The 142,276-nt window shown below is 46.5% G+C and overlaps 5 protein-coding genes across 11 annotated transcripts; 1 reads left to right on the top strand and 4 right to left on the bottom strand.

Annotated features, from left to right (window-relative positions):
* Positions 1-55,704: 55,704 nt before the first annotated feature.
* LMNB2 (lamin B2) lies at positions 55,705-80,771 on the bottom strand. Of its 2 annotated transcripts, none has more exons than XM_060784704.2 (11): positions 79,964-80,771; positions 69,734-69,890; positions 69,526-69,651; positions 68,478-68,654; positions 68,250-68,375; positions 67,479-67,699; positions 66,074-66,296; positions 59,306-59,431; positions 57,213-57,335; positions 56,536-56,619; positions 55,705-56,078 (listed from the first exon to the last, which is right to left on the bottom strand). In XM_060784704.2, exons 1-11 carry the CDS (start codon positions 80,299-80,301, stop codon positions 56,037-56,039), a joined length of 1,743 nt encoding a protein of 580 aa, XP_060640687.2. In that variant the 5' UTR covers positions 80,302-80,771; the 3' UTR covers positions 55,705-56,036. The 2 variants fall into 2 exon arrangements, with proteins under 2 accessions (XP_060640687.2, XP_067329731.1); XM_067473630.1 differs by lacking the exon at positions 79,964-80,771 and adding an exon at positions 79,750-79,771.
* A 2,405-nt stretch (positions 80,772-83,176) lies between these two features.
* Positions 83,177-106,272, bottom strand: LINGO3 (leucine rich repeat and Ig domain containing 3). 5 transcript variants are annotated; one of them, XM_060784709.2, is made up of 2 exons: positions 106,193-106,272; positions 83,177-85,791 (listed from the first exon to the last, which is right to left on the bottom strand). In XM_060784709.2, exon 2 carries the CDS (start codon positions 85,749-85,751, stop codon positions 83,862-83,864), a length of 1,890 nt encoding a protein of 629 aa, XP_060640692.2. In that variant the 5' UTR covers positions 85,752-85,791; positions 106,193-106,272; the 3' UTR covers positions 83,177-83,861. The 5 variants fall into 5 exon arrangements, with proteins under 5 accessions (XP_060640692.2, XP_060640689.2, XP_060640691.2 ...); XM_060784706.2 differs by lacking the exon at positions 106,193-106,272 and adding an exon at positions 106,051-106,184; XM_060784708.2 differs by lacking the exon at positions 106,193-106,272 and adding an exon at positions 98,418-98,576.
* An 8,516-nt stretch (positions 106,273-114,788) lies between these two features.
* On the top strand, positions 114,789-118,461 carry TIMM13 (translocase of inner mitochondrial membrane 13). The gene is made up of 3 exons (XM_060784710.2): positions 114,789-114,928; positions 117,804-117,872; positions 118,295-118,461. The coding sequence occupies exons 1-3, from the start codon at positions 114,833-114,835 to the stop codon at positions 118,391-118,393; spliced, it is 264 nt and encodes an 87-aa protein (XP_060640693.1). The 5' UTR covers positions 114,789-114,832; the 3' UTR covers positions 118,394-118,461.
* Positions 118,462-124,253: 5,792 nt separating this feature from the next.
* LOC132780863 (transmembrane protease serine 9) lies at positions 124,254-134,823 on the bottom strand. Of its 2 annotated transcripts, XM_060784713.2 has the most exons (15): positions 134,780-134,823; positions 134,496-134,609; positions 134,202-134,376; positions 133,701-133,987; positions 132,833-132,969; positions 130,634-130,910; positions 130,380-130,554; positions 130,009-130,280; positions 129,764-129,900; positions 129,316-129,682; positions 127,853-127,969; positions 127,033-127,213; positions 126,668-126,936; positions 125,154-125,290; positions 124,254-125,038 (listed from the first exon to the last, which is right to left on the bottom strand). In XM_060784713.2, the coding sequence occupies exons 1-15, from the start codon at positions 134,793-134,795 to the stop codon at positions 124,871-124,873; spliced, it is 2,829 nt and encodes a 942-aa protein (XP_060640696.2). In that variant the 5' UTR covers positions 134,796-134,823; the 3' UTR covers positions 124,254-124,870. The 2 variants fall into 2 exon arrangements, with proteins under 2 accessions (XP_060640696.2, XP_067329728.1); XM_067473627.1 differs by having other exon boundaries at positions 124,254-125,290.
* A 110-nt stretch (positions 134,824-134,933) lies between these two features.
* LOC137094839 (transmembrane protease serine 9-like) lies at positions 134,934-140,706 on the bottom strand. The gene is made up of 5 exons (XM_067460741.1): positions 140,499-140,706; positions 136,502-136,632; positions 136,324-136,391; positions 135,904-136,076; positions 134,934-134,941 (listed from the first exon to the last, which is right to left on the bottom strand). Exons 1-5 carry the CDS (start codon positions 140,650-140,652, stop codon positions 134,934-134,936), a joined length of 534 nt encoding a protein of 177 aa, XP_067316842.1. The 5' UTR covers positions 140,653-140,706.
* Positions 140,707-142,276: the final 1,570 nt, after the last annotated feature.

Below are 142,276 nucleotides of genomic sequence, written 5' to 3'. Positions count from 1 at the left end.
CTCCAAGTGTCCTCAAGACCATTTAATGGCCACAACAGGGCCAGTGATATTCCAGGTAGTTCCTAGCTGCAGTTCTGCACTAGAAGTTGTCCTCCTAGATCACCAGTGAACACAGAGGAGATCGACAAAGACAATGTGGATCTTTCTCTTTCCTCACAGCTGAATCTGGAATTGTAACAGGATGCATCCTAGTCATTCCATTCCTTCCCTGCCCACTAAAAAACATGCAGATGCTGTGATGCTGTCTTTTTAGTGGAGGCATCACTCCAGGTGACACTAAAGGCCTCCTTTCACAATGAAATGGAATGCATGCGTGCTTCCATAACCCAGGATATGGGGCTATATACCATCAATAGGATTCTAGATGTGAAGATCAGCTGAAACTATTTTCTGCTTGAGATAAAATTTATTATTTATTTAAAACTTTTATATCCCCATCTTCTCTACCTCCATAGAGGGAATCAGACCGGCCGACAGCAAAGATTCAATGCTAATACTAAAATCTAAAACATCATACATCAACATTAAAATTAACAAATACATATAAGATAAATTACATAATAGCCGTTCACCAAGATAAAAGCATGTCCAACTCAGTCCACATATTCAGTCCATATATTGTGGTCAGTAACTTCGGTCAATTGCCGGTCTCAGATATCATCCGCAAAAGCTTCATTCCATAGCCAATTTTCACTAGCTTCCTAAAGATCAGAAGGGAGGGGGCAGATCTAATTTCATTTGGGAGGAAACACCACAGAAAAGGCCCTGTCTCTCGTTCCCACCTGATGCGCCTGAGAAAGGTGGCGGGACCAAGAGCAGGGCCTCTCCAGACGATCTTAATACTCTTAATGGTTCATAAGGGAGAATATAGGGTTTTGTAGGTTAAAACCAGCACTTTGAATTGTGCTCGGAAGCTAATTAGCAGCCAGTGGAGCTGGCGCAACAAGGGAGTTGTACGCTCCCTGTAACCTGCTCCCGTTAGTAGCCTGGCCGCCGAGCGTTGGACTAATTGCAGCTTCTGGGCAGTCTTCAAAGGCAACCCCACGTAGAGAACGTTGCAGTAGTCTATACGGGATGTAACGAGAGCATGGACCACCATGGCCAAGTCCGACTTCCCAAGGTACAGGCGCAGCTGGCGCACAAGCTTTAATTGTGCAAAAGCTCTCCCGGCCACCGCTGAGACCTGGGGTTCCAGGCTCAGTGATGAGTCCAGGATCACTCCCAAGCTGCGAACCTGCACCTTCAGGGGGAGTGTAACCTTGTCAAGCACAGGCTGTAACCCTATGCCCTGTTCAGCCTTACGACTGACCAGGGGTACCTCTGTCTTGTCTGGATTTAGTTTCAATTTGTTCGCCCTCAGCCAGTCCGTTACAGCGGCCAAGCACTGGTTCAAGACTTGAACAGCCTCCTTAGTAGCAGGTGGGAAGGAGTGACAGAGTTGGACATCATCTGCTTACAGATGACACCGTACCCCAAAACTCCGGATGATCTCCTCCAACAGCTTCATGTATATGTAGGGGGACAATACATAGGGGACAATACTGAGCCCTGCGGGACCCCACAGTACAATGGCCATGGGGCTGAGCAGGAGTCCCCTAACAACACCTTCTGGGAGCGACCCTCGGGGAAGGACTGGAGCCACTGCAGGGCAGTACCTCCAAGGCCCATTCCTGCAAAGTGTCCCATAAGAATACCGTGGTCGACGGTATCGAAGGCCAATGAACCAGCAGAACCAACAGGGACATACTCCCCCTTTCTAGCTCCCGGTGAAGATCATCAGCTAAAGCAACCAAGGCTGTCTCAGTACCATGACTGCGCCGGATCTAGATAATCAGTGTCTACCAAGAATTCCTCGAATTGCGAGGCCACCACACGTTCCAGGACTTTGCCCAAATAGGGGAGATTAGAAACTGGCCAATAGTTGATGAATTGAGTGGTGTCTAGTGAATGTTTTTTCAACAGCGGTATTATAACAGCTTGTTTTAAGCTGGCTGGAATGTTGCCTTCCTGAAAGAAAGCATTAACCACCACCTTTACCTACTCTGCCAAACACCCTTTGGCTTCCTTTACAAGCCAGGATAGGCAGGGTTCTAGGATGCATGTGATCGCTCTCGCCTCTCCAAGAAAATTGTCCACATCCTCGAGCTGCACAGATTGAAACAAATCCATCAAAACTGGACAAGTAGGTGCTCGTGTTACATCCTCAGAGACTGCCGTTAACATGGTGTCAAAGCCTGAATGGATCAAAGTGACTTTGTCCGCAAAGAACTGAGCCAGTGCTTCACAGCAGGCTGCCGAGTTGTCAGGGGACCCGTCCTGGGAGGCGGGGTTCAACAACCCTCTGACTACTCGAAACAGCTCCGCCGGACGGTTCCTTGCGAACGCAATATTGGTCAAATAGAAAGCATTTTTGCGGCTTCTATTGTCACGTCATACGCCCTTAGATAAAAGCGTAGGTGTGTTTGGTTTGACTCGCTAGGCCACACGCTCTCTATCCTCCTCTTTGTTCACTTCATCGCTGCCAACTCTTCATTGAACCAAGGGGATGGTTTAGCTCGGCTACTTAAGAGGGGGCGCTCCGGAGCAATCGTGTCTAATACCCTGGTCAACTCCTTATTCCAAAGAGTGACCAGAGCATCGACAGAATCACCTGCTGAGGAGACGGGAAATTCCTCAAGAACCGTCAGGAATCCCTCTGGATCCATAAGCCTCCTGGGGCAGAACATCCTAATGGGTCCACCGCCCCTGCGGAGGTTAGGAGGTGCAGAAAGTCTAAACCTGTTCAAGTGATGTTCCATGGCAATGGAGCGATCGAAAGCTTCTCCACACCACCACCATTCTCCCATACCTGGCAAGAAACCAAGTCCAATGTGTGTCCAGCACAGTGAGTAGGGCCAGATACTAGTAGGGACAGCCCCATAGTTGTCATGGCGGCCATGAAGTCCTGAGCCACTCCTAAAATGGTGGATTCTGCATGGACATTGAAGTCCCCCAGCAATAAAATCCACTGGGACTAAAATTCCAGGGGTGAGACCACCCCTGCTAGCTCAGGTAGGGAGACTGTAGTACAGCGGGGTGGTCAGTACACTAACAGAATACCTCGCCGTTCTAAACTCAAGCCAGATCAACTAAACCCACAAGTATTGAAGAAAGTAGCTGAAGTTATTTCAGAACCATTGGCAATCATCTTTGAGAGTTCTTGGAGAATGGGAGAAGTCCCATCAGATTGGAGGAGCACAAATGTGGTTGCTATTTATCTTCAAGAAGGGAGAAAAGAATGACCAAAATAATTACTATCTAGTCAGCCTCATATCGATACCAGGCAAGATTCTAGAAAAGATCATTAAGGAACTGGTCTGCAAATACTTAGAAACGAAGGCAGTCATTACTAATAGTCAACATGGATTGATCAAAAACAAGTCATGGCAGACTAATCTCTTTTTTTGATAGAGTTCCAAGCTGGGTAGATGCAGGGAATGCGATGGATGAAGCGTATCTGGATTTCAGGAAGGCCTTCCTTCGACAAGGTCCCCCATGACCTCCTGTCAAGGAAACTAGTCCAGTGTGGGCTAGGCAAAACTGCGGTTAGGTGGATCTGGAATTGGTTAAGCGAATGAACCCAGAGGGTGATTCTCCCCAATGCTTCCTCTTCATCCTGGAAAGAAGTGACGAGTGGAGTTCCACAAACAGGGTTCAGTCCTGGGCCCGGTTTTGCCCAGGATCTTGATTAATGATTTAGATGAAGGGTCAGAAGGCATGATCATCAAGTTTGCAAATGGTACCAAATGGAGATGGATAACCAATACCAACTCCTCTGGCCTAACACCTTCATGCACTTGTTTCAAATTCACCCAGAGCTTCGGAGCTTCAGCAACTGTGAGGCAGAAGAGTGAGGGGGAATGGGTTAAGGCTAGGGTTAGGGTTAGGGTTAGCCCAGGTTCACCCTAAGCCACCACAGAGCCTGTCTGCTTTTTATCCAAACACTGTGCTTGAAAGCCAGGCATTTCAGGAAACCTGATGACAGTGAGGCTGTCCCCAATCAGGCTTCAAAGCGCGCAGCCAGGGCCTCCAACAGGGACATGCTGTAACAGCAATGGGATGCCATCAGTTGCCACCAGTATGGGCGCTGGCATACCATTCCAATTCATATGGTAACGGAGACACTGAGTGCCAGGATGATGAGAAAGCTCAGCAGCGTGGGTGCAAAACTGGGCATTGAGCTTGATGGAAATCTGGACCCCAGTTTTTTCTTCCAAAAACAGTGGTGGATTTGTTCCAAAATGGCACTGGTTTTCCTTGAAGTTTGCATGTGTGTGTGTGTGTGCGTGCGTTTTGCAGATGAAGAAAGTTTTTCTTAAAGTAAAAAAACAAAAAATGTATTGCACGAAGTATCAAATAGAAATTATTTTGATTTTCACTTCCCACATTCCTTTCTCATCATCACTGGAACAGAGCAAGCGGAGGGGGAGAGTGATTCCTTTCCCACGTCACTGAACCCTGTCTAAAGAGTCAAATTAAAAGCTTAATTACATTGGTGGGTGCATTTCGTGTGTGTTTTGAAGTGTGTGTACAAAAGAGAGAGATCACAATGGCAGCCGTGACATAAACACAGAGGGTGAATTCTACCCCCTTCGTGATAACATTGAGAAGTTTGTTCCTTTCCCCACAGAGCAATCAGTAAGCTGCAGGCATTCCCAAACAAACATTCCCAAGAAGAGACGTCCATTCCTGAACAGATTCAATTCACCCAGGCTGATCAGTGTATCCTCTGTGCAGGAAGAAGTAGAAAACACCTCATTACAGCCAAACCTTTCCTGAGCTACTTGGATTTCCTGGATTCTGGAATGTTCCTTTGAACAAAATTCCCTCACAGAATTTGGGTCCTAAATCCGATCTTGAGCAGCCCCAAATCCTGCCTTTAAGGAAGGCATTACATCCACACAAAGGATGTCAAAATTATACTCACGTCCATCTCTTCAAGAGGGATAAACACCAATCACTACATCTCTCTTGACACACAAACATAGAGAGATATCTCAAAACACACACAGCATACTAAGATGTAAAACAGAAATCCGAAGTAAAGGTTTGCAGTAGCAAAGTATCCATTCTACACAACCAATCAGAATGAGAGTAGAAACAGAGAGGAGAGAGCAAATAAATATGTTCCAACTGTCATACAGGAGACATGCGGGAACTAATTCCCTCATCTTATTCTAAACTTACTTCTCATTGAGGACTGCAGACTTGAGCAGTGTGAGATTGAATCCCAACAAGTGTCACACTTGACTGTTCTGGGTCATGGGTTTTATAGTTGACTAGAGTAGCATATAGTAAACATGCGCGTGCACACACACAATCAAATCTCTCCCCCTTTTCCTTCTTTGCACTTCTCCCAGCATCATTGACCTTTTTTACCAATTGCTTGAGGTGGATTCAAGAACTTTGCTTTCAATAGTCATATAATTGAAGTCGATAGGAACTTTAGGAGGGTCTACCCCAGGAGGAGAGACCCTGAGACCCCACCAAAGAGGGATCTTTGCTACTTTGGCAAGCAAAGAGAAGCCTGATTTTCAGCAATTTTATTTCCCTAAAAATCCAGAAGAAATCTCACCAAAGTCGAAGAAGCGCCACCGAGGTGTTTTTATTAGCAATTCAGCTGAAAAGGATGCAATGCAGCAATCATTCGCCAAGCAGAGCATGTGGTTACAGAAATCAGAGGCATTTTTATAGGAAATACAGGCTTGGAAGTTTCAAAATTCCCACTCCCCACCCTCCTCCCGGCTCGACGGTGATTGGCTGATGTGATAACAGCTGGGAGGAGGCACGGCTGCCCTCCCCGCGCCAGAACCAATCACAGAGCTCCTCCACTGCGCTGGAGCCTATCAGGCAGCTCCTACTGCCTCGGCACTCTAGCGAATCAGGAAGAAGGGAGGTGGGACGAAAAGAAACAATGCTTTCTTGAATGGATTATAGGATTTCAATGTCCTGGGGTTTCTTGAGTCCGGGGATTGGCCTTCTAAAGAAACTAATTCTATTGTCCTTAGATGAGTCTCCGATAAGTAATGATTACTTAATCCGAGTTTTCCTGTCGCAATCAGATATGACACAATGAAAAGGCTGGGGTGGATGTCCGTTGTGGAGAGTTTTGAATGAAGAAAATGGTTTTGGGGGAAAGAGACTTTCCAAGGGTCATCTTGTCTCCATTGTTATGTGATTAAAAGGTTGCCAAGCGAAACCCCAATTTGATGGCCCGACTCCGGTGTCAAAAAGGGATTTCCTGTTCTATTTTCCATGCAATAAGTTTCAAGATAAGAGTTCTTTTGTGATGGCTGATTGCCTTTTCAAAACCAGGGCAACTTCCTTGTTGATTTCCCCCAAGGAGAGGGGAAGGGGCAAAGGGTTCAGGGCCAGGTCAGAAATATGAGGAAAATACATGGGGAAATATAGGAATCACAAGAAATTCATATCAGACACTGTCCCACCTATCCCCCCCCCCTATCCCACCCACCTGAGAAATTGATTAAAGTAATAATTTCAGAAATACGTGAGTCCATAGTTCATTCAGGGGAAATTCATAGGTGAAAGCAAATCCTTTGGAGTCCAAAATGCTTTGCAGAAAGTCCAGTAGTCACAAAAGTAGTTTGGTGATTTCCACTGAGCCAAAGAATGGAGTCTTGCAGCACTGTGATCGAAACTAGTCCTTGGTCCTTGGGAAACTATAACTCCATTAGAGTGGTGCCAGAGCTCTCCTGGTGCGTAAAAATGATGTGCCAAGAGAAAGAGGGGGGGAGAGGAAAATCACTCTTGGAAAGTTCTGGGAGAACATCTGGACACCAATGCACGAGCTTTCGGGGAGGATCAGACCCCAGGAATATTTGTGTTTTTTAAACACAAATGTTCCTGTGATAAATGCCTGTCTGGAAGCACCCTTGGTTATTTTGGGGCAGCAATTCTCTCTCAAACCCTCACAGAATAGTTGTAAGGACTGTGTATCTTCCAGCATGTCGCAGATGACAACAAGGACATGTGTGGTCAAACCACATCAGCAATTTCAGAGTGCAGTCACAATGGCAAAAGAACATACAAGCTAAAAGAGGTTGTGCACTTTCACTTGAGCCTACAGGGAGCATTTTCTGCCCTCTCCTCTTTTCTTGTTCCTGATAAGTAAAGCGAGTGCAAAACATATTTCCCAATGAATTACATCTGAAGCAATGGAAATAAGCTGAGCACAGAGGATTATGCATGACTGTCCCTCTCAACTGGAGATTTAGAGGATGTGGATTTGGTGGGAGGGGATCCTATACCAATTGTACCTCCCTGGAGGAGAGGTGCAGTGCAGTGGTGGAGAAAAAAGCTTTGCCCTCAAATAAGAAATCTGCCTTGCAGTGAAAGTTTCTCCTGTCCCAAAGTTTCTAGAATTGTAGAGAATGAAATATTAACATAGGGAACCTTTGCTACATCCACCTTCCTTTGCCTGTTCCCTTGTCTTTGGGTGCCTAAAGTATGAATTATGAGGTGAGATTGTTTCCTGATGTGGCACCGAAATTTCAGAAGAAAATATCACCAAGTACATTGGAAGACACCAGAAATTGTGTGGAGAGAGTCCTCTTTTGCATTTTCTGCCAGAACCAAGGAAAATGGTGAACTCCCTAGTATCCACAGTGGCAAGATGGTAGTGGATTTCAGTAAGGCCTTCGACAAGGTCCCCCATGACCTTCTGGCAAGGAAACTAGTCCAATGTGGGCTAGGCAAAACTACGGTGAGGTGGATCTGTAATTGGTTAAATGGACGAACCCAGAGGGTGCTCACCAATGCTGGAAAGTGACTTCATCCTGGAAAGAAGTGACGAGCGGAGTGCCGCAGGGTTCTGTCCTGGGCCCGGTCCTGTTCAACATCTTTATTAATGACTTAGATGAAGGGCTAGAAGGCATGATCATCAAGTTTGCAGACGACACCAAATTGGGAGGGATAGCCAATACTCCAGAGGACAGGAGCAGGATTCAAAACAATCTTGACAGATTAGAGAGATGGGCCAAAACTAACAAAATGAAGTTCAACAGTGACAAATGCAAGATACTCCACTTTGGCAGGAAAAACGAAATGCAAAGATACAGAATGGGGGATGCCTGGCTCGAGAGCAGTACGTGTGAAAAAGATCTTGGAGTCGTTGTGGGCAACAAGTTAAACATGAGCCAACAATGTGATGTGGCGGCAAAAAAAGCCAATGGGATTTTGGCCTGCATCAATAGGAGCATAGTGTCTAGATCTAAGGAAGTAATGCTACCCCTCTATTCTGTTTTGGTTAGACCACATCTGGAATATTGTGTCCAGTTCTGGGCACCACAATTCAAGAGAGATATTCACAAGCTGGAATGTGTCCAGAGGAGAGCGACTAAAATGATAAAAGGTCTGGAGAACAAGCCCTATGAGGAGCGGCTTAATGAGCTGGGCATGTTTAGCCTGAAGAAGAGAAGGCTGAGAGGGGATATGATAGCCATGTATAAATATGTGAGAGGAAGCCACAGGGAGGAGGGAGCAAGCTTGTTTTCTGCTTCCCTGGAGACTAGGACGCGGAACAATGGCTTCAAACTACAAGAGAGGAGATTCCATCTGAACATTAGGAAGAACTTCCTGACTGTGAGAGCCGTTCAGCAGTGGAACTCTCTGCCCCGGAGTGTGGTGGAGGCTCCTTCTTTGGAAGCTTTTAAACAGAGGCTGGATGGCCATCTGTCAGGGGTGATTTGAATGCAATATTCCTGCTTCTTGGCAGGGGGTTGGACTGGATGGCCCATGAGGTCTCTTCCAACTCTTTGATTCTATGATTCTATGATTCTAGTGGGATTTTAACATGGAGAAATCCCTTCTCACAGTATTCTCACTTAAGTGCAGATCTCTAGCCAAACAGCATCTAACAGTCTGCTGGTAAAATGTAATCACAGTAACATATGCAAGTTCTTGGTCTGTGTAATTGGAGTTGGCAGACATATGGAGACTTATTGGGCAATTACCTGCATATCTTGGGTGTGTTTCAAGGCAGGGAGGCAGAATCTTTCATCTGGCCTAGATGTGTGGCATGTTACTCAATTGCTGGAGAGCCATGAGAGGGACTGCACAAGGAAAAGTGATAAGGAATTATGAAATAGCTCAAAGGTCATTTTCCTTTCTGCTTTGGGAACTAGTCCGATGTCCATCCCAAAGAGGCTATTTGTATAATATGTCACAACTGAACACCTGGCTAATTTACTTCCTTTGGCCTGGAGACAGGACCGTATTGAGTGTGTGCATGAAGCCATGAAGCATACCACATTTCAGTATTTGCTTTTTGAAAAAAATAGTGTGACTATTACAATATGGGAAAAGTGTTCTTTTTGAATTCAAAACAGTAACTTTTAAATAAAATGAAGTCTAAAACAACTAGAGAAAATATACAAGAATGTCTAGAGAAACAAATTGACATATTTGAACATTATAATTTTCCTTGTGAGAAGACTCCGCACCACTGTCATTGCTTTCATTATCTGATGCACTGTCCTCAGTGCAACTCATGTCAGAGATTTTTCCTCCCCATCACTCTCCCTCAGTGCATCGCCTTCTATCAAGTTCACTAGAAATGCCAGCTTTTAAAAACTTTTCACAAGTTTTCATGTGCACATTTTAAAATCCTGAAACAGCTGATCTGGGCTGTAAACAAATAGAGCCACGGATACACAGGTGGCTAAATGGAAACATGAGAGGACAGCAATTCTGCAAGCATTCCGTTATTCTCAAGTTTATGAAATTAAACAGAGACTGAATTTGCACATTGGGCACCAGCATGGCAGGCAGGGGCGGCTCGTCCATTATGCAAAGTAAGCGGTCGCAGAACACTTTTTTGCCAGGGGCGCAGAGGCGCCTCTGTAAATGCCCCTCGACCGCCACATGAAATCAGCTCACAACAGCCCTAGCAGTCCGGGGGGAGCCTCGGCTTTCTTGCCTCTCTGCCGGGCGATCCTCTTCCCAAAGGGGCCGGACCCTTGAGTCTCGCCTAGCCCCTCTTGTTCCTGCTCCACCCAGCCACCAGGTGCGCGAGCAGAGCCGGCGCTCAATCGTTCTCTGCGTTCGATCCCTTCCCCATGACCGGCTCCCTTTCCCGATCCCCTGGCGCTCCACCCACCTCCTCTCCTCTCCCCAATCCGCGGGTGGGCCAAGGGGCGGAGCCACCGCGCCTGGCCCGCTTTGGGTCCAGAGGCGTGTCTGAAGACCCCAGCATGTGCACCAAAAGTCGCCTCTTCTCCTGACTTTCTCTTCAGCCATTGGGACCAAGAGAGAGAGAGAGAGAGCCCATCCAGTATTTCCCATCTCCGCTCCCTCTTTTGTTTTTGCGCCTACCTTCAGGAAAGGTGGGCATCTCCATTTCTCTCTCTCTCTCTCTTGGTCCCAATGGCTGAGGAGAAAGTCAGGAGAAGAGGTGACTTTTGGTGCACACGCCGGGGTCTTCAGGCACACCTCTGGACCCAAAGCGGGCCAGGCAAGGGAGCAAGTGCTGCAAGTGTAGTTACTGGGATGTATAGTTCACCTACAATCAAAGAGCATTCTGAACTCCACCAATGATGGAATTGAACCAAATATGGCACACAGAACTCCCACGACGAATGGAAAATATATATCAATGATTGGTTGGAAGGGGGGGGGCGCCAAAATACTGTTTGCTTACTGTTGAAAATTACCTAGGGCCGCCTCTGATGGCAGGCAATTGACCCCAAAGGGAAGCGGGTTCAAGAGGGAAAAATAAAGGTAGGTGAGGAGAGATGATGACAAGAAATCTGCTTGTGTGCACATTCAGATATTCACATATGTGCTTATGAGGTCCAGCACATCTCAGAGAGCCAATTTTAAAAAGTTTATAGTAAATTTCCAACAGATGTCCTGCATCCATTTCACAAAATCTGCTAAAACCAAGCCTTTCAGGATGTCAGGGGACCATTTACTGGGACTGAGAGCTCTTTGTTTGAACTTTCCTTAAGGTACCATGTTGCCACAGTTCTTTATCCTGGATTAGGACAGCCCTGAGCCAACTTTTTATTTACACCACCCCTGCCCCCGTTCATGGTCAGCAGTTCTGTGGAAAAAGGCAACCTCCATGATATGAATAGTCTAGCGTTCCCTGTATGTGTCATGCTGTCCTGCCCTGAAGAGCTTTACCACTTTCCAGCCCTTTTTAGCAGGGCGCTTCACTCACTCACCCATTCATCTGCTCAAAGATCCATCTGCCCACCGCTTCACTCACACACTCACTCGCTCTCCCAATCACCCAGCAACCCTTCCGTTCACCACCCCCATTCACTGCCTACTGCAATGCAACCTCAGCCCTGCCACGTGCACAATGGAGGACCTTCTTGCAGCAACACCAGAGGCACTCCAAGTGGCCAGCTACTGCTCAAAGAACATTTAATAGAATACCAAGTCTGCAAACTTTGTCTTTTTTTGTTTGTTTGTTTTTAATGAAATACAACTGTTTTGGTTCGCTCCTGACATGATAAATAAATACCACCCCCATTCACCCACCCACCCATCAATTCACCTACCCTTCTACTCACCCACCCATTCACTCACTCAAGCACACCCATCCATCAGCTTGCTCACCACTTCATGTTTCCCATGTTCTCCCTTCTTCCCCTCTGTATTCTTTCTCTCACCAGAAGGACCTTGGTAACTTCCAACCATTCATTTTTTTTGTTCCCTATACCCTGCAGCAGTCTGGTGAAGAAATGTGGCTTGTTTAACCACCCAGTATTCAAAGCACATACAGAGCATGGTTTAAAAGCATTGCAGAACCTATCATTCTGACACCCTGCTCCTTCCACAATGCATTACTCTTCATATCATGCTCAGGACAATGGGGTTAACCAGAATTGGACCTTTCAGGGTAGCATTAATGAAATTGTTTTAATAACTTGGGAGCTGACGCATTTGTAGAATCATAGAATCATTGAGTTGGAAGAGACCTCGTGGGCCATCCAGTCCAACCCCATTCTTCCAAGAAGAAGGAAAATCACATTCAAAGCACCCCTGACAGATGGCCATCCAGCCTCTGCTTAAAGGCCTCCAAATGAGGAGCCTCCAGGGCAGAGAGATAGTTCCACTGCTGCTCTCACAGTGAGGAAGTTCTTTCTAATGAAGTTTGGGTGGAATCTCCTTTCCTGTAGTTTGAAGACATGGCTCTATTGCGTTCTAGTCTCCAGGGCAGCAGAAAACAAGCCTGCTCCCTCCTCCCTATGACTTCCCCACACCTCTTGACCCATGGCTCTTATCATGCTTCCTCTCAGCCTTCTCTTCTGCTGGTTAAAAATGCCCAGCTCTTTAAGCCGCTCCTCGTAGGGCTTGTTCTCCAGACCCTTTATCCTTTGAGTCACCCTGTTCTGGACACATTCCAGCTTAGAGTCAACATCTCCCTTCAATTGCGGTGCCCAGAATTGGACACAGTGGGATTGCAGGTGAGGTGTGACCAAGGCAGAATAGAGGGGTAGCATGAGTTTCCTGGATCTAGACACTAGACTCCTATTGATGCAGGCCAAAATCCCATTCGCTTTTTTTGCCACCGCATGACATTGTTGGCTCATGTTCACCTTCCTATCCACACGACGACTCCCAAGATCTTTTCCACACGCCCTGCTCTAAAGCCACTCATTGTCCCCCATAGAGGGCTCGCTGCAATGATGAGCAAAGAGAAGCCGCAATTTAAAAGATTTTCCTAAGTTCCCAAAAGAATCTCTCCAAAGTTGAAGGAAGTGCCACCGAGTTGATTTCATTTCGATCCAGCTGGAAAGGATGTAAAGCAGCAATATTTCGCCAAGCAGAGCATACAGTGTACACAAATAAAGGCCTTTTTATACATAAAATAGAGCTGTCTGGTTTGAATTTCCCGCTATCTGCCCCTCTCCTGGCTTGATGATGATTGGCTGCTTTGCATCTGCCTCCTGAGCGCCTGGGCCAATCGCTGAGCTTCTGCTGCCTCGGCTTCCTGACCAATCAGGAGAGAGGGAGGCGGGATGAGGGGAAAACAATACATTCTTGAGTGGATTATGGAGATATGAAATGTCCAAGCAGCCAGCGAGTCCCAGGGGCCTGCAAGCCGGCCCTTCTATTGTCCTTGTTTTGTGGCAATAAACGTTGATGTCTGGCAAGCCTGCCAGATCCGGATTTTCTTGGTGCTGAGATATGGGAACAATGAGGAAATCTGGCTAAAGTTTCGGTGGAGGAAGATTTAAATGAAGCCACACTTCGGAAAGTGTGGCTTTCTGAAGGCCCCTTTTGTCCTACTGAGATATGATCATCAATGCCAAGCAACCGCTTCCACTGGGAGGGCCAACTCCGAGCCCCAGGGGTCACGATCCATTGTTATTGTCCATGTAAAAAGTGTCTTTTGATAAGGTTCTTTTCAACTGAGGATTTCCTCCTTTCCAGGGTCACAGAGGGTGGCTTCTTATATTTTTATACATTTTTTTAATAAAAGGGAATAGGGCAAAAGGGTCAGGAAAAGGTCAGATACACAGGGAGAAATATAGAAATCATGATATAGAAAACATACCCACTTATCCCTCCCACCAGAGTCTCATAGAGAAATTGATAAGAGCCTTGATCATGGCTCAATGTATGTCCATAGTTCATTATAGGAAAGTCCATAGATGAAGGTAGGTCCATAAAGGGGAGGAAAGTCCTTGATGTGGGGCAAAAAGGTTCAAAAATCATAAGGAGAGGCTTGGCGATTCCACTGAGCCAAGATATGGAGCTCTGCATCGCTGGGGCTGAAGCTTGTCCCTTGGTCCTTGAAGAACTATAATTCTGAGGGCTGAAACCAGGTGGCACATCCACTCCCCGAAGGTCTCATGGGATGACCACATCAAGTCCCCCGGGTCCTGGGGCTCCAAAAGGACGAAAAAGCGAAGGCGGAGCAGCAGCAGGAAGCTCAGTTTGACAATCAGCTGTTTCTCTTTTAAATATATTCTCAAAAATAAAAAGGTTATTCCCAGAGCGCAGGAGCCCGAAAAGCAAAAAGCAAGATGGCAGAAAGCGTTAGAATTGAGCCAGGAAAAATATGGCACCAAAATGGAGTCGTTTGGTTAAGTCCATTTATTAAATTCCACTGAGTGCTCCACTTAAAATCCGGAAAGCCATCCTTTTCATCACATTAGTTTTGCTTCAAATGTAGAATAGAGCATTCTTTGTGTATTTTAAGAGTGAGGACCAGCATTATTTTAAAACATTTTATGAGGTGGTGGGGAATCAGATTTTTTGAAATCATCTGGATGTTTGGCCATTTCTATAATGTAACTCCCATTAGTTACTCCCAAGTTTACAATGAAACATTTCCCCAAATTTGTGAGAGGGGAAATTTTGGGATAGGAGTCAAAAGTACCCTTGTTAGGGAAAGCATGACCTTTTGCTCACCAAATTTTTACTTTGACAGAACAACTTCTTTTCAAAAATTAGCCTTTCTGGGTCCTTATTGCGGTTGCTTATACCCCGCCCTTCTCACCCGGGGGGACTCAGGGCGGCTTACACAAACAAGGCACAATTCGATGCCTGTATTACAAAAACATAACATCAAAAAAACATAACATCAATAACAACAATAATTATAACACTGATAACAATTAACGTAAACAATCAATATTATCGGCAGGAATAGCCATAAACCCGTCCTTTCCTTCCCTTCCTTCCATGATATGTCTGTGCCCTGTGTTGCATGGGAAAGCCAGGAGAGAAGGATAATAATAATAATAATAATAATAATAATAATAATAATAATAATAATGCCATGTCTCCATACTATGCAGTCTTGGGAGTTATAGTTTCCCATGGTCCATACCCTTCTATTGGAGGGATAGCCAATAGTCCAGAGGACAGGAGCAGAATTCAAAACGATCTTGACAGATTAGAGAGATGATTGGCCAAAACTAACAAAATGAAGTTCAACAGTGACAAATGCAAGATACTCCACTTTGGCAGAAAAAAACAAAATGCAAAGATACAGAATGGGGGACAATGCCTGGCTCGAGAGCAGTATGTGTGAAAAAGATCTTGGAGTCCTCGTGGACAACAAGTTAAACATGAGCCAACAATGTGATGTGGCGGCAAAAAAAGCCAATGGGATTTTGGCCTGCATCAATAGGAGCATAGTGTCTAGATCTAAGGAAGTAATGCTACCCCTCTATTCTGCTTTGGTTAGACCACACCTGGAATATTGTGTCCAATTCTGGGCACCACAATTCAAGAGAGATATTGACAAGCTGGAATGTGTCCAGAGGAGGGCGACTAAAATGATCAAGGGTCTGGAGAACAAGCCCTATGAGGAGCGGCTTAGGGAACTGGGCATGTTTAGCCTGAAGAAGAGAAGGCTGAGAGGGGATATGATAGCCATGTATAAATATGTGAGAGGAAGCCACAGGGAGGAGGGAGCAAGCTTGTTTTCTGCTTCCTTGGAGACTAGGACGCGGAACAATGGCTTCAAACTACAAGAGAGGAGATTCCATCTGAACATTAGGAAGAACTTCCTGACTGTGAGAGCCGTTCAGCAGTGGAACTCTCTGCCCCGGAGTGTGGTGGAGGCTCCTTTTTTGGAAGCTTTTAATCAGAGGCTGGATGGCCATTTGTCAGGGGTGATTTGAATGCAATATTCCTGCTTCTTGGCAGGGGGTTGGACTGGATGGCCCATGAGGTCTCTTCCAACTCTTTGATTCTATGATTCTATGATTCTCTGGTTGCATCTGCAGTGGAGAATTGCTACATCGACAATTCATAGTCTTAAAAGCCCTCGATAAGCCCACTAAGTTCACATCTTCTCACAAGAGTGCTCGCTCTCTTCCCCGGCAGCCTGCTTGAGAGAAAGGAAATGCAGGAGAAAGAAGGAAAAAGTAGCAGAAGGAGAAAAGGGTCGAGAGCAAGAGAGGAGGGTCGCTCAAAGCGACTGAGGAAGGAGTGGCATAGAGAGAAAAGAAGAGGGAGGTGCTCACTTTCCCCCTTACCATGCCCACCTCTAGCTTCGCCTCCACCTCCTGCTTGCATGCAGCCCACCAACAGCTAACCACAGAGGGGTATGCAAACATGCTCTACACCAAACGGGCTTATTCGACATCAAAAACTAAGTGGTGGCATACATTAAAATAGTTTTAAAACTAATCTTTAACAGATGGAAACTTTCAAAACTTTTCCACCTTGAAGCAACAGATTATGATTATGCAGTATGTTACTGGAGAAAAGGTGTTTGAATATAAGCCCAGTTCTTGCCATATGCTTGCAAAGCCATTTCAAACTTCCAGTCATTCTCTCTTCAAAGCTTCTTTGACAGAATGCAGCCCTGTGGCTTTGTTCTATGGACTGCGTAAACATAGATATCAGGATGGCCAGAAAGCACAAAGAACATCAAGGAGTCCCCCTCTGCAAGAGGTTATATATGGAAGACATGCTGTGCATCCAAAACAAAGTGCATGGACTCACACAGTGATGCCTCCAGCTTTTAGTTAAAACTAATTTTAGCCACCGAATCCCTGCCAAATTGATTTTATGGGCTCGGCACCAGTTAATCATGTCACATTTCAAGTTTCAGCAAGATTAGCATTTTACTAAACCTGAGGTCTGGTCTAGAGTATACACGGAGCAAAATAATAAATAAATAATAAATGGACATTGAGTCGTAGACTTTGGTGGTGGTCAAGTGGACTGCCTGGACTGTCATCTTTGGAAGCTGAAAAATCCCTGCAACAAGTTAAGATCCAAACAAAGCGTATCACATTTTTTTCACTCTTCTGTGTTAAGATTGTTATTTTTTTTACCTGTAGGGTGATTTAATTATATAGGCAAACCCATTTAAAATTGAAGTTCTTATCTGTAGTATGAAATGTTATGGTCTATTTAAGATTCTACCACTGAATTGTGCCTGGGTCTCTCTCAGGAAAAAATCGAGTCAAACAGCAATTTCTCAGTACTTCTTTTCTGGAAAAGTTGTAAGTAACTTCTGAACTAATTGCACTGAAAAACTATTAATACCATCATGCTGTTTTAATTGGTGGGGAGCAGCATTTTAACTGAAATCCAGTTACTGACCAACACAGTCAGAATCTTCAGCACTGATATCAGTATGGAGTTCGGCCTAGACAAATATGCCACAGTGGGATTAAACAAAGGGAGAATTACAGTGAGGACATAAGAGATGCCAAATTGTGTTAAAAAACAAAGTATGCATCGTTGATGTCGCAATCCCAGGTGACAGCAGGATTGCAGAGAAACAACTGGAAAAGCTGACATAATATGAGGATTTAAAAATCGAACTGCAAAGACTCTGGCACAAACCAGTAAAGGTGGTCCCAGTGGTGATCGGCACACTGGCTGCAGTGCCTAAAGTAGAGGCATAATACCATTGCTCAGATTATTCACTGGAACTAGCATAATAATAATAATAATCCCCCCATTGGGTGTCGCCTTGACGTTGGCGGGGGGCTTAACTACTTCAATGATGTTGAGAGGTGTGCTGGCGGTAGTGTAAACTACCAGTAGGTCCAATGAAGCCAGAATGGTCTCAACTGAAAAGTTGAACTAAGTGCACCCAACCCATTTAAATATGGTGAAACAAACTCTAAAGAAGTCTATACTGGCTCGGTCATCGTTCAGGATAATAAGGACTGTGGCGAGTGCTTCTCCTGGGCACCCGTTGACAAGTGGGCTACAGGAACCAGGACCCATTGCTGAGCAACCAGGGCATGGGCCTGTAGGGCAACTGGAAGCAAAACAACTACAGAAGCGGCAGAAATTTTCAATGCTACAGAACCGAACTGTCATGAACTGATATTATAGATCAGAACCACAAAAACGTGGATACCAAAAACGGATGTACCAGCTATGGAAACTTGAATATCCAGATTCAACTGTAACTGAACAGAAAGTGAAAGTGGAATGAGAGAAATCACCATTACTGAGCATACAACGTAACTGGAAAACAACCTAATCCGTTCGAATAAGTTGATAAATGTCCAGATAATTACAAAAAAGACTTTAAGTAGTAACTCTAATTGAAATTGGGATGTTATAACAAATTATAACAGATTACAAAAGGCAGTAGGTCATTCGGCCCCTCTTTTGAAGAAGCAAGCGGAAAGAGCAGATAAGCAGAGTAGGAGTGAAGGCTCTGCTGCAAAACTACAAATGGGAAATTGAATGCAAGTGAATGCAAGTGGATCTCCTTGGAATCACAGGCAACATAAGCATAATTAAGACTTTCTTTTTGGGCTATGAGTGGAGTAAAACCAGTTAATTAAGGCTTTATAAACAATTGAATGGGGTGAATTAGACTAGTGTTTGAATGAGAAGAAAGAAACAAACACAAGAAAAGAAGCAGGAAAGCCCCTCAAGCAGGAATCCCCACTGGGTACAAATAAAACCTTCAGACAGAGCATTCGCAAGGTTGGAAAGGGTGACCCCAGTGAAAATTAGTAGAAGTTCTCCTTTTATCAAGGGCAAGCAGTTACAACGGACCCCCCCCCCGCTTCTTCTGCTGCACTCTCCCTCTTTCCACATCACTGCCGTCCCTAACTGCAGGAGCAAAGGAAGTAGTGAAAAGAAAGAAATGGATAATAATCAGCTGTTAAGCAAAATAACAGAACTAATTAAAGAAGAAGGGGATAAGAAAACAAGGGAGTTAAATTTGATGTTTGAAAAAAAAAGTGAGACAAGGAAACAAGAGAGAAAGAATGACATTCAGGCTATGAAACAGGAGATCCTGGCCAATGCTAAAGAAATGAAGAAGCAACTGGATGCAGAAAGGAAAAGCTCAGATGACAAATTTCAGACTATACAAAGAACTCTACAAACAATACATGGAGAGATACAAATAATAAAATCAGAAGCTGAAAAGAACAAACAAGAACAAAAAGCACTCAAACGACAAATCCAGCAAAGTGACAACAAACTTTCAGAGATGGAAAAAAATGTTTGTGTATATGCAAGATAACCAGAGAAGGAATAACGTTGTAATTAAAAATATTTCCAGAAGGGAACAGAAAAGATGATTTGAAAACTGAAATTTTGAAATGGTTGCAAAAAAACTACACCAATGTTAAACTGGACAGAAATGGATCTAGTACGAGTTCATCGTCTTCCAGCTGGAAGAAATAAAATAACACCTAGGAACATAATAATTCGAGTTCATAACTTTGCTAAAAAAGAAGATCTGATGAAAATACCAAGGAAGAATCCAGAATATTTGAAGATGGGAGAAGTAAAGCTGGAAATATTCAATGATTACTGCCCTGAAACTAAAAACTGGAGATATTCAATGAAGCCAATTACGATTCAGTTAATGAGGGCCGGAATACTGTATACCTGGGGATACCCAACCTTTCTCAAATGGAGAGGCAAGAGGTACAGAATTGATTTTTTGGAACAAGGACTTCAACTATTGAAGGAGCTCAGCATAATAAAACAAGACAGAGATGGAAAGAAGGAGGAGGAAAAAGGAGTGGAGGGAGGAAGAACACCAGAGAAGGAAGGAGAATTGGAGGGAATAATCAGCACCATCGGAGGAATTGGGCTGTAAGAAGAAATTTAGAAGCACTGCAATTAAATGATTTTGCCCTCTCCTCCCCACTTGGGAAGGCCATGGTTGGGACTAGACGTCCCGAAGAATGGAAGGGGAGGATGGGGGAATGAGGGGAGGAGGGGAAGCAGGGGGGAGGGTGGAACAAGGGGGATGGGGATTATAAGGGACAAGGGTTCACAATGGATCAAGCCACAAAAAAGTTTTTAAATGGAAATGGAAATGATGTCCAATAAATTAAGAATATCAACACTGAACACTAGGGGTTTAGGAACGCTAATTAAAAGAAGGAGGATTGAAACCTGTGATGATGTGTATTTTTTATTCCTATAGTCATGTATTGTTTAGACAATAGTTAGTAATGGTATGTAGAATTGTATTTTATTAGGGATGGTAGCTGGCTTGGCTTGCCTTGAGCTGAGTTGCCATAGCAATGGGAGCGGAGCCAACTGCCAACTGCCACTTGGCAGCGCAGCTTTTTGAAAGTTGTCAGTCTGTAGCCGGAGAGTTACAGAAGAGGACTGATTTGTGAATCAGCAGTCTGTAACCAGAGGATTACAGGAGAGGATTCTCCAGTGAGAGGATCAAGGAACTGATCTGTAGTTGTGAACTACAGAGGTAGTTGATCCTGTGTGGAAGTAGAAATCCAACAGGAATCCTGTAGTGATAGAACCACAGGGAGGACTGATTCTTTGATTAAGAATCAAGATTTGGCTTGGAGCCAATACAGTTAATAAGTCAAGTGACTTATTTGTATTACCAAAACGGTTGTTAAAGAAAGAAACATCTGCCTAAAGAAACCTTTTGAAATCTGTTTAGAGTCATTCAAGAACTTCTATAAATGTAGCCAGCTAAGTTTGTGCCTCTAGAGTGAAGTAACGTTGAATCTATTCTACTCCTGTTATATTCCAATAAACTTGTTACTGTTTTTCTTAAGCCTTGCCTCTGATACAATTTCTTCTCAGTCAAACAGCCCTGCACAAGAAAAAGGACCAAATTAGGGTTATTAAACGTAAGCTACGCCATCAAATAAGTAAACCCCCCTTAATTAGTGGTCCCTTGACATCCAGCTCCTAAGTTGATATTGATAATTACATGGCTTCCTTACAAAACCCTACTGAAGAAAGACGCAGCAGATGTTATCTTCTTAGAGGAAACACACCAGAATAAACCGGGTTCAAATGAATTAAAATCGAGTTGGATAAGGAGCTATGAAAAATCCTTTGGGTCATCAAAATCAAGAGGTGTAGCTATAATAATTGCAAAGAAATGTAACTTTGTAATAAACAAGGTATCGAAAGATGAGGAAGGTAGATATATAATAATGTATGGTGAAATAGGAGAGGATAAATATGTATTAGTAAATGTATACGCACCAAATGTAAAACAGCAAGAATTTTCTCTAGGTCAGATAGAGAACTATCACCAACAATATGTAATCTTTGGAGGGGAGTGTAATTGTTATGTGGACCAAAAAAGATAAAACTACACAATGGTCAAAAATTAGAGATAGGATGAGTGGAGATTGGTAAAGGGAGATGAAAAAATACACATACTACTCAGTTGTACATAAAGTGTATACAAGAATAGATTATATTTTTGTTTCTAAAAACATGTTAAGTAAATTGTTAAATGCTGATATTGGAATTATTAAGATTTTGGATCATGCCCTGGTGTCAGTTCAGATTGCCTTGAAATGTGATTATGATAAAATGAGGACGTGGAGATTGAACACAAAAATTTTGAATTATAGAGAGATTGCGGATAGAGTGAAATCAGAATGGCAAGAAATATGGAGATTTAATGAAAAGGATGTATCGAAAGGAGTGCTATGGGACACAATGAAAGCAGTGGTGAGAAGGTTATGTATAAAAGAGAAAATTAATCTCAAAAAAAGGCAAGAAAAGGAACCTAGAAAAAGAAATAGAGGAGCTTGAAAAAGAATATGTAATAAAGAGAGATATACAAATTTCTGTAAGGTTGAGAGCAAAAAAAGAGGAATTGGATAAAATGGAAATAGATGAAGTACAAGAAAATCTAATATATTTAAGGAGGGATTTTTTTGAGTTTAATGATAGGAATTCAAAGATGTTAGCCAAATCCACACACACAAAAAAAAGAAAATGGCAGGTATAATAAGCATGATAAAAGATAAAACAGGTAAAATATGTAGATCTATGAAAGAAAAATTGAAGGTTTTTGAAGAGTTTTACAATGAATTTACCAAACAAAAGCTAGCTCCATAGAAGCAATTAGGAAATATGTGGAGGAAAATTGGGAGAGTAAGTTGGAGGAGAAAGACAAAGAATTATTGGAACAACCTATTAAGAAGAGAGAAATAGAGGAAGTTATTGAAAATTTAAAAGCTGGGAAAGCTCCAGGTTTGGATGAACTGGGAACAGAATATTATAAACGCTTTAGAGAAGTATTGATTCCAAAATTATTAGAACTGTATAACAGAATAATGAAAGGAGATAAGATGCCAGAATCATGGAGGAAGTCATTGATAATATTAATACCAAAACCTGATAAAGATTTAACAGACCCAGGGTCATATAGGCCCATATCATTAGTTAATCAGGATGCAAAGATTTTATCTGCTATAATAGCCAATAGAATGAGTAAATGCATGTACAAGTATATTAAAAAGGATCAGTGTGGGTTTGTAAAAATATGACACATGTCAAATTTGATAGGGAGAGTATTAAGTAAAATTTGTGTGATTCAAGAGAGGAAGATAAAGGTAGGGATATTATCATTAGACATTTTTAAAGCTTTTGATTGCATGGAATGGGGGACATTAAGGGAGATTATGAATAAATTTGGAATGGGAAGTAGAATAAAAGGATTATTAGAACAATATTATTCAAGAAATTCAGCAGTAGTAACTATAAATGATGGAGTGACAAAATAAATAAAAGTGACAAGGGGAACAAGACAAGGTTGCCCTCTATCACCAATTTTGTTTGCTATGGTGATAGAATTATTTGCAAATGCCATTAGGAAAGATAAGAACTTAGAAGGGCTAGGAATAAAGGAAAAGCAGAAGGTGAGTTTATTTGCCGATGATACATTGTTATTTATTCAAAATATAATAAGTAAAATGGATAAAATTAAGTATCATTTAGAGATATTTGAGAAAACAACAGGTCTACAAGTTAACTGGAACAAGTCAGAAATGATGTTATTTAATTATACAAAGAAAGAGGAAAAAGACTTTATAGAACAGAGCAAGATGGGAATTAGAATTAAGAATAAATTAAAATACCTGGGAGTAATAATAACAAAGGATTTAAAAGAAATGGAAGAGGTAAATGTAGTAGCATTGAGAAAAGTTGTTCAAAAACATGAATAGAATATGAAAATATACATTTATCTTGGTTTGGAAAGATAGCATTAGTAAAAATGAAAATACTTCCAAAGATACATTTTATATTTAGGATGCTGCCACTTCAAATTACGGAAGAAGAGCTAAATAGATGGCAACAAATGATAAATAAATATTGTAATGGTAGTAAAAGAAATAGATTAAACAAACAGTTATGGTACAGATCGCAAAAAGAGGGAGGATTAGCACTCCCTAATATCAAAAAATATTATGAAGCAAGTAGATTAAGATTGGTTATAGAAGGAATGACAGAAAAGAGGGAGCAGATTGGCTAAGAAAGGATTCGGAAGAAGTGGAGGAAGAAATTTGGAATATATATTTTAAACAGTTTACGAGAAAAGAAATTAGGAAAATTAGAAACCCAATGTTGACCAATACATTAGAAGTATGGAACAAATATAGGAGAATGTTAATAACGGAGGGTTCACTAATAACCCCAATTGTAATGGAAAAGAAGTTTCCAATTTTTTAAAAAAGTAATGGATAAAAAGTTAAGGGGGAAAAATTAGACAAAATAGGCGATTGGACAAAGGTTGGAATGAAGAAGGAAACGATTATGAAAGAATTTAGAGAAATAAAATTGACATGGTTCCATTGTATACAATTAGAACAATGGTTTAAAAATTGGGAAAAAATAATAAAAACGGAAGTAAGCTTAACCAATCTGAACAAATAATATAAAATGGAAGGGTTGTAGAGGAGCATGAAAATTTGAAAGGAATAACTAGTAAAATATATAAGATAATAATTGAAATAAAGGAAGGATAAAAATAAATGAAACAGAGTGGCAACAATTATGGAGACAAAGACATCTAAAAAAAACTTATCAATACGGGTTAAATAAAATTATTACAAGTTAATATGGAAATGGTACCTAACACCAGTAAGAATAGCACATATAAATAAAAACTATTCAAAAAATTGTTGGAGAGGATGTCAAGAATCAGGAACATATATACATATGTGGTGGCAATGTAAATATGTAAATAATTTTTGGGGGAAAGTATTTAGAGAAATAGAAGATATAATGAATATTAAAATAGAAAGAAGTCCTAGTATAGCTTTATTATCATTATATAATAATAAACAATTGAAAAAAGACGATAAAGAAGCGATAACAAACTTATTAACAATAGCAAGACTGCTTATAGCAAGGAACTGGAAAAAAGAAATAAATATACAAATAGAGGAGTGGTACAAGGAAGTATGGAAATTGGCAATAAATGATAAGCTGACGTGTATATTAAAAGTTAAAAGAGGTATATGGAAACAAAGTGATTTTGATGATATATGGAGAAAATTTACTGGAAAAGGATTTAAAAAAACAAAGAAAGAAAGTTACCTCCGCAAGAAGAAATGAAATTTTGGACAGATGATATGTAAAACCTGTGGCTTGGGAAGGGGGTGGGGAGCATAGCGGTGAAAGATAGACAATATGTATAAGCAGAAATATAACACTAGATGCCAAAAGTATGGCAGGAATAATATGTATCTGCTGTAAAACAAACAATGTATAACAGATGTATTAAATCACGATAAAATAATAAAAATATTACAAAAAAAAATACTAGGCTGTGGAGTGCAAACTCTTGTTATTATTATTATTATTATTATTATTATTATTATTATTATTCTGACACAAAGGCACAGTATGTCACAGCAAACAAGATCTACATGCTGGATTTCGTATAAAAAAATCACAAGTCGAACACTTCCCAAGCATCCATGACTGTGTGATGTATTTTCGAATGATGCGTGCAGATCCAAGTAAAGTGACCTTTTGCAGTGGACAGATCGTGATTTTGTCAATGTTTTTTTGTTTCCAAATGTTGGCTGAGATCTTTTGGCACTGCACCCAGTGAGCCAATGACCACTGGGACAACCTGTACTGGTTTATGCCAGAGCCTTTGCCGTTCAACTTTGAGGTCTTGATAGCTGTCAAGTTTTTCCTCAATGCGGCTGTCACCTGGTATGGCGACATCAATAATCCAGACTTTTTTTATTTTCCACAATCGTGATCTCTGTATTGTGTATTGTGTTCCAAAACTTTGTCAGTCTGGATTCGAAAGTCCCACAGTATTTTTGTTCATTTTCCACGACCTTTGTGGGTTTATGATCCCACCAATTCTTTACTGCTGGCAGGTGGTACTTATGACATAAGTTCCAGTGAATTATCTGGGCCACAGAGTTGTGTCTTTGTTTGTAATCCGTCTGTGTGATTTTCTTGCAACAGCTGAGGATATGGTCCATGGTTTCATCAGCTTCCTTGCACAGTCTGCATTTTGGGTCATCCGTTGATTTTTCGATCCTGGCATTAATTGCATTTGTTCTGATGGCTTGCTCTTGGGCTGCAAGAATCAGACCTTCTGTCTCCTTCTTCAGTGTTCCATTCGTGAACCATAACCAGGTCTTCTCCCTGTCAACTTTTGCTTCAATTTTGTCAAGGAACTGCCCATGCAATGTTTTGTTGTGCCAGCTGTCAGCTCTGGTTTGTAGTGCAGTTTTCTTGCACTGGTTCTTTGTCTGCTGTGCTTTGAGAAGCTTCCGATTCTTGACTTCAATTAAAGCAGGTTCTTGGCTTTCCTTGACATATTCTGCCAGGGCGTGTTTTTCTTCTTCAACTGCTTGTCTTACTTGTAAGAGTCCTCTGCCACCAGACCTCCTAAGCAGATAGAGGATGTAGTGAATTATGAATGGTCATGAGTTTTCTTGTTTTTCAGTCCAAATTGTCCAGTTCTGCCTGCGTCCAGTTTATGATGCCAACAGTATATCTTATGACAGGTATGGCCCAAGTGTTTATGGCCTTGATGGTATTGCCTCCATTGTGCTTGCTTTTGAGAATTTTTCTGACCCTTTGAGTTCCCCTTCGGGGGGAGAAGGGCAGGCTATAAATATAGGAAATAAATAAACAAATATTCTTTGCTGATCACAGTTTTCACATGTTCGTGCTTGATGTTGTCCAGCTGTAGTATGCGCAGATATTTATGGGCCTCTGGCTGGTGACACTTTATTGCTTGGCCATTTGGCATATTTATGCCCTCACTTTCAATGATTTTTCCCTTCTTCAGTGCCACTGTCGAACATTTGTCCAAACCAAGCTCCATGTTGATATCAGAGCTAAAGATTCAGACAGTGTTAGTCAGAGACTGGATTTCAGTTTCGGTTTTCCCATACAGCTTCAGGTCATCCATGTACAGCAGATGTGAAATTTTGTGAGATCTCTGAGATGTTTGATAGCCATGGTTTGTTTTTTGTAAGATTGTTGACAGAGGGATCATGGCAATGATGAAAAGCAGTGGAGACAATGAGTCTCCCTGGAAAATTCTGATGTTGACAAGTCCATAGTTTTTATTTCCAACAAACAGTTCAATTTTCCAGTGCTTCATCATATTTTCAATAAAAGTGCCAACATTTTTACAAATCCCAATGGTATCTAGGCACTTTGATGATCCAACTGTGTGGGAGTGAGTCAAAGACTTTTTTTGTAGTCAATCCATGTAATGTAAAGATTGGTTTTTCGGCTTTTGCAGTTCTCCAAAATCATTTAATATCAATTAATAACTGGACTTTGGTGCCCCTGCTTTTCCGTTTGTTGCTTTTCTGTTCATCTGGCAAGATGTTATTTTCTTCAAGATAATCTTGAATTATTATTATTATTATTATTATTATTATTATTATTATTATTATTATTTGAAACACAACAAGATGAGTCCACAGCAGACACTCTGCTGTCTGTTGTATTGGATCACACGTCGGACACTTCCCAAGTGTCTAGGACTGTGTGATGTATTGGTGAATAATGTATGCAGATCCCGGTAAGGTGGCCTTTTGCAGCTGGCAGATAGTAATTTTGTCAGTGCAGATTGTGTTTAAGTGCAGGCCAAGGTCTTTATAGGCACTGCACCCAGTGTGCCAATCACCACTGAGACCACCTTCACTGGCTTGTGCCAGAGTCTTTGCAGTTTGATCTTTAAATCCTCATATCGTGTCAGCTTTTCCAGTTGCTTCTCAGCACTCATGCTGTCTCCTGGGATTGCAACATCGATGATCCACACTTTGTTTTTTTCCACAATTGTGAGGTCAGTAGTATTGTGCTCCAAATCTCTGTCAGTCTGAATTCAGAAGTCCCAGAGGAATTTGACATGTTTATTTTCTGTAACTTTTTCAGGCTTGTGATACCCACCCACCCACCCCCCCCCCACCCCCAAACAAAAGGGACCTATAGTTTGGAGATCTGTAGTTTGGTGAAGAGCATCAAGCTGAAATGGTATAAAAGGAATTAAGTCTTGGCCAGCTTGCAAAAGGACTAACAGCAACAAAAACTCCTCACCGTTAAGTCTGCGTACATTTTAATCAAAGTTTTATATATGTATTTATAACAAAATGTGACGGAAGTCATGGCATGGAAGACATTCCCTAAATGACCTTCAATGACTCATTAACAATGGGATTCAAAAGTCTTTGGTCTTAGCTGGAGGAAGAGACATATGCATATCTATGCCCTAGTCATAAGAGTCAGGGAAGCAACCTTATAATACTGAACGTATCCCTCAGATCTTAAAATGTATTCTTTCTATATAATCTTTGACTCCCTTGTTGTCTCCCTCTCCAAAAGGAGTCCTCATGGACTGAGCCCCTTGGGTGTCCAGGATTCCTCATGTATTTTATTCATGTACAAGCTTGGGTAGACGGCACTGCCCGGATGATTTGAGAAAGGCATTGTGTGCCAAAGTTGGTCTTTATGTTATTTATGTGGCTTGCAGCGGTCTCAGGAAGTTAGTGAAGGTACTGCGAGTCCCATCGTCCATGGTTCATCCTCCTTAAAACAGTACCAGGATGTAGAGTGGGTCATGGGGGCTCTGTGTGCCAATTTTGGTCTTGAGCAGTCATTGAATGAATTTTGCAGGAAGTGAGTGAAGGTACTTCAAGTCCCATCATCCATAGTCCATCCTTCCCCAAAACGCAGCAGAAAGTTGAGTTGGCCATGGGGACTCTCTGTGACAAGTTTGGTCTTTATTGGTAATTGGATGAGTGTCGCTGTGGTCTCAGGAAGTGAGTGAAGGTACCACAGGTCCTATCATCCATGGTCCGTCCTCTTACAAACAGCACCAGGATGTAGGGGGGCTCTGGGTGCCAAGTTTTGTCTTTGTTTGGGGCCACAGTGGTCTGTGGGAACCACAGCATATGAACGTACTGCAAATCCCATCATCCATTGTCCATCCTCCCCCAAACCACACCAGGCTATAAAGTGGGTCATGTGGGTTATGTGCACCAAGTTTGGTCCAGGTCCGTCATTTGTGCGGGTCGCAGTGGTCTGTGAAACTGAGAGCCAATCAGACAGCTGCCACATACACTTCCCTCCACCCTACGTCCCCCCTCCACAAACAAACATTATCTTTTATTATATACTAGCTTGAGGACCCAACAGTGCCCGGGTTATTTGAAAAAGACATTGTGTGCCAAGGTTGGTCTTCATCAGTTATTTAAGTGGTTCGCAATTCTCTCCAGAAGTTAGTGAAGGTCCATGGTCCATTGTCCTCCAAACTTCACCGGGATGTAGAGTAGGTCATGAGGGCTCTGTGTGGCAAGTTTGGTCTTGATCAGTCATTGGATAAGTTTCACAACAGTCTCAGAAAGTGAGTGATGGGACTGCAAGTCCCATCATCCATGGTCCATCCTCCGCCAAACTGCAGTAGGATGTAGAGTGGGTCTTGCGGGCTCTGTTTGCCAAGTTTGGTTTGTATTGGTAATTTTCTGACACAGCCTCAGGCCTTTTCCTCTCCTGTGTCACCTCAGAATCTTGGAGTTTTGAGGCTGGCCAATCAGAGACCATATGCAAATTGTACCACAGTGGCAGCCAATCAGAAAGCTGCCACAAACACCTCCACCCTACGTCCTTCCTCTGTCCTCCCTCCACATACAAACACTGACTTTTTTATATACTAGCTTGGGGTCTCGGAAAGTGAGTGAAGCTGCAGTGGTCTGTGGAATCTGAAGTGTTGGAAAGTACTACAAATCCCACTATCCATTGTCCACCCTCCCCCAAACCTCACTAGGACATAAAGGGTGTCATGGGGGTTATGTGTGCCAAGTTTGGTCTTGTTCAGTCATTGTTGAGGGTCGCAGCAATCTCGGAAAGCAAGTTGAGGTACTTCAAATCCGCTCATCCATGGTTTGCCCTCCTCCAAACCGCAGTAGGATGTAGAATGGGTAATGGGGGCTCTGTGTGCCAAGTTTGGTCTTTATCTGTCTTTGTTGGAGGCCACAGTGGTCCGTGGGAACTAAACCGTTTGACAGTACTACAAATCCCATAATCCATGGTCCACCTCCCCCAAACCGCACCAGGACGTAAAGGGGGTCATGGGAGTTATTTGTGCCAAGTTTGGTCCAGGTGTGTCGCCCGTGTTGGTCACAGTGGCCTGTGAAAGTGGCAGCCAATCAGAAATTGATCAAGAACAAAACACCTCCCTACGTCCGCCCTCCACATACAAACATTCACTTTTATTATATACTAACTTGGGGACCGGCGCTGCCCGGGTTATTTGAGAAAGGAATTGTGTATCAAGGTTGGTATTTATCAGTTATTTATATGGCTCGCAGTGGTCTCAGGAAGTTAGTAAAGGTACTGCAAGTCCCATCATCTATGGTCCATCCTCCTCCAAATTGCACCAGAATAGAGAATGGGTCGTGGGGGCTCTGTGCGCCAATTTTTGTTCTTGATCAATCATTGGATGAGGGTCAAAGTGGTCTCAGAAAGTGAATTTAGGTACTGCAAGTCCCATCCTCCATAGTCTGTTCTCCCCCAAACCTCACCAGAATGTTGAGTTGGTCAAGGGGGCTCTCTGTGCCAAGTTTGGTCTTTCTTGGTATTTGGATAAGTGTTGCTGTGGTTTCAGGAAGTGAGTGAAGGTACTGCAAGTCCCATCATCAATCATCTGTCCTCCTCCAAACAGCATCGGGATGTAGAGTGGGTCATGGGGGCTCTGTGTGCCAAGTTTGGTCTTGATCAGTCATTGGCGAGGGTCTCAGTGGTCTCAGGAAGTTAGTGAAGTGACTACAAGTCCCATCATCCATTGTCAAATTCTTCCAAACCGCACCAGGATGTAGAGTGGGTCATGCAGGCTCTCTGTGTAAATTGTGGTCCTGATCCATCATTGTTGGCAGTTGTAATGGTCTTAGGAAGGGAGTGCAGGTATTGCAAGTCCCATCGTCCATGGTGCATCCTCCTCCAAACTGCACCAGGATGAAGAGTGCATCATGGAAACTCGGTGTGCCAAGTTTGGTCTTTATCGGTAATTGGATGAGGGTTGCAGTAGTCTCAGGAATTGAGGAAAGGTACTGTAAGTCCCATTGTCCATGGTCCATCCCCAGCCATACCACACCAGGGCGTAAAGTGGGTCATGGGGGCTCTGTGTGCCAAATTTGGTCTTGATCAGTCATTGGAGGAAGGTCACAGCGGTCTCAGAATATGAGTGATGGTACTGCAAGTGCCATCATCCATGGTCCATCCTTCACCAAACTGCAGTAGGATGTAGAGTGAGTGAAGGTACTGCAAATCCCTCAGGCCCTTTCCTTTCTCTTTTCATCCACTTGAGAATGTTAGAATGTTGTTGTTTTTGTCGTGTCAGGAGCGACTTGAGAAACTGCAAGTTGTTTCTGGTGTGAGAGAATTGGCCGTCTGCAAGGACATTGCCCAGGGAACGCCAGGATGTTTTGATCTTTTACCATCCTTGTGGGAGGTTTCTCTCATGTCCCCGCATGAGGAGCAGGAGCTGACAGAGGGAGCTCTCCACGGATCCAAACCTGCGACCTGTGTGTCTTCAGTCCTGTCGGCACAGGAGTTTAACCCTCTGTGCCACCAGGGGCTCCTGTTGAGGCTGGCCAATCAGAAACCATATGCAAATTTCCTTTCCCCTCTCAGCCACTTGAGAATTTTGAAATGTTGTGGCTGGCCAATCACAGACCATATGCAAATTGTACCACAGTGGCAGCCAATCAGAACGCTGCCACATAAAGCTCCCGTCCTCCCTCCGCATACAAGCATTGACTTTTATTATATAAGATATAGATATAGATGTAGATAGATTGTGCTTTATGTTTCACAAAATTCCTTTTATTTGTTTTTTTGAAGAAAGTTCAATTTTAATGAACATCCATGCTATACAAAAAGATAATATTTTTTTATTTTCCTGTTTTAGGACATACATAATCTCTTTAAATCACCATTCCATACTATTGTTCATTGAATCTCCTGTCTCACTCTCAGTGATTGGATAGTGACTGTTGCAGTGTCAGAAGCGAGGGAAACCTCCTGATTGGCTGATGAGAGACTCAGTCCCTCCTGCAGGGGGAACTCCACCAATCAATACAAAGCCAACTCTGGCTGGACAGGCAGGTAATTTGAATGATGACTTGTATAAGAAGTCTGTTTTTTATTGTACATGGGATCTCTGCTTATGTTGGCGAATGATTGCGGGTGAGATCTTAATCAATTTATTAATAAAATACCTCAATGGCTTTCTTCTTCCAGCCTGGGTGAGCATTATTTCAAAATACCTGGCTTCCACAGACCACAGCTTGGTCTCACTGCCCATAGCTGCCCTAAATTCATCTATTGCAGCAGGCAGATGGTATTTGTTCTGCCTCTGCTTATAGTCCATTTGCGTGATCTTCTTGCACAAGCTGAGAATGTGATCATTTTGTCTGCTTCCTTGCAGAGTCTACATTTGGAATGTTGTCGACTTTTCAATTCTGGCCTTGATGGCATTGGTTCTAATTGCTTGTTCTTGGGCTGCAAGGATCAGGCCCTCCGTCTCCTTTTTCAAAGTTCCATTTGTGAGCCACATCCATGTTTTTTCTTTGTCGTCATCATCAAAATAGTTTATTGTACGGACCCAAGGCCATAACAAAAAACACCACACGCACACAATAGTATCCTCAGAGTACAGGCACCAAAGATGCTAAACAGAATCATAATTTGCTCCCACAACAAAAACAATGGAAGTTCAATGTATTAGGTTCTTGTAGGTTTTTTCGGGCTATAGGGCCATGTTTTATAGCCTGAAAAAAACCTACAAGAACCTAGTGATTCCAGCCATGAAAGCCTTCGACAATACATTCAATGCTTATAGTCAGTATTACAAACACTTATCTGTTTCCATATCTAGAACATGGCCATATAGCCCGAAAAAACCCACAAGAACTGAGTGATTCCAGCCATGAAAGCCTTCGACAATACATTCAATGTATTGTCGAAGGCTTTCATGGCTGGAATCACTCAGTTCTTGTGGGTTTTTTCGGGCTATATGGCCATGTTCTAGAGGCATTTCTCCTGACTTTTCGCCTGCATCTATGGCAAGCATCTTCAGAGGTGAGGTCTGCTGGAGCTAGGAAAAAAGGGGTTTATATATCTGTGGGATGACCAGGGTGAGACAAAGGGCTTTTGTAAGTTGGGCTAGGTGTGAATCTTTCAACTGACCACTTTGATTAGCATACAATGGGCTGACTGTGCCTGGAGGAAACTCTTCTTGAAAGGTGTATGCCAGGAACACTTTGATGCCATCCCTTGATGTATGGCAGGAACACTTTTCCTCTGGGTGGATCTTCATCTTGACTCTCGTGGCTTGTTCTTGGTCTTGCAGCTCTTCTGATGTCTGAGGTGGAGTCTCCATTGGCCTGGAGAGCCCAGTTGAGGTGGTTCAGTTCATCTTGGAGGAGATGGGCTTCACAGATTCTTTTTGCACGGTCTGCCAAGGCTTTAATGGTGCTTCTTTTTTGACTTGGGTGATGGTTGGAGTTTTTATGTAGATATCTATCTGTGTGTGTGGGTTTTCTGTAGACGGTGTGACCCAATTGTTGATCTGGTTTACGGATGACTAGGACATCTAGAAAAGGCAGTCTTCCTTCCTTTTCTTTTTCCATAGTGAACTGGATGTTTGTGTGGATGCTGCTAAGATGGTCCAGGAACCAAAAGTGTTCCTGCCATACATCAAGGGAACCACTGACCGCTTAGGGAAGCTGATGAGGAAACACAACATACAAACAATCTACAAACCCACCAAGAAAATCCAACGAATGCTACGTTCAGCAAAGGACAAGAAGGATCCTCTCACCTCTGCAGGAGTCTACCGTGTACCATGCAGCTGTGGACAAGTCTACATAGGGACCACCAAACGCAGCAGCATTGCCCAAACACGAATCCAGGAACATGAAAGGCACTGCAGACTACTTCAACCAGAGAAGTCAGCCATAGCAGAGCACCTGATGAACCAACCTGGACACAGCATATTATTTGAGAACACAAAAATGCTGGACCACTCTCACAACCACCATGTCAGACTACACAGAGAAGCCATTGAAATCCACAAGCATGTGGACAATTTCAACAGAAAGGAAGAAACCATGAAAATGAACAAAATCTGGCTACCAGTATTTAAAAATTCTAAAATTGCAACAGCAAAAACAGCAGAGAGGAAAACAGGCAGGGACATCTAATCACCTTTCAAGAAGAGTTTGCTCCAGGCACAGTCAGCCCATTGTATGCTAATCAAGGTGGTCAGTTGAAAGATTCACACCTAGCCCAACTTACAAAAGCCCTTTGTCTCACCCTGGTCATTCCACAGATATATAAACCCCTTTTTTCCCAGCTCCAGCAGACCTCACCTCTGAAGATGCTTGCCATAGATGCAGGCGAAACGTCAGGAGAAATGCCTCTAGAACATGGCCATATAGCCCGAAAAAACCCACAAGAACTGAACAATGGAAGTTAATAATAGTTAAAATACATTTTAGGAGAGGATCCAGTTAACCCTTAGAATCTCCTTGGCAGTTGATAGCAATTTTATCTAACTCTGTCTTTCTGATCTTTTTTGCAGAGCGAGCAAAAAGGGCTACTTTGTAAGTTACATAGTCATTTGTATTGCCCAGTAGAAACCGCACTGTTTCTGCAATAGAGTTCCCTTCATCTCGTGTCAACAAGGGTTTCAGGTGTCTTTCCCTTGGGTCACTATACAATGGGCAGACTAACAGATAATGCACAATGTCTTCTACCTGACATTGACTACAAATACATAGTCTGTTTTCCCAGGGAACATTTTGGTAGCGACCATCTAACACTGCGGTTGGCATCACTTGAAATTGCAGCTCGGTGAAGGCGGTTTTCAAGGAAGGAGGCTTGAGCTTAATCAGGTATCTGGCTCTGAAGTGTTCAGTTTTCAAAAAGGGAAACCATGGGGAAAACTTTGAGTTCCTGATTGATTGCAGGGTCCTTCTTGAGTCAATCCAAAATAGCCAGTCTCTTAGTTGTCTCTTAGTCATGTCCAGGGCAGAATTCAATTCAGGAAGATTGTAGTTGAGTAAGAGGTCCTCCAGGCTAGATCTCCATTGTCCATGGCCACTCATTTCCTCATAGCACAACACAGGAAACCGGTCGCCCTGAAGAGTAGCAATTTGTTTGAAGTATCTTAATTGGGCACAATCTATTCTTGATTTTACTGATAGCCATTCAGATTCGGTGCACAGAAGCGCTGCAGGGGTTCCCGCTGGAAGAGAATAAAGCTTTCGTAGGAACTTGTTCTGCAGAATTTCCAGGGTTTTGCAAAGGTTGGTATCTGAACCCCAGATTTCTGCACCATAAAGCACCTGTGCTAGTACTTGACTGCTGAAAATTTTAAGGGCAGGTTCCATCAGCTGGCCACCCTGTGTATAGAAGAATTTCATTAGGGCACCTATTGTTTTCTGAGCTTTCAGCTTCACTGCTTTGCTGTGATGTTTCCAGGAAAGAGTTTCACTGAAAACAATTCCCAAGTATTTAAATAATTGGGTTTGTTCTATGACATGTTGGTCTAACATCCATTTGTACCTGGGACAGTCAGGCCCGTAGCCAGGATTTCGTTTCGGGGGGGGCTAAAAAATTTTCAGGGGGGGTTTCGGGGGGGGCTGAGTTTCGGGGGGGGCTGAGTCTGAGTGAAAGAGGGTCTAGCCTAGCAAACCTTTTGTATCATTACCCCAATACCCCCATACATATGGGATATATTGAGAATGGTGATCAAATCATGATATTAATAAACATAACAGTTTAAATAATGCACCAGTAAGGCCTTTTCGCGAACCACCATGAAAATTTCGGGGGGGGCTGAAGCCCCCCGAGCCCCCCCCCCCCCCCCCCGGCTACATGCCTGGGGACAGTGTCTTCTTTGTCAATCTTGATCTCAAGTCGTTTCTGGTGTGAGAGAATTGGCCGTCTGCAAGGACGTTGCCCAGGGAACGCCAGGATATTATTTCAAAATACCTGGCTTCCACAGACCGCAGCTTGGTCTCACTGCCTATAGCTGCCCTAAATTCATCTATTGCAGCAGGCAGATGGTATTTGTTCTGCCTCTGCTTATAGTCCATTTGCGCGATCTTCTTGCACAAGCTGAGAATGTGATCATTTTGTCTGCTTCCTTGCAGACTCTACACTTGGAACGTTGTCGACTTTTCAATTCTGGCTTTAATGGCATTGGTTCTAATTGCTTGTTCTTGGGCTGCAAGGATCAGGCCCTCCGTCTCCTTTTTCAAAGTTCCATTTGTGAGCCACATCAATATTTTTTCTTTGTTAGTCTTGCTCTCAATTTTTCCCAGGAACTGTCCATGGAGAGCCTTCTTTTGCCAGTTTTCTCTTTGGCTCTGCACTGTATTTTTATGGCATTCATTCTTTGTCTTTTGCACATTAAGCAGTTTTGTAGTATTGACTTCAATATTCTAGAACCATCAATGTTGGTTCTAGAATGTCTTTCACGTAATATGCCAGTGCATATTTCTCTTCTTCTACCATTTGTTTCACTTGCCCTCTCTCTGACGACTAATTTTCTTGAGCAAGTCAAGTCTATCGATATCACTATGTGGGGTTTGTGTGTGTGTGTGTGTCAGGAGCGATTTGAGAAACTGCAAGTCACTTCTAGTGTGGGAGAATTGGCTGTGTGCAAGGACATTGCCCAGGGGACACCCGGATGTTTTGATGTTTTACCATTCTTGTGGGAGGTTTCTCTCATGTCCCCGCTGACAGAGGGAGCTCATCCGTGCTTTCCCCAGATTTGAACCTGTGACCTGTCGGTTCAACAGTGACAAATGCAAGATACTCCACTTTGGCAGAAAAAATGAAATGCAAAGATACAGAATGGGTGACGCCTGGCTCGAAAGCAGTACGTGTGAAAAAGATCTTGGAGTCCTCGTGGACAACAAGTTAAACATGAGCCAACAATGTGATGTGGTGGCAAAAAAAGCCAATGGGATTTTGGCCTGCATCAATAGGAGCATAGTGTCTAGATCTAGGGAAGTAATGCTACCCCTCTATTCCGCTTTGGTTAGACCACATCTGGAATATTGTGTCCAATTCTGGGCACCACAATTCAAGAGAGATATTGACAAGCTGGAATGTGTCCAGAGGAGGGCGACTAAAATGATCAAGGGTCTGGAGAACAAACCCTATGAGGAGCGGCTTAGGGAACTGGGCATGTTTAGCCTGAAGAAGAGAAGGCTGAGAGGAGATATGATAGCTATGTATAAATATGTGAGAGGAAGCCACAGGGAGGAGGGAGCAAGCTTGTTTTCTGCTTCCTTGGAGACTAGGGCACGGAACAATGGCTTCAAACTACAAGAGAGGAGATTCCATCTGAACATGAGGAAGAACTTCCTGACTGTGAGAGCCGTTCAGCAGTGGAACTCTCTGCCCCGGAGTGTGGTGGAGGCTCCTTGTCAGGTATACCGCTGGGTCTTAGAATGAAACACACACTCACAAGAGCAGGTCCTGGAATTGTGGTTTATTCAATCCATACAGTACAACAGCAAAGAGAGAACTGAGGTTTCCCGCCAGGATTCTCCCAATCCCCCCTCCTGGCCTTGCTCCCCCCCCCCCTCTCCTCCTTGGCTTATCACAGTTTAGACTAGGATTTCTTTCCCACATCTTCAAAGTGAAACTTTGCCCATATGGCCCCGACCATAAACTAATCTATCATGACTACTCCCTCTACTGTCAGGAAGAAGACTTCTCTTGGAATCTCTTGAAAACATGAAGGCACATCCTGACACTCCTTCTTTGGAAGCTTTTAAACAGAGGCTGGATGGCCATTTGTCAGGGATGATTTGAATGCAATATTCCTGCTTCTTGGCAGGGGGTTGGACTGGATGGCCCATGAGGTCTCTTCCAACTCTTTGATTCTATGATTCTATGATTCTTCAGTCCTGCTGGCACCTGGGTGTAATCAGTAGTGAATTGTCCTCAATTTTCTTGTTTTTCTGTCCAGATCATCCAGCTCTGTTTGCGTCCAGTTCACAATTCTAGTAGTGTATCTGATGACGGGTATTGCTAAGAAAAATCCTTCTGGTGCACCGTTGCTGGGTCTTCCCTGCCCTTGTCTGCCAGTTAAACACCGTCCTACAGCTTTTGGGTGACTATCATTGGGAGATTTGCTACAAAGATAGTGAGAAAGAGAAGTGACTATAATGCAGCCCATTATGTTTGCCCTGTCCTAAAAAGCAGTTGTGGAGGACACGTTTGGAGCTGTCATTGCTGCTTGCTCCCTCCCTCAGCTGTCCTGCTATACTGGAAGGAGGGAAGCACTCTCCTAAAATCAGGAGCTGGTGGGGCTGTTTATCCTGTCATAGTCTGCTTTCCATCCCAAATATAACAATCTCTTCTTCTTCCTTTTTGCAGCACCTCTTCCCTGTCAGAAACCATTAATGTTATAAAGCTGCACATTTCACCTGGCAAGGCTCCACACTCAACTATCACCTATGTGTCCTTCATCATTCAAAAGAAGCCAAGCAAGAAGGGGTGAAGAAGCTCAAGGAAAGATCGGGTTGAGCCTGGTTCTTCCTTTTGAAGCTGGCACAGCCTTGGCTGTGCCAGCTTCGGAGAGAGAGGGAGGTAGGCCTGGCAAGGCTTTCTTTGAATATTAATGAAGCATCAAAGCTTTTAGCTACATGGCAGTGTCTGCGCTAGACTGTTCTCCAGGGTTCTGCTCAGCTTGCCACAATAAAAGCCGCAGTAATTATTCCCAATAACTAATTTAGATTATTATTAGTCCCACACTGGAAAAGCACTGCCCTTTCACAACACTAGAACCACTGAGCCCCAAAGAACAAAATGCTTCTTCCTACATTGACAGATTTTTCCCCTCAATCTCTCTCTTGCTTTCTCTATCACTTCACTCATTTTTTAATGCCAAGTGGATTAGTAAAGGAGAGAAGACATTGCTGTGCACTGGGCCCATGGCAGCCCAGCAAGGGTGGAAGGCACTGGACAGTAGGCTTGGGCGGTTTCGTTCGTTAATTTCGTAATTCGTTATTAATTTGTATTTAAATTAGCTTACGATCCAATATTGAGCCATGCAGGAATAGTGTAAGGAGTAAATTAGATTTGAAACAATTTTTTCAATTTATTTCGTAATTATTTCGTAATTATTTCGTAATTATTTGCGCATGTCTGGTGCAAGTTTTATAGTTGTTGTTTGTTTTATCACACCAACAGTCAACAACAGAGGGAGAGGGAAGCTTCAGAAGTTCCCCCTGTCCCATTTGGAGGTTTTTTTAGCATATTGCGCAATCGCGTCCACCATTAACAAATCGATTCGTAATTTTACGAAATTCCGTATATTTCGAAATTTTTAAAAGGAAAATTTCAGAATTAAAAAAAACGAAATGCAAGGGCCCCCTAAAAATAAAACGAGTTTAGAACCAAATTTTTCCGTGGTTACCCAAGCCTACTGGACAGGCATTGGTAGTTGTTGGTTCAGGGAGCTGATCTGGAGTGTCATGAAAGGGCAGCAAATGGTTCACTGCAGGCATGTAGCTGGGGGCGGGGGGCTCTGGGGGCTTCAGCCCCCCCCCCCCCGAAATTCTCATGGTGGTTCGCGAAAAGGCCTTACTGGTGCATTATTTAAACTGTTATATTTATTCATATCATGATCTGATCACCATACTCAATATATCCCATATGCATGGGGGTATTGGGGTAATGATACAAAAGGTTTGCTAGGCTAGACCCTCTTTCACTCAGACTCAGCCCCCCCCCCCGAACCCCCCCCCCCGAAAAAAATTCAGCCCCCCCCCCCCAAAAAAACGAAATCCAGGCTACCGGCTCACTGTTTTCATTTTATTGACAAAACAGGCTTAAAACTAGTGGATTGAGTCATTATATGTAAGCCACTGCTGGCTTACTCCTAGGCACATTTATGCAGCATTGCATCCTACAGTGTAAGCTTACTCTGAGATAGTTCCTACAGTGTTTGCTTCCAAGTAACTGTACACAGCATTACAGCCCTAACTCCCAATGTAGTATTAATATGCAAGGTGGAGGAAAGCCACTTAGACCTTCACTATACAGTCCAGCAAATATAGAGAGCTAGTTAGAGCTCCGTGTCATGACTCTGAAGACCGTATTTCAAATTCCTACTCAGCCATGGAAACCCACTGGATGACCGAAGCAAATCACATTTTCTCAGCCTCAGAAAATGGCAAGGGCAATTCCCCATAAAACACATCCTGTGATGAAATGTGATGAAACACATTTCATCACAGTACCAGATGAGGTGATTGAGGCATCTGCTTGTCCAATTTTGTGGGATTCTTTTAGGCTTGTTCTTCCTGAAACCGTGGAAGAGGTCCTTGGAGCTGTGAGGGTGACCACTTCGACTCTAGACCCTTGCCCATCTTGGCTAATTAAATCAGCCAAGGAGGGGCTGGTTGATTGGTTTGTGTTGATCATTAATGCATCGTTGGAGCAAGGGATTTTTCCATCTAATTCAAAACAGGCTGTGGTTCGGCCACTCCTCAAAAAGGCTTCCCTTTACTCCACGGTGCTGAGCAATTACAGACCGATCTCCAACCTCCCTTTTTTGAGTAAGGTGCTGGAGCGGGTGGTCGCTTCCCAGCTCCAGGGCTTTTTGGATGACATCAACTACCTAGATCAGTCAAAGTCTGGTTTCAGGCCTGGTCACGGCACCGAGACAGCCTTGGTCGCCTTGGTGGATGACCTCCGTAGAGAGCTTGACAGGGGGAGTGTGACTCTGTTGGTTCTCTTGGACATCTCAGCGGCTTTCGATACCATCGATCATGGTATCCTTCTGGGTCAAGAAAATTCCAAGACATTTAACTCTTTGGAAAGGCATAAGTCAAAAGCAACTAGAAAACACAGAACAACTAGCAAATGTGAATTTTGTATTAAGAAGCCTGTGAAGTGATTTTTCTATGTTGCACTGATGAATACTTATAACTGGTTTGTGGGGTATTTTAAAATACAGCTTTGATTAATGTTACTGACAAATCCTGCCCTGCAGATGAGCCTAGGGAGGCAGCAGGTGTTGTGCTTTTCCCTCCCAGCGTCCACTCCTACAGAGTTCCTCTCTCTTCCTACAGTCACTCACAAGTAGGGAGATGAGGCCACCCAAGTCGGGGAGGCCTGAAGGTTCTGTTGGCGAATCCGAGCTGTTAGGCTCAAAATAACCCTCAGTTAGGATGATTCCACCATAAATATAGCAGAGTACCAGAAGTAAAGGGCCCTCGGTGGCGCAGTGGGTTAAAGCACTGAGCTGCTGAGCTTGTTGACCAAAAGGTCGCAGGTTCGATTCCAGGGAGCGGCGTGAGCTTCCACTGTCAGCCCTAGCTTCTGCCAACCTGGCAGTTCGAAAACATGCAAATGTGAGTAGATCAATAGGTACCGCTCCGGCGGGAAGGTAACAGCGCTCCATGCGGTCATGCTGGCCACATGACCTTGGAGGTGTCTACGGACAACGCTGGCTCTTCGGCTTAGAAATGGAGATGAGCACCACACCCCAGAGTCAGACATGACTGGACTTAATGTCAGGGGACAACCTTTACCTTTAACCTACCAGAAGTAAAAGGAAGAGGGGCCGACCAAGGGCAAGATGGATGGATGGCATCCTTGAAGTGACTGGACTGACCTTGAAGGAGCTGGGGGTGGTGACGGCCGACAGGGAGCTCTGGCATGGGCTGGTCCATGAGGTCACGAAGAGTCGGAGACGACTGAACGAATGAACAACACCAGAAGTAAACTTCATAACCAGAAGAAACTTACATGGAGTGAGCTGGGATAGGCTTCCATTCCTTAGGATGGATCAGGATTGCAGACTCAGAACTTTAGGTTCAAAAATATTTATTGAAGAAAAAGAACTACATTCTTGATAGAAAAGGTATTGGAGCTTTACTCAGTCTCATCTTCTAAAGGAGGTAAAGGCTAAAAAGTCAATGCAGCTACATTTTGCCTAGAGAAAGGCAAAGTGTGCCCTTACTGGAAGGAAGAAAAGGTAGAAGAGGGTGGAAAATGAAGACCACATGGTCAACCCAAGGCAGTTTAAACTTCAGAAGAAGTTCCCTCACAGAATTCCATTACTGCATCATCGAAGGAGGAGGAGACAGTGGCTAGCAGTGTAGAGGAAAGACAAAGCCCTTTTGGGAAACATGCATAGGAATGTGGGAGAAGGAATCACTCACCTTAGTCCTGCCTCTAGCCTAGCTACTCACTGAGGACTAGAAACCTGATGACACAAGAGATTTGTGCAGTTCAGGGATGAAACCCAACAGTTGCATTGCCGGAGTCTGTTTTCCTGAGCCAGTTGGACCACCAAATGACTGCCTGCAACTGAGTCAGCAAGGGAGGGCCTCGGGATTATTCACTCTGCCACTTAGTTCCTTGGGGAACCGAGTAATTCGGATAAGTTTTTGTTGGTGTTCTCTATTTCATGATAAGGAAACTTTTCTCCAACCATTAAGCAACTGCTAAATTCACAATAATTACAGTGATCAAGAAACTATGTATTGTCGAAAGCTTTCATGGCTGGAATCACTAGGTTCTTGTAGGCTTTTTCGGGCTATAGGGCCATGTTCTAGAGGCATTTCTCCTGAAGTTTCGCCTGCATCTATGGCAAGCATCCTCAGAGGTAGTAAGGTCTGTTGGAAATAGGAAAATGGGTTTATATATCTGTGGAATGGCTGGGGTGGGGCAAAGAGCTCTCTGCTGAAGCTAGGTGTGAATGTTTCAGCTGACCACCTTCATTAGCATTTGAAGGCCTGGCTGAGCCTGGGAAAATGTTCTGTTGAGAGGTGTTAAGATGTGCCTGGTTGTTTCCTCTTTGCTGTTTTGCTGTTGCAATGTTAGAGTTTTTTAATACTGGTAGCCAGATCTTGTTCATTTTCATGGTTTCCTCCTTTCTGTTGAAATTGTCCACATGCTTGTGGATTTCAATGGCTTCTCTGTGTAGTCTGACATGGTGGTTGTTGGAGTGGTCCAGCATTTCTGTGTTCTCAAATAATATGCTGTGTCCAGGCTGGTTCATCAGGTGCTCTGCTATGGTTGACTTCTCTGGTTGAAGTAGTCTGCAGTGCCTTTCATGTTCCTTGATTCGTGTTTGGGCAATGCTGCGTTTGGTGGTCCCTATGTAGACTTGTCCACAGCTGCATGGTACACGGTAGACTCCTGCAGAGGTGAGAGGATCCCTCTTGTCCTTTGCTCTTAGTTTTGGTCATATGGCAGATGGTGAATTCTGGGAGCTACAGCACAACATACAGGACAGATTCTTTCAATGCATCAAAAATAAAATGGCAGGACTCAGATATGCCCAAAACAAAGTGGTTGGAATGATGTTACGTTTTTGGTAAGGCTTGCAGTTCTATCCAGTCATTAAAATCTTTGGTAGTTCTGCTTGGATAGATCCTTCCTAGCCTCCAAGCCCAGAAAGAAATAAGTTTTGTTTTTAAAAATAAAAGTTACTATTTTAAGTAACTTACAACTAATGTGAGGCATTTGTGCCAGGAAAGTATCTTCTTTGCAAAATAATACAGATGCTCTTTTGGCCACGTTGGATGCTTCCCAAGACTCCACAGTTGCTTATTGTTCCTTATTGAAACAGGAACTGTGCAGTATAGCCTGGGAAGGCATTAGATCAGTGGTTCTCAACCTTCCTAATGCCGCGACCCTTTAATATGGTTCCTCATGTTGTGGTGACCCCCAACCATAACGTTATTTTCGTTGCTACTTCATAACTGTAATTTTGCTACTGTTATGAATTGTAATGTAGATATCTGATATGCAGGGTGTATATTCAGTCATTGGACCAAATTTGGCACAAATACCCAATACACCCAAAATTTGAATACTGGTGGGGTTGGGGGTGATTGATTTTGTCATTTGGTAACGCTGGAGTTGCTGGGATTTATAGTTCACCTTAAATCAAAGAGCCTTCTGAACTCCATCAATGATGGAATTGAATCAAGCATGGGACACAGAATTCCCATGACCGAGAGAAAATATTGGGAAGGACTGGTGGACACTGACCTTGAGTTTTTGGAGTTGTAGTTCACCTATATCCAGACTGTGGACTCAAACAATGATGGAGCTGGATCAAACTTGGCACAAATACTCAATATGCCCAAATGTGAACACTGGTAGAGTTTGGAGAAAACAGACCTTGCCAATTGGGAGTTGCAGTTGTTGGGATTTATAGTTCACTCACAATGAAATAGCATTCTGAACCCCACCAATGATAGAATTGGACCAAACTTTCCACACAGAATCCCCATGACCAACAGAAAATACTATGTTTTCTGATGGTCTTTGGCGACCCCTCTGACACCCCCTCGTGACCCCCATAGAGGTCCCGACCCCCAGGTTGAGAAACACTGCATTAGATGGATATTAAGAGGAATAAGAAAAATTGTGTCGTAGTCTAGGTTATACTCATTGTGAACACCTCTGAAGTGGAGTTTGGAAAAGTTCCTTTTTTATTACTACAGGTCCTAGTATCCCCCAGACAGCATGTCCAGTGGCACTGTAATCAAAAAACACCCTGGTTGTTTCCCCAACTGGCTCTTGGTAGAAGGTAGAAAGCAGACTCCATGGCCATGCATTTCTGGGTCATGCCTCATTTTCTATCCAAATTACAGATATCAGTCCATGCAGTGTGGAAGAGGAGGGGGAGGGGGGCGTTAAGCATTACCTGCAAAAATTACTTGCATTCCTTCCTTCCCCCAATACCTGTCAAGCCAGAATTTGGGAAGAATTTATGGGAGCAACAGCACCACCAAGTATCCGTTGTGGGAAATGCAGTGTGAGGAAAGGAAAGTGCCAAGGTCGAGCAATAAACTGCTATCTTCTCCACTTGGCACGTCGCCCATTATCCTCCAAGAAGAAATGGATTTGGGGGGGTGGGGGGGTCGGGACCAGAGCCAGACAGCCTTTCCTGACAGATCAGAATTAAGAGATTCCTGCCTTTTTCATTTCGAAACGAAGTCCCCTTCCAATTCTCTGAAAGTTAAGAGCGCAAGCCTAATTGGTATGCAGGATGTTTCCCTGCTCAAAGGTACCAGAACTAATGCTGTCCTGTTAATGAACTGAGTGAGTAATAGCCATGGGTATAGAAAGGCTTATGTCTGAAACTAATCCTAGTTAATGAATCTATTGTTACAGGTATTAAATGGTGACAGGGGGTTTTCATCCATCAAGCCTCCATTAATCACAGCACCCTCGCCTCTGCTTATTATTTAGGAGCCAGAAAAGGGATCTTAATGACATTAGTAATAGACCAGTCCTGGTGGTACGTGACCTAGAACATGCAGAGGATTTAAGACAATGAATCTCTGATAAAATGAATTGTGGCGACAGGGCTGCCACCTTCGGGGTAACTCCCTCATTTCCTCCCAGCCGCACACTGTACTGTAACCGCCAGAGGTATTGTTTAGCCGCACAGCACTGCATTGGCTGCATTGAGTCCCCTTTGGGGAGATAAATCGGAACATAAATATAACAACAACAACAATTGCATCAGGCTCCCTCTCTTCCCAATCTCTCTGTCTAACCCAGGCATAGGCTGGGGTTCTCTCTCCCCCATGGACAGCAACTCCCACAATAATCCCAAAGAGCCGGTAAGGATGGTGGGAAATGGAGTCCAAAACACCTCGGAGGGAGGTAGGGAAGCCTCTAGTAGTGGGGCTAGGCCTGATCCAGATGCTACTCAGCTCAGAACGGCATGCCCCCCATGGCAACCTGGTGCCACATCTGTTGAAAGGGAGGGAGGGGACAACCAGGCAAACAAGACCGACAGAAAGAGACTTCATCCTTGATTAAGAGATTGGCACTATTGGCACATTTATCCTGACAGCAAATCTGCATTGGACCTCCTTGGCTCTCTAGCCATCTGTAGAGTGGTCTAATTTTACCACAACAGGCAGGTAATAATCAAAGTCAGAAATAATAGCCAAGCAGTTCCCCATCACCAATGCTGAAATGTAACCGGAAATGATGCTCTTGAGCGAGCCTCACTCTTGCCAACAACACAAATTGCACATACTCAGCCTTTGGTTTTCTGAGTTCCTAATTAAGATCATAACAAATCTGTGAATAGCCAGAACTTTCCAGAATTCCCTCGCTATTTACTCATAGGCTGGCACTAAGAACTGCTGAAATGCTAGAAATGGAACATGCTTCTAGCATGGAACCTGCTCTTCCAAAGATGTGATGCAGTGACTACTTTCTGACACACTGATACTCCTCATAGGTGGGGGTTATAGCTGTTTGTGTAAGTGGGAGCCTGTCTGTGAAAGTGGGTACCCCAGCCAAATACACACAAACATCTTTTCACTTTTATTAACACTAGCTTGGGTACCTCGCAGTTTCCGTTACTTTGGCAGCCACCTCTCAACCAAAGTCAACACTAAAACTGAAATTCAACACCACCTGAGCTCTGATCAATTTGCATTGAAACACTCAAAGTATAAAAACAGTTGAACTCCTCCAAACATGACAAACTAAAGTTGAACTCCTCCAAATGTGACAACTTTCCTTAATTTGGCCGTTTCTGGTCAGCTTGCATTGAAAACTTCTCAAAGTATCAAAAACAGTTGAACTCCTCCAAACGTGACAAACTTCATGCATTTGGCCTTTTCTGATCAGCTTGCATTGAAAACATTAAAAGTATAAAAAACAGTTGAAAACCTCCAACCGTGACAAACTTTATGCCTTTGGCCATTTCTAGTCAGTTTGCATTGAAAGTACTCATAGTTGCACAGATGACAAACTTCATGCATTTGCCCTTTTCTGATCAGCTTGCATTGAAAACACGCAAAGTATCAAAAACAGTTGAGTTCCTCCAATCTTGAAATTGACAAACCATGCATTAGGCAATTTCTGATCAGCTTGTATTGAGAACATTCAAAGTATCAAAAACTGTTGAGTTCCTTCAATCTCGAAATGCTTTGTGCATTTGGCCATTTCTGATCTGTTTGCATTGAAAACTCAAAGTATCAAACACAGTTGAAAACCTCCGTGACAAAGTTTATGCCTTTGGCCATTTCTAGTCAGTTTGCATTGAAAATACTCATAGTGCCTTTGGCCATTTCTATTCAGTTTGCAAGTATCAAAAACAGTTCCTTCAATCTTGAAATACTTTATGCATTTGGCCGTTTCTCATCTGTTTGCATTGAAAACACTCAAAGTATCAAAAACAGTTGAGTTCCTCCAATCTTGAAATACTTCATGCATTTGGCCATTTGTGATCCGTTTGCATTGAAAACACTCAAAATATCAAAATCAGTTGAACTCCTCTAAACGTGACAAACTTCATGCACTTGGCCTTTTCTGATCAGCTAGCATTGAAAACACTCAAAACATCCAAAACAGTTGAAAACCTCCATGCTAGCCCACAAGGAGGTCACCTAGGGATTAGACACACAACACAACGCATTACAAAGAACTTCTTTTGGCCCGGCATATACCAACAAATCAAAGAATTTTGCCAGTCTTGTGACACCTGCCAACGAATTAGTTCCAGGTGAGACAAATGAAAGCTCCCTTAATGACTCTGATGGACTCTCAGAGGACGACTGATAATACAACATCAGATCCTATTGCTCAGCCAACCGCAGTTTGTGTACAGGACCAACATCTCCTAACAGACAATTTTGCGGTAGACATTGCTGACCTAATGATTAACAGAGGCAGATGGACCTCTAGGAGGGCGGTTCGTGACTCTTTGGCCCAAATTCTAGCAAAGAGACCAGGGGAAATAAGACTGAAAGCCATTACATGGCTGCGGAGGGACTATCAGTCACCTGACCGCTCCACTCATCTTTTAATCACACCAGAAGACAATCTATGGCTTGGCGAGCTTTTGGCAATGTGATCCTGCCTAAAGAAATCGGGCATTACCATCAGAAGGGTAGTGGTGGACCCTCATATTCACCCCCTCATTGACACAGGGGTACCTTCTGCCTTGTTCCATCAGGTTCCCATGATAAATCTACAGATAGCTCCCCGGTTAGCCCCCCCCCTTCCTGGTTTGTACCAATTTGAGACCCCATCTGCTCCAGTTGTCCCCACACAATCAGCCACACTTTCCCGCCCAAGAACACTCCCCTTGTTCAGCCCACTCAGTTCCCTCGCTGGCTCTCTGTCCACTTCAACACCGGAAGCATCCCTACCTGAAACCCAAGGGAGACTATACTCCAGCCTTATTTCTTCTGAGAGCTGACTAGCCACAGATCCCAACCATGTTGGGGGGGAGGGGGGACCGGAGGAGGGGGGCGCCATTCGCGTTGTGTGGGGGAGGAGATTTGCTGGTCACCAACGCCCCAGGGAGAAGCGCAACAGAGTTCTTGCGACCCTGGAGAAGGTAGGAAGTGGTAGGCCCCATGTCAGTCCCCTCGGTCTTAAGGTCCTGCTGATTAATGCTAGATCTGTCAATGGTAAGACCGCTGCCATTCAGGACTCGATCCTGGGATGAGAGGGCGGATCTGGCTTGCATTACTAAGACCTGGTTGGATGAGCTGGGGGAGTAAATCTCACTCAGCTGTGTCCACTGGGTTTTGGAGTGCATCAGCAGGCCAGACGGGGGGGCAGGGAGGAGGGGTCGCAGTAGTCTTTCAGCAATCCATCGCCGTGGTCAGATGTGCTGTTCCGCAAGCACCTGGGTTTGAGTGTGTCCATCTAAAGGTGGGGAACTGTGACAGTGTGGGGTTTCTGCTGGTGTACCGCCCACCCCGCGACCCAGCAGTTTCCCTGTCTGAGCTGGCGGAAGTGGTCTCCAATTCGGCCCTGGCTTCCCAGTGCCTAGTGGTGCTGGGAGACTTTAACATCCATGCCGAGACGTCCTTGTCCGGCGCAGCTCAGGACTTTATGGCCGCCATGACGACCATAGGACTGTCACAAATCATATCTGGACCCACCCATCAGGCCGGACACACACTCGACCTAGTTTTTGTGGCAGACAGTGGAATGATCAGAGTGGAAGAACAAAACATCCTTCCGGTGTCATGGTCTGATTATCATCTGATCAGTTTTAGACTTTCTGCAACCCTCAACCTTCGCAGGGGTGGAGGACAGATTAAGATGATCCGCCCCAGGAGACTGATGGATCCGGATAGATTCCTGAGGAATCTTGGGGTTCTTCCTGCCATGGAGCCTGGCGATTCTGTCGACGCCTTGGTGGATCTCTACAACAGGGAGATGTCCAGGGTGATAGATGCGATCGCTCCCGAACGCCCCATCACGTTGCGTTGTGACAGGCCGTCTCCCTGGTTTACTGGGGAGCTGGCTGTGATGAAGCACACGAGAAGGGGGCTAAAGCGCATTTGGAGGAGATCTCGGGACGTGTCTGACCAAGCACGGGCTAAAGCCTCTCTTAAGGCATATTCCATGGCTATACAGGTGGCCAGGGAATCTTTCATGACCACCCGTATAGCGTCTGCAGCAAATAGATCATCGGAGCTGTTTCGGGTTGTCGGGGAACTCCTTTACCCACCTGTGGTGGAGGAGACCTTCGACGACCCAGCAACTCGGTGTTGCGAGTTCGCACACCATTTTGCAGGCAAAGTTGCTCAGATACGCCTTGAGCTCGACTCCAATTTCATCACAGTACCAGATGAGGTGATTGAGGCATCTGCTTGTCCAATTTTGTGGGATTCTTTTAGGCTTGTTCTTCCTGAAACCATGGAAGAGGTCCTTGGAGCTGTGAGGGTGACCACTTCGACTCTAGACCCTTGCCCATCTTGGCTAATTAAATCAGCCAAGGAGGGGCTGGTTGATTGGTTTGTGTTGATCATTAATGCATCGTTGGAGCAAGGGATTTTTCCATCTAATTCGAAACAGGCTGTGGTTCGGCCACTCCTCAAAAAGGCTTCCCTTTACTCCACGGTGCTGAGCAATTACAGACCAATCTCCAACCTCCATTTTTTGAGTAAGGTGCTGGAGCGGGTGGTCGCTTCCCAGCTCCAGGGCTTTTTGGATGACATCAACTACCTAGATCAGTCACAGTCTGGTTTCAGGCCTGGTCACGGCACCGAGACAGCCTTGGTCGCCTTGGTGGATGACCTCCGTAGAGAGCTGGACAGGGGGAGTGTGACTCTGTTGGTTCTCTTGGACATCTCAGCGGCTTTCGATACCATTGATCATGGTATCCTTCTGGGTCGTCTCTCTAGGATGGGTCTCGGGGGCACGGTTTTGTCGTGGCTCCGATCCTTCCTGGAGGGTCGATCCCAGATGGTGAAGCTGGGAGACACCTGCTCGGACCCCTGGCCTTTGACCTGCGGGGTCCCGCAAGGCTCCATTCTGTCTCCCATGCTTTTTAACATCTACATGAAACCGCTGGGAGGGGTCATTCGGAGTTTTGGAGTTAGGTGCCACCTCTACGCAGATGACACACAACTCTACTACTCATTTCCACTCAATTACAAGGAGGCCTCTCGGGTGCTGGACGAGTGCCTGGCCACTGTGTCTATCTGGATGAGGAGGAACAAGCTGAAGATCAATCCCAACAAGACAGAGGTCCTCCTGGTCGATCGCAAACCTGACCGGGGTATAGGGTGGCAACCTGTGTTGGACGGGGTTACACTCCCCCTGAAACCACAGGTCCGCAGTCTGGGAGTCCTCTCGGAGTCATCGCTTACGCTTGAGGCTCAGGCATCAGCGGTGTCTGGGAGGGCTTTCGCACAATTAAGACTCGTGCGCCAACTGCGACCGTACCTCACGAAGGCTGATCTGGCCGGGGTGGTCCATGTCTTGGTCACCTCTAGGTTGGATTACTGTAATGTGTTCTACGTGGGGCTGCCCTTGAAAACGGCTCGGAAATTCCAACTTGTCCAACGAGCAGTGGCCAGGATGTTAACTGGCGCTCCCTACAGAGAGAGGTCAACCCTCCTGTTCAAGGAGCTCCACTGGCTGCCGTTTATCTTCCGAGCCCAATTTAAGGTGCAGGTGCTTACCTACAAAGCCCTGAATGGTTTGGGACCATCCTACCTGCATGACCGCATCTCCGGCTACGAACCCACGCGTACACTACGTTCATCTGGAGAGGCCCTACTCGTGATCCCGCCTGCGTTGCAAGCGCGTTTGATGGGGACACGAGACTGGGCCTTTTCCGTGGTGCCCCCCCCCCCCCCGGTCTCTGGAACACCCTCCCCAAAGATCTTAGACAGGCCCCTACATTGGCAGTCTTCAGAAAGAACTTGAAGACCTGGCTGTTCCAATGTGCCGTCCCCGATTAGGAAATCTCCAATACCAAGTCCCAAAAGCACTTTATTAAAATTAAGATTGCCGCACACTGCACATTGCACTTGCCCTATAATCCTTACATATCACCTGTCACATCAGCACTTTTTAATCCTGTACCCTTTACTCTGGCCCGGCCCAGTTTTATCGTGTTTTGATGTATTGTTTATTGCATGTTGTTTTATTGTTTTAATACTGCTTTGTTTTAATTTGCTTTAGGTGTATTGTTATGTTGTGTATTGAGGCCTTGGCCTTTGTAAGCCGCATCGAGTCCTTCGGGAGATGCTAGCGGGGTACAAATAAAGTTTAATAATAATTAATCCGATGCCAATTATTGGAGAACCATTCTTCAGAGCAGGCATCAATATAGTAGGCCCTTTATCTAAACCAAGTCGGCGAGGCTGTAAATATATCCTTACTATGATTGATTATGCCACTTGTTACCCCGAAGCTGTGGCATTGTCTAACATAGAAACAACCACAGTAGCCAATGCCTTATTGTCCATATGGGGAAGAACAGGATAGCTAAAAGAACTGATAACAGATCTAGGAACCCAGTTCATATCAAGACCGATGGAGAAACTATTAGAACTGTGTGGTATCAAACATTTCACATCTACACATCTACAGCATACCATGCACAGACCAATGGGCTTGTTGAAAAAGTTGAACTCAAAAAAGTTGAACTCTTCCAAACAAGACAAACTATATGCCTTTTGCCATTTCTGATTAATGTATTGTCGAAGGCTTTCATGGCCGGAATCCATGGGTTGTTGTGGGTTTTTCCGGGCTATATGGCCATGTTCTGGAGGCAATTTTTCTCCTGACGTTTCGCCTGCATCTATGGCAAGCATCCTCAGAGGTAATGAGGTCTGTTGGAACTAGGAAAAACTAGGTTTATATATCTGTGGAATGACCAGGGTGAGACAAAGGACTTTTGTTTGCTGGGGCTAGCTGTGGATGTTTCAGCTGATCACCTTGATTTGCATTCAATAGCTTGGTAGCGCCTGGGGGGAATCTTTTGTTGAGGGTGATTTCATGTGCCTGTTTGTTTCCCCTCTGTTGTTTATCTGCTGTAATTTTTGAGTTTTTTAATACTGGTAGCCAAATTTTATTCATTTTCATGGTTTCTTCCTTTTTGTTGAAATTGCTTGTGGATTTCAATGGCTTCTCTGTGTAGTCTAGTTTGCATTGAAATCACTCATAGTTGCACACCTGACAAACTTTATGCATTTGGCCTTTTCTGATCAGCTTGCATTGAAAACACTCTATGTGCCAAGTTTGGTCCTGATCTGTCATTGGATGAGGTTAACAGCGGTCTCAGAATGAGAGTGATGGTACTGCAAGTCCTATCATCCATGGTTCATCCTTCTCCAAACTGCAGTAGGATGTAGAGTGGGTCATGGGGGCTCTGTGTGCCAAGTTTGGTCTGTATTGGTAATTTTCTGACACAGCCCCTGGCCTTTTCCTTTCCTCTCTTTGTCATCTCGGAATCTTGGAATTGAGGCTGGCCAATCAGAATGCAAATTTCCTTCTCTCATGTCTCCGTTTCTGTCATGAACCCTTTTCTCCACCAGGGGTCCTATTGAAGCTGGCCAATCAGAGACCATATGCAAATAGCACCACAGTGGCAGCCAACTGGAATCTTGGAACTTTCAGGCAGGCCAATCAGAGACCATATGCAAATAGCACCACAGTGGCAGCCAATCAGAATACTGGCACATACTCCTCCACACCGCCACATGTCCGCCGCATACAAACTTTGATTTTTATTATATACTAGCTTGGGGACCCGGCGTTGCCCAGGTTATTAGAGAAAGTGGGTAATGGTGGTTCTGTATGCCAAGTTTGGTCTTTATTGGTCTTTGGATAACGGCTGCATTATTTTCAGGAAGTGAGTGAAGGTACTTGAAGTCCCATCATCCATGGCCCATCCTCCTACAAACAGCAGCAGGATATAGAGTGGGTCATGGGGGCTCTGTGTGCCAAGTTTGGTCTTTATCAGTCATTACATGAGGGTGGCAGTGGTGTCAGTAAGTGAGTGAAGATACTGCAAGTCCCATCATCCATGGTATGCCCTACTCCAAACCACAGATGTAGAGTGGGTCATGGGGGCTCTGTGTGCCAAGTTTGGTTTTGTTTGGACATTAGATGAGGGTTGCAGCAGTCTTGGGAAGAGAGTGGAGGTACTTGAAGTCCTATCATCCATGGTCTGTCCACCTCGAAAGTACACCAGGATGTAGAGTAGGCCATGGGGACTCTCTGTGCCAAGTTTGGTCTTGATCAGTCATTGGCAAGGGTCTCAGTGGTCTCAGGAAGTGAGTGAAGTGACTGCAAGTCCCATCATCCGTTGTCAAATTCTTCCAAACCGCACCAGGATGTAGAGTGGGTTATGCGGGCTCTCTGTGTAAATTGTGGTCCTGATCCATCATTGTTGGCAGTTATAATGGTTTTAGGAAGGGAGTGCAGGTATTGCAAGTCCCATCGTCCATGGTGCATCCTCCTCCAAGCCGCACCAGGATGTAGAGTGCGTCATGGAGACTCAGTGTGCCAAGTTTGGTCTGTATCAGTAATTGGTTGAGGGTTGCAGTGGTCTCAAGAATTGAGCAAAGGTACTGCAAGTCCCATAATCCATGGTCCATCCTTGGCCAAACCACACCAGGACGTAAAGTGGGTCATGAGAGGTCTATTTGCCAAGTTTGGTCCTGATCAGTCATTGGATGAGGTTAACAGCGGTCTCAGAATGTGAGTGATGGTACTGCAAGTCCCATCATCCATGGTTCATCCTCCTCCAAACTGCAGTAGGATGTAGAGTGGGTCATGGGGGCTTTGTGTGCCAAGTCTGGTCTGTATTGGTAATTGTCTGACTCAGCCCCCTCTGGCCTTTTCCTTTCCCCTCTTTGTCATCTCGGAATCTTGGAATTGAGGCTGGCCAATAAGAGACCATATGCAAATTTCCTTCTCATGTCCTCGTTTCTGCCATGAACTCTTTTCTCCACCAGGGGCTCATATTGAAGCTGGCCAATCAGAGACCATATGCAAATAGCACCACTGCGTCAGCCAATCAGAATGTTGGAACTTTCAGGCTGGCCAATCAAAACGCTGGCACATACTCCTCCCGTCGCACCACCACACTTTTGTCCGCCGCATACAAACTTTCACCTTTATTATATACATAGACTAGCTTGGGGACCCGGCGCTGCCTATGTTATTTGAGAAAGGAATTGTGTCTCAAGGTTGGTCTTTATCAGTTATTTATATGGCTCACAGTGGTCTCAGGAAGTTAGTGAAGGTACTGTGAATCCCATCATCTGTGGTCCATCCTCCTCCAAATTGCACCAGAATGGAGAGTGGGTCATGGGGGCTCTGTGTGCCAAGTTTTGTTCTTGATCAATCATTGGTTGAGGGTCAAAGTGGTCTCAGAAAGTGAGTTTAGGTACGGCAAGTCCCATTATCCATAGTCTGTTCTCCCCCAAACCTCACCAGAATGTTGCAGCAGTCTTGGGAAGTGAGTGGAGGTATGTGAAGTCCCATCATCCATAGTCTGTTCTCCCCCAAACCTCATCAGAATGTTGTGTTGGACATGGGGGCTCTGTGTGCCAAGTTTGGTCTTCATCAGTCATTGGATGAGGGTCTCAGTGGTTTCGCTAAGTGAGTGAAGGTACTGCAAGTCCCATCGTCCATGGTGCATCATCCTCCAAACCACACCAGGATGTAAAGTGCATCATGGAGACCTGGTGTGCCAAGTTTGGTCCTTATCGGAAATTGGATGACGGCTGCAGTGGTCTCAGGAATTGAGCAAAGGTACTGCAAGTCCCATAATCCATGCTCGATCCACAGTCAAACCCCACCAGGGTGTAAAGTGGGTCATGAGAGGTCTATGTCCCAAGTTTGGTATTGTTCAGTCATTGTTGAGGGTCGCAGCGGTCTCGGAAAGCGAGTAGAGGTACTTCAAGTCCCATCATCCATGGTATGCCCTACTCCAAACTGCAGTAGGATGTAGAGTGGGTCATGGGGGCTCTGTGTGCCAAGTTTGGTTTTGATCGGACATTAGATGAGGGTTGCAGCAGTCTTGGGAAGGGAGTGGAGGTACTTGAAGTCCTATCATCCATGGTCTGTCCTCCTCAAAAGTGCACCAGGATGTAGAGTGGGTCATGGGGACTCTGTGTGCCAAGTTTGGTCTTGATCAGTCACTGGCGAAGGTCTCAGTGGTCTCAGGAAGTGAGTGAAGTGACTGCAAGTCTCATCAACTATTGTCAAATTCTTCCAAACCGCACCAGGATATAGAGTGGGTCATGCAGGCTCTCTGTGTGAATTGTAGTCCTGATCCATCATTGTTGGCAGTTGTAATGGTCTTAGGAAGGGAGTGCAGGTATTGCAAGTCCCATCGTCCATGGTGCATCCTCCTCCAAACCACACCAGGATGTAGAGTGCGGCATGGAGACTCAGAGTGCCATGTTTGGTCATTATCGGTAATTGGATGAGGGTTGCAGTGGTCTCAAGAATTGAGCAAAGGTACTGCAAGTCCCATAATCCATGCTCCATCCCCGACCAAACCACACCAGGACGTAAAGTGGGTCATGAGAGGTCTATTTGCCAAGTTTGGTCCTGATCAGTCATTGGATGAGGTTAACAGCGGTCTCAGAATGTGAGTGATGGTACTGCAAGTCCCATCATCCATGGTTCATCCTCCTCCAAACTGCAGTAGGATGTAGAGTGGGTCATGGGGGCTCTGTGTGCCAAGTTTGGTCTGTATTGGTAATTGTCTGAACCAGCCCCTGGCCTTTCCTTTCCTCTCTTTGTCATCTTGGAATCTTGGAATTGAGGCTGGCCAATCAGAGACCATATGCAAATTTCCTTCTCATGTCCCCGTTTCTGTCATGAACCCTCTTCTCCACCAGGGGCTCCTATTGAAGCTGGCCAATCAGAGACCATATGCAAATAGCACCACAGCGGCAGCCAATCAGAACGCTGGCACATACTCCTCCCGCCACACTTTTGTCCTCCGCATATAAACTTTGACTTTTATTATATGTATAGATAGATAGATAGATAGATAGATATAGATATAGATATAGATAGATAATAATCAGATACATTTATACAGACTCAGAGCAGCTTTAATAATGTCGAAATATACCATAATAACAAGTATAATTCCAATGGGGAACGGATAGACACGTGGGAAGGAAGGAAGGCACAGGAGGCCAAGGAGAAATTCAAATCCTTTTATTTTTTCTGAGTGTTGTACAAAACAAGGTTCCAGTCAGAAACAAAACAAACCCCAAAGACACTGGGTGACCAATAGCATTATTTCCTAATTGTTTCTATCAGTAAAAAAATGGGGAAATACGACTAATCTACAAAAGGATTGCTTCTTTCTGCGGGAGGGAGGAGCATCCTCCTGCGACATGGAACAAGTTTGCTCTAGTTTTCCAAGGAATATCCCATTACTGAGTCTCAATTCATCCTAACCTAGTTTGTGGCAGCCACAAAGAACAACGGAAGGTTGGGGAGGTGCCTCCTTCCTCCTTCTTTCCTTCTCATCACATGACGGCACATCCTTTGGAGGTGGTCTGGGGGTCCCCCTGAAGGCAAAGGGTGAAAGTAAGCAGAAGTGAAAGAAAGGAAAGAAATGATTACTGGAACGATCCAACTATGATTGCGGATAATGTGGTTTTATAGTTGTAATTGCAATGTTTTATATGTTTTAATGCTCTTAATCTCATTTAATTTTTTAATTGAAATGTTTATTTAATTGTATATTGTTTTTAAGGCATTGAATTATTGCCTATGCTGTAATCCGTCTTGAGTCCCCTTCAGGGTCGAGAAAGGCAGGATATAAACAGTAAATAAATAAATGAAAGGAAAGAGGAAGGAAAGAAGGAAGGAAGGAAGGAAGGAAGGAAGGAAGGAAGGAAGGAAGGAAGGAAGGAAGGAAGGAAGGAAGGACGGAAGGAAGGAAGGGAGAGAGGGAAGGAGGGAAGGAGGGAAGGAGGGAAGGAGGGAAGGAGGGAAGGAGGGAAGGAGGGAAGGCAGGCCTACCTGTTGGTGGAAGAGGTCTTCCTCACCAAAGGTTTGAACCTCCACTTCTTCCTCTTCCGGAGACAGGCTTCTCGTGGCAACTTCCTGAGAGGAAAAAGAGCAGAGTACAGGAAGTCAAGAGGGCCCCCAAAGGCCATCCAGCCCGACCCAGGGAGGAAGGCACTACCCGATCCCTCTCGACAGGTGCCCACCTACAGGATCATAGAACCCTTGAGGGGAAAGGGAGGCTGCTATCCTCCTTTTAGGCAGCAAAGCACCATCCAAGCATCCCGCACAGATGGCCATCCAGTCATAGATAGGATATTTATAGGATTTTGATAGATGATAGAATACAGAGATAGATATAGTCAAAGGCAGTATAGATATGGTGTGTGTGTGTAATGTGTGTTTTCAAAAGGGATAGATATGGTTGATATATATATGTGTGTGTGTGTGTGTGTGTGTCTCATATCCTCCCTCCCTCCTGCCTCCCTCCCTCCATTTCTCTCTTCTTCCTCCCTCCCTCCCTCATTTCTCTCCTTCCTTCCCATCTTCTTTTCCTTCCTTCCTGCCTCCCTCCCTTGCTGGCCAAGGAAGGCTCTCAGCCTGCCATTTCCCGCTCCCCATATTCACAGCAGGGCTCAATGGGCCCCCTTTGGGATCAAAAGGAAGAACAGGGTACTGGGCCCCCTCCCTACCTCTCCCTGGGCGTCCAGCAGCACCAGCCGGGCCTTCTCCCCCGGGCCCCACGGGCAGCTGCGGCCCCTCCAGACCAGGGCTGAGGGTGGACAGTGGGTCACGCCGGCGTCACAGGACCAGACCTGGGGAATGGTAGGGGAAGAAGGTGCGCTCCATCATCATTATTATCCTGGTGTTTATGATGTTTATAATTATGATGTTTATAATGCAAGCAGGCCCTTTGTTCTTTGTCTGGCTTGGGCCGGCTTGCATTCTTTCTCAATAACAACAACAACAGTTTTATTTCTTCCCCATCTCTCCTGTTGGCTTGAGGCGGGTTACAGAATAATGAATACCACAAATGCACATATTACAATGCATTTCTATGGAATATACATCTATATATATAAAAATGAAAAGGGCGTCCAACGGGACAGCAAAACTCAAAAAAACCCCCGACAAAAATTTACCAAAATTCCCATGCACATACCTCAACTCACAAGGTATGCACAAATCGATTCAAAATATTAAACAACATTAAAACACACTCACAATTAGACAAAACAACTGAGCATGCGCAATGGCGCCCCGCCGCAAGTCCCCGGCGCGCGCACATGGCCGAACGGCCAACGCACCCTCCGCACCCTCCCTCCCCCGCCCCGCACGATCACACCACACCATGCCCCCTCCCGCCCCCGCCCCACACGATCACGCCACACCACGCCCCCTCCCTCCCTCCCCGGCCCCGCCCCACACGATCACGTTCGCCAAACTTACCTCCTCTTCCTCCTTCTTTTTCCCCCGCCCACGCCCCCTCCAAGGAAGCCACGCCCCCTCCAAACCCCGCCCCGCCCCTTCCCGCCCTGTCAAAATTCATCACTCCTCCCCCTCCTTCTTCTTCCCCGCCCACGCCCCCTCCAAGGAAAGAGGGAAAGAGAGCAAGAGAAGGAAGGGTGAAGAAAGGAGGGAGTGAGGAGAGACAGAGACAAGAGAAAGAGGGAACGCGAGAAAGAGAGAAGGAGGGAAGGAGAGAGGGAGGAGAGAAAGGGGGAACGCGAGAGAGAGAGAGAGAGAGAAAGAGGGGAAAGGAGGGTGGTGTGAGAGAAGGAAGGGAGAAGAAAGGAGGGAGTGAGGCCAGGCAGAGACGAGAGAAAGAGGGAACGCGAGAAAGAGAGAAGGAGGGAAGGAGAGAGACAAGGAGGAGAGAAAGGGGGAACGCGAGAGAGAGAGAGAAAGAGGGGAAAGGAGGGAGTGTGTGAGAGAAAGAGGGAAAGGATGAAACCAAAGAGTGAAATAAGGAATGAAAGAAAGAGGTAGAGAAGGAAGGAAGGAGAGAAAGGGGAAGGGGAAGAAAAAGAGGAGAAGGAATAGGTAGGTACCTCTCTTTTATAATAGTCCAGATATCTACCTCTACTTCAAAAATTCTTACTATAGGCCACAGCAATGCGTGGCAGGGTACAGGTAGTATTAAAATGTATTTCTATAAGGACATTTCTTCCTTCCCTCTTCCTGCTGATCTCTCGGTGTTTTCTTCAAGGCCTTATATCGTAGTAATAGTAGTAGTTTATTCAATGCTTTAAAGAATAGGTCTTTCACATATTACTATACAGTGCGGTTGAGGGGTCAAAGGCTGCAGCTTTGTAATCTGCTAAAATGTTTTTTGTCAGCGTTTATGGTGTTTGAGTGGCATATATCAGAAATGTTCCTTCCTTCCCTGCCTCTACCCTTCTATTACATAATAGGTTAATGTAATAGAAGGGTAGACATTCCTAGAAGGTCAGCAATTACCTGTACCACCTGGAAAAGAAGGCCAACGTGCACTGTTCTTTCGTCATGTGACTAGAACAGATTTGTTTACAGACTGTGCTGTAAATAAGTTCTTGTAAATAGAGTGAACCACTTTTGTTAAAAGCTGATTTATGGAGTCCATTTATCTTTGTATCTTCAAGGCAGAGTCTTGTGAAGGTCAAAGAGTTGAGATAAAGGTAGATTGATGATTGCTTTATCTCAATTACCTGACATGTTTGGCTGTGCAAATAATTATTATTACTTTTATGTATATCATATATATTTCAGAGCACTTCAGAGGAGCTTTCCTTGTAACTTAGCTCACCGTGACGCTCTGTGCTGCTCGGAGCACAAACCGGGGGCTGAACTTGTAGGTGGCAGCCTCTTCCCCTTCTCCTCCTGCCTCTCGTTTGGTCATCTTCTTCAGCCTCCAGTTCCTCAGAGACTGGTCCTGCGGGGAGGAAGCAAAGTGTTGGGGGACCCTCTCTTAGACGGAAATGCCTCCACACTGAATCTATGTGAAAATACAGTTTTGATGGATATGTGATCACTCCTGCGGAATGACTGAGAAAGCCATGACAACATGCCTAAGGTGCAGGCATAAATGGCTGAGTCATAATCATGTGAGGTATATGACAAGGGGTTGCATCAGTCGTTTGTCCCTAGCTGATGACAAGTCAGCAGGTGGTTATAAAAAGGGGGATGACATGCCCAATCTCTCTCTTCTCTTCTGTGTGAATCTCGTCATGAGTATCTCTCTCAGAGGATCATATTTATTTATTTATATCCCGCTTCTCTTCCAGATTGGGACTGAAAGTGGCGAACAACATGTAAACAAAACATTACATAGCATAAAATATAACCATTGAACTACAACATCTATATCTTCTATACACATAATAAAAGTGAAAATGTGTGTATGTGTGTATGTGGCAGAGGTGTCTAACTACACAGACAGCCTCTGGTCTCCACAAACAGCTATAACCCACAGTGCTGGAGAATCACCAAAAGGACATTTCAGGTTACAGAAGGTGCCATGAACATGTCTCCCAACCTCTGCCAATGTCCTCCCCAAACACCTCACTGCCCATCATCCAAGTGAAGGCTTTCATTTAGGGAAAATTTCATCCTAGATGTTCTGTTTCTCCTCAACTATAGACAGCCCAGGATTCCTTTCTCTCTCTCTCTATTGGTGTGCAACTTGCATGACCTCACCCACTGCTTTTCCCTTAACCCTTTCCTATGGAACACAGCAAACAGGAATTGATCAGAAACTAAACAAGAGGATTGGGGGAGGGGGGGGGAATTGACCTTGATTTATTGGAGTTGTAGTTCACCTACATCCAGAGAGCACTGTGAACCCAACCAGCGATGGATCTGGACCACACTTGCCACAGATGATGGCATTTGCAGTACCTTCAGTCACTTCCTAAGACCACTGTGACCCCCACAAATGACTGAATGGACGAAACTTGCCACACAGACTGGTGAGTTTTGGGAGGGTGGACCAGAGACAATGGGAATCTTCACTCACTTCCAGAAACCACTACGACCCAAACAAATGATGCACCTGGACCAAATTTCGCTAACAGACTCACAATGGCGCACTTTCTATCCTGGTGAGGGTTAGAGGAGTAAGGACCACAGATTATGGGATTTGCAATACCTTCACCCACTATCACAGACCACTGTGACTCAAGGGGAGATCACCACAGATGTGGACAACCCTCAAGCTTGGAGGCATGTCACCCTTAGAAAGAAACATAGGACCTGGAAGACTCCTCAGAATACCTCTGCCCAGTTGCAGTTACACAATAGATTCCAAATTCTCACACAACTATCACTTGACCAAGAAACACAACATATTGGGGAAGACCAGAATGGCTTAGATACTGAACAGTGGCTCGTCCTTGAACAGTGTGCAGGGGATAGCCCTGACTGGGACAACACTTCACAACATTCACACACAATCATGCAGGTGTACCATCCCCAGCCATAGACCAGGTGCAACAGGAACACATACAGGAGAACGATAGGCTCTTGGACGAATCTCAATGGATTGTCCTTGACGAATGCTGAGGAGAACAATACTTTACACCCACACAATTCACATCAACAGGATCACTTTTCTGGGGACCTACACACTACATTGCACAAAAGGGACCCTGTCAATCCTGAAAGTAAACAGGTCTTGGTAGTAGGCTACTCCCTCCTTAGAGGAACGGAAGCCGTCATTTCCAGACCAGATGGGATGGCTCGAGAAATATTCTGACTACTGGGGGCAAAAATACACCATATCACTCAGAGGCTCACCAGGCTCCTCAAGCCCCATCACCGTCCTCCCCTCATGTTGATTCATGTAGGAATCAATGATACTGCTAGGCATACTTTTCAAAAGATCATAAATGATTTTCGAGCTCTCGGAACAAAGCTAAAACAATGTAATGTACAGGTGGTCTTTTCATCCCTCCTCCCAGTTGTAAAAGACAGTCCTACAAGGGCCAAAAAAATAGTACAGGTCAATGACTGGCTTAGAAAATGGTGTCAGGAGGAACGCTTTGGCTTCCTTGACCATGGTCTGCTTTTCCAGGAGGATGGCCTACTGGCAAGGGATGGGGTGCATCTCAAACAAGTAGGAAAACACCTTTTTTCTCACAGACTCGCAAATCTCATTAGGCGCATTTTAAACTAGGTCCTCTGGGGGAGGGGGACAACAGCCTTGCGAACACTACTTTGCCCACAATGTCAGGGAACCGCCAGAAGGCTAAACGGAGGGCTGCACAAACACAACGAGGACCAAGTACCAAAAGCACAATAATCCCAATTAAACAGCTCAAGGGAAGATCTCAGGGGCTCACATGTCTTTACACTAATGCACAGAGCATGGGAAATAAACAAGACGAACTCCAACTTTTAGCACAACACCACGAATATGATATCATAGGCATCACTGAAACCTGGTGGGATGACTCCTATCGCTGGAATGTAGACATCGCGGGCTATAACCTCTTTCACAGAAACCGAACAAAGGGGAGAGGAGGCGGAGTAGCCTTATATGTCAAAAACTGTTATGCTGCAGAAGAGATGCAAGAGAGCAATCTGGGAAACCAGCTTGAAAGCATCTGGATAAGAATCAAGGGAACTGGGACTCCAAAAGATGTCATTGTCGGCGTCTACTACAGACCTCCAAGCCAGGAGGAAGAACTTTATGAAGTCTGCTAACAGTTGACAAAACAGGCACAGAGAAGAGATGTAGTAGTCATGGGCGATTTCAACTAAATTTGCTCGAAAACAAACTTGGCCAAGAGTACAAGCTCCAACAAATTCTTCGTTTGCCTTGCAGACAATTTTATGGTCCAGAAGGTAGAAGAGGCAACAAGGAGGTTGGCTACTCTTGATCTCATCCTAACAAATGCGGAGGACCTGATTGATGCGGTTGAAATGGTAGAATCCTTAGGGGCAAGTGACCATGTGCTCTTGCAATTTGAGGTACAAAGAAAGGCTGAAACTAAGACAAGTCAAACCTGCATTTTGGACTTTAGGAGAGCTGATTTCCACAAAATGAAGGAAAGACTGAGCAGCATTCCGTGAACACAGATACTAAAAGACAAAGGAGTTACAGATGGATGGGAATTTCTCAAGAGTGAAATACTCAAGACGCAATTGCAAACTGTGCCAACAAAGAGAAAAAATAGGGCAAGTGCAAAGAAGCTAGAACGGATGTCCAAAGAACTTCTAACTGTGCTAAGACACAAAAGAGGCATGCACAAGAAGTGGAAAAAGGGAGAAATCACCAAAGAAAAATTCAAACAAATAGCCAACACCTGTAGGGAAAAGGTCCGCAAGGCTAAAGCACAAAATGAGCTCAGGCTTGCCAGGGACATTAAAAACAATAAAAAGGGCTTCTTTTCTTATGTCAGTAGAAAAAGGAAGAACAAGGAGGCGATAGGGCCTCTTCGAGGAGAAGATGGGGCAATGCTGACAGGGGATAGGGAAAAGGCAGAACTACTTAATGCCTTCTTTGCCTCGGTCTTCTCACAAAAAGAAAGTCATCTTCAACCTCAGCAAGATGGAGTGGATGAGGGATTAGAGGACATCCAACCCCAAATTGGGAAACAAGTCGTCCAGGAATACCTGGCCGCTCTAAATGAGTTCAAGTCCCCAGGGCCAGATCAACTACACCCAAGAGTATTGAAGGAACTAGAGGAAGTCATTTCGGAACCATTGGCAATCATCTTTGAGAGTTCTTGGAGAACGGAAGAAGTTCCAGCAGACTGGCTTCAAACTACAAGAGAGGAGATTCCATCTGAACATTAGGAAGAACTTCCTGACTGTGAGAGCTGTTCAGCAGTGGAACTCTCTGCCCCGGAGTGTGGTGGAGGCTCCTTCTTTGGAAGCTTTTAAGCAGAGGCTGGATGGCCATCTGTCAGGGGTGATTTGAATGCAATATTCCTGCTTCTTGGCAGGGGGTTGGACTGGATGGCCCATGAGGTCTCTTCCAACTCTTTGATTCTATGATTCTATGATTCTATGACTGGAGGAGGGCCAATGTGGTCCCCATCTTCAAGAAGGGAAAAAAGGATGACCCAAACAACTACCGTCCAGTCAGCCTCACGTCGATACCAGGCAAGATTCTGGAAAAGATTGTTAAGGAAGTGGTCTGCAAACACTTAGAAACAAATGCGGTCATCGCTAACAGTCAACATGGATTTATCAAAAACAAGTCATGCCAGACTAATCTGATCTCTTTTTTCAATAGAGCTACAAGCTGGGTAGATGCGGGGAATGCCATGGATGTAGCGTACCTGGATTTCAGTAAGGCCTTCGACAAGGTCCCCCATGACCTTCTGGCAAGGAAACTAGTCCAATGTGGGCTAGGCAAAACTACGGTGAGGTGGATCTGTAATTGGTTAAATGGACAAACCCAGAGGGTGCTCACCAATGATTCCTCTTCATCCTGGAAAGAAGTGACAAGTGGAGTGTTGCAGGGTTCTGTCCTGGGCCCGGTCCTGTTCAACATCTTTATTAAGACTTAGATCAGGGGTCCTCAAACTAAGGCCCGGGGGCCGGATGCGGCCCTCCAAGGTAATTTACCCGGCCCTCACTCAGGGTCAACCTAAGTCTGAAATAACTTGAAAGCACACAACAACAACAATCCTATCTAATCAGCCAAAAGCAGGCCCACACTTCCCATTGAAATACTAGTAAGTTTATATTTGCTAAAAGTGTTCTTCATTTTAATTATTGTATTGTTTTTAAGTGTTTTTTTGCACTACAAATTAGATATTCATAGTGCGCATAGGAATTCATTCGTTTGGGGGTTTTTTCAAATTATAATCCGGCCCTCCAACAGTTTGAGGGACAGTGACCTGGCCCTCTGTTTAAAAAGTTTGAGGACCCATGACTTAGATGAAGGGCTAGAAGGCAAGATCATCAAGTTTGCAGACAACACCAAATTGGGAGGGATAGCCAATAGTCCAGAGGACAGGAGCAGAATTCAAAACGATCTTGACAGATTAGAGAGATGGGCCAAAACTAACAATATGAAGTTCAACAGTGACAAATGCAAGATACTCCACTTTGGCAGAAAAAACGAAATGCAAGGATACAAAATGAGGGACAATGCCTGGCTTGAGAGCAGTACGTGTGAAAAAGATCTTGGAGTCCTCGTGGATAACAAGTTAAACATGAGCCAACAATGTGATGTGGTGGCAAAAAAGCCAATGGGATTTTGTCCTGCATCAATAGGAGCATAGTGTCTAGATCTAGGGAATTAATGCTACCCCTCTATTCCGCCTTGGTTAGACCACACCTGGAATATTGTGTCCAATTCTGGGCACCACATTTGAAGAGATATTGACAAGCTGGAATGTGTCCAAAGGAGGGCGACTAAAATGATCAAGGATCTGGAGAACAAGCCCTATGAGGAGTGACTTAAGGAGCTGGGCATGTTTAGCCTGAAGAAGAGAAGGCTGAGAGGAGATATGATAGCCATGTATAAATATGTGAGAAGAAGCCACAGGGCGGAGGGAGCAAGCTTATTTACTGCTTCCATGGAGATTAGGACGGGGAACAATGGCTTCAAACTACAAGAAAGGAGATTCCATCTGAACATGAGGAAGAACTTCCTGAATGTGAGAGCCGTTCAGCAGTGGAACTCTCTGCCTCGGAGTATGGTGGAGGCTCCTTCTTTGGAAGCTTTTAAACAGAGGCTGGATGGCCATCTGTCAGGGGTGATTTGAATGCAATATTCCTGCTTCCTGGCAGGGGGTTGGACAGGATGGCCCATGACATCTCTTCCAACTCTTTGATTCTATGATTCTATGAAATAAAAAAAAACTATTACTTTTTCAAATAACTCAGTCAACGCCGGGGACCTAAGATAGCATCAAATAAAAAAATACAGAACACCTGACACGCGTAATAAGTAAGTACAGATCTGACTGTGGATCCACGCATCCTGATTATACAGTTGTAAATAGCGCAACAGTGAAGGTCAGGCATTGCAGTTGTCCTCTGCTGACCAGCTGGCTGACTCACTGGTTTGGTATTTTTGCTGAGAATGGACTCTGCTATGTTTTGCTTGCCTCTGTGGCACTGCTTTGTCCAGGGAGGTCGTGATTGAAAAACTGTAAGTCACTTCACAAACCTATCCCGCGACAGACACTCTCTTGGACCTCTGTTGCATTGACTTGAGTCTCATGAGCCATCGGACCTCAAGCACCCTCCTCATTTGCAAAACCCAGAAACTTAAAAAAGGATGTGCTGCTGTATGTCCTGTGCAACTCTAGGATCTTTTTCTTAAGACATAAAAGAGTTAGAGCACCAAAGCAATGGAGAAATAAGGAAACCTTGGACTGTGTCTCTGCTGGAGGATGATGCTATGGAGTCCTGGGAGATGTAGGTTTGCAAGGCCTTCAGGCTGACCCAAACTACAAATCCCTGCATCCCGTAGATGGAGTCAATGCAATTGAATGAGAAATGACCTCCCTCCAAGAGGAGCTTCCCCTTTGGCTTGGGCTCCTGGTTGTGGGGAGGTCGTTCAGCCTCACAAGGGTCAGGAGGGTTGTGACCTCTTTGGTGCCGACCTCACCTCCTGCGAGTGGTTCCGCAGCCGGACGAACTTCCCTTGGGGGTCGACCTCCTCAATACTGACGCTGCCTTTGGCCAAGTCTAGCTGGAAGGCGTTGCTGGTGTGACTGGTCTCAATGGAGAGCTGCTCCTGGGCCTCCCTGCACTTGCGCTTGCCCCACAAAGAGGAAGAGGAAGTGGCCCTGGAAACTGAGATGTGGAGAGAGCTGGGGGAGAGCTTCAGCCTGGAAGGAAAGAAGTCCCGGAGAAGGGGAAGAGAGAGCCAGGTTTCGACATTTGGAAAGTTGTCCCATAAAGGAGGAGGAGGAGGAGGAGGAGGAGGAGGAGAAGGGGAAAGCCACTTTTCCAGTCCTTGTGTTTTAATACGTGATTTTTACGGATCGTATCTTAAGTATTTCTTCCAATGCTGGATTCTATCAAGCAAGACCAGGGTCTAGGTGGTGACCTCTATGGACCTTCCTCCCTTTCTTCTGTCTTTTTTTCTTCCTCCTTCCCTCCCTTCTTTCCGTGATTCCTTCATTTGTTCCTTCCTTCCCTTTTTTTGAGTGTTTCATACAATCATAGAGCTGGAAGAAACCTCATGGGCCATCCAGTCCAACCCCCTGCCAAGAAGGAGGAAAATTGCATTCAAACCACTCCTTCCTTTCTTCTTCCCTCCCTCCTTTCCCTGATCCCTTCTTTCGTTCTTTCCCTCCAGCCTTCCTTTCCCTGATTCCTTCCTTTCCGCTTCTCCTCCTCCCTCTCCCTTCCTTCCCTCCCCCCTCCTTCTTTTCCCTGAATGATTCCTGTCAGAAATATTAAACATTAACTAGGTATTTTTAATTACAAAAATGTGAGTCAAGCACTAAAAGGGTTAAATGGATGCAATGACTTAGCAAAACTGTAGTTCAGTTCAAATAGGTGTGCCTGTAGCTTAGTAGCTCTCGTTATGTGAGAGGTCTCTGTGGGAGAAGGGCCTCAGTGTGTTAGTAGGCCTCAGCATGAGCAGGCCTCAGTATTAGTTTGCCTCCGTATATGAGAGGTGTCAGCCTGAGAGAGTCCTCAGTATGAGAGAAGCCTTGGTATGAGAAGGCTCCAGTGTTAGTAGTCCTCAATGTGTGAGATGCCTGGTGTGAGGTGGCTTTGGTGAGAGAAGCTCCAGGTTGAAGGCCTTGTACGTAAAGCTCCAGTGTGAAGTCTGCTGCTAATAAGTTACTCTGCTGTACATTTATGAAGGTGTTTTGTTAATAAGCCCACTCACCCAATAGTTCCTTCCTTCCTCCCTCCCTCCCTCCTTCTTTTCCCTGATTCATTCCTGTCCTTCCTCTCCTTGAACCCTTTCTTCCTTTTTCCTTTCCCCGATTCCTCCCCCTCTCCCTCCCTGCTTTCTTTCCTCGATTGATTCCTTCCTTTCCTCCCTCTCTTACCTCTCCTCCTCTCCCTCCAGCAACTTTCGGTAGGCGCTGATCTCCATGTCTAGAGCCAGCTTGACATCCAGCAGCTCCTGGTACTCGGTCAGCTGCCGCTGCCGCTGCTCCCGTGCCTCCTGGGCCTCGTGCTCCTTGGCCTCCAGCGCCGCCTGGAAGGCCTCCCGCTCCCTAGCCAGGTGCCCCTCCGCCTCCCGCTGACGCTCCTCCGCCACATTCACCTGCACGGAGAACAGAAGGAGGGCTTGCATCGGGGATGAGTGCCCATTGGGGGCCCCTTCCCACTTGAGGATCCAATGGTCCTTTAAGCTGAGCTCATATCTATCTATCTATCAAATCTTTAACAATCTCTCTCTATCTCTCTAGACGGCCCTCTGTCGTGAGTGCTTTGATGGTGTCTTTTAGCCTGGAAGAACAGGGGTTGGGCAGGGTAGCCTTAGGGGACCCCTTCTAACTCCAGGATTTTATGATATACCTATCATACGTATCAGCCATATCTATGTCTGGATGGCCCTCTGTCAGGAGAAATTGGATGGTGTCTTCCTTTATGACTAAAAGGGGTTGGTCTGGATGGCCTTTGGGGGCCCTTTGGGGTCTATCATCTCTACCCAACCTTTGGCTATCTATCTATGTATGGAGGGCAGAAGGGGATTGGTCTGGATGGCCTTTAGGCCCCCTCTTCCAGCTCTATCACCTCAAAACAACATATCCATGTCTGGGTGGCCTTTGGGGACCCTTCTTCCCTCCCTCCCTCCCTCCCTTTGTGCTCACCTGCACCTGGAGGGCCGAGAGCTGTGCCCCAAGGGCCTGGATGCGCTGGCGGGCCTCCCCGAGCTCCTCTTGGGCTGCGCCGGCCACCTTGCCATTCTGGTCAGAAGAGAGCTTGGCGCTCTCCAGCTGGGTGGGCAGGGAAAGGAGGCAGTTGAGTGAGTGGCGGCTCCCTCATTCCCACGCAGGAAGTCCCGCCTTCCTTGCCCTTTCTCTTCCCTCCCATCTGACCTTGGCCCGGTAGGCCTGCTCCAGCTCTGCCCGGTAGAGTTCCACCTGCGCCTGGTGCTGCCTGCGGAGCTCCTCCAAGGCCAGGGCCAAGGGTGCCACCTTCTCCTGCTGCTGTGACTGCTTCTGGGCAGGGTCCGACTCCTCCACCAGGTGGCGCTGGCGCACCTCCCGCACTTCCTAAGGAAGGGTGAGCAAGATCAAGGGTTGGGCTCCCAGGAGGCCAAAAGAGTTATTGCAGCTCTCTTCAGGAAGAGACTGAAAATGGCTCACCACGAAACCACCCCCATACAATTACAAAATATGTACAAACAAGGCGATGACATTTTAATATGAACAGGATTAAAAAGAATCGACTCCAGCATGGAAAGCCGGCCAGCCTCCAAGATCTCTCTCTGTCTTGCCTCCTTTCATTCCCTGCCTCCATCTCTCCATCCCTCTCTCTCTCACCAGGTCAGAAAAAGGAGAAAATGCTACGTGTGTGCGTGTGTATATATATGTGTATATAGGTATAGTATATGTGTGTATATAGTATGTGTGTATACATATACACAAACATATATACCATATTTATATACACACACAAAAAATTAAAGTTGTATTATCTCTTTGTGTGTATATATATAGTGTGTGTGTATCTATAGTATATATATCTGTGTGTGTATATATAGTACATATGTGTGTATGTATATATAGTATAGTGTTTGTGTATGTGTATATAATATATGACACCAGATATATGCACACACATATACAAAAAATGGGTTGTAAGGTTTCTGGGCTGTGTGGCCATGTTCCAGAAGCACTCTCTCCCTATGTTGCACCTGCATCTATGGCAGGCATCCTCAGAGGTTGCCTGCCTTCGACAATACAAAAAATTAAAGTTGTTGAACCATCTCCTTGGTATCGTAATTTGAATTGGGAAAAACCTCTGAAGGTTTTTGGACAAATTAATGAGAGAGGATGGCAGTGAGTGCCATGAAGGCAAGGGGCGCCTCTCTCTCTCTCTCGGCAGGTCCTCCTGAAGTGCATGCCACCGGCCCCAGCTCACCTCCTCGAAGAGGTTCTTCCGGAAGGCCAGCTCCTCCTGCAGGCTCATGCTCCTGTTCTCCAGGTCTACCCGCAGCAGTGTCTCAGCCTCCAGCTGCCTCTTGGCCACCGCGTGTGCCTCCTCTGACTGCAAGGCAAGACAGGCTGGGTCAAGGGCCAGATGGGGGAAGGAAAGGAGGAAGACGCTCCCGCTCTGTCTCTGGTCTTACCTTGGCCAGCTGGGTGTGCAGGGAAGCCACCTTGTCCTCCAGGTCTCGCTTCTGGGCCAGTGCGGCGGACAGCTCCATTTTGCTGTGGCAGAGAAGCTTCTCCAGCTCCTGGGTGCGGGACCGCGAGGCCAAGCATTCCTCCTCCTTCTTCTTCAAGCTGCAAGCCAGGAATAGGACGCAAGGACGCCATTAAATGCCGCCCGCAAGCCACTCCTTCCCTGTTGCTGACCAGCCCCGCCCCCTTGGACAGACCACACCAGCTCTTTTGTTGCTTATTTGTTCAGTCACTTTGTAACCTCATGGACCAGCCTGCACTAGAGCTCCCTGTCGGCCTTTGCCACCCCCAGGGGCTCCTTGAAGGTCATAGTATCATAGAGTTGGAAGAGACCTCATGGGCCATCCAGTCCAACCTCCTGCCAAGAAGCAGGAAAATCGCATCCAAAGTACCCCTGACAGATGGCCATCCAGCCTCTGTTTAAAAGCCTCCAAAGAAGGAGCCTTCACCACACTCTGGGGCAAAGAGTTCCACTGCTGAACAGCTCTCACTGTCAGGAAGTTCTTCCTAATGTTCAGGTGGAATCTCCTTTCTTATAGTTTGAAGCCATTGTTCCGCATCCTGGTCTCCAGGGCAGCAGAAAACAAGCTTGCTCCCTCCTCCCTATGACTTCCTCTCACATATTTATTCATGGCTATCATGTCTCCTCTCAGCCTTCTTCAGGCTAAACATGCCCAGTTCTTTAAGTCGCTCCTCATTGTTCTCCAGACCCTTGATCATTTCAGTCACCCTCCTCTGGACACATTCCAAGTTGTCAACATTCAATTGTGGTGCCCAGAATTGGACACAGTATTCCAGGTGAGGTCTAACCAAGGCAGAATAGAGGGGTAGCATGACTTCCCTGGATCTAGACCAGGGGTCCTCAAACTTTTTAAACAAGAGGCCAGATTACTGTCCCTCAGACCGTTGGAAGGCCGGACCATCGTGTGAGCCGGGCAAGGGAGGCTGCACTGCGCTGCCTGGCCTTGCGCAAAGCCCCTCGCAAGGCCCAATCCCCTGCCAGTCACGCGAAGCCCTCGCCGCTTCCACTGCTTGTCAGGCCCAACTGGCAGCGCTAGGCAAGTGAGGGGATTGGACCTTGCAAGCGGCGAGGGGCTGCGCGAGGCCAGACCACGCGGTGCAACTTGTTGCAGTTCGTTAGTTTATATTGAAAATACACAGTAGTCTTTCCACAGAGTATAAAATAAAAATGTCTTTACTCTTGAGTAGTCAACACATGTATTTTATAAAGAAACATACAGTAGCCTTGAAAACACATTGTCCATCGCAGAAGGAAAAAAAACTTACAAAACAATGCATTAATCTGCTTCTTTCCAGCAAACCTTGTAGTGTAGTTTCATCTCTGATTACTTCATTTCACTCACACTACCTGCATCAAGAAAACTTCACCTGATATACATCCTAATCAGGGAGTGGTTCTTCCTCAACACACATATAAGCAAGAGATGATTCTTGTCAAGACTTACAAAATCATATACTGTAACACTCCTCCTTGTGTGCAGAGGAAAACACAATACATAATACAACTACATGGTACACTCAAAAATTCCCAAATCATTCAAAACATTCTGATGTTTCTGTACACTCAGTGGCTTAGTTAGTACATCAGCTAGATTTAGATTTGTATTACAATATACCATATCAATTTCACCATTTTTCACTGCATCCCTTACACAACTGTACTTAATATCTACATGCTTGCTTCTTTGCTTTACTCTGGCCTGTGTTGCCATTGTGATGCATGTCTGATTATCCTCATATATTGTTGTTGGATCTTCAACAGGTATTTGCAAGTCTTTAAGCAGTTGTTTAATTACACAAATCTCTGTATATGCTAAGCTAAGTGCACCAAACTCAGCTTCACTGGAACTTAAAGCTACATAACTCTGCTTCTTCGACTTCCAGTCAATTACAGCATTAGAAAACTTAATTAAAACTCCTGTTGTCGATTTCCTATCAGTACAGTTGCCGAAATCACTGTCTGTATATACCTGCAAGGATAGCGAATCATCTGGACTTAATGCCAAACAAAAATCTTGTGTTTGCTTTAAATATCTTGCCACCCTCTTAAGTCCATTCCATGTAGCAATGGTTGGGTTGCTTGCATATCTGCTTAGAAAATTCACAGCAAATGCAATGTCTGCTCTGGTGTAATTACATATGTACAATAACTGACCAATAATGCTCTTGTATAAGGCTTTCTCTTCAAACATTTCAGCATTTTCCACTTCGTTTTGAAAACCTAAAATCATGGGTGATTTAACTCCTTTACACTCTTTCATGTTTAATTTTTCCAAAATCTGCATTATCTTCCCTTTTTGACTTAACACAAAACCTTGTTCAGTTTTCATAATTTGTACACCAAGAAAATATTGAATTGGACCAAGGTTTCTTAACTTAAAATGTTTTTCTAACTCTTCTGCAAATTTGTCAATTTCTGCTTGAGTTTCAGCCAAAAATGATACATCATCAACATACACAAACAATACTTGATAATCATGTTGTACATTTCTTACATACACGCATGGATCTGCTCTGCTTCTCTGTAAACCCATTTTGGTCAAAACATCATTTAAACAATCATTCCAGACAAGTCCGGCCTGTTTCAATCCGTATAAAGCGCGATTCAGCTTAAAATGCGTATTGGTATCTCTGTACTTTGTAGCATTGTGGTGGGAACCTGGTGTTGGTAAAATATATATATTCTCCTTTAGAGTAGCATTCAGATATGCTGTACTTATGTCAAAATGATATACCTTTAAATTCAAACATGCTGCAAGAGTTAAAATCAATCTTACAGAATTAGGACTAACAGTGGGCGAATACACCTCTGTGTAATCTATGTCCTTAATCTGTGTAAACCCTCTAGCAACAAGACGCGCTTTGTACCTTACTTGACCATTAGCATCAATCTTTTGCTTAAAAATCCATTTTGTGTCAATAGGATTACTCCCTCTTGGTAAATCTGCAGGTTCATACACATTTAGCCTTTCCATGCTTTTCATCTCTTCATCTATAGCCTCTAACCATTTTTATTTCTCTTCTTGTGGCAAACTTTCTATTTCCTCAAAACTTTGAGGCCCATAATTAACTAAACATACTCTTACATACCTACCTCACGCTGCCCATCATGCAAGCCGGGCAAGGGAGGCAGCACTGCGCAGCCTGGCCTCGCACAAAGCCCCTTGCCATTTGCAAGTCCCAATCCCCTCACTTGCCTCACGCTGCCAGTCGGGCCTGGCAAGCAATGGAAGCGGCGAGGGCTTCACGTGAGAACAGGCCATGCGGTGTAGCCTCCCTTGCCTCAGATAACCCAGTTCAAAGCAGATATTGTGGGGTTTTCTGCCTTGGTATTCTGGGATATAGAGATGTGTGGAGGGGACCTGGGTGCCCTTTCACACAGCCGTATAAACCCAGAATATCAAGGCAGAAAATACCACAATACCTGCTTTGAACTGGAATATATGGCAGTGTGGACTCAGATAACCCAGTTCAAAGCAGATATTGTGGGGTTTTCTGCCTTGGTATACTGGGATATAAAGATGTGTGGAGGGGACCTGGGTGCCCTTCCACACAGCCGTAGAACCCCGAATATCAAGGCAGAAAATCCCACAATACCTGCTTTGAACTGGAATTTATGGCAGTATGGACTCAGATAACCCAGTTCAAAGCAGATATTGTGGGGTTTTCTGCCTTGGTATTCTGGGATATAGGGCTGTGTGGAAGGGCCCTATGGAGTTAGATGAGAAAGCATAAATCAACACAGAAAACAAGGCTAGGCAGGGAATCACATCCATTCCATCAAAAGAAATAAAGGTTGAAAATAAAGCACAGAAACAGCACGCGAGTAGAAACCCTGACAGGCCATTCCAAATCAGAAGCCCTGCAGCTGCGGCCTATGTTCAAAACCAAGAGAAGAACCCACCTCAGAATTCCTCGCAGGGCCTTCCTTGCCTTCCATTGCCTTCCTCCCCAACCCCAGGAGCCTGGGCTGGTTCTGCTATGCAGAACCGGTGTTTTGCACAAGAGGATGGAAGGGAGAGGGAAAGGGAGGCAGCCTTGTAAGCTCACATCCTGGCGGGAAGGGGAGAGCAGTGCCTGAGAAGGAGGGCCTGCCAGGCCTCGGCCTCCCTTTGAACTCTCCTCCCGGGAAGAGGCGAGCCAGGCCGTCCTTGCTCCACAGGACAAATCAAAGGCGTGGTTGTTTGGAAAGGCGCTTCTCTCAGAGCCCTTCCATAGAGCCCTCATGCTGCCCGTCGGGCCTGGCAAGGGAAGCTGCAACACGTGGCCTGTTCTCGCGCGAAGCATCTCCCTTGCCTGGCCTGCACGGGGGACAGCGTGAGGCAGGTAAGTTTCATCGCGAGCGAAGCACCTCGCTGCTTCCATTGCTTGCCAGGCCCGACGGGCGGCGCGAGGCAGGCGAGGGAATTGGGCCTGGCAAGCAGCGAGGGGCTTTGCGTGAGGCCAGGCCAGGCCGCGCGGGCTGGATAAATGCCCTCGGCGGGCCACATGTGGCCCGCGGGCCGTAGTTTGAGGACCCCTGATCTAGACACTATACTCCTATTGATTCAGGCCAAAATCCCGTTGGTTTATTTTGCCCCTGCATCACATTTTTGGCTCATTGTCCACGGGGACTCCAAGATCAAATCAAATCATTTATTTCAGTCATAGACCAGCACAGTAAATAAGTCACATTTTCATACGAACTTGGTACATTTAGTACATTTAAAATGTTAATATAAATACTGAAGCACAATAGGGGGTCAGGGAGCAGAAGGGGAAATAGGGCAAAAACATACAATGAACAGGTCTATCAGCAAATTATAGAATCAAGGAGGATTACTGGTTACACAGTTTACTTTTGGGACGAATATTCCAAGATCTTTTTCACATGTACTGTTCTCAAGCCACGTGTCCCCCATTCTGTTTTTATTTTTTCTGCCTAAGTGGAGTATCTTGTATTTGTCACTGCTGAACTTCATTTTGTTAATTTTGGCCCATCTCTCTAATCTGTTAAGATCGTTTTGAATCCTGCTCCTGTCCTCTGGAGTATTGGCTATCCCTCCCAATTTGGTCCCGTCTGCAAACTTGATGATCATGCCTTCTAACCCTTCATCTAAGTCATTAATAAAGATGTTGAACAGGACCCAGGGCCCAGGACGGAACCCTGCAGCACTCTGCTCGTCACTTCTTGCCAGGATGAAGAGGAAGCATTGGTGAGCATCCTCTGGGTTCGTTTGTTTAACCAATTACAGATCCACATTACCATAGTCTTGCTTAGCCTACATTTCATTAGTTTGCTAGAAGGTCATGGGGGACCTTGTTGAAGGCCTTACTGAAATCCAGATACGCTACATCCACGGCATCTACCCAGCTTGTAAAAAAGAGATCAGATTAGTCTGGCATTACTTGTTTTTGATAAATCTGTGTTGACTGTTAGCTATGACCACATTTGTTTTTAAGTGTTTGCAGACCAATCTTTTCCAGACTCTTGCCTGGTATTGATGTGAGGCTGACCGGACTGTAATTGTTTGGGTCGTCTTTTTTTCCGCTTCTTGAAGATACGGACCACACTGAACCCTCCTCCAACCTGCTGGGATTTCTCCCGTTCTCCAAGAACATTCAAAGATGATTGCCAGAAGTCAAGCTCTAGATTATTAAATATGGTTTTCGGTGGGGGAGCAGGTGGCAACTACTGGGTGGCATATGCTCTGTATCAGAAACTAGTTGATGTAGTTTATCCAATACAATATTCTGAATCAACACCCCAAATAACAAAACGCAAACTAAAGTTGACCAAAAACGGATTCGTAACCCTTTTGGTACTCATGTTGGAGACCGAGTGGTCTCTGGTCAAAAAAAGGTTGGGAACTACCAGGGGCGGCTCGTCCATTACGCGAAATAAGCGGTCGCAGAACACTTTTTTTGCCATGGGGCACAGAGGCGCCTCTGTAAATGCCCCTCGACCACCACTTGAGGAGCGCCCCCTCAGCTCACAACAGCCCTAGCAGTCCGGGGGGAGCCTCGGCTTTCTTGCCTCGCTGCCGGGCGATCCTCTTCCCAAAGGGGCCGGGCCCTTGAGCCTCGCCTAGCCCCTCTCGTTCCTGCTCCACCCAGCCACCGGGTGCGCGAGCAGACCTGGTGCTCAATCGTTCTCCGTGTTCGATCCCTTCCCCATGACCGGCTCCCTTTCCCAATCCCCCGGCGCTCCACCCACCTCCTCTCCTCTCCCCAATCCGTGGGTGGGCCAAGGAGCAGAGCCGCCGCATCTGGCCCACTTCGGGTCCGGAGGCGTGTCTGAAGGCCCCAGTGTGCGCACCAAAAGTCACCTCTTCTCCTGACTTTCCCTTCAGCCATTGGGACCAAGAGAGAGAGAAAGAGAGAGAGAGAGCCCCTCCGGCTGGAGGTATCTCCCACCTCCGCCCCCTCCTTTGTTTTTGCGCCTACCTTCAGGAAAGGTGGGCATCTCCACCTCTGTCCCTCTCTCTCTCTTGGTCCCAATGGCTGCAGGGAAAGTCAGGAGAAGAGGTGACTTTTGGTTCACACATCGGGGTCTTCAGGCATGCCTCCGGACCCAAAGCAGGCCAGGCAAGGGAGCAAGTGCGGCAAGTGCAGTTACTGGGATGTATAGTTCACCTACAATCAAAGAGCATTCTGAACTCCACCAATGATGGAATTGAACCAAATATGGCACACAGAACTCCCACGATGAACAGAAAATATATATCAACTAGCTGTCCCCTGCCACGCATTGCTGTGGCCGAGTCTGGTGATCTGGAAAATAAAGTAATGAGAAAGTGCTGGTTTTTAATATATGTAATTCCTTTATGCTTGTAGGTAAAGCAGTATTTCTTGCTTTTTCTTTGTCAGTGTTGATGTGGAGATTGTATGGTTTGCCTACTCGGAAACATGCAACATATAATTGTCCTTCTTTAGGGGTCCCTTTAAATCTAGGATATTATATCTGTGTGTGTGTGAATCATATCTATCTATCTATATCTATGGCTGAATGGCTCTTTGTCAGGAGGGCTTTGATTATGTTTTCTTGCCCTGGTGAAGGGAGTTGGACTGGATGACCTTAAGTATTTTCTGTTGGTCATGGGGCGTCTGTGTGGGAAGTTTGCCCCAAATCTGTCATTTGTGGGGATCAAAATGCTCTTTGATTGTAGGTGAACTATAAATCCCAGTAACTACAACTCCCAAATGTCAAGGTCTATTTCCCCCAAACTCAATCTGTGTTCATATTTGGGCATATGGAATATTTGTGCCACGTTTGGTCCAGATCCATCATTGTTTGAGTCCACAGTGGTCTCTGGATGTAGGTGAACTACAACTCCCAAACTCAAAGTCAATGCTCACCAAACCCTTCTAGTGTTTTCTATTGGTCATGGGAGAACTGTGTGCCAAGCTTGGTTCAATTCCATCGTTGGTGGGGTTCAGAATGCTCTTTGCTTATAGGTGAACTAAAAATCCCAGCAACTACAAGTCCCAAATGACAAAATTATATTTTTTGAGTGTGTTGTGAGACGTTTTGTTGCCAAAATTGGTGTGATTTCGTTCATTGGTTCTTTTGTTTTTAGGGTACTCATTATGCACAGAACATTTAGATCAGAGGTTTTCAACCTTCCTAATGCGGTGACCCCTTAATACTGTCCCTCATGTTGTGGTGACCCCCCAACCATAATATTGTTTTCATTGCTACTTCGTAACAGTCATTTTACTACTGTTATAAATCATAATGTAAAAATCTGATATGCAGGATGCATTTTCATTCACTGGACCAAACTGGGTACAAATACCCAATACACCCAAATGTGAATGCTAGTGAGGTTGGGGGAGGATTGATTTTGTAATTTGGGAGTTGTAGTTGCTGGGATTTATAGTTCACCTATAATCAAAGAGCATTCTGAACTCCACCAGCGATGGATTTGAACCAAACTTGGCTCCCACGATCAATGGAAAACACTGGAAGGGTTTGATGGGCATTGACCTTGAGTTTGGGAGTTGTAGTTCACCTATATCCAGAGAGCACTGTGGACTCATGCGATGGTAGATCTGGACCAAACTTGGCACGAATACTCAATATGCCCAAATATGAACACTGGTGGAGTCTGGGGGAAATAGATCTTGACATTTGGGAGTTGTAGTTGCTGGGATTTATAGTTCATTACAATCAAAGATGGAGATGCAGACTGTGGCCAGGAAATCAGAAGACACTTACTTCTCGGGAAGAGAGCAATGTCCAGTCTTGATAAAATAGTAAAGAGTAGAGACATCAGACTGGCAACCAAGATCCGCCTAGTCAAAGCCATGGTATTCCCTGTAGTCACCTACGGATGTGAGAGCTGGACCTTAGGGAAGGCTGAGCGAAGGAAGATCGATGCTTTTGAGCTGTGGTGTTGGAGGAAAGTGCTGAGAGTGCCTTGGACTGCGAGAAGATCCAACCAGTCCATCCTCCAGGAAATAAAGCCCGACTGCTCACTGGAGGGAAGGATACTAGAGACAAAGTTGAAGTACTTTGGCCACATCATGAGGAGACAGGAAAGCCTAGAGAAGACAATTATGCTGGGGAACGTGGAAGGCAAAAGGAAGAGGGGCCGACCAAGGGCAAGATGGATGGATGGCATCCTTGAAGTGACTGGACTGACCTTGAAGGAGCTGGGGTTGGTGACGGCCAACAGGGAGCTCTGGCGTGGGCTGGTCCATGAGGTCACGAAGAGTCGGAGACGACTGAACGAATGAACAACAACAACTCCCAAATGTCAAGGTCTATTTCCCCCAAACTCAATCTGTGTTCATATTTGGGCATATGGAATATTTGTGCCAAGTTTGGTTGTGATCCATCACTGTTTGAGTCCACAGTGCTCTCTGTATGTAGGTGAACTACAACTCCCAAACTCAAGGTCAATGCCCACCAAACCCTTCTAGTGTTTTCCGTTGGTCATGGGAGTCCTGTGTGTCACCTTTGGTTCAATTCCATCATTAGTGGAGTTCAAAATGCTCTTTGATTGTAAGTGAACTATAAATCCCAGCAGCTACAACTCCCAAATGACAAAATCATAATTTTTTGAGTGATGGTCACTCCTTGTGTTGTGAGACGTTTTGTTGCTAAATTTGGTGTGATTTCGTTCATTGGTTCTTTTGTTTTTAAGGAACTCATTATGCACAGAGCATTTTTTTATATATAGATCAGTGGTTCTCAACCTTCCTAATGCCACGACCCCTTAGTACAGGTTCCCACGTTGTGGTGACCCCCAACCATAATGTTGTGAATCGTAATATAAATATCGGATATGCAGGATGTATTTTCATTCACTGGACCAAATTTGGCACAAAAACCCAAAACGCCCAAATTTGAATACTGGTGGGGTTGGAGGGGATTTATTTTGTCATTTGGGAATGTTGGAATTGCTGGGATTTATAGTTCACCTAAAATCAAAGAGCCCTTTGAACTCCATCAATGATGGAATTGAATCAAATTTGGCACACAGAATTCCCATGGCCAAGAGAAATACTGGGAGAGTCTGGTGGACACTGACCTTGAGTTTTTGGAGTTGTGGTTCACCTATATCCATAGAACACTGTGGACTCAAACAGTGATGGATTTGGATCAAACTTGGCACAATACACCCAAATGTGAACACTGGTAGAGTTTAGAGAAAATAGACCTTGCCATTTGGGAGTTGTAGTTGCTGGGATTCATAGTTCACCCACAATGAAATAGCATTCCAATGATAGAATTGGACCAAACTTCCCACGCAGAACACTCATGACAAAGAGAAAATACTGTGTTTTCTGATGGTCTTTGGTGACCTCTCTGACACCCCCTCGCGACCCCCTCAGGGGTCCCGACCCCCAGGTTGAGAAACACTGATTTAGATAGATAGATAGATAGATGGATGGATGGATGGATGGATAGATGATTGGTTGGGGGGGGGGCGCCAAAATACTGTTTGCTTACCTTTGAAAATTACCTAGGGCCGCCTCTGGGAACGACTAACCTAGAGCAAAGGGGTGGCCCCGCCCACTCCCTCTCTGGCCCCGCCCCTTCCCTGGCGGCCCAGTAGAAAGAGCAGTCAGAGCCAAGTGCTGGCCGTGGTCCCGCCCCCTCCTTGCTGTATTGAGTACCAATAGAAAGAACTGCCTGTCTGGAGCGAAGGGATGGCCCCGCCCACCTGTCCTCCAGTTGTTGTTGCTGCGCGCGCAGGCTTGCGGCCTGGTCTTGTAGGCAGGCGGCCTGGCGGTGGTCTTGGCGCTGGGCCTGGCGGGCGGCGTGGAGCTGGGCCTGGAGCGCGCGAACCCCCTCGCCGGCCCCCTCCGGCTGCTGCTGCCGCTGCTGCTGGTGCTCCTCTTCCTCCTGGGAGACGCGGAGCAGGAGGCGCCCGTTCTGGAGCTCAAGAATGCGGACCTGCTCAATGTAGGCGGCCAGGCGGTCGTTGAGGCGCCGCAGTTCGGCCTTCTCCTCCCGGCGAGAGAGGCGCCGCCGGGACGCTGTGGTGGAGCAGTCCGCCATGGCCGGTGACAGAGGAGGAAGGCGTCAGGAGGGGCGCAAAATGGCCGCGGAACGGCCCCTCGCCTCGCCCCTTTCCTCCCGAGGGCGGGACCTGCGGGGGACTCCATTTCCCAGCAGCCCCGGCGGGCGCGCCCAATGGCCCGAAACTCTGGGAGGTGGAATCCCTAGCGCTGGGCGGGGCTAATGGGGTTGACTGACAGGCAGGCAGGTCCCGCCCCCAACCCTTATCTCCCTCCTACACCTGCTGCCTTTGGACAATGGGCGTTTCATTGGGGAAGGGCCTCTTGGAAAGGAAGAAAAAATAGAGGAGGGAGAGAAGGAGAACGAGGAAAAGAAGAGGAGGACAGAGAGAAAAGAAGTTAGAGAAGAGGAAAGTGGAGAGGAGGAATAGAGGAAGGAAGGAGGAAGAAAAAGGGAAAGAGAAAATGAAGAGGAAATAAAGGAAGAGGAAAAGAAGAATCAAATCAAAGTGTTGGAAAGAGACCTCATGGGCCATCCAGTCCAACCCCCTGCTAAGAAGGCCCTGATCTCGGTCCCGCCTGCGTTGCAGGCGCGGCTGGCGGGGACGAGAGACAGGGCCTTCTCGGTGGTGGCCCCTCGGCTATGGAATGTCCTACCCGCAGACATCAGGCAGGCCCCTTCGTTGCTGGAGTTCCGGAGGAAGGTCAAGACGTGGCTCTATGAACAGGCGTTCGGTCAACAAGGCAACTGAACTCATGAAGACGGTATAAATGAACAAAGGAATGGTAGAAGGATTATGAGAACGGAATCTGATTTTTACTGAGGTGTTGATGACCACGTTGTTTTGTCTTGTATTGTCTGTCGTGTATGTTGTGTTTTAACTAATTGTTATTGTTATATAAATTGCATTGTAAACCGCATTGAGTCGCCGATTTAGGCTGAAAAATGCGGTATAAAAATAAAGCAAATAAATAAATAAATAAATATTGCGTTGCCCGAGTTATTTGAAAAAGTAATGGTTTTTTTTTATTATTTCATAGAATCAAAGAGTTGGAAGAAACCTCATGGGCCATCCAGTCCAACCCCCTGCCAAGAAGCAGGAATATTGCATTCAAATCACCCCTGACAGATGCCCATCCAGCCTCTGTTTAAAAGCTTCCAAAGAAGGAGCCTCCACCACACTCCGGGGCAGAGAGTTCCACTGCTGAACAGCTCTCACAGTCAGGAAGTTCTTCCTAATATTCAGATGGAATCTCCTGTCTTGTAGTTTGAAGCCATTGTTCCATTGCATCCTAGTCTCCAAGGAAGCAGAAAACAAGCTTGCTCCCTCCTCTCACATATTTATAGTGAGCTTCCTCTCACATATTTATACATGGCTATCATATCTCCAGAAGGACAGAAAGAGAAAAGTACGAGAAGGAGGAAAGGGGAGAAGAAGATGAAATGGAAATAGAGAAGGGAAAGAAGAGGAAAGAGAAGAGGGGAGGAGAGAACGAAGGAGAGAAGGAGGAAGGGAGAGGAGAAAGAAGATGAAAAGGAAATAGAGAAGGGAAGGAGAAGTGGAAAGGAAGGACAGAAAGAGAAGGGGAAGAGAATGAAGTGGAAAGAGGAAAGGAGAAGAGAGAAGGAAAAGAGGAAGGAGAAAGGAAAGGAGAGAAAAGAGCAGTCAGATGGGATTTTGGCCTGCATCAATAGGAGCATAGTGTTTAGATCTAAGGAAGTAATGCTACCCCTCTATTCTGCTTTGGTTAGACCACATCTGGAATATTGTGTCCAATTCTGGGCACCACAATTCAAGACAGAGATTGACAAGCTGGAATGTGTCCAGAGGAGAGCGACTAAAATGATAAAAGGTCTGGAGAACAAGCCCTACGAGGAGCGGCTTAAGGAGCTAGGCATGTTTAGCCTGAAGAAGAGAAGGCTGAGAGGGGATATGATAGCCATGTATAAATATGTGAGAGGAAGTCACAGGGAGGAGGGAGCAAGCTTGTTTTCTGCTTCCTTGGAGACTAGGACGCGGAACAATGGCTTCAAACTACAAGAGAGGAGATTCCATCTGAACATGAGGAAGAACTTCCTGACTGTGAGAGCCGTTCAGCAGTGGAACTCTCTGCCCCGGAGTGTGGTGGAGGCTCCTTCTTTGGAAGCTCTTTTAAACAGAGGCTGGATGGCCATCTGTCAGGGGTGATTTGAATGCAATATTCCTGCTTCTTGGCAGGGGGTTGGACTGGATGGCCCATGAGGTCTCTTCCAACTCTTTGATTCTATGATTCTACGAGGAAAAGAAGAGGAGGACAGAGAGAAGAGAAGTCAGAGAAGAGGAAAATGGAGAGGAGGAATATAGGAAGGAAGGAGAAGAGGAAGGAGGAGGAAAAAAGAGAAAGAGAAAATGAAGAGGAAGTAAAGGAGGAGGAAAAGAAGAGAGGGACAGAAAGAGAAAAGTACGAGGAGGAAAGGGGAGAAAAAGACGAAATGGAAATAGAGAAGAGGAAAGAGAAGAGGGGAGGAGAGAACGAAGGAGAGAAGGAGGAAGGGAGAGGAGAAAGAAGATGAAAAGGAAATAGAGGAGGGAAGGAGAAGAGGAAAGGAAGGATAGAAAGAAGGGGGAGAGAATGAAGTGGAAAAAGGAAAGGAGAGAAAAAGAGGAAATAGAGCAGGGAAATAAGAGAATAAGGAAAAGAAGAGGAAAGAGAGGAGGAGAGAAGGAAAAAAAGAACAGAAAGATAGAAGAAGAGAAAGGAAGGAGGGAAAGAGGAGAAGAGAGAAGTAAAAGGAGGGAGAAAGAGAAGATCGAAGGAGAGAGAGAGAAATGTGTTCCTTCTAAGGGGGAACCATGAGAAACTGGGAGAGGGAAATGCCCCAATTGATCCTATAGATAGATAGATCCCAAGAAAGGCCACACAGGAGAAACACATGGGACGGAGATGTGTCCTTGTATTGTTCATGCGCCAGTACATACAAAAAGAGGGGTGGGTTCTGTGCCAAGGAGGCCTTCTGTTAGGAGGATCTCCATTTGTGTGTTTGTGTGTGCGCATTTCCTCTGGAAGCCCAAACAGATGCTGCTGATGCATCTCCTCCTTGCTGAACATAAACAATGCGCTCCTCCTAAACAATAGGCGAGGGATTTCCCGCAGGAGGCATGGGACCCCGAGGGAGGAAAGGGTCTTGGGGGGGAGGGGGATGGATGCAAGAACATGGAGGGGCCCAACCCAAAAGGGGCCGCAAAGGGAACAGTTGGGGTATTGCTGTGCACACATAATGTACAAACACACACATCGAGGAAACACACACACACCCAAATAGGTCCATTGAATGTGGAGACGCCCCTCTCGTGTACCTGCCGCTACAAAAAGGGTCTAAAATTGTAACCCTTAAAAAGAAGGACAGAGAGAACCTTTCGAAATGCCCCCCCCCCCCAAGTTGCATAGTGGATCGAAAACACCGGGGAGGAAGGGCAATGAGGGTTGGCGGGTGTGGAGGGAGCGTGCAAAGGCCCACCACGGAGTCATGATTGGGAGGGAGGTTCCGGTAAGGTCACGGGGTGTGTGGGCACCAACCCTTGGTCCATCTCTCGGTCCTGTCCACATGTCCCCTTGTGGTCAGATCATCTTCATGTTGAACTTGCGGGCACCTCCTTGCCCGCCGGCGGCAGAGGGCCCGTCGGCCTTGCGGAAGGAGTACTCCACAGAAAAGTGGTTCTTGTGCTGCCCGCGGCCGCGGCTCCACACAAAGAGCAGCAGGAAGCAGAAGAGCACCACCCCCAGGAACATGATGCAGCCCATGGCAGTGGAGACCAAGATAGTCTTCAGGTCCAGTGTGAACTTCAGCACCACCTGCGTTCCGTTGGCGCCAGCGCTGCTGTCATTGAAGTCCCCACCGTCTGATCCTGCAAAGAGGGCAGAGCGGTTGCCCTCAGCCCCCTTGACGGCCAGTGAGGCAAAGTAGGTGTCGTTGCCCCCGGCGTTGCTGGCCACGCAGATATAGGTGCCACTGTCCTGGAGCTGAGCATGCCGGATCTCCAGGGTGCCACTGGGCAGGACGGCCACGCGTCCCCCACCACTGTTCCCACTGCCGCTCTGGGCAGGGACGAGACGGTGCTGTGGGGAGACCCAACGAACCTCAGGTGGGGGCTGCCCCTCAGCGCGGCACAGGAAGGACACCGGCTGTCCCTCGAGTGCCGTTACCCGCTGCAGGTGCCGCTCTCGGATGCGGGGCCGCTGGCATGTGAAGAACTCAAAGAGAACGGCATCTGGAAGCACCCTCAGCGCATCCCCTGGGATCCCCGGCGGGGAGGCGCAGGTGGGCAGCTGCCCATCAAAGTCCAGCGTCTTGCGGCGCTGCAGCACCCACAGCAGCCGGCAGTCACAGACCAGTGGGTTGCGGTCCAGGCGCAAGGTCTCCAGGCTGTTTACTGAGTGGAAGGCTGCCTCCTCCAAGGTGACCAGGAAGTTGCTGGAGAGGTTGAGGAGGCGGATCTGGCGCAGACCGAAGAGGGCCCGGGGTTCGACGCTGGCCAGCAGGGCCCCTGCCAGATGCAGCTCCCGTAGGCGCGACAGGTCCCGGAAGGCCCCCCCGGGGATGGTGCGGATGGGGTTAAAGGAGAGGTTGAGGTAGGCTAGGTGGGCCAGTGGCCGCAGTGCCAGGGAGGGCACAGCCGAGAGGTTGGTGTTGGTGACTGAGAGGGAGGTCAGGTTCAGGCCTCGGAAGCCCTGGGGCGCCACCTCCTCCAGGAAGGGCCAGTCGTCAATCTCCAGTGTCCTCAGGGCGGCCAGCTTCCGGAAGTTGTCCTCATCCACTGAGGGCACAGCTAAGTGCCGCAGCCGCAAGGCCTCCAGGGCTGGCAGGCGGGAGAGCGACTCAGCCGAGAGTGCAGTCAGGTTGCAGCGCTCCAGGGTCAGCTGCCGGAGTCCAGCCAGGCCGGCGAAGGCCCGGCGGGAGATGTAGACCAAGTCATTGTCGCCCAGCTCCAAAGTTTGCAGGCGGCGCAGGCCCAGGAAGGTGTCGTCCAGCAGCACCACCAGCCGATTCTCGCTCAGGTCTAGCAGCGTGAGGTTGGCCAGCTCGGCAAAGAGCCCAGGGGGCAGCAGCCGGAGCTGGTTGCCACGCAGGCGCAGGGCCTGCAGGTGGGGCAGCCCCCCGAAGGCCCCGGGCTCCAGGCCGGCCAGTGTGTTCTCGCTCAGGTCTAGCTCCTCCAACAATGGGAATGGGGACAGCTCCCCGGCTGTCAGGCAGCGCAGGCGGTTGCGGCTCAGCTCCAGGACCCGTGTCTCGGTCGGGATGCCCTCTGGGAGTGCGGTCAGGCGCCGCCGCTGGCACAGCACTGAACGCACCTGTGGGATACACTCGCAGCGAGCTGGACAGGCGGACAGCGGGGCTGCGCTCAGCAGGGCCCAGTGCAGGGCCAGCAGCAGGACACGGCCCGCAGGGAGGCAGCAGCGGAGGGGGCAACAGCGGAGGGGGCAGCCACATGGCCTCATGGCAGGGCGCATGTTCCTACGGGCAGCAGCACAGCAGCATCTCCCCACGTTCCTGCAAGGAAAGGAGAGAAGGAAACAGAGACATAAGCAGAAGGCCCAGCCCGAGGGAGGGAGAACCGTCCTGCTTCCCTTCCTTTTAGGGGGGGTGGCACCCTGCATTTGTCATGCCATTCTTTGCAGATTAGGGATTAAGTGTCCCAGCGCCACTCTCTGGCTGCCCTTGGGGTAATACCAATAACAACAACAGTAATCATGTCAAGGCTCTGCTTTGGGAAGCTAAAAATACCTTTCCCCCTCCCTCATTTCGTTTGAGGAAAGGCATCCTCTGGTGAAATGCCTCCCTTTTGTTCTCCTTCTCCCCCTCTCCCTTCCTTTCCCTGCTCTTGTTACACAATAATCCCTTATGATTTGCATTCAGGAGGGAGGGGGAGAAAGGTGGAAAGAAATAAGAATGGAAGGGAGGGAGGAAATGAGGGAAGAAGGAAGGGAGAAAGAAAGGTGGGTGTGTGGGTGGGCGCAGGCTGAGCCCAGTGGATGCCCCCACCCCAGGTCCCCACAGCTGACCCGTTTCCATCTCACAGGACTTTAAAGTATTAAAAAAATAAGCCTCTTCTATGCCTTTACCTAGTGGCTCTAGCCTCTTCCAATCCCTCCCTCCCTCCTTCTCTCGCTCTCTCCCCCAGCCCATCTGATGACACCCCTGAGACATGTTTGAAACCGTATTTAGCTTATTGGGAACATTTCTCGCACGGTTGTCCTGCCTTCCTTCCCTGAGAGTCAGTCACGCTTCGCTCATTACCACAGAAGGAGGACAAGCCCTGAGGCCGGGGTTCCCTTGAGGGCAACTAGCCTGACACCCTTCCCAACACCCCATTGCCCTGTCCCTCCTCCTCCATGTCTCCCTGGGTCGGATTTGAGTCACACAGAGCCCACCCCCAAATAGAGGCTTTTTAGGCAGCCCAGCATTCCTCCAAAGCATAAGCAGCTCTGGTTTCCCGGGGGTTTAAATTGGGCGCATGGGCGGCAGGATGGGGGAGAGGGAGAGTGGCAAAGCCGCTGCTGTCGATTATAGGATTAGAGGCAGAGAAGGGGGAGGGGCAGGCAGACAGGGAGGGCCCCCGCTGTCACTCCACTCGAGGCCGAAAGAAAGGCGGGTTGCTCGTGGCACGTGCCAAAAGGGGTGCGGGTGGGGGAGAGGGAAGCAGCCCCTCCAAGAAAGGGGAGCAAAAGGGAGAATGAAGGAAAGGTGGGTGGGAGGGAAGGAAATGGAGGGAGGGAAGGAAATGGAGGGAGGATATTAAGGAAGGATGGAAATGGAAGAGGGAGGGAAGGACGAAACGAAAAGAGGGAGGAATGAGTGGGGAGCAGAGGAAGCAGCGAAAGGAGAGAAGGAGGAAAAGAAGGAACTGAAGAAAGGTTGGAGGAGGGAATAAGAAAGGGAGGAAATGAGGGAAGGAAGAAAGGAAGGAATTGGAGGGGAGAAAGTAGGGATGAATGAAGGAGGAAAGGAGGGAAGAGAAGGAAAAAAGGAAGAGAAAGGGAAGGAAGGAGAGAGAAATGAGGGAGAGAGATAGGAGAGGAAGAAGGAAATGAGGGAGGGAAGGAAAGGAGGGAGGATATTAAGGAAGGATGGAAATGGAAGAGGGAGGGAAGGACGAAGCGAAAAGAGGGAGGAATGAGGGGGGAGAGGAGGAAGGAGCGAAAGGAGAGACGGAGGAAAAGAAGGAACTGAAGAAAGGTTGGAGGAGGGAATAAGAAAGGGAGGAAATGAGGGAAGGAAGAAAGGAAAGGAGGGAGGGGAGAAGGAAGGAAGGAATTTGAGGGGAGAAAATAGGGATGAATGAAGGAGGAAGGGAGGGAAGAAAAGGAAGAGGAAAGGGAGAGAAGGAAAAAAGGAAGAGAAATGAGGGAGAGAGATAGGAGAGGAAGAAGGAAATGAGGGAGGGAAGGAAAGGAGGGAGGATATTAAGGAAGGATGGAAATGGAAGAGGGAGGGAAGGAAGGAGGAAGCGAAAAGAGGGAGGAATGAGGGGGGAGCGGAGGAAGGAGCGAAAGGAGAGACGGAGGAAAAGAAGGAACTGAAGAAAGGTTGGAGGAGGGAATAAGAAAGGGAGGAAAGGAGGGAGGGGAGAAGGAAGGAAAGAATTGGAGGGGAGAAAGTAGGGATGAATGAAGGAGGAAGGGAGGGAAGAAAAGGAAGAGGAAAAGGAGAGAAGGAAAAAAGGAAGAGAAATGAGGGAGAGAGATAGGAGAGGAAGAAGGAAATGAGGGAGGGAAGGAAAGGAGGGAGGATATTAAGGAAGGATGGAAATGGAAGAGGGAGGGAAGGAGGAAGCGAAAAGAGGGAGGAATGAGTGGGGAGCGGAGGAAGGAGCGAAAGGAGAGACGGAGGAAAAGAAGGAAATGAAGAAAGATTGGAGGAGGGAATAAGAAAGGGAGGAAATGAGGGAAGGAAGAAAGGAAAGGAGGGAGGGGAGAAGGAAGGAAGGAATTTGAGGGGAGAAAGTAGGGATGAATGAAGGAGGAAGGGAGGGAAGAAAAGGAAGAGGAAAGGGAGAGAAGGAAAAAAGGAAGAGAAATGAGGGAGAGAGATAGGAGAGGAAGAAGGAAATGAGGGAGGGAAGGAAAGGAGGGAGGATATTAAGGAAGGATGGAAATGGAAGAGGGAAGGAAGGACGAAGCGAAAAGAGGGAGGAATGAGCGGGGAGGGGAGGAAGGAGCGAAAGGAGAGACAGGAAAAGAAGGAACTGAAGAAAGGTTGGAGGAGGGAATAAGAAAGGGAGGAAATGGGGGAAGGAAGGAAGGAGGGAAGGGAGAAGGAAGGAAAGAATTGGAGGGGAGAAAGTAGGGATGAATGAAGGAGGAAGGGAGAGAAGGAAAAAAGGAAGAGAAAGGGAAGGAAGGAGAGAGAAATGAGGGAGAGAGGTAGGAGAGAAAGAAGGAAATGAGGGAGGGAAAGAAAGGAGGGAGGATATTAAGGAAGGATGGAAATGGAAGAGGGAGGGAAGGAGGAAGCGAAAAGAGGGAGGAATGAGCGGGGAGGGGAGGAAGGAGTGAAAGGAGAGACGGAGGAAAAGAAGGAACTGAAGAAAGGTTGGAGGAGGGAATAAAGGGAGGAAATGAGGGAAGGAAGGAAGGAAAGTAAGGATGGGAGAAGGAAAGAAGGAATTGGAGGGGAGAAAGTAGAGATGAATGGAGGAAGGGAGGGAAGGAAAGGAAGAGGAAAGGGAGAGAAGGAAAAAAGGAAGAGAAAGGGAAGGAAGGAGAGAGAAATGAGGGAGAGAGATAGGAGAGAAAGAAGGAAATGAGGGAGGGAAGGAAAGGAGGGAGGATATTAAGGAAAGATGGAATTGGAAGAGGGAGGGAAGGACGAAGCGAAAAGAGGGAGGAATGAGTGGGGAGCGGAGGAAGGAGCGAAAGGAGAGACGGAGGAAAAGAAGGAACTGAAGAAAGGTTGGAGGAGGGAATAAGAAAGGGAGGAAATGAGGGAAGGAAGAAAGGAAAGGAGGGAGGGGAGAAGGAAGGAAGGAATTGGAGGGGAGAAAGTAGGGATGAATGAAGGAGGAAGGGAAGAAGAGGAAAGGGAGAGAAGGAAAAAAGGAAGAGAAAGGGAAGGAAGGAGAGAGAAATGAGGGAGAGAGATAGGAGAGAAAGAAGGAAATGAGGGAGAGAAAGAGGGGGGAAGAATGATGGAAGGAGAGAGGAAGGGAGAAGGTGGGACTCCCTCCCACCTTCTCCCTTCCTCTCTCCTTCTATCATTCTTCCCCCCCTCTTTCTTTCTCTCTCCTTCCTTGGCCCTGCCTTCTTACCTGTTCCTCCTGGGCCCGGGGCCTCCTCCTCCTCCGGGTGCCTCTCTCTTCCTCCCTCCCTCCTTGGATACTGCCTTCTTCCTCCTGCTCTCATTGGCTTCCTGGCCACTCTCCCCAGGTGGTCTTCCTTCCTCCTGCGCCCTCTCTCTCTCTCTCTCTGCTGGGGGTCCTTCCCTCCTTCCTTGGTTCAGTTGTTCTCGGTCAGGACAGGTTTGCATCTGGTTTCCTTCCTTCCTCTTCCTCGCTTCCAATGTTGCCTCGGCTGCTGCTGTCAGCCTGGCATCCTCCTCCTCCTCTTTGCTACTGGCGGAGGAAGACTAAAATTGGCAGCAGCAGCAGTCGGAAGGAAGGGGGGGGGGAGTGAGGGAAGGCAAAGGCAGCCTTTCCAGGGCAAAGGGAGGAGGGGGCTTCTCTAGGAGGTCTCCTCCCTAGAAGCACCCAACAACCACCACCACAATAGAGGAGGAGGAAAGACAGGCCGCCAGGCACCACCTGTTTGAAGGAAGGGTGTGCACAATAGAGTTTGAAAAGATCCCTCAAAGGCCCAGTCCAGCCAGGCAAGAGGACACCATGCAAGCTCTCCCAGCAGACAGCCACCCGGCCTCTCTCTGCATAAAGAGGAGGGTCCATCTCATATCTCAGGTTGGAGAAGACAGGCAAATGGAAAGAGAACAAAACAGAGGGGATGGGGCTCAATGCAAAGAGCAGGGAGATCCCACAGAAGGAAGGAAAGAAGGAGGGAGGGAGAGAGACAGAGAGAGAGAGATGCTGGTTGAAACCAGACCCGATCAACACTTCTCATGTATTATGCAGCCATGCATCCATGGAACATGTGCCAAGGTCAGCAGGCGGCAAACGGCTCTGGTGGGCACCAATGGCCTTATCGGCATCATCGTCATCATTATTATTATTATCATTGATATTTATAACCCAGGAATAACGATCGTGTTACATAGTGTTATCATCATCATCGCTATATTATTATCATCATCATCATCATCATCATATTATTATTATTATTATTATTATTATTATTATTATTATTATTATTTTCTTATTATTATCATTATCTTCTTCTCTTACTATCATTACACTACGTTACACAATTTGAAAAATGGTCTGTTCTTGGTTTGAAAGTGTTGTTTCCTGTTTCATTGTGAGGCCCTGACTGTCGAAGTCCTTGTCCTACTCCAGAAACTTGGTTGTTTCTGTGACTTCATTGGGAAACTCCAGAAAAAGGTGCTACTCCTGCTGCAGGATGATGTCCGTCCCAAAAAAACAAAGTTTTGGCAATTTAATGCACTTTTCAATAGTTTTCTTGCCTTGTGCGATTTGCCAACCATTGCTTTAAGTCTGCCTTCTGTTTCAAGGAGGGAGGAGGGCCTTCCCAGGATTCGAACCCATGGCCCCCAAGCCAGAAAGGCCCTTCCTTCCATGTCACATTGACCTTCCTTCCACAATGACCGTGGCTTCGCAATCTGTTGCAGCCTTCTTCTGCCTTCACAGCTGTTGTAACATGTACCATGTTATCCTCCGCCTGCTCCGCCGTTGTGGTCTTTGGGTTTTTGGACTACACCACCAGTGGAACCTCACTCTGTGAAGACTGTGTGTTGATCAGTTATGCACTGACCTCCACACAAAAAAACTCATGCACAGGCGTCTTCTAAAGAAAATAAAAACAAGCAACAAAAGTCCCATGGCGATCAGCGAGTGGCAATGGGGGCAGAACTGTGAAATCTGGAAGCCCCAAGTCACACACTGGCACATGGGTGGTGGATATGGACTCAGTCATTCAAGGTCCAAGGCAGTTGAGTAGTTTGACAGCTGTATCCATGACTGAGCAGCCCTATTTAGGATTCAATCTGCTCACTCCACACAATGAAGGGGCTAGAAAAGGTGCCCTAAACTTAGTCTGCCTTGCTTATCCCTGACTGGACTGCCGCGTCCAGTGGGGATCACCACCCTGTGGCCAAAAAAGAAAAATGAACTTCGGAACATGGAACATACGGACACTGATGGACAACACTGACAGTGAACGCCCCGAATGCAGAACTGCCATCATTGCAAGAGAGCTGGGACACTTTAACATCGACATAGCAGCCCTTCAGGAGACCCGGAGAGCAGGAGAGGGACAGCTGAAGGAAGAAAAAGGAGGCTACACCTTCTTCTGGAAGGGACTGCCCGAAGAAGACCAAAGAATGCATGGAGTTGGCTTTGCTATCAGAAATGATCTGGTGAAACATCTGACCAAAGCACCGACTGGCATCAACGAACGACTCTTAACCCTCCAAACTGATCTTGCCAAAAACCAAACATCATAAGTGCCTATGCACCAACACTAGATGTTGATGAAGACAAAATTTACTGTCAGCTGGACACCGTCCTATCGGAGATACCTAAGGAGGACAAAATCATCCTCCTGGAGGACTTTAATGCAAGAGTCGGGCAAGACTTCGACCTGTGGCCAGGGACCGTAGGAAAAGACGGGGTTAGAAGCAGCAACTCGAATGGCATCCTGCTTCTCACCAAATGTGTGGAACACAACCTTGTCATCACCAACATGCTCTTCCGCCAGAAAAACAAGCTCAAGACATCATGGAAGCGCCCCCGGTCAAAGCATGGGCACCTCTTAGACTACGTAATCACACGTGCCAGAGACCACTGTGACGTGCTCCTCACAAGAGCCATGACAGGTGCTGACGACTGCTGGACAGACCACAGGCTAATCTGATCCACGATGGCTATCAAGATTGCCCCCAAACGCAGTCTCCAAGGAAGAAAGACAAGGCGCAAAATGAACACCCAAGCCCTTCAGGAGCCCTCCAAACGAGCCCTTCTCCAAACAACACTCAAGGACCATCTACCCACAGAACACCCCGAAAATGTTGAGTAACACTGGAACAAACTGAAGACCTCCATCATCACAGCCTGCGAAGAAACTATTGGATATCAAACCAAGAAACATCAAGATTGGTTTGATGAAAATGACGAGCTCCAACAGCTAATTGACAAGAAAAGAAAAGCCTTCCAAACATGGCAGAGAGACATCAACTGTGCTGCTAAGAAAAAGATCTACGCCAGTGCAAAAGCTGAAGTCCAAAGAAGGACCAGAGAACTCAAGAACAACTGGTGGACAAAGAAGGCTGAAGAAATCCAACACCTGGCAGATACCCATGATGCTCAGGGATTTTTCAAAGCCACAAAGGTCATCTATGGACCAAGAAACCATGGCATACAGCCTCTACGCTCATCAGATGGAACTAAACTCCTGAAGGACCAAAAATCAATTGCACTATGTTGGAAAGAACACTACCAAAGCCTCCTGAACCGGAGCTCCAATGTGGCCGAAGAGGTTCTCTCACAAATCCCGCAACAACAAACCAGGGATGAGCTTGCAGCACTGCCTAGTTTGGAAGAAGTCAGCAATGCCATCAGCCAACAAAAAAATAAAAAACAAAGCCAGCGGACCTGATGGGATCCCTGCTGAAATCTTTAAAGAGGGAGGATCTGAGCTGACACAACAACTCCACCAGCTCATATAAAAAGTGTGGGTAACCGAGAATATCCCAGCATATTTCAAGGATGCCACCATCATCACCCTCTTCAAAAAAGGGGAAAGAACAAACTGCAGAAACTATTGTATCTCCCTTCTAACCTCAGCTGGGAAAATCCTCGCAAGAATCCTTGCAAACCGCCTTCTACCCCTCTCAGAAGACACCCTCCCAGAATCCCAGAACAGCTTTCGCCCCTCCAGAGGAACAGTGAATATGATCTTCACTGCACGACAGCTCCAAGAAAAATGCAGGGAACAAAATCAACCTCTGTACATGGCATTCATTGACCTCGCAAAGGCATTCAACACAATGAATCGCAGCACTCTCTGGACCATCCTCCAAAAAATCGGGTGCCCTAACAAATTTGTGAACATCCTGCGGCTCCTCCATGATGACATGATGGCAACAGTTTTGGACAGCAATGGCTCCCAAAGTGACCCATTTAAGGTGGAATCAGGTGTCAAACAGGGATGTGTTATTGCCCCAACTTTATTCTCCATCTTCATCGCTATGATACTTCACCTTGTTGACGGGAAGCTTCCCACTGGAGTGGAAATCATCTATCGGACAGATGGCAAGCTGTTTAACCTCAGCAGACTGAAAGCCAAAACCAAGGTTACAACAACATCTGTTATCAAACTCCAGTATGCTGATGAGAACATTGTCTGTGCGCATTCAGAAGAAGATCTACAAGCCACTCTAAACACCTTCGCAGAAGCATACGAAAAGCTCGGCCTGTCATTGAACATCAAGAAAACCAAAGTGCTGTTCCAGCAATCACCAGCCAACCCCTCTCCAATGTTGACCTTGGCAGCCACCTCTCCACCAAAATCAACATCAACACCGAAATACAACACCGCCTGAGCTCTGCGAGTGCAGCATTTTTCCGAATGAAGCAGAGAGTGTTTGAGGACCGGGACATCGGTAGGGATACCAAGGTGCTTGTTTATAAAGCTATTGTTCTCCCAACCCTGCGATATGCCTACGAAACATGGACTGTCTACAGACGTCACATGCAACTCCTGGAACGATTCCATCAGCGCTGCCTCCGGAAAATTCTGCAAATCTCCTGGGAAGACAAGCGGAAAAGCATCAGCGCACTGGAAGAAGCAAAGACCATGGGCATTGAAGCGATGGTCCTCTGCCATCAACTCCGCTGGACTGGCCACGTTGTCCGGATGCCCGACCACCGTCTCCCAAAGCAGTTGCTTTACTCCGAACTCAAGAACGGAAAACGGAATGTTGGTGTGCAAGAAAAGAGATTTAAAGATGGGCTCAAAGCCAACCTTAAAAACTCTGGCATAGACACAGAGAACTGGGAAGCCCTGGCCCTTGAGCGCTCCAGCTGGAGGAGCAGTGCTGTAGAATTTGAAGAGGCATGAATGGAGGGAGAAAGAGAGAAACGTGCCAAGAGGAAGGTGTGTCAAACCAAACCCGACCGAGACCGGCTTCCACCTGGAAACCAATGCCCTCACTCAGGTCCATTTTGCGGGGAGCTGAGTTTGATTCTGGGGGGAGAGGGGCTGAGTCTGAGTGAAAGAGGGTCTACCCTAGCAAACCTTTTGTATCGTTACCCCAATACCCCCATGCATATGGGATGTATTGAGCATGGTGATCAGATCATGATATGAATAAACATAACAGTTTAAATAATGTACCAGTAAGGCCATGAGAATTTCGGGGGGGGGGGGGTGAAGCCCTCAAGCCCCCCCCCCCCCCCCCCGGCTACATGCCTGCCCTCACTGTGGGAGAAGATGCAGGTCAAGAATAGGGCTCCACAGTCACCTATGGACCCACAAGAATACTGATCCTGGAAGACTATCCTACTCGTCCAACAAGGGATCGCCTAAGAAAAAGAAGATTTTCCTTCCCTCCCCTGATTCCTTTTTTCCTCCTTTTCTTCCTTCCCTTCCCTCCCCTGCTTCCTTCCTTTCTTCTTTCTTCCTCTCCTTCGTCCCCTCCTTTCCTTTCCTTTCTTCTCTCCTTCCTTCTCTCCTCCCACCCTCCCTTCCCTCCTCCCAACCTTCCTTATTTTCCTCTCTGCTTCCATCTCTTTCCTTCTCCTTCCTTCCTTCTCTCCTTTTTCCCTCCCCTCCTTCCTTCCTTGTGACATTGACCTTCCTTCCCTCCTTCCTCTCCTCCTTCTCTTTCCTTCCCTCCCCTACTTCCTTCCTTCTTTCCTTGCCTCTTTCCTTTCTTCCTTCTCTCCCTCTCTCCCCTCCTTCCTCCCTCTTTCTTTCTTTCTTTCTTTCTTTCTCTCTTTCTTTCTTCCTCCCTCCCTCCCCTCCTTCCTCTCTTCCCTTTTCCTTCCCTCTTTCCTTCTCACATTTAACTTCCCTCCCTCCCTCCTTCCGTCTCCTTTCTTCCCTCCACTGCTTCCTTCCTTCCCTCTTTCCTTCTCTCCTCTCTCCCCCACCACATTGACCTCCCCTCCTTTCCTTCCTAAATAGGTTTTGCTGAAAGTGGCAGGCAGGCAGCCCCTTGAGACTCAGAGGCCTATTTCAAAGAGCTGCAGCAGTTAATGAAGGGAATGCCCTGGGGGACCCTTCTGCTCTGGATTTATTTGCCAAGGAGAGGAGGAAAGGGATCTAGAGACACTCTGCACAGGCTCAGAGGCACACATGCACACCACTCCCCAGCCTCCCTCAGCCAAAGGCGGGCAGAGAGAGAACATCACCAACAAGGAAGAACACACTTGTGGCCTCGCTACAACCTTTCTGCTTAAACCTGCTGCTCACAAATGCCCCAGTTGTCCAAATACAACCCAAGCTCATCTGTCTAGAGGAAGGAGTGGGCTGGGTTCAATGACCTTTGGGGGCCCCTGCCAATTCTATTAGAATTACTGAACGTATTTGTGATTATGTGATTGAACTGCCTTGTACCCTGCCTTGAACTGAGAGGAGGCGGGTAAGAAATGAATATTATTCTTAATCTGCCCTCCCGCCCACCTGGCAGAAGGGGGTTGGACTGGATGGCCTTTGGGGCCCTGGCAACTCTATTGGGATTCTATAAGCTGTTTTTATGAAGCTGCGGTGGCTCAAAGGGGAAGAGTGAAACCCTGGACTGGCTGACCCCAATCCCTGCCAAGTCTGCAGTGGGGAACGGGACAGCAGCCGGCAGATTCCAGATGCTGGGTGGGGATTTATCACACTGCTGCTGCTCTAGAGAAACGTGAATGGGTGGCGCAGGCAGGGAGCGCAGGAGTGCATGAATGGCTTCAGGTCACTAATCTAATAGGCAGGAGGCAGTGGGAGGCAGCCAACAGCTGGAGGCACATCTGTGCCCAGCCAGGCAGCAAAGGGAGGGAGGAGAGAGAGAGAAAAATGCCTCAAGGGTGGAGATAGGATTATTAGTATTATTAGATAAAGGAGGAGGGAGAGGACTGAGTGAAAAAGAGAGAGGCATGCCTAATGGGTAGATGGATACATTATTATTATTATTATTATTATTATTATTATTATTATTATTTGAAACACAACAAGATGAGTCAAAGCAAACAAGATCCCTATGCTGACATTTGTATTGAATCCCATGTCAGACCCTTCCCAAGTGCATAGGACTGTGTGATATATCAGCAAATAATGCGTGCAGATCTGAGTAGGGTGGCCTTTTACAGCTGACAGGTGGTGATTTTGTCAGCACTGATGGTTTTTAAGCACAGGCCATGGTCCTGAGGCCTTGCGCCCAGTGTGCCGATCACCACTGGGACCCCCTTGACTGGCTCGTGCATGTGAAAAGTGTGGTCAGCAAAGAATATATCCAAAGAGTCAAAGAGCTTTTGAAGAGCAAATTAAATGGCGGAAATACAATCAAGGCTATCAACACCTGGGCCATCCCCATCATTAGAAACACTGCTGGAATTGTGAACTGGACACAGGCAGAGCTGGATGATCTGGACAGAAAAACAAGAAAACTGATGATAATCCACTGCTCATTGCACCCGCGTAGTGATGTCGACAGACTTTACCTGCCCAGAAAATCAGGAGTCAGAGGGCTTCTGCAAGTGAAACAAACGGCAGAAGAAAAGAAACATGCACTAGCAGATTATGTGAAAGGCAGTCAAGAACCAACATTGTGGGAAGTCAATAGTAGTAAACTGCTTCAAGTGCAAAAGACAAAGAGTGAATACCATCAAAGCCAGAGTTGAAAAGTCGACAACAGATCCCAAATGCAAGGAAGTAAATGAAACAATAGATCACGTCCTCAGCTGCTGCAAGAAGATCGCGCAGACAAACTACAAGCAGAGGCATAACACCGTTCGTTGCTCAGATGATTCATTGGAACTTGTGCCACAAATACCATCTGCCTGCCACAAAGAACTGGTGGGATCACAAGCTGGAAAAAGTTACAGAAAATGAACACATCAAACTCCTCTGGGACTTCAGAATTCAGACAGAGTTTTGGAGCACAACACTCCTGACCTCACGATTGTGGGAAAAAACAAAATATGGATTGTCAATGTTGCAATCCCAGGCAACAGCAGAATGGACAAAAAGCAACTGAAAAAGCTCACACAATATGAGGATTTAAAGATCGAACTGCAAAGACTCTGGCACAAGCCAGTAAAGGTGGTCCCAGTGATGATCGGCACACTGGGTGCAGTGCCTAAAGACCTTGGCCTGTACTTAAACACAATCGGTGCTGACAAAAATGCCATCTGCCAGCTGCAGAAGGCCACCTTACTGGGATTTGCACATATTATTCACCCATACATCACACAGTCCTAGACACTTGGGAAGTGTCCGACGTGTGATCCAATACAACAGCCAGCAGAGTGAGCTTGTCTGCTGTGGACTCATCTTCTTATGTTTCAAATAATAATAATATAGGCCTTTGGAGGCATTGTTTTGGAGGCTGTTTGCCCGGGAGCAGAAACCAGGAAGGAAGAAGTCATGCCTGCCTGTCTGCCTGCCTGCTGCCCTTCGGCTCCCATTAGTATCAAATGGAAGGGGAAAAGGCTCTCAATGCCTTGCCAGCAGCTGCCCTTTCCTGGGGATGATGGGACCCGACAGGCCTACTCCTCCTCCCCCCCCCCCCCCCCCCCCCCCCCAGGCAAATGAACGAGTGCCTGCCTGCCTGGCTCTCCACGTGCCACTGGGCTTCCGAGGCTTCCCCTTCCTTCCTTCCTTCCTTCCTTCCTTCCTTCCTTCCTCCTCCTCCTCCTCCTCCTTGTTGACAGCACAAATTTCCTTTCCCTTGCTGCTGCTTATAGATAGGATTATTTATAGCTCTCTATCTCTGAAGGCAGAAAGGCTCCCCCAGATGGCTCTCTCTCTCTCAATAAACAGAAGGAAAAAAACATACACAAGACTCACATTTGCAAGGCCAGGAGAAGGAAGATGCCGAGCTGCACAGCAAACAGATCAATAGAGGAAGGAAGGAAGGAAGGAAGGAAGGAAGGAAGGAAGGAAGGAAGGAAGGAAGGAAGGAAGGAGAAAGAGAAATGAGGCAGGCAGGCTGGCAGGAAATAAGGGAGGGAGGGAGGGAGGGAGGGAGGGAGGAAGGAAGGAAGGAAGGAAGGAAGGAAGGAAGGAAGGAAGGAAGGAAGGAAGGAGAAAGAGAAATGAGGCAGGCAGGCTAGCAGGAAATAAGGGAGGGAGGGAGGGAGGGAGGGAGGGAGGAAGGAAGGAAGGAAGGAAGGAAGGAAGGAAGGAAGGAAGGAAGGAAGGAAGGAAAGAGGCCAAGGAAGGAAGGAGAGAGAGAAATGAGGGAAGGGAGGAGATAGGAGGGGAGGAAAGAAGGAAGAAGAGAAAGATGGGAAGGAGAAAGGGAGGGAGGAGAAATGAGGGGGAGGAAGAGGAAGAAAGGAAGGAAGGAGAGAGGAAGGCGGGAGGGATGGAGAGAAGAAGGAGGGAAGGAAGGAAGGGAGAGAAAGAAGACTCATTTTCCTACTTCCAACAGACCTCACTACCTCTGAGGATGCTTGCCATAGATGCAGGCGAAACGTCAGGAGAAAATGCCCCTAGAACATGGTCATATAGCCCAGAAAAACCTACAACAATGTGACTGGAAGTCATAGGGAGGAGGGAGGAAACTTGTTTCTGCTGCCCTGGAGACTAGGACGCAAAACAATAGCTTCAAACCACAGGAAAAAAAGGAGATTCCACCTGAACATGAGGAAGAACTTCCTTACTGTGAGAGAGAGAGGGCAGTGGAACTCTCTCTTTCTGTCCCAGAATGTGGTGGAGAGAGACTCCTCCTTTGAAGGCTTTGAAACAGAGGCCGGATGGACATCTGTTGGGGGTGCTTTGAATGTGATTTTCCAGCTTCTTGGCAGAATGGGGTTGGACTGGATGGCCCACCAGGTCTCTTCCAGCTCTAGCATTTGATTTTTTTGTTGTTGTTTGTTTGGAGAAGGAGGAGGAGATAAACTGCAGAGAAACGCTTTAAAAATAGACTCTTGCGATGCCCCAAACCCAGGAGCCAAATGCAGGCAATCGAGCGAAGAAGGAGCCAGTCATCCTCCACTCATCCTTGGCTGCTTTGGGAGTTTCTCTCTTTTGATCAGTTCCACCCTCCTCCTTCATAGAGGAGTGGAAGAGACCTGGTGGGCCATCCATTCTGCAAAGAAGCAGGCAACTGACATTCAAAGCATTCCCGACAGATGGCCATCCAGCCTCTGTTTAAAAGCCTCCAATGAAGAAGCTTCCACCACACTCTGGGGCAGAGAGATCCACTGCTGAATGGCTCTCCTTACAGGAAGTTCTTTCCCATGTTCATGTGGAATCTCCTTTCCTGTAGTTGGAAGCCACTGTTCCATTGTGTCCTAGTCTCCAGGGCAGCAGAAAGGAAGCCTGCTCCCTCCTCTCTATGACTTCCCCTCACATATTTATACAGGGCCCTCATCATGTCTCCTCTCAGCATTCTCTTCTGCAGGCTAAACATGCCGTGCTCTTTCAGCCGCTCCTCATAGGGCTTGTTCTCCAGGCCCTTGATTCTTTGAATCTTCCTCCTCTGGACACATCCCAGCTTAAGAGTCAACATCTCTCTTCAATTGCAGTGCCCAGAATTAGACATAGTATAATTCTAGGTCAATTGGTCTGACCAAGGCAGAATAGAATAGAGCATGGGGAGCATGACCTCCCTGGATCTAGACACTAGACTCCTACTGATGCAGGCCAAAATCCCACTGGCTTTTTTTGCCTCCACATGACATTCCTGGCTCATATTCTCCTTCCTCCCCACGAGGACTCCAAGATCTCTTTCACACGTCCTACTCTCGAACCAGGCATTGCCCCCCATTCTGTATCTTTGCATTTCATTTTTTTCTGCCTAAGTGAAGTAACTTGCATTTGTCCCTGTTGAACTTCGTTTTGATAGTTTTGGCCCATCATCTCTTTCATGTGTGAAGATCGCTTTGAATTCCGCTCCTATCTTCTGGGGTATTAGCTATCCCTCCCCATTTGGTCACATCTGCAAACTTAATGATCATGCCTTTTCACGTCATTAATCAAGATCCTGAACAGGACCAGGCCCAGGACAGAATCCTGCTTATGGCACTCCACTCGTCACTTCTCAATGGCGTCTGTAATAGCAAATTAGACAAAACAAAAATTAATAAAAAGAATAAAAAGGAAGAAATGAGCACTCTACCAACAACTTCCTAAAATCGAAGGAAGAATATGACATGGAAGATGTGTGCCGCCTACACAATACAGAGGTAAGAGATTATACTTTCTTCTCAAACAGGCATAAGGGATGGTCCCGTATTGATATAATATGGGTATCAAAAGCTTTGACAACAAAGATCTCAAAAATCCAAATAATACCGAGAGACCACTCCGATCATTGTGCAATAGAAATGATAATAAACCAGAAACACTGGCAAAGAAGATGGAGACTAGATGATAATCTATTAAAAACTGAAGAGGATATAACAAAAAAATCACACTTTTAAGAAACTTTTTTTACACTAAATGATACTGAAGAATCATAGAATCAAAGAGTTGGAAAAGACCTCATGGGCCATCCAGTCCAACCCCCTGCCAAGAAGCAGGAATATTGCATTCAAATCATCCCTGACAAATGGCCATCCAGCCTCTGTTTAAAAGCTTCCAAAGAAGGAGCCTCCACCACACTCCGGGGCAGAGAGTTCCACTGCTGAACAAATCTCACAGTCATGAAGTTCTTCCTAATGTTCAGATGGAATCTCCTCTCTTGTAGTTTGAAGCCATTGTTCCGCGTCCTAGTCTCCAAGGAAGCAGAAAACAAGCTTGCTCCCTCCTCCCTGTGGCTTCCTCTCACATATTTATACATGGCTATCATATCTCCTCTCAGCCTTCTCTTCTTCAGGCTAAACATGCCCAGTTCCCTAAACCGCTCCTCATAGGGCTTGTTCTCCAGACCCTTCATCATTTTAGTCGCCCTCCTCTGGACACATTCCAGCTTGTCAATATCTCTCTTGAATTGTGGTGCCCAGAATTGGACACAATATTCCAGATGTGGTCTAACCAAAGCGGAATAGAGGGGTAGCATTACTTCCTTAGATCTAGACACTATGCTCCTATTGATGCAGGCCAAAATCCCATTGGCTTTTTTTGCCGCCACATCACATTGTTGGCTCATGTTTAACTTGTTGTCCACGAGGACTCCAAGATCTTTTTCACACGTACTGCTCTCGAGCCAGGCATTGTCCCCCATTCTGTATCTTTGCATTTCATTTTTTCTGCCTAAGTGGAGTATCTTACATTTGTCACTGTTGAACTTCATTTTGTTAGTTTTGGCCCATCTCTCTAATCTGTCAAGATCGTTTTGAATTCTGCTCCTGTCCTCTGGACTATTGGCTATCCCTCCCAATTTGATGTCGTCATTGAGATCAACATTGAAACGCTCTGGGACACCTGTAAGGCTGTCATGAGGGGGAACTTCATTCAGCAAAGGCAATTAAAAACAAATTGAAAAGACAGAAAATGCAAATACTCATGTCATCAATTGCAAAGGAAGAAGAGAAATTGAAGAAAAACCCAAAAGACAAAGACGCTATAGAAAACCTAGAAAACCTAAAGAAACAAAAACATAGTTTAGAATTACACCAGATTGCCAAACAGTTGAAATTTATCAAACAAGCTGCATTCCAAAATGCAAATAAACCTGGACGTTGGCTCACATGGAAATTAAGGAAGAAAAGACAAAGAAACCTGATTGTAAGGGTAAAAACAGAGGACAAAGAAGTGACAACAGACAAAGAAATTTTACAGGAATTCCAAAAATTTTATGGAACACTCTATGGAAAATAACAGAGTAAACTAGAAGACATATTGGCCTATATAGGCAAACAGAAACTCCAGAAGATTCTCAGATACACAAAGAGAGCTATTGAATAAAACCATTTCATCAGAAGAAATCCAGATTAAAATCAGAAAACTGAAAAATACAAAAGCCCCAGGTCCAGATGGCTTTATGGCCATCTTTTATAAAACATTGATAGACAAGATCACTCCATACTTAAAGAAACTTATGAATAAAGCACTAATAGCCAAGACCATCCCAGATTCATGGAAGATTGCAAATATCACCTTGTTGCATAAAGACAATATAGATTAATCAAATGTTAAGAACTAAAGACTTATATCCTTGCTAAATCTAGACTACAATTTTTTTACAGGAATCTTAGAATGAAAACTTTCCTGAACAAATGGGTAGGAGAAGATCAATCTGGATGTTTACCCGGCCGACATTTAAAAGACAACATGCAAATCTTCTTAAATGCAATGGAATACTATGAGCATTATCACCAAAAAGAACTAGCTCTGGTAGCGATCGACACCGAAAAAGCCTTTGACAATGTAAAGTGGGAATTCTTCCAAGCCGTCTTAAGAGAATTAGACATAGGATATAACTTTCTCAACACAATAGAAACCATTTACACCAGAAAACTGCGACCATCTGGATAAATGGACAAAGGTCAGAAGAAATAGAAATAGAGAAAGGGTCTCCCCCTTGATCTTTATTCTAGCCATGGAAATTCTGCTGCGAAGTATAAGAGATGATAACAACTTAAAAGGCCTCAAAGTAAGCAACCACTAATTTAAATGTAGAGCGTTTGCAGACAACTTGATATGTATCATTGAAGATCCCAGAGAGACTATCACAAATTGGCTGGAGAAAACTGAGGAATTTGGCAATCTGGCAGGGTATAAAATCAATAGAAAAAAAAAACAGAAATGCTAACGAAAAATATATCAAAAAAGAACCAAAAAAGTTTGGAAGAAATAACAGGCATTCAAATATCTTCAAAAATAAAATACCTAGGGATTCAAATAACTGCAAAAAATGCCCAACTTATAAAAAATTACAAAATAAAATGGTCAGAGATAAAAAAAAGATCTTAAGACTTGGAACAATCTAAACCTATCCCTAATGGGAAGGATAGCCACTGTTAAGATGAACATCCTCCCCAAAATGATATTCCTCTTCAAGAACCTGCCTATATTAAGAAATAACAAGCTGTTGAAGAATGGGAAAAATATATAACGAAATTTATATGGCAGGGGAAGAATCAAATTTAGGAATCTGACAGATATAAGATCTGTATTTTAATGTATTTTTGTATTAATGTATTATGATGCTATTATGTTTATTCTATGTGTGTATGAATTTTCTGTTGTTAGCCGGTCTGAGTCCCTCTTCGGAGGTCGAGAAGAACAGGTTATAAAAGCTCTAAATAAATAAATAAATAAATAATCTAGGGGAGGACTCGGTCTACCGGACCTGAGCCTATATTATGATGCGAGTGGCCTCTCGTGGATAAAAGACTGGATACAATTAAAAGGGGGGGAAGTACTATCTTTAGGAGGCCACGACTTCAGGGTGTTCGTGAAGGTGTGAGTTAACACAGCTTTCTGGTGCCCCTAGCAGAGCAGCTAGACTTAAACTACAGAAGTCAAGCACACACTCAGATTTCTAGCGCACTCTAAGATAAGGCTTACCTGAAGTAAAGGGTGCAAAGATGGCTTCTTGCTTCCTCAGCTTCTGTGGGAACTCAACTATTTGTCCAATAATACATACATACATATACATACATACATACATCCTTTTCTCTTTTGCTCAGCCATTTCCCTCCCCTTTCATCTAATAATAATAATAGAATACTAGATTTGGAAGAATCATAGAATCAAAGAGTTGGAAGAGACCTCATGGGCCATCCAGTCCAACCCCCTCTCAAGAAGCAGGAATATTGCATTCAAATCACCCCTGACAGATGGCCATCCAGCCTCTGTTTAAAAGCTTCCAAAGAAGGTGCCTCCACCACACTCCGGGCAGGGAGTTCCACTGCTGAACGGCTCTCACAGTCAGGAAGTTCTTCCTCATGTTCAGATGGAATCTCCTTTCTTGTAGTTTGAAGCCATTGTTCCGTGTCCTAGTCTCCAAGGAAGCAGAAAACAAGCTTGCTCCCTCCTCCCTGTGGCTTCCTCTCACATATTAATACATGGCTATCATATCTCCTCTCAGCCTTCTTTTCTTCAGGCTAAACATGCCCAGCTCCTTAAAGCCGCTCCTCATAGGGCTTGTTCTCCAGACCCTTGATCATTTTAGTTGCCCTCCTCTGGACACATTCCAGCTTGTCAATATCTCTCTTCAATTGTGGTGCCCAGAATTGGACACAATATTCCAGGTGTGGTCTAACCAAAGCAGAATGGAGGGGTAGCATGCTTCCCTGGACCTAGACACTATGCTCCTATTGATGCAGGCCAAAATCCCATTGGCTTTTTTTGCCGCCACATCACATTCTTGGCTCATGTTTAACTTGTTGTCCACGAGGACTCCAAGATCTTTTTCACACGTACTGCTCTCGAGCCAGGCATTGTCCCCCATTCTGTATCTTTGCATTTCGTTTTTTCTGCCTAAGTGGAGTATCTTGCATTTGTCCCTGTTGAACTTCATTTTGTTAGTTTTGGCCACCTCTCTAATCTGTCAAGATCGCTTGGAATCCTGCTCCTGTCCTCTGGAGTATTGGCTATCCCTCCCAATTTGGTGTTGTCTGCAACTTGATGATCCTGCCTTCTAACCCTTCATCTAAGTCATTAATAAAGATGTTGAACAGGACCGGGCCCAGGACGGAACCCTGCAGCACTCCACTTGTCACTTCTTTCCAGGATGAAGAGGAAGCATTGGTGAGCACTCTCTGGGTTCATCCATTTAACCAATTACAGATCCACCTCACCATAGTTTTGCCTATCCCACATTGGACTAGTTTCCTTGCCAGAAGGTCATGGGGGACCTTGTCGAAGGCCTTCCTGAAATCCAGGTACGCTACATCCATGTATCTACCAGCTTGTAACTCTATCGAAAAAAGAGATCAAAAGAGATCATATACATACATACATCCTTTCTCTTTCGCTCAGCCATTTCCCTCCCCTTTCATCTAATAATAATCATAGAATACTAGATTTGGAAGAGACCTAGTGTACCATCCAGTCCAACTCCATTCTGCCAGGAAGCAGGGAAATCGCATTCATTTATCCATCCATCCTTTAGGCATGATATTATTATTATTATTATTAGCAATCCAAGAAGACAGCCTCAAAGCGAAGCCTGGTCAGAACCCGCGGGAGGTCAAGGAGAGGCGCAGAACCCAACATCCCCTTAGAAGGCGGCCTTTGGGAACTACAACTCCCAGCAGGAACATCAACAGAGCATCGGCCATGGCCCTCCTTTCCTTCCCTGGCTCCCAATGGTGTTAACGGGAAGGAGAGCTGCTTAATGGGACTCAGAAGAAGAAGGAGAGGTCCATTCAGGCCCATTCAAAAGGGAGGAGGAGGAGAACCTGTTGCTGCGGCAGGAAGATGCTGCATGAAGCAGAGCTGGTGCAGAGCTTTGACACATCATGGACCTGCCTGCTTTGCTGTTATCCCACCCTTCTGCTGATCAGGCAGCAAAGGAAGGGAAAACAGAACACAATGCAAGAAATAGAGAGAAGGAGGCAAATACAAGGAAAGGATTCCTTACCATTCAAAGAGGATAAGCACCATCAGTGCGTTGAGCAGCCATAGGGCAGAGGGAGGAAGGAGAAAAAGGGAAGGAGGGGAGAAAGGGAGGAGGAGGCAGTGGAGCGAATGGGGGCAATGGAAGCCTCCTATGGATGTCTCACCTGGCTCTTGTCCGCCCATCTCTCCTCCTCCTCCTTGCCTTCTGAATGGCAGCAGCCCGCTCTTCCTCCTCCTCCTCCTCCTCCTCGTCCTGCAAAGGGAAGGCGGGGAAGAAGAAGACTGGCAGACAGATTGACCAACTGACCAGCTACAGCCCTGGCACTACTGGGGACCTTATTTATTTATTATTTATTTATTTACTTTACTTATATACTGCTGTTCTCAGCCCGAAGGCGACTCACAGCGGTTCACAACAAATAAGAACAGCAAAATTCAATGCTACAGTGTAAAAACAGTTAACAACCTAACGTATTACATAATTAATAAACAATTGCTACAATAACCATTCACTATTCACTATCGTCTCATCATCAAAAGCACGATCCAGATTCGTCATCCGTTATTCCGTTCCAATGTTCATTAACCAATCATTGCACTAATTATTCGAACGCCTGCTCAGCCAGGTCTTCACTTTCCTGCGGAATATCATTAGAGATGGTGCTAGTCTAATGTCCGTAGGAAGGGCGTTCCACAGCCGAGGAGCCACCACCGAGAAGGCCCTATCTCTCGTCCCCGCCAGCCGTGCTTGAGAAGCAGGCGGGATCGAGAGAAGGCCTACCCGGAAGATCTCAAAGTCCTGGTGGGTTCATAGGCAGAGATGCAGTCGGATAGGTCACTTGGGCCGGAACCGTTTAGGGCTTTAAAGGCCAACGCCAGCACTTTGAATTGAGCCCGGTAGCAAATCGGTAGCCAGTGGAGTTGGCGCAACAGGGGGGTTGTATGCTCCCTGCGCTCCTCTCCTGTTAAAATCATGGCTGCCGAGTGTTGGACTAGTTGGAGCTTCCGAGCCGTCTTCAAAGGCAACCCCACGTAGAGAGCGTTGCAGTAGTCTAAACGGGATGTAACCAGAGTGTGGACTACCGTGGCCAAGTCAGACTTCCCAAGGTACGGGGGGGGGGGGGGGGGGAGCTTATTCTGGGAGGCAAGGCTCCTCCTTCTAGGATCCTGGAGGCAGAAGGGACCCCTCCCGACAGACGGCCATCCAGAGATAGATATGCCATATCTATCTATATCTATATCTATATATAAATGCTCTGTGCACAATGAGTGCCTTAAAAACAAAAGAACCAATGAACGAAATCACACCAAATTTGGCAACAAAACGTCTCACAACACAAGGAGTGACCATCACTCAAAAATTATGATTTTGTCATTTGGGAGTTGTAGTTGCTGGGATTTATAGTTCACCTACAATCGAAGAGCATTCTGAACTCCATCAACGATGGAATTGAACCAAATTTGGCACACAGAACTCCCCTGACCAACAGAAAATACTGGAAGGGTTTGGTGGCCATTGGCCATTGACCTTGAGTCTGGGAGTTGTAGTTCACCTACATCCAGAGAGCACTGTGGACTCAAACAATGATGTATCTGGACCAAACTTGCACGAATACCCAATATGCCCAAATATAAACACAGATGGAGTTTGGGGGAAATAGACTTTGACATTTGGAGTTGTAGTTACTGGGATTTATAGTTCCCCTACAATCAAGGAGCATTCTGAACCCCACCAATGACAGAATTGGGGCAAACTTCCCACACAGAACCATCATGACCAACAGAAAATACTGTGTTTTCTGGTGGTCTTTGGCAACCCTTCTGATACCTCCTCGCAGCCCCCCCCCCCCCCCCGGGGTCCCAAACCCCAGGTTGAGAAATGCTGCCTTAAGGCCATCCAGTCCAACTCCCTTCATCAGGGCAAGAAAACATAATCAAAGCCCTCCTGACAAAGGGCCATCCAGCCACTCTCACACACACACATATGTATATGACAGATGCTGTCAAGATTTGAAAGGGACCCCTAAAGAAGGACAATGATATGTTGCATGTTCCAGAGTAGACAAACCAGACATCAACACTGGCAAAGAAACAGGAAGAAATACTGTTTACCCACAAGCAGAAAGACATTACATATATTAAAAACCAACACTTTCTTATTACTTTATTTTCCAGATCACCAGACTGGGCCACAGCAACGCGTGGCAGGGACCGCTAGTTTATATATAAGCACATAGACACACTTAAGAGAGACAGGTCCTTGGAGTGGAAGGGACCCCATTGGTTATTCAGTCCCACCCCAATCTGCCAGGCAGGACAACCTCCAATCCCTCTTGACAGATGGCCATCCAGCCATAGATATATAACTGAGATAAATACATACGTTTTTGAGAGAGAGAGATGACAGGTATATTATGGAGTTAGGTGAGTCTGCAAGGGCCACCCTGCCTGACCCCATTCATGCCAAGTGGAAGGCACAACCCAATCCCTCCCATCAGATGGACATCCAGCCATAAATATGATATATAGGACTGAGATAGTTATAACTGAGAGATATGTCTCCTATTCAGGCCAAGCGGGAAGGCACAACCAGATCCCTCCTGACAGATGGCCAGAGGTATATAATTGAGATAGATGTGCTTGGAGAGGTCCAATTTATTATTATGTTCATTATATGTATTATTATTACAGTTTATTATTATATTTATTCTATTTATTATTAATATTCGATTACATTCATTAATATTCGATTATATTTATATTTTTATTCTATTATCATTATGTTTATTATTCTATTTATATTATTCTATTTATTGTCATATTTATATTATTATTCTATTCCATTTATTATTCTATTTATATTTATTCCATTTATTATCCTTATAATATATATTATATTGTATTTATTCTTTTAATTATTATTATTCCTATTACATGTATTCTATTTCTATTTATTTCCATTTCTATTTATTATATTTCTTATAGTCATTATATTTATATTATTATAATATTTATTATCATTATCTTTATTATATTTATATTTATGATTATTATATTATGTTTATTATTTTAATATTGGTTATTCTATTAATTCTATTTATATTTGTTATACTTACATTTATTACTCTACTAGCTTGGGGACCCAGTGGTGCCCAGGTATTTGAGAAAGGCATTGTCTGTGCTCCAGTTTAATCTAGATCCAATGTCAGGTTCAGTGGGTGCAGGTGAACTACAACTCCCATTTGCAAATCCCATCATTTATGGTCCAACCTGCTCCAAACTGTACCAGGATGTAGAGTGGGTCATGAGAGTATGTGTACCAAGTTTGGTCTTTATTGGTAATTGGATGACGATTGCAGTCGGCTCAGGAAGTGAGTGAAGGTAGTGCAAGTCCCATAATCCGTGGTCCACCCTCACCCAAACCACACCAGGACATAAAGTGGGTCATGTGGGGTCTGTGTACCAAGTTTGGTCCTGGTATGTGATTTGTGGAGGCTGCAGTGTTCCGTGGGAACTGAGTTGGATGAAGGTACTGCAAATCCTATTATCCGTGGTCCATCCTCCCCCAAACGTCACCAGGCCATGAAGTGGTTTATGGGGGTTATGTGTGTCAAGTTTGGTCCAGGTCCGTCACCCAATGGTATCAAAAAGTGAGTGAAGGTACCTTCAGTCACTTCCCGAGACCGCTGTGACCCTCATTCAATGACTGATCAAGACCAAACTTGGCACACAGAGTCCCCATGCCCCATTCTACATCCTGGTGCAGTTTAGAGGAGGATGGACCATGGATGATGGGACTCGCAGTACCTTCACTAACTCCCTGAGAGCATTGTGAGCCACATAAATAACTGATAAAGACCAACCTTGACACACAATGCCTTTATCAAATAACCCGCTCAGCGCCGGGTCCCCAAGCTAGTGACCAATAAAGAACAAACTTGCCATACAGAACCCCCTTTACCCACTTTCTCTAATAACCCGGGCAGCGCCGGGACCCCAAGCTAGTGTATATAATAAAAGTCAGTGTTTGTATGCGGAGGGAGGACAGTGTATGTGGCAGCTTTCTGATTGGCTGCCACTTTCACAGGCCACTGTGACCAGCATGGGTGACAGACCTGGACCAAACTTGGCACACATATCCACCACGACCCCCTTTACATCCTGGTGAGGTTTGGGGGAGGACGGACAATAGATGATGGGATTTGTAGTGCTTTCAAACCTTTCGGTTACCACAGACCACTGTGGCCCCCAACAAAGACAGATAAAGACCAAACTTGGCACACAGAACCCCTATAACCCACTCTACATCCTACTGCAGATTGGAGGAGGATGGGCCACGGATGATGGGAACTGAAGTACCTCCACTCACTTCCCAAGACTGCTGAGACCCTCATCCAATGAGTGATCAAGACCAAACTTGGCACAGAGTCCCCATTAACCCTTTACAAACTGGTGAGGTTTGGGGGAGGATGGGCAATGGATGATGGGATTTGTAGTACAAGCCCTTTGGGCCTCATACACCTCTGTGCCCCCCAACAAAGACCGATAAAGACCAAACGTGGCACACTGAGCCCCCATTACCCATTCTACATCCTGGTGCAGTTTGGAGGGGGATGGACTGCGGATGATGGAACTTGCAGTACCTAAGCACACTTGCTGAGACCACTGCAACCCTCACCAATGACTGATCTAGACCAAGCTTGGCACACAGAGCCACCATGATCCACTCTACATCCTGTTGTGGTTTGAAGGAGGATTCACCATGGATGATGGGACCTTCACACACTTCATGAGAGCACTGTGACCCTCGCCAATGACATAGCAAGATCGAACTTGGCACACAGAGCCCCCATAACCCACTCTAAATCCTGGAGTGGTGTGAAACACTTTAGACCGTGGATGATGGGAATTACAGTATCGTCACTCATTTCTTCAGACCATTCCGATCTACACCAATGATTGAGCAAGATCGAACTTGGCATAAAGAGATTCTTGGCATAAAGAGACCCGCTCTACATCCTTGTGTGGTTTGTGGGACAATGCACCATGGATGATGGGGTTTGCAGTACCTTCATTCACTTCCTGAGACCACTGCGACCCACACCAATGACCGATCAAGAAGAAACTTGACACACAAAGCCCCTATGACCCACCCACCATCCTGGTGCAGTGTGGAGCAGGATGTACTATGGACGATGGGACTTGCATATGAGAGTTGTAGTTCACCCGCACCCACTGAACCACCAGACATTAGATCTAGACTAAAACTACAGAACAGAAAAACAATGGCTATCTCAAATAATCCGGGCAGTGCCGGGTCCTCAAGCTAGATAGATAGATAGATAGATAGATAGATAGATAGATAGATATTAGGCTTGCTTGATCAAGAAAAAAATTGGTTCTAAACTCATTTCGTATCTAGGGGGCGCCCACATTTCTAATCTGAAAGGATTTCTGAAATTTCAGATTTCATATTTTCGATATTTATGAAATTTCATAAATATACGAATCGATTCGTTAATGGCGGACACGATTGCGCAATACGTGAAAAAACCTCCAAACGGGACAGGGGGACCTTCTGAAGCTTCCCTCTCCCTCTGTTGTTGACTGTTGGTGTGATAAAACTAACAACAACTATATATATTATATTATATTACATTATATTACATTATATTATCAAAAAACTGTCCCAAGCCCATAGCACGTCCAAAAGCAGAAGATTAAGTCAAAATGAGATGTCCATCCAAAAATAATCCGAAGTCAGAATGGAGTCAGCACTTACAGGAATCCAGTCTTTAAAACACTTTAAAACGGCTTGTCTTAACCCAGCTAATTGTCTTCCTGGCCCAGCAGCTTAAAACTATTACTATATATATTATTATTATTATTATTATTATTATTATATTATATTATTATTATTATTATTATTATTATTATTATTATATAGATAGATATAGAATATAGATATAGATAGAAGATATAGATATAGATAGATCCAGATTTTTATTATTCTATTTATTCTTCTGTTGGGTTGCTGTGGGTTTTTTGGGATGCCTGGCCATGTTCCAGAAGCATTCTCTCCTGACATTTTGCTCACATCTCTAGCAGGCATCCTTAAAGATTGTGTGGTCTATTGGAAACACAGTAAGTGGAGTTTATATTCCTGTGGAACAGGCCCATAGTCAGGATTTCGATTCGGGGGGGGGGGGGGGGCTGAGTTTGTTTCGAGAGGGGGCTGAGTCTGAGTGAAAGAGGGTCTACCCTAGCAAACTTTTTGTATCGTTACCCCAATACCCCCATGCATATGGGATATATTGAGTATGGTGATCAGATCATGATATGAATAAACATAACAGTTTAAATAATGTACCAGTAAGGCCTTTTCGCGGACCATCATGAGAATTTGGGGGGGGGGGGCTGAAGCCCGCCAAGCGCCCCCCCCCCCCCCCCCCCCCCCCCAGGCTACATGCCTGCTGTGAAATTATGTCCAGGGTGGGATTACAAACTCTTGTCTGTTTGATTAGCACTGAATGGCCTTGCACCTTCAAAGCCTGGCTGCTTCTTGCCTGGGGAATCTTTTGTTGGGAGGTATGAGCTGGCCCTGATTGATTCCCGTCTGGAATTCCCCTGTTTTTTGAGTGTTGCTCCTTATTTTCTATCCTGATTTTGGAGTTTTTTAATATCTGAAGCCAGGTGTAGTCATTTTCATGGTTTCCGCCTTTCTACTGAAATTGTCCACATGCTTCTTGTGGATTTCAATGGCTTCTCTGCGTCGTCTGACTTGGTGGTTGTGAGAATGGACCAGCATTTCTGTGTTCTCAAATAATAATACTCTGTATTGTCGAAGGCTTTCATGGCTGGAATCACTCGGTTCTTGTAGGTTTTTTTGGGCTATATGGCCATGTTCTAGAGGCATTTCTCCTGACGTTTCGCCTGCATCTATGGCAAGCATCCTCAGAGGTAGTGAGGTCTGTTGGAAATAGGAAAATGGGGTTATATATCTGTGGAATGACTGGGGTGGGGCAAAGAGCTCTTCTATGCTGGAGCTAGGTGTGTATGTTTCAACTGGCCACCTTCATTAGCATTTGAAGGCCTGGCTGAGCCTGGGGGAATCTTTTGTTGAGAAGTGTTAAGATGTGCCTGGTTGTTTCCTCTCTGCTGTTTTGCTGTTGTAATTTTAGAGTTTTTTTAAATACTGGTAGCCAGATTTTGTCCATTTTCATGGTCTCCTCCTTTCTGCTGAAATTGTCCACATGCTTGTGGATTTCAATGGCTTCTCTGTGTAGTCTGACATGGTGGTTGTTGGTGTGGTCCAGCATTTCTGTGTTCTCAAATAATATGCTGTGTCCAGGCTGGTTCATCAGGTGCTCTGCTATGGCTGACTTCTCTGGTTGAAGTAGTCTGCAGTGCCTTTCATGTTCCTTGATTCGTGTTTGGGCGCTGCTGCATTTGGTGGTCCCTATGTAGACTTGTCCACAGCTGCATGGTACACGGTAGACTCCTGCAGAGGTGAGAGGATCCCTCTTGTCCTTTGCTGAACGGAGCATTTGTTGGATTTTCTTGTGTCTGTAGATTCAAAGTGCTGGTGTTAACCTATAAAGCCCTAAACGACTCCGGCCCTGTTTACCTCTCCGAACGTATTCTCCCCTATGAACCATCAAGATTATTAAGATCGTCTGGAGAGGCCCTGCTCTCGGTCCCACCGGCCTCACAAGCGTGTCTGGTGGGGGCGAGGGACAGGGCCTTCTCGGTGGTGGCCCCTCGACTCTGGAACTCTCAGCCACTGGAGATCAGAACCGCCCCGTCTATCCTGACATTTAGGAAACAGGTGAAGACTTGGTTATGGAGACAAGCATTCGAAGAGTGAGCCAACACCCTGAGATATGGATGGAGGATGATGAGCAACGATTTTAGTGTGACGACTGACCATTGTAGTTATTGATTGTAATTGCTGTTTTAATGTTTTACTGTAATATGTATTATGATGTTTTTTTGATTGTATGTGATATTATGGTTGGAAACCGGTCTGAGTCCCTCAAGAGAGGTGAGAAGGCCGGTATACAAAACTTTTAAATAAATAATAAATAAATAGATTGTTTGTATGTTGTGTTTCCTTATCAGCTGTCAGCGGTTCCCTTGATGTATGGCAGGAACACTTTTCTGTGGACAATTTCAACAGAAAGGAAGAGACCATGAAAATGAACAAAATCTGGCTACCAGTATTAAAAAAACTCTAAAATTATAACAGCAAAACAGCAGAGAGGAAACAATCAGGCACATCTTAACACCTCTCAACAAAAGATTCCCCCAGGCTCAGACAGGCCTTCAAATGCTAATGAAGGTGGTCAGTTGAAACATTCACACCTAGCTCCAGCAGGGAAGAGATCTTTGCCCCACCCCAGCCATTCCACAGATATATAAACCCATTGTCCTAATTCCAACAGACCTCACTACCTCTGAGGATGCTTGCCATAGATGCAGGCGAAACGTCAGGAGAAAAATGCCTCTAGAACATGGCCATATAGCCCGAAAAAACCCACAAGAACCTAGTGATTCCAGCCATGAAAGCCTTCGACGATACATTAATAATACTCTGTTCCCAGGTTGGTTCATCAGGTGGTCTGCTATGGCTGACTTCTCTGGCTGCCCTTTTTTTTGGCAGTCCTTTGCGGGGCGAGGAGGGAGGGTAAATGTCGAAAAGCACCGGAAGTGTATAAAAGCGTCTTCGTACCCGTGCCTCTATGGTGTGGGAAAGTGGGCGGGGCCGGAAGAGGAAGTGTTTCCAGGGTCCATGCGCTGCAAAGATGGCGGCGGCGGGTGGTGGCGCGATGGACGCGGGGGCGCTGATGGAGCAGGTCAAGGTTCAGATCGCGGTGGCCAACGCACAGGAGTTACTGCAGGTCGGGGCCGCAAGGGAAGGTGGTGGTGGTGGTGGTGAGGGATTTCCGGGCCCCTTTCCCTCCTCGCTTCTCCTTCAGGGTTCAGTGGATTTTCAGTATTTTGCTGGAGGGTTCCTGCTCGAATCTTTTGCCTGTGGTTTATGGGGGTACCCCCCCCCCCGGTGGCGCAGTGGGTTAAAGCACTGAGCTGCTGAGCTTGTTGATCGAAAGGTCGCAGGTTCGATTCCGGGGAGCGGCGTGAGTTTCCCCTGTCAGCCCTAGCTTCTGCCAACCTAGCAGTTCGAAAAATGCAAATGTGAGTAGATCAATAGGTACCGCTCCGGCGGGAAGGTAACGGCGCTCCATGCAGTCATGCCGGCCACATGACCTTGGATGTGTCTACGGACAACGCTGGCTCTTCGGCTTAGAAGTGGAGATGAGCACCACACCCCAGAGTCAGACATGACTGGACTTAATGTCAGGGGACTACCTTTACCTTTACCTATAAAGCCCTAATCCCTTCTAATCAAGGTGAAAGAAGAAAGCGCAAAAGCCGGCTTGCAGCTAAACATAAAAAAAACCAAGATTATGGCAACAAGAATGATTGACAACTGGGAAATAGAGGGAGAAATCGTGGAGGCCGTGACAGACTTTGTATTTCTAGGCGCAAAGATTACTGCAGATGCAGACTGTGGCCAGGAAATCAGAAGACGCTTCCTTCTTGGGAGGAGAGCAATGTCCAATCTCGATAAAATAGTAAAGAGTAGAGACATCAGACTGGCAACAAAGATCCGCCTAGTCAAAGCCATGGTATTCCCTGTAGTAACCTACGGATGTGAGAGCTGGACCTTAGGGAAGGCTGAGCGAAGGAAGATCGATGCTTTTGAGCTGTGGTGTTGGAGGAAAGTGCTGAGAGTGCCTTGGACTGCGAGAAGATCCAACCAGTCCATCCTCCAGGAAATAAAGCCCGACTGCTCATTGGAGGGAAGGATACTAGAGACAAAGTTGAAGTACTTTGGCCACATCATGAGGAGACAGCAAAGCCTAGAGAAGACAATGATGCTGGGGAAAGTGGAAGGCAAAAGGAAGAGGGGCCGACCAAGGGCAAGATGGATGGATGGCATCCTTGAAGTGACTGGACTGACCTTGAAGGAGCTGGGGGTGGTGACAGCCGACAGGGAGCTCTGGCGTGGGCTGGTCCATGAGGTCACGAAGAGTCGGAGACGACTGAACGAATGAACAACAACAAGCTGGAGATGTTGGACAGATTTTACAAGCAAACCATAAGATTGACCATGAAGTTAATTTTCTCCCTGTAAGGCTCCTTCTTTGGAAGCTTTTAAACAGAGGCTGGATGGCCATCTGTCAGGGGTGATTTGAATGCAATATTCCTGCTTCTTGGCAGAATGGGGTTGGACTGGATGGCCCATGAGGTCTCTTCAAACTCTTCAATTCTATGATTCTATGGGGGTGGTGACAGCCAACAGGGAGCTCTGGCGTGGGCTGGTCCATGAGGTCACGAAGAGTCGGAGACGACTGAACGAATGAACAACAACAAATAAAGCCCTAAAGCAGCATTTCGCAACCTGGGGTTAGAGACCCCAGGGGGAGGGGGTTTCAGAGGGGTCGCCAAAGACCATCAGAAAACACTTATTTCTGGTGGTCTTGGGAACCCCTTTGGCAGAGAGTTCTGCCTGTCCTTTTCTTCCTTTTTGGAAACAGATGGTGAAACAGGGTGCTCACCAATGCTTCCTCTTCATCCTGGAAAGAAGTGACGAGCAGAGTGCCGCAGGGTTCCGTCCTGGGCCCGGTCCTGTTCAACATCTTTATTAATGACTTAGATCAGGGGTCCTCAAATTAAAGCCCGGGGGCCAGATGCGGCCCTCCAAGGTCATTTACCCGGCCCTTGCTCAGGGTCATCCTAAGTCTGAAACAACTTGAAAGCACACAAGAATAACAACAATCCTATCTCATCAGCCAAAAGTAGGCCCACACTTCCCCATTGAAATACTAATAATTTTATATTTGTTGAAATTGTTCTTCATTTCCATTATTGTATTGTTTTTAAGTGTTTTTGCACTACAAATAAGATATGTGCAGTGTGCATAGGAATTCTTTCATTTTTTTTCAAATTATAATCCGGCCCTCCAACAGTTTGAGGGACTGTTACCTGGCCCTCTGTTTTAAAAGTTTGTGGACCCCTGACTTAGATGAAGGGCTAGAAGGCATGATCATCAAGTTTGCAGACGACACAAAATGGGGAGGGATAGCCAATACTCCAGAGGACAGGAGCAGAATTCAAAACGATCTTGACAGATTAGAACAGGGGTCCTCAAACTAAGGCCCGGGGGCCGGATGCGGCCCTCCAAGGTCATTTACCCGGCCCTCGCTCAGGGTTAACCTAAGTCTGAAATTACTTGAAAGCACATAACAACAACAACAATCCTATCTCATCAGCCAAAAGCAGGCCCACACTTCCCCATTGAAATACTAATAATTTTATATTTGTTGAAATTGTTCTTCATTTCCATTATTGTATTGTTTTTAAGTGTTTTTGCACTACAAATAAGATATGTGCAGTGTGCATAGGAATTCTTTCATTTTTTTTTTCAAATTATAATCCGGCCCTCCAACAGTTTGAGGGACTGTTACCTGGCCCTCTGTTTTAAAGGTTTGTGGCCCCCTGGTCTATTGTGTTATTTATGATGCCTGATTGATTCGTTTCAGCCAAGGTGTTGAATTTGTTTTAATGTTTGTTTTTGTTATTGCACATGGCCTTGAATGTTTTCCATTTTTTGCCTTTGGGAACCGCCCTGAGTTCCTTCGGGGGGAGAGGTTAAAAATAAAATATATTATGGTTACTATTATTCACGCCTCCCCTGCCTTCCCCTTGCAGAGAATGACGGACAAGTGCTTCCGGAAGTGCATCGGAAAGCCCGGAAGTGCCCTTGACAACTCGGAGCAGGTGAGCTCTCCCCCTCTCCCTCCCTTAGACTGGGCCTAACTTTGAGGTTGGCCTTGTACTACAGTCCTCCGGATCCTGCCAATGCTAGCTAGAGTTGATGCAAGTTGTAGGTGAAAATCCTCAGGGTGGACAGTTGAGAAAGTAGATTGATTGCATCTACACTGTGGAATTAATGCAGTTTAATGCCATTTCAATTGCTAGGGAATGAATGGGAGCTGTCATTTTACAAAATTTGCTGAAGAAGTACTACTTTTTCACCATACCAAAAATCCTAATCAATCTGATTGAATAGGCTCCCTTGCACTCACGTTGTCTCCAGCAAGACTGCTTTTCCCACATAACCATAAAACAGTGGTTAGAAAGTATGCAATTTGATGTTCAGGTAAACAATAAGCTCAGCTCCACCTCTCTCCCTCCCACAGAAGTGCATTGCAATGTGCATGGACCGCTACATGGATGCCTGGAATGCCGTCTCGCGTGCCTACAACACCCGCCTCCAGCGGGAGCGCGCGCACATGTGAGCCACACAAGCCCAAGACTATGACTGCTGTTATTCCTGATCAATAAATATGTTGCTTGCCCATCAGAATTGCCGCCTGCTTGGGATCCCTTCTTTAAAACGCAAAAGGGTTTGAGCAAGCCAACTTCGCCTCCTACCCACCCACCCTCCCTCCCTCCTTCTAGGGGTTTGGGACTCCCACAGTTCCTAACAGCCAATAATGATAATAATCTATATATATAAAAGTGAAGATATGTGGGTGTGTGTGTGGCGGGGGTGTCCACTTGCACAGACAAGCTCCTGCCTCAACAAACTGCTATAGGTCCCACTACTCAGGAGACACTGATGGCCCTCCCTCCAATGACATTGCAGGTTATAGAGAGCACCGTAAACATATACAAGAGCCCTGCCAATGTCCTCCACCAACACCATACTGCCCACCATTCAAGTGAAGGCTTTCAAATGGGAACAATTTCATCCTAGATTGTATGTGTTTCCTCCACCACAGACATAGAATCATTGAGTTGGAAGAGACCTAATGGGCCATCCAGTCCAACTCCATTCTGCCAAGAAGCAGGAAAATCGCATTCAAACACCCCCAACAGATGGACATACAACCTCTGTTTAAAAGCCTCCAAAGAAGGAGCCTCCACCTTACTCCGGGGAAGGGAGATCCACTGCTGAATAGCTTTCCTTACAGTTGTTCTTGTTCTTCCTGAGACCGTGGAGGAGGTCCTTGGTGCTGTGAGGGTGACCACGTCAGCTCTAGACCCTTGCCCGTCTTGGCTAATCAAATCAGCCAGGGAGGGGTTGGTTGATTGGTTTGTGTTGATCATGAATGCATTGTTTTTCCATCTCGACTGAAACAGGCTGTGGTTCGCCCACTCCTAAAAGTCTCCCTTGACTCCACGGTGCTGAACAACTTCAGACCAATCTCCAACCTCCCTTTTTTGGGCAAGGTGATGGAGTGGGTGATCGCCTCCCAGCTCCAGGGCTTTCTAGATGACAACAACTACCTAGATCAGTCACAGTCTGGTTTCAAGCCTGGCCACGGCACCAAGACGGCCTTGGTCGCCTTGGTGGATGACCTCCGTAGAGAGCTGGACAGGGGGAGTGTGACTCTGTTGGTTCTCTTGGACATCCCATTGGCTGCTGTTTATTTTCCAAGCCCAATTCAAGGTGCAGGTGCTTACCTACAAAGCCCTAAACGGTTTGGGACCTGCCTACCTGCGTGACCGCATCTCCGTTTATGAACCCACGCGCTCTCTTCGTTCATCCGGAGAGGCCCGGCTCGCGATCCCACCTGCATCGCAGGCACGTTTGGTGGGGACGAGGGACAGGGCCTTCTCTGTGGTGGGCCCCCGACTTTGGAACACCCTCCCCAAAGACATTAGACAGGCCCCCACACTGACAGTCTTTAGGAAGAAATTGAAGACCTGGCTGTTCCGATGTGCCTTTCCAGAATAGGAAAACTCCAGTAAGCACTTTACCAGAACTTTAAGATTCCTTGAAATCCGATAGTTCATCTGTCACATCCAGCACTTTTTAATCTGTACCCATTACTTGGCCCGGCCCTGTTTTTATTGTGTTATGCTGTATTGTTTTGTTGTTTTTACTGTTATTGCTGTAATGTTTTTGATTTGCTTTGAATTGTATTGTTATGCTATTGTGTTGTTGAGGCCTTGGCCTTTGTAAGCCGTATCGAGTCCTTCGGGAGATGCTAGCGGGGTACAAATAAAGTTTAATAATTTTTAAAGAAGTTGTTCCCCAGGTTCATTTGGAATCTCCTTTCCTGTAGTTTGAAGCCATTGTTCCATTGCATTCTAGTCTCCAGGGCAGCAGAAAGGAACCCTTCCTCCCTATGACTTCCATTCACATATTTATACAGGGCCCTCATCATGTCTCATCTCAGCCTTAATAATAATAATAATAATAATAATAATAATAATAATAACACTTTATTTATACCCTGCTACCATCTCCACAGGGGACTTGGTGCGGCTTACATGAGGCCGAGCCCAAAATACAACATTACAAGCAATAACAACAATACAAACAATTTAAAAACAACAAAACAATAACATAATAACATAAGCATTATCAATAGGACAACACACTTTAAAATCTATGGGTAGGCCAAATGTAATTAAAATTGAAAATAATGCTGGACATGGGCGAAAAAGTGATGGGGCGGTTTGTGGAAACATACAAGCAGACCTAAAACAATATAAAGTGCTTTGGAGGACAAAGTGCTATGGGATCATTATTCTGGGAAGGCACACTGGAACAACCATGTCTTCAAGCCTTCTCTTCTGCAGGCTAAACATGCCCTGTTCTTTCAGCCTCTTTTCATGGGGTTTGTTCTCCAGACCCTTGATCCTCTGGGTTCGTTCGCTTAACCAATGACAGATCCACCTCACCATAGTTTTGCCTAGCCTACATTGGACTAGTTTCCTTGCAAGAAGGTCATGGGGGACCTTGTTGAAGGCCTTCCTGAAATCCAGGTACGCTCCATCCACAGCATTCCCTGCATCTACCCAGCTTGTAACTATCGAAAAAAGAGATCAGATGTGTCTGGCATGACTTGTTTCAATAAATCTGTGTTGACTATTAGCTATAACCGCATTTGTTTCTAAGTGTTTGCAGACCACTCCCTTAACAGTCTTTTCCAGAATCTCACCTGGCATTGATGTGAGGCTGACTGGACATCGGTAATTGTTTGGGTCATCCTTTTTTTCCTTCTTGAAGATACGGACCACATTTGCCCTCCTCCAATCTGCTGAAACTTGTCCCGTTCTCCAAGAACTCTCAAAGATAGAATCATAGAATCAAAGAGTTGGAAGAGACCTCATGGGCCATCCAGTCCAACCCCCTGCCAAGAAGCAGGAATATTGCATTCAAATCACCCCTGACAAATGGCCATCCAGCCTCTGTTTAAAAGATAGTGGGAGTTGTAGTTTACTCTGCAGCCAGAGAGCACACTGAACCCCACCGATGATTGCCAGTGGTTCCGAAATGACTTCTGCTAGTTCCTTCAGTACTCTTGGATGTAGTTGATCCAGCTCTGAGGACTTGAATTCGTTTAGAGCGGTCAAGTATTCCTGGACGGCTTGTTTCCCTATTTGGGGTTGGATTTCCCCTAAACCATCATCCACTCCATGTTGTTGAGGTTGAGGACGAATTCCTTTTGTGAGAAGATTGAGGCAAAGAAAGCGTTAAGTAGCCTTTCCCCTATCCCCTGTCAGATTACTCCATCTTCTCCACGCAGAGGCTCTATCACCTCCTTGTTCTTCCTTTTTCTTTGAATGTCCCTGGCAAACCTGAGCTCATTTTGCACTTTGGCCTTGCAAACCTTTTCCCTACAGGAGTTGGTTATTTGTTTGGATTTTTCTTTGGTGATTTCTCCCCTTTTCCATTTCTTGTGCATGTCTCATTTGAGTCTTAGCACAGTTAGAAGTTCTTTGGACATCCATTCTGGCTTCTATGCACTTGTATGATTTTTTCTCTTTGTTGGTACTGTTTGCAATTGCGTCTTGAGTATTTCACTCTTGAAAAACTCCCATCCATCCGTAACTCCCTTGTATTTTAGTATCTGTGTCCACGGAATGCTGCTCAGTGTTTCCTTCATTTTTTGGAAATCAGCTCTCCTAAAGTCCAAAATGTGGGTTTGATTTGTCTTCGTTTCGGCCTTCCTTTGTACCTCAAATTGCAGGAGCACATGGTCACTTGCCCCTAAGGATCCGACCACTTCAACCACATCGATCAGGTCCTCTGCATTTATTAGGATGAGATCAAGAGTAGCTGACCCCCTTGTTGCTTCTTCTACCTTCTGGACCATGAAATTGTCTTTTATTAGACAAGCAAGGAATTTGTTTGATTTTGTACTCATGGCTGAGCTTGGCACAGAGAACCGCCATGACCAAGAAAAGATACTGGATGTCTTTGGGGGGAAATTCATTTTGATTTGGGGAAAGTTGTCGTTCACCTACATCCAGAAAGCACTGTTAACCCAAACACCGATGGATCTGGACCAAACTTGGCACACAGACCTAATATGCCAGAATGTTATTAGTGGAAGGGCTTGGGGGGGGGGGGGGCTGACCTTCCTTTCTGGGAGTTGTAGTTCACGCACAACCAGGGAAAAGGTGACCTCCACCAATGATGGTCCAGGACCAAACTTGGCACACAGAACCCCCATGATTGACTCAACCTACTGGAGAGGTTTGAGGGACTGACTCGCCATAGTGGGAGTTGTAGTTTACTCTGCAGTCAGAGAGCACACTGAACCCCACCGACGATGTATCTAGAGCAAACTTGCCCAACATCACAAACTTTCAGTACTCTGGGTTAACCTGGCATGATATGAGTTGTAGTCTAGATTTTATGTTATTATATGATTTTGTTTGACTGTGTGGTTTAATTTATTGATGTTAGACTTTAATTTGATGTTAGATTTTAATGTTATTTTCATATGTGGAGTTTCTCTAGGATTTTATGCCAGTATTTGTTTGTTTTATGAAGGCGTTGAATGTTGGAATCCGCCCTGAGTTCCCTCCGGGAGAGAGATGGATATTATATTATTATTAGTTCACCCACAACCTTAGGCATTTTGTACAATTAGAATTGACTTAAATAATCTGGGCAACGGCGGGTACCCAAGTTGTTGTTAGTAGTAGTAGTAGTAGTAATAGAAACAATATTAAAATATAATATTAAATATAAATATTAAATAATAAAAATAACATCTATAACAGTTGGTAGGCCTGGCATTTGCAAACTTGGGCCCTCCAGGACCTAGCTGGTAGGTCTATGCCTGTAGTAGACTGTTAGGAATGGTGGGAGTTGAAGTCCAAAACACCTGGAGGGAAGTTGCCCCAGGCCTACTCTGAGGTGATGGGTCTGTTTTGCTGCGGAAAGCTGAGAGAAGGGGACAGGAGAGGAGCCAGGTTCCAGTATTGGGAAGGAGCTCCTAAGGAAGAGGCAGCCTGAGGATCCCTTCCCGCTGCCCTGGAGACTGGGCCTCCAAGGAGAGGGAAGGAGGCTCCACCTTAAACATCATTTGGAATGACTTCCTGGCTGTTCAGCAGGGGAACTCTCTGCCTCAAGAGCCCAGCTGGGGCCTCTTCTTTGGCTGGGTGGCTATCTTTCGGGAGGGATCACATTGTTCCTTTTTAGTAGGGCTGGACGGTTTCGTTTCGTTAATTCGTAATTCGTTAAAAATTTGTTTTTGTTTTTTTATAACAAAGCGATAACGAACCATTCTGGAGCAACTTAAAAACGAAACGAATTTTTAAATTCGTTTCGTAAATGCTTCGGATTCGTTATGTATTCGTTTCGTTATTGTTTTGAGGTCGTTTTGTTATTATTTCCGCATGTCTGGGGCAAGTTTTATAGTTGTTTTTTTGTTTAATTATTGAAAAAAAATCATAATATCACACCAACAGTCAACAACAGAGGGAGAGGGAAGCTTCAGAAGTTCCCCCTGTCCCATTTGGAGGTTTTTTAGCGTATTGCGCGGTCGCGTCCGCCATTAACGAATCGATTCGTAATTGTTTTGTAATTGTTTCGTTAATGTTTCGTAATTTTTTAAACATTTACGAAATTTCGTAAATATCGAACTTTTTAAAAGAAAAATTTCGGAATTCTTTTAAATATCGAAATGCAAAAAACCCCAAAAAACGAATCGATTTTAGAAACAAATTTTTCCGTTGTTACCCAGGCCTACTTTTTAGCTGTATTGGATGTCTCCCTTATGGAGAAATAGCTCAATTTCTCCACAAACCTGCCCATGTCTTAAGAGGAGGTGGTTGGTGCTTTCCCTGCCTGGGTTGGCATCCTATGATTATGAGAACGGGATGCTGGTGTCAAAAGTACTTCTTAAGCCTTAAAAAGCTTCTTTTATTTTCATCACCAAGTGAGACCAAGTATATTAGGCACTTTACAGAGAAAGAGTATAGACACACAGACTCTAAATAGCTACACTGGGGATATTATGGTTTACTCGGCATTCATACACACATAAACATTCATTCATCATGCATACATTACCATCCCTTCTTCCTGCTCATGGAGAAGAACCAAACAAGGGCCAGATTGCTTCTCCCTGCAAACCTACCACAATTTTGGATAGTAAAATGGTCTCTGCTATAGTATATTTCTTGCTGATGTTGTTCCAAAAAGTTGTAAATGACTGACAGGTTGTTTTACCAGCAAAAACATATGCTGACTACAAACGTTCTGGACAGGTGTTAGTTTTCCTTTTAAGTAAGGAGCATTATTGGACTTCGTTGTCTTTTTGACGATGTAAACATGTTGTTTCCCACCATTGTTTCTGGTCTCTGTCCATTCAGCAGTTTAGTAGTTTTTCCTGCAGTTTTCCCTGGCCTGGATTACCAGCCTTCAGCATCTAGATAGGCTGCCTCAGTCCTACGGCTTTCATACCATTTCATCCAAAGCACTCATCATATTGATAGCAGTGGGGTGAGGATGATGACAGGGGTCAGGCCCGAAGGTTCTGCCGGATCCAGGACTGGACAGCGGCGACTCTGGCGTAGACTCCTGGGAAGGCGGGCCGGGCACAGCCATAGCCCCAGCTGGTGATGCCGGCCAGGACCCAGCGCCCCGAAGAGGAGGGCTCCCTGCAGGCCAAGGGGCCCCCAGCGTCCCCCTGCAAAGAGGATGGAAGGGAAGAAGGAAGCAGGTGGGGCTCGCTTGAGGAAGGGGAAGGAAGGAAGAAGGATGGGAGGAGTCCCCACAGCAAAATGTGTGTATGTGGAACTCACTGAACAGCTGTCGATGGCCCATTGGGGAGACCCCGCACACAGCATGCGGCTGCTGATCTGAACCGGGTAGAAGCGCTGGCACTCCGCCTCCCCCAGCACCTGGACCCATGCCTTCTGCAGCTGCTTTGACATCGGCCCTTAGAAGGAAGGAAGGAGAAAGTTGTAGCCTGCCAAAAGCCAGATGGTTCTGAGGATGACGGGTTTCAAAATGAAGTGACTGAATGTGTTCCAGGAGATTCTGCTGTGCATACCGAGGGAAGTGAAACTGAAGCTTCCCTGGAGAAAAGGCTTTGGGAAGACAGGGAGGGCAAAGAGGTCACTAGGGAGTGTAGACTAGATCTCTGAAGGCAAGGCGTGAAAAGTAGACAGACCAGTGCTTCCCAGTGCCTTTAAGAAAAGGCCTTGAAATCCAAGTGCTTGAGACATGACTTCATGGGAGCTCGGACAGGCTTAAATTAGGTGTTTGGATCCAAGCAATTCAGAGGAGACAACTTTGCTAAAAGGGAAACTTTCTTGTTCATGTTACCAAGTTCTCAAGTCCATGGATCTTGTATCATCAAGATGCTTGTTTCATGTTCCTGCCTTTGTCTATATACCTTGGAAGAGTTTTTGCCTGGAAGAGATTCCTGTGTTCATGTTCCTGGAATTACCTTGGGTTATTTCTATGTTTTATGGATTTCTAGTTCCTGCGATGTTTTCTTGGCTTTCTTGAAATACTTATATTGAACTCTGACTCGTGCATATTGCAGGATATATCCCAATTGCTACTTTTGGATACAACCCCTTTTCCCCTTTTATATTCTTTATTCAATAATCTCATTATTTGTGCTATTGGCCTCTGATGTGGTGCTGGGTGAAAGGTGCCTCAGGGCTAGGGTGCAACAAAAGGGAGGAATGAAGGGGTGGATGGAAGGTGGAAGGATGGAGGACTCTCTTTGACCAGCAAGGAACCCAAAGGCCTACCTCCCCAAAGAATGGGAGCCCACAGAAGCCCCTCTTTCACTCTCCCAATGTGCCAAGGTCTGTTTACAGAATGAATGCAGGGTGACACTGCCTGAATTGCCCAAGACTACTTGTTGCACTATATCACGGTATGATTTTTGATCCTGGGTTAGACATGTCATGTCCTCATTTCTTCTGTCATAAAAACAACACGAGAAACCTTATTAAACTGCAAAAAAAGTTTTGGTGGGACATCCTGCTCTTGCTCTAGTTTTTCTCATCAAAGTTTCTGGAGTAGAACAACTCCTTTCCAAGTCAGGATGGCACAATTAAACAGGAATAACACTTTCAAACCAGGAGCAGAAAATGTTTCCCCTTTTCTTACAAAGCGTTGCATCATCATCATCATCATCATTATTATTATTATTATTATTATTGGATCCTGGGAGCGGTGGTTTTGGAACACCTTTAGCCTTCTCTGCCCAAGAGCCCTGGGATGTCTCTAAGCAACATAAGGTCTGGGACATTTCCCAGAGATCTGTCCTTTTTCCTCCCACTTCGTTCCTTCCTACCTCCCTCCTTGGTGGATCCCCAACCGGTGATGACACACTGGGCTCCGGGGGCAAGGCGGTCGGCACCTTCGGGGAGGCAGATGGGCCTGAGGGTGGGGGAGAAGCGCAGGGGGCGGTCCAGCCGGAGCAGGGCCAGGTCGTAGTCCAAGGTGAAGGCGTTATAGAAGGGGTGCCGGTGGAGCTGGGCCACCTGCCGCACCTTCTCCTCCCCCTCCCCTGCCAGGAAGGGGGTCCCAAGCACAGCCAGCCAGGAAGAAGGATTGCTGTACCTGCACTCAGAGAGAGCAAGAGGGGTGTCACCCCGGGGCCAATCCCAGCGGAAGAGTAGCCCCAAGGAGAGGCCCCTAAATAACTGACTCACTCACAGGTCGAAGCAGTGGGCAGCTGAGAGAAGCCAGCGCTTGGAGATGAGGACGGCGCCGCACTTGTGCTCCTGCTTCTTTCCGCGCCACAGTCGGAGGCTGGCCTGCCAGGGCCACTCCCCCCGTGAGGCTCCGCTGCCTCCCACGATCCGGCCCAGGGCCCAGGAGGAGGCCCGGCCGCACTCTGCAGGGGGGGAAGGAGAGAGGAGGAGGCTGGGTCTCTATTATTTATTTCATTTACAGCATTTATATTCCGCCCTTTCCACCTCGAAGGGAACTCAGGGTGAATCACAGAACACATGCACAACAAACATTCAATGCTGTTAAACAGACAGGACAGAAAACATAGAGGTATTAATGTTGCCACTTTTCCCAACTTCAGCGTCCTGGAGGTTGTGCTTGATTCCAGCCACGGGGGGGGGGGGGGGTGCTGTCGGCCCAACTTCTATGACAAAGCCTTGATCACAGACTTCCTCTTTCCTTTGATCGTCAGCATTTTCTAGTATTTCACTTATAGTGCCGTAAAATGCCTCCACTTAAAGAGTGGTGCCTAATTTCTCTACTCACAGCTTTTTTTGAACTGCTTAGGTGGCAAGTGTGCTGGGCTGAAGGTCGGGTGCTCACCCCAACCCGTGCTTCAAGCTGCCAACCTTTTGATTGGTAAGATCTATTGCTGCTGGTGGTTAACCAGCTATGCTAAAGCCCAGCCTGCAAGCCACCAGTCTCCCAACCACCCTCCACCCCACATCACTCTGGCCACCCTCTGCTCCCCCAAAGGGCCCAGTAGTGGTCTTTCCTTCCAGCCCATCGGTCGCTCACTCACCGCAGTAGGCCTCATCGCGCCCATTGGCACAGTCCAGGACCCCGTCACACTCTGGGTTGGGCTTCCCAATGCAGAGGAGGCTGGAGCACTGGAAGGTGGAGGGGCCACAGGGCATTGCTGGGAAGGGAAAGGGAAACAGTTGCAGAGCCAGGCCTGGCCCCGCTCCCTGTTTTTCCCCAGTCACAAAGAGAACATTTCCTGGGCCCCCACTGCCCTAAGTACTAGTGAACCAGTCCCTTGTTCAACAGACAAGGCACAGCATTGCTTGTCACAAAATGAAGTTCAACAGTGACAAATGCAAGATACTCCACTTTGGCAGAAAAAATGAAATGCAAAGATACAGAATGGGGGACAATGCCTGGCTCGAGAGCAGTACGTGTGAAAAAGATCTTGGAGTCCTTGTGGACAACAAGTTAAACATGAGCCAACAATGTGATGTGGCGGCAAAAAAAGCCAATGGGATTTTGGCCTGCATCAATAGGAGCATAGTGTCTAGATCTAAGGAAGTAATGCTACCCCTCTATTCTGCTTTGGTTAGACCACATCTGGAATATTGTGTCCAATTCTGGGCACCACAATTCAAGAGAGATATTGACAAGCTGGAATGTGTCCAGAGGAGGGCGACTAAAATGATCAAGGGTCTGGAGAACAAGCCCTATGAGGAGCGGCTTAGGGAACTGGGCATGTTTAGCCTGAAGAAGAGAAGGCTGAGAGGAGATATGATAGCCATGTTTAAATATGTGAGAGGAAGCCACAGGGAGGAGGGAGCAAGCTTGTTTTCTGCTTCCTTGGAGACTAGGACACGGAACAATGGCTTCAAACTACAAGAGAGGAGATTCCATCTGAACATGAGGAAGAACTTCCTGACTGTGAGAGCCGTTCAGCAGTGGAACTCTCTGCCCTGGAGTGTGGTGAAGGCTCCTTCTTTGGAAGCTTTTAAGCAGAGACTGGATGGCCATTTGTCAGGGGTGATTTGAATGCAATATTCCTGCTTCTTGGCAGGGGGTTGGACTGGATGGCCCATGAGGTCTCTTCCAACTCTTTGATTCTATGATTCTATGATTTCAAGTCATATACAAATACTGTTTGATGAACATGAGGAATATTGATATTAACTGGGTAATGATTGTCATGATGCAATACCTAAGGGGGTGTGGCAATGGTTGAGTTGTAACCACGTGAGGGGTACTGCAAAGGGGTTGCATCAGTCAGTGTCCCTTACCGATGACATACCAGCAAGTGGCTATATAAAGAGGATGAAATAACTCATCTCTCTCCTGTGTGACCCAGTGTGAGTACCTGCCCATTCTGTACATGATAATCTGATGACTGATCATTTGCAAGAAAAGTGTATTTTGCTTGCTTCCAGGACACTAGCTATTCAGAGTGCAGCGGTTCAGGGAGGCAATGATTTGGAAACTAAATCATTTCATGAACAAATCTCTCTTTCGTCTCCCGCTCACCTGGCAGCAGAGTGGCTCTTGGGGTGACCTTCGGGGGCCCAGTCGTGCTGAGCCTGGTGCTGCCAGAATCCTGCCGAGTGGAGCTTTGACCAAATGAGGCTGAGATGGAGCTGGAGGAGGAGGAGGAGGGGATGGTGGTGGTGGTGGCTGCGGTGGTTCTGCCCTTCTTGGGGGGTGGGGAGGGGCCCAGGGGGGTGGGGCTCCGGGGCCCTGCCATGGTCTCTAGGATCCATCCCGTGAAGCGGCTGATGTGGGCATAGACCCTGGGGCGCTTAGCCTGAGAGCAGTCCGCTCCCCAGCTGACCAACCCAGCCAGGGAGAACACACCAGGGGCCTCCTCACAGGCCAAGGGGCCCCCGGAGTCACCCTGGAGGAGGAGAGAGAAGGGAGTGAGGAAAAGGAAGCAGCCCCTGCCACATCCCTCTCCCCTGAAGGCCCCGCTCCGCACCTGGCAGGCACCCGTCTTCCCCTCCAGGAACCCAGCGCAGATCATCTCCTCCGTGAGGGAGAAGTTGTAGAGGGCATTGCAAGCCTTCTGTTCCACAATCCCCACCGAGGCGAGTTGCAGGGTTTCTGGCCAGGGGGCTGCAAAGATGCCCGGAAGGGAGTTGTGTTGGCAACCCAAAGGGGCAAACAAGCCCCTTCGTACTTCCCCTGTGTTGATATTGGGAGGTGGGGAGACGGGCTCCCTACCGTTGCCCTCCTGGAGGCGCCCCCAGCCAGAGACGAAGCACTTCCTGCCAAGAGGGATCTTGTGGCTGGCTGGTGGGAGACAGATGGGCTGGACATGCGCCCCGAAGGGTAGGGGCCGCAGAAGTTCCAGGAGGGCCACGTCAAAGTCCAGCCGGCCGGGGCGAAAGGAAGGGTGGAGCAGCACCCGCCAGATGCCAGCCTTGACAGAGCTGCTCTCGGCTGCGGAGAGCAAGGTGCTGCCCGCAAAGGCCATCACACGTCCCGGCTTGGTCCTGGTGGAGGGCAGGTGAGGAAGGCGCAGTTGAGGGCAATTTTGGGGGACGCAGTCAGGCAGACATTCCCCCTTGAGCCCAGGGGGAGCTCCTACTCACTGGATGAAGCAGTGGGCGGCCGAGAGCAGCCAGCGGGGGGAGATGACGGTGGCCCCGCAGAAGTGCCGCAGCCCCTCCTCCTTCAGGCTCACCTGCCATGGGACCTCTCCGTAAAGGGCTGTGGTGCCTCCCACGATCCTTTGAGGCTTGGAGAATCCTGGGCGGCGGCCGCATTCTGTGAAAGGACAGAGCAGGAGGAGCCCGGGGTCACTCCAGGCCAGCGTGGTGCCCTTACCTCGCCTTCCTGCTCTTACCATTTGGGGGCCAGGGGGCTGTGTCCATCGGCTGCCCGGAAGTGGTGGAGCGGGGGTTCTGTGTGGAGGTGGAGGTGGATGATGCGGCTGTCAAAGGGGGAGCGGGAGTCACAGTGGTGGAGTCTATCGTATCCCAGATCCAGTCCCGGAGCCTAGTAATGCGCGTGTAGACCCCTGGGCGCCTGGCCTCCGCGCAGCCAATGCCCCAGCTGACGATGCCGGCCAGGAAGAATCGCCCAGAAGGCTCTGGGCAGACCAAGGGACCTCCGGAGTCTCCCTGGGGCGGAGGAGGAGGAGGAGAAGGAGGAGGGAAGAGGAAATTGCTAGATTAAAAGGGCACAGCATTTCTAATCACATAAAAACTACTGTTTGATGAACGTGGAATATTGATAGCACCTGGGCAATGGCTGTGAATGTCACGAGGCAATACCTAAGAGGGAGTGGCAATGGCGAAGTCTTAACTATGTGAGGGTTATTGCAATGGAGTTGCATCAGCCAGTGGCCCTTGATGATCTATCAGCAGGTGGCTACACCGAGCACAATTCAAAGTCCTGGCTTTGGCCTATATTTACCTGTCCAAACGCATTTCCCTCTATGAACCATCACGGAGACCAGGACCTTCTGGGGAGGTGCTGCGCTCCATCCCGCCACCGTCAAAGGCGCGATTGGTAGCAACGAGAGAGAGAAGGGGGGGGGGGGGGGGCTTCCTTCTCAGTGATTGCTCCTCGACTATGGAACTCCCTTCCTAGATCAGCCACCTCCCTCCTGTCCTTCAGAAGAATGGGAAAAACCTGGGTTGTTGTAGGTTTTTCCCGGGCTATATGGCCGTGTTCTGGAGGCAACCTGTTGATTTTCACCTTTGCACTATCCAGCCTTTGGGACAGTGCAATAAGGCAGCAATAGGAAATCTTATTATGCCAACCAGATTCAATATGGGTGATTGAGTCAGTTTAAACAGTGGATTTTAACATCAGGCTAAATGATTTTAATGTTTATGTATGTGTATAGTCTATTTATGTCCCGACATTGAATGTTTGCCGTTTATATGTTATGCTCCACCCTGAATCCCCTTTGGAGTGAGAATGTCAGAATATATATATATATTAAGAGGATGAAAGGTTCAATCTTCTTCTCTCCTGCATGACTCAGTGTTAGTATCTGCCTATTCTGTATGTTGCACCTGGTCTATGGTTGGGGGTGGTATACCTGCATGATTGTGTAAGTGTGAATGTTGTGAAGTGTTGTCCCAGTCAGGGCTATCCCCCGCACACTGATCAAGGATGAGCCACTGATCAGTATCTAAGCCATTCTGGTCTTCCCCAAGATGTTGTGTTTCTTGATCAAGTGATAGTTGTGTGAGAATTTGGAATCTGAGCAGAAGTATTCTGAGGAGGCTTCTGGGTCCTATGTGTCTTTCTAAGGGTGACATACCTCCAAGCCTGAGGGTTGTCCACATCTGAGGTGATCTCCTCTTGAGCCTCCCCATAATGTTGGTGTGATATGGGCTGCATGTCTAGGACAGTGTGCTGTGTGGTGTCTAAGAACAGCTCAAGTTCCTGAATGTGCTTAATACGGTCCTCGATTTGTTGGATCCTCTGTTCATTTTGTGTTTGTTCCATCTGCAGGCTGCTAATTACCTCCTCTTGGTGTGTGTTTTATGTTGTCTGGATGCAGGGGGGAAAGTGAGTGTGTGAGCTTCTTGCTTCCTCAACCTCTGTGGGAGCACAACTGCCAATTGAGTTCAGGCCCTGGCTTATATAGGGTAAACAGGAAGCAGCAACGACTCACTCTGAGAACAATGAGCCACTAATTGCTGCCCTGTACTGCTGGCTAAAAGAACGTAGCCTCGCCCCGCCTCTCAAACAAAGCAAACACTCAAGCAGCTATTTTTAAACACTCACTCAGATTCCTAGTGCTCTCTAAGACAAGGCTTACCTGAAGCAGAAGGGAACAAAATGGCTTCTTGCTTCCCCAACCTCTGTGGGAGCACAACTGACAGGGCTGAAGCATGTTTTTGCTGTGATAGCACTCTGCTGCATTTTGCTTGATTCTGGGACACTAGCTATGCAGAGTGCAGTGGTTTGAAGAGGTCGTGATTTGGAAACTAGAGATCATTTCAAGAATGAGCAAATCCTGCAACAGAAATGTGAGGAAGGAAGGAAGGGGTTTTCCTAGAACGGAGGAGGAGAGGTCCCCTACCTGGCAGGAGTCCACCTTGCCCTCCAAGTATCCCGCGCAGAGCATCCGGTCAGTCAAGGCATTGCTGTAGAGGCTGGTGCACAGCGCCTGGTCCAGCAGCTCCACTGTGGCCTTTTGCAGCTGTTCCGGCTTCACAACTGAAAGGGGCAGAGGAGGCCAACGGGGCTCAGTCACCAACCACCCACTGTCCTTTTCCCCAACTGCCCTTCTCCCCTCCATTTCATTCTCCAGCCATTCAGTTCTAAACAAAGCTAACTTATATAAAGTTACATATAACTTGGATTGTAAACCCGAGTTCTAACTTTCAATTAGCAAATAAACTTATTGGGAAACTCAAACTAAAGGGAGATTGTGGATGGTTCCTCGCACAATGAATGAATATTCTCAGCAAATATACTTCTTGGGATGGAGGGGAGGAACGCGCCGTGATGCCTGGGGTTTCCCCAGGTCGCCTACCCAAGTGAACACCTAGGAGTTGTTCGATAGAAATGGCGCAGCATTTCTAGTCCAATAGATCATCCTGTTTGATGAACATGTGAAATATTGATAGCACCTGGGTAGTGACTGTGAGTGTCGTGATACGATACCTAAGGGGGTGTGGTAATGGCTGAGGCATAACCGTGTGAGAGTTATTTCACATGCCATTGCAAAAGGTTTGCATTAGCCATTCTCCCTTACTGATGAAATAATCCATCCTGTTCTCTCTTGTGTGATTCAGTGATAGTATCTGAATGTCATTTTCTGATCACAACATTTTAGGGAGGTCATAATTATGACTATAACTCATTTCATGAACCCATCCAGCTTCAGGCCTGTGGGTTGGATGTGGCCCTCCAAGGCCGTTTCCCTGCCCACTGGTGGTCCTTACGGAAGTCCTCCCGGAGGTAGCCCCAGCCGGAGATGAGGCACTTCCTGCCGGCAGGGAAGATGTGGCTGGCAGCTGGGAGGCAGACGGGCTGCACGAAGCGAGAGGGACCCAGGGGTGTGGAGAGCTGCAGCAGTGCCAGGTCGAAGTCAGCCGAGTCAGCGTCGTAGGAGGGGTGGCGCAGGATGCGGGCCACAGGCGCCTGGGAGCCTTCTCCTCGGCCGTGGCCACTGCTGCCGCTCAGCCAGATGTTCCCGGCGTGCGCCGTCCAGGTGCCAGGGTCCTGGAACCTGAGGAGGAGGAAGGGGAGGAAGAAGAGGAAGACAAAGAGGAGGAGGAGGACAAAGAGGAGGTGGAAAGGGAGGATGAGGAGAGGAAAGGGAAGAGAAGGAAGAGAGGAGGAAGAGTCAGTGTCAGAAGGAGAGGTGATGGAGGAGGAAGAGGAGGGTCAAGATTCGCTGGCCCCCTTCCCTTTCACCTGCACTCACTCACTCACTGACTCACTCATTGAAGCAGTGTGCGGCAGAGACCAGCCAAGTGGGTCCAAGGACGGCAGCTCCACAGAAGTGCTCCCCATTCTCCCGGAGGCTGACCTGCCAGGGGAACTCTCCCCGTGAGGCCTGGGAGCCCCCCACGATGCGCTGCTGCACTGCCTGCAGGGCCGGGCGCCCTCCGCAATCTAAGGCATGCATGGAAGGAAAGAAGGCAGGAAGGAAGGGGGGTCCAGTCAGGCTTCTCCTCTGTCAGACCTCTCTTCCCGCCCCCTATTTCAAATGGAGGAGGAAAGGGAGGACCCACCACAGTCCTCCTCGTCGGAGCCATCCAGGCAGTCCTTGCGCCCATCGCACTCGGGGTTCTGCCACGGGACGCATTGGCCGCTGCGGCAGGAGAAGGCCTTTCCCGAACAGCGCCCTGCCAGAGAGAGGGGGGGGGGTCTGGTCCAACATTCTGTGGGGCCCTTTGATGTATTTGGGCCCTGGGTCTGAACGCCTCTTCCCCAAGAGAGGCTTCCCAGAGCCAGGGAAGGACCAAAGGGCATAGGAAGCCCTGTCTTCAAGGCTGTGAGGAGCCCAGAACCATACCAGACTTCAGGGCCATCTTGGAGTCTGAGAAACCACTTCCTGGGCCTGTGGGAAAAGGAAGAAAGAGGTCAAATGGATAGAAAGGGTTGCTCTCTGTGTGTATATGTAATAATCTTAATAATCATAATAATAACTTTATTTTCGTATCCCTCCTTCATCTCCCTGAAGGGACCAAGCCCAATATAAACAAAGGTTACAAATAACACAATAAAAATACATATACAAGGCATCATAAAACCATAAACCATCGAACAACAACCAGTAGCCCAGCATACTCAGAACTAAGAGGTGAGGCAAGGGCGTGGGCAATACAACTGCAAGGACAGGGCTGATAGCAAAGTGCAGGAGCCAGATGATAACTTAGGGCTAGAAGAGCCAAGTCAATTAGTGCAATACAACTACTACAGGGGCAGGGACAATAGTAAAGTGCAAGAGCCAGATATTAATTTATGGCTAAAAGAGCCAATTGACCTAGAGAACCAATTAATCAAAGGTACACTGGAATATCCACGTTTTTAGGTCTTTACGGAAAGTGGACAGGGTGGGAGCTCATCTGATCTCCTTGGGGAGAGAGTTCCAGAGCTGGGGGACCACCACCAAAAAGGAAGGGCCCCCCTCTCTCCCCTTGTCCCCACCACCCACGCTTGCGACAGGCAGGAGCGAGGGGAGGGCCTCCCCAGAAGATCTTGTAGCTCACGCAGGTTTGTAGGGAAATATGCAGTCGCGAAGGTAGGCAGGGCCCAAACCATTTAGGGCTTTGCAGGTAATAACCAGATGTGGCCTGTTACTGCCTGGGAAATTCCTTTCTTGAGAGGTGATTAGATATTCCTGATTGAGTTCTTTGTCCCACCCTGGACATTCCACAGATATATGTGCAGGAGCCAGATGATAACAACCCAGCCATCCAAAGCTTTTATAGATGAGCGTGTTTGTGTTTGGCTGATGTTGTACTTAGAAAATGTCCCTGTTCTGACTTACATATAAATACAACTTAAGAACAATCTGACAGAACCTCTCTTGCTCGTTGCTGCATTAGGTGTTGCAGCCAGCCCCAGGGCCCTGACTTCCCCCTGAGGGCCATGGGAGTACACACACAAGCACACACACACCCTTCTTTGGCTCACTTGTGATGGTGGCGGAAGAGAGGGCCCCGAAGCCGGGCAGCGCAAGCCCCGCATCGCCCAGAGCGACCTCCAGCCCTCGCCTCAGGGCAGCCTCCTCTGTGCTGGGACTTGGCGGTTCCACCGAGAACCAGAGGCAGAAGTGTACCACCACACTGCTGCCATTGTTGCCTTTCCTGCAGAGAGAAATTAGGAATATTTTTCTGAATATTTCACTGCGAATATTTCTGCACATATTTTGTAAATATTTTTGCCAATATTTCTGCACATGTAGGTGAAATGTCAGGAGAAACTGCTGCAGGAACACATTGGCCATACAGCTCAGAAACTCACAGCAACCCAATGATTCCAGCCATGAAGGCCTTTGACGATACATGTCATCTCCTTATAGAGTTTCTGATGCTCTTTTCTGGAGGGGCCTACCTGTACTGGAGGATGGAGCAGCGGGAGCAGCTGCCCTCCAGGGAGGAGTTCCGGAAGCTGCTCAGGAACTGTGTTGGTGGCAATGGAGAAGAGGACAATGGATGAGCGGGAGGTGAAAGGGCCCCCCAACAGTCTCCTCCTGCCCCCTCCTCTACTCTCTTCTTGGCTCCTCACTCACCAGCTGCTCAAGGAGGGGGGTTAGTGCCCGGCAGTAGTCCGATCCGCTTTGCAAGAGGCTGCTGTGGAAGGGAAGACCGTGCAGCTCCGCCACGTGCTCAAAGGGGAACTCCTGCGGCTGCGCCAGGCAGGCTGCCAGCAAAGAGAGGGATCATTATTAGTATTATTAAAGAAAAGGACATTTGTGGACACTTAGAGAAGAGATGGAGGGAAAAGAGCCCCTTTCTGTAATAATAATAATAACAACAACAACAACAACAACAACCATTGTTGTTGTTGTTGTTACAGAAAAGGGCTCTCACTGACAATTAAAGGAGGGATGAAGGGAAAAGAGAAGTATAACAGCAACAAGAACAACAATTATTATTATTATTATTATTATTATTATTATTATTATTAATTCTGCGCACCACAATTCAAGAGAGATATTGACAAGCTGGAATGTGTCCAGAGGAGAGCGACTAAAATGATCAAGGGTCTAGAGAACAAGCCCTATGAGGAGCGGCTTAAGGAGCTGGGCATGTTTAGCCTGAAGAAGAAAAGGCTGAGAGGGGATATGATAGCCATGTATTAATATGTGAGAGGAAGCCACAGGGAGGAGGGAGCAAGCTTGTTTTCTGCTTCTCTGGAGACTAGGACGCGGAACAATGGCTTCAAACTACAAGAGAGGAGATTCCATCTGAACATGAGGAAGAACTTCCTGACTGTGAGAGCCGTTCAGCAGTGGAACTCTCCGCCCCGGAGTGTGTGGAGGCTCCTTCTTTGGAAGCTTTTAAACAGAGGCTGGATGGCCATCTGTCAGTGGTGCTTTGAATGCAATATTCCTGCTTCTTGGCAGGAGGTTGGACTGGATGGCCCATGAGGTCTCTTCCAACTCTTTGATTCTATGATTCTATGATATTAAAGAGAAGGGCTCTCACAGACATTTAGGGGAGGGCTGGACAGAGGAAAGAGATGCAGAATTATTCATTACTAGCTTGGGTCCCCGGCTTTGCCCGGGTTATTTGAAAAAGTCAATTTTTAATTGTCCAAAATGCATAAAGTTGTGGGTGAACTACAACTCATCTCATGCCAGGCTAACCCTGAAAAACTCCTTCAGCTTTTCATGTTGGGCAAGTTTGCTCTCAATGCATCATCGGTGGGGTTCAGTACGCTCTCTGGCTGCAGGGTAAACTACAACTCCCACTATGAGTCAGTCCCCTCAAAGCACTCCAGTAGGTTCAGTTGGTCATGGGGGTTCTGTGTGCCACGTTCGGTCCGGATCAATCCTTGTTTGGGTTCATAATGCACTCTGGATGTAGGTGAACTAGAACTCCTCTAAACATCTCCAAAGACCTCCAGTATTTTTTGTTGGTCATGGGCTTCTGTGTGCCAAGTGAGTTCCAGAACCATTGTTGGTGGAGTTCAGAGTGCAGTTCTTATATTATACGTGATCCCAGGACCTACAACTCCTATAAATCATGGTGAATTCTCCCCAAGCCTCTCTAGTATGTTCAATTGCTGATAAATTCCTCTGTTTGCTCCGTTCCATAGAAAATAATAGGAAAGGGTTATGCAAGAAGCAGTGGGTGGAGTCATGCAAATTCCACACCAATTCATAGAATTATAAAATCAAAGAGTTGGAAGAGACCTCATGGGCCATCCAGTCCAACCCCCTGCCAAGAAGCAGGAACATTGCACTCAAATCACCCCTGACAGATGGCCATCCAGCCCCCGTTTAAAAGCTTCCAAAGAAGGATCCTCCACCACACTCAGGGGCAGAGAGTTCCACTGCTGAACGGCTCTCACAGGCAGGAAGTTCTTCCTCATGTTCAGATGGAATCTCCTCTCTTGTAGTTTGAAGCCATTGTGAGAAAGGAACCCTAAGATGCCAGTGGTGGAGGAAACACAGAAAATCTAGGATGAAATGTTCCCCACCTGAAAGCTTTCACTTGGGTGGTGGGCAGTGTGGTGTTTGTGGAGGACATTGACATGGCTCTTGGACATGTTCACAGCACTCACTATAACCTGCAATATCATTGGAGGACTATTGGTGTCTCCTGAGTGGTGTAAGTTATAGATTTTTGTGGAGGCAGGAGCTTGCCTGTGGAAGTGGACACCCCAGCCACATACACACATACATGAATTCATTTTTATTATATGTATAGATTATTATATTATGATGACTGTTATTATTATTAAAGGGAAGGGCTCTCTTGGATGCTTAGAGGAGAGAGGGAGGGAGGGAAGATTATTATTATTAGTATTAATATTATTATTAAAGGGAAGGCCTCTCAGGGATATTTACAGGAGGAAGTTTTGTTGTTTATTCATTCAGTCGTTCCGTCCCATGGTGCCCTCCTGGAACAGCACACGCTAGAGCTCCGTTGGCCGTGGCCACCCCGATCTCCTTCAACGTCAAACCAGTACCTTCAAGGATGACGTCCATCCAACGTACTCTTGGTTGGCCCCTCTTCCTTTTTCCTTCCCCTTTCCCCAACATCCTTCTCTTCTCCAAGCTTTCCTGCCTTCTCATGATGTGGCCAATATACTTCCTTCCAGTGAGCAGTTGGGCTTTCTTTCCTGGAGGATGGATGGGCTGGATCTTCTTGTGGTCCAAGGCAATCTCAGCATTTTCCTCCAACACCACAGTTCAAAATTATTATTATTATTATTATTATTATTATTATTATTATTATTATTATTATTTGCTTTATTTCTATACCGCATTTTTCAGCCTCAGGCGGCGACTCAATGCGGTTTACACAGTGCAATTTATCATAACAATAACAAGTGGTTAAAACACATCATAAACAACAGACAACGACAATTAATTATCCTATCAACACCTCAATACAATCAGAATCCGTTTCTCAATATCCTTATGCCATTCCAATGTTCGATATGCCGTCTTCTTAAGTTTAGTTGCACCGTTTAGCCAAACGCTTGCTCATAGAGCCACGTCTTGACCTTCTTCCTGAACGCCAGCAACGAAGGGGCCTGTCTGATGTCAGCGGGTAGGGCATTCCATAGCCGAGGGGCCACCACCGAGAAGGCCCTGTCTCTCGTTCCCGCCAACCGCGCTTGTGACGCAGGCGGGACCGAGAGCAGGACCTCTCTGGACGATCTTAATGTCCTAGTCGGTTCATAGGTGGAGATGCGTTCGGAGAGGTAGGTGGGGCCAGAACCGTTTAGGGCTTTATAGGCTAAAGCCAGCACCTTGAATTGTGCTCGGTAGCAAATTGGCAGCCAGCATCTCTCTTCCTTCACTCAGCCTTCCTTATGGTCCAGCTCTTGCATCCAATGAGGAATACCATTGCTTTAACTATGTGGATCTTCATTGCCCATGTGATGTCTCTGCTCTTCACTCTTTTATCGAGATTGGTCCTTGCTCTCTTCCCAAAAATGTCTTCAGTCTGCATCTTCGCACCTAGAAATACAAACATTTTCTCCCTCTATTTGCCAGTTATCCATCAGTCTGGCTGCCATCATCTTGGGGTTTTTTATGTTTAACTGCAACCCAGCCTTTGACCGTTCTTCTTTCACCTTGGTGATAAGGCTCCTCAGCTCCTCCTCACTTTCAGCCCTAGGAATGGTATCATCTGCATATCTCAGGTTGTTAATGTTTCTTCCAGCCATTCAAACTCCAGCCTTGGGTTCCTCAAGCCATGCATGTCCTCTCACGATGTGTTCTGCATACAAGTTGAATAATGAGGGGGAGAGTAGACAACCCCGCCGTACTCCTTTCCCCATCTTGAACGTCTGTTGTTCCCTGGTCTGTTCTTACTGTTGCAACATGGTTGTTCTACAGATTCCTCAGGAGACAGGCAAGTAGTCTATGACCACGAACTTGCCACAATTTATTATGATCGAGACAGTCCAAGGCTTTAGAAGAGTCAATAAAACAGGAATAGATGAAGTAATAGAAATAGAGGGAGTAAAGGGGAGTATTACAGTTGTTGTTGTTATTGTTGTCCTTGTTATTATGATAGAAGCGAGGAGGGGCTGCTTACACTCACCCAGAAGGATCCCTGCAGCTGCAGCCAAGAGGGTACCAGCCAGGACCATCCCTAGCGCTGCCCGGGCCCAGCTGTCCTTGGAGGGCCCTTCCTGCCCCTCTCTGGCCGTCTTGACCACTGCTGGTGTCGCTGGTGCTGCAGCCGGGGGCTCCATGGCCCTGGAGAGAGGAAGAAAGTGAACCTGATCACTGCCAGGGGAGGGAGGGAGGCTGCGCTGACCTGGTTGCATCTCAATGAGCCTCTCTCTCTCTCTCTCTCTCTCTCTCTCTCCTGCCCCATGGTGTCCCTCCCTCCCTTTCTTACCTGGCTCAGGACTGGGGAGAATGAGAGGAAGAGGAAAGCCTCCACTGCAGGACGTTGGGCACCTGGAATGGGAGAGAACAAGCAGAGACCCTAGAACCAGCACCTTTCTCACACTTGGGAGTGTGGGTCTTACAAAGCCAGGCTCACCTGTTGGTTTGTTTGCCTGGTGGCTGCTGCTGCTCCTCCTCTTCCTTTGCAAAGCCTTCCTCCTGCTGCTGCTGTTCTTCCTCAGATGTGGCTTGGTCTCCCTGCAGCAGAGGCCACTCAGGGACCCTTTGTTGGGCAGCAGTGGAGGAGGAGGAGGAGGCCTCTGGCCACAGTCCAGTTGCTGCTGCTGCTCCTCCTAGGCTGCTCAACTTCCCAGGTAGAGCCCCGCGCTGGCCCAGGTCCCCTCCCAAGGTTCCACCCATGGCTTCCCAGGGCTGCCAGGCCAGGACAGAGACACCTTCTGTGCCCTGGGATGAGCACAAGGGCCCATTGTCTTCCTCCCTGCTGCAGCCAGGCCTTTGATGCCCCCGATGCCCCAAAAGGAAGGAGTGAAGAGGAGGGAAAGCGCCACCTTTGAGCCCAAGGCCCAGAGAAGGAAACAAGCCAGGAGAAGCAGCAGCAGTATCGGCCACCCTAACACTGCTTACACTCCCCAGATTGTGAAGTAAACACAATCATCATCAGTAACAGTAATATGATGGTGCAGCTGTCAGGTATTTCCTATGTCCAGGGAGGGAGGGAGGGGGTTAGGAAGGAAGGAAAGGGAGGGGAGGAGCCATTCAGCAGTGGAACTCTCTGCCTCGGAGTGTGGTGGAGGCTCCTTCTTTGGAAGCTTTTAAACAGAGGCTGGATGGCCATCTGTCGGGGGTGATTTGAATGCAATATTCCTGCTTCTTGGCAGGGGGTTGGACTGGATGGCCCATGAGGTCTCTTCCAACTCTTTGATTTTATGATTCTATGAAGGGAAGAGAGGAAGGGAAGAAGGATAAGTAGAGGAAGGAAGGAAGGAAGGAAGGAAGGAAGGAAGGAAGGAAGGAAGGAAGGGAGAAGAGGGAAGCGAGGAAGGAACAGAGGGAGGGTGAGTGGGAGGAAGTGGAAGGGGAGGAATGAAGGAATGGAGGAGAGGGAAGAGAGAGAGGAAGGAAGGAAGGAAGGAGAGGGAGAAAGGAAGAGAAGGAGAGAGGAACAAAGGGGAAGTGAGGAAAGAAAGAAGGGAGGGAGGAGGGAAGCATAGGGAGGCCTTTGACACCCAAAAGGAAGGAGGGAGAAAGAAGAAAGCAAGGAGCAGCAGCATTGGCCTCATCAATGCCTTCCTCCCTCCCACTTGCACAACCCTGGACCAAGGACTATGCTCCCCAGCATGTCGGGTGCTGAAACACCACCATCATAATTGTAACAATAATGGGAGTAATAGTAATAACATGATGGTGCAGCTGTCAGGCATTTCATGTGTCCAGGAAGGGAGGGAGGGAGGGGAAAGGAAGGGG

This window comes from Anolis sagrei, chromosome X (assembly GCF_037176765.1).
Source record: "Anolis sagrei isolate rAnoSag1 chromosome X, rAnoSag1.mat, whole genome shotgun sequence".
Taxonomy (NCBI): Eukaryota; Metazoa; Chordata; class Lepidosauria; order Squamata; family Dactyloidae; genus Anolis; species Anolis sagrei.
This window is presented reverse-complemented; position numbering and strand designations above follow the sequence as displayed.

Excerpts from the sequence above, each read along its gene's own strand:
- LOC132780863 (XM_067473627.1), bottom strand. Across the intron at positions 134,377-134,495 it reads CTCCGACGAGGAGGACTGTG|ATTGCGGAGGGCGCCCGGCC; the intron begins GTGGGTCCTCCC and ends TGCATGCCTTAG. Across the intron at positions 130,911-132,832 it reads GCAAGGTGGACTCCTGCCAG|GGAGACTCCGGAGGTCCCTT; the intron begins GTAGGGGACCTC and ends CCTCCGCCCCAG.
- LOC137094839 (XM_067460741.1), bottom strand. The coding sequence starts at position 140,652 with ATGGAGCCCCCGGCTGCAGCACCAGCGACACCAGCAGTGGTCAAGACG. Across the intron at positions 136,633-140,498 it reads AGCTGCAGGGATCCTTCTGG|CCTGCCTGGCGCAGCCGCAG; the intron begins GTGAGTGTAAGC and ends CTTTGCTGGCAG. Across the intron at positions 136,392-136,501 it reads CCCCCCTCCTTGAGCAGCTG|TTCCTGAGCAGCTTCCGGAA; the intron begins GTGAGTGAGGAG and ends CCACCAACACAG.
- LINGO3 (XM_067473629.1), bottom strand. The coding sequence starts at position 89,766 with ATGCAAACCTGTCCTGACCGAGAACAACTGAACCAAGGAAGGAGGGAA. Across the intron at positions 85,792-89,548 it reads CCCGGGCCCAGGAGGAACAG|GAACGTGGGGAGATGCTGCT; the intron begins GTAAGAAGGCAG and ends CTTTCCTTGCAG.
- LMNB2 (XM_060784704.2), bottom strand. The coding sequence starts at position 80,301 with ATGGCGGACTGCTCCACCACAGCGTCCCGGCGGCGCCTCTCTCGCCGG. Across the intron at positions 69,891-79,963 it reads CAACAACAACTGGAGGACAG|CTTGAAGAAGAAGGAGGAGG; the intron begins GTGGGCGGGGCC and ends CCTGGCTTGCAG. Across the intron at positions 69,652-69,733 it reads TGCACACCCAGCTGGCCAAG|TCAGAGGAGGCACACGCGGT; the intron begins GTAAGACCAGAG and ends CTTGCCTTGCAG.
- TIMM13 (XM_060784710.2), top strand. The coding sequence starts at position 114,833 with ATGGCGGCGGCGGGTGGTGGCGCGATGGACGCGGGGGCGCTGATGGAG. Across the intron at positions 114,929-117,803 it reads ACGCACAGGAGTTACTGCAG|AGAATGACGGACAAGTGCTT; the intron begins GTCGGGGCCGCA and ends TTCCCCTTGCAG. Across the intron at positions 117,873-118,294 it reads CCCTTGACAACTCGGAGCAG|AAGTGCATTGCAATGTGCAT; the intron begins GTGAGCTCTCCC and ends TCCCTCCCACAG.